Source organism: Microtus pennsylvanicus, chromosome 4, assembly GCF_037038515.1.
Source record: "Microtus pennsylvanicus isolate mMicPen1 chromosome 4, mMicPen1.hap1, whole genome shotgun sequence".
NCBI classification, from domain to species: Eukaryota; Metazoa; Chordata; class Mammalia; order Rodentia; family Cricetidae; genus Microtus; species Microtus pennsylvanicus.
This window is the reverse complement of record NC_134582.1, coordinates 118,870,205-119,014,383: the sequence shown is the minus strand read 5'-3', so window position 1 is coordinate 119,014,383 and position 144,179 is coordinate 118,870,205. Positions and strand designations below refer to the sequence as shown.

General features: G+C 43.8%; 2 protein-coding genes and 1 long non-coding RNA gene across 4 annotated transcripts; 2 read left to right on the top strand and 1 right to left on the bottom strand.

Moving 5' to 3' along the window:
• Positions 1-37,523: 37,523 nt before the first annotated feature.
• Pitrm1 (pitrilysin metallopeptidase 1) lies at positions 37,524-67,274 on the top strand. Its single transcript, XM_075970269.1, has 27 exons — positions 37,524-37,621; positions 39,269-39,368; positions 41,016-41,122; positions 41,573-41,724; positions 42,672-42,786; positions 42,869-42,965; positions 43,888-44,048; positions 45,162-45,288; positions 45,538-45,626; positions 47,149-47,277; positions 47,860-47,973; positions 48,363-48,459; positions 49,598-49,732; positions 51,002-51,140; positions 52,533-52,649; positions 55,101-55,233; positions 56,624-56,744; positions 56,858-56,934; positions 57,159-57,324; positions 58,609-58,709; positions 60,877-60,997; positions 62,710-62,781; positions 63,416-63,528; positions 64,634-64,759; positions 65,710-65,855; positions 66,663-66,765; positions 66,889-67,274. Exons 1-27 carry the CDS (start codon positions 37,566-37,568, stop codon positions 66,980-66,982), a joined length of 3,108 nt encoding a protein of 1,035 aa, XP_075826384.1. The 5' UTR covers positions 37,524-37,565; the 3' UTR covers positions 66,983-67,274.
• A 921-nt stretch (positions 67,275-68,195) lies between these two features.
• On the bottom strand, positions 68,196-131,813 carry Pfkp (phosphofructokinase, platelet). 2 transcript variants are annotated; one of them, XM_075970272.1, is made up of 23 exons: positions 131,582-131,813; positions 117,941-118,014; positions 106,058-106,135; positions 102,872-103,061; positions 100,545-100,710; positions 99,154-99,198; positions 98,815-98,923; positions 94,537-94,632; positions 93,373-93,465; positions 92,717-92,842; positions 91,053-91,117; positions 90,695-90,764; positions 90,320-90,466; positions 89,460-89,530; positions 87,114-87,201; positions 86,216-86,368; positions 81,191-81,343; positions 76,548-76,712; positions 75,188-75,249; positions 74,637-74,748; positions 72,213-72,312; positions 69,300-69,402; positions 68,196-68,647 (listed from the first exon to the last, which is right to left on the bottom strand). In XM_075970272.1, exons 1-23 carry the CDS (start codon positions 131,694-131,696, stop codon positions 68,491-68,493), a joined length of 2,538 nt encoding a protein of 845 aa, XP_075826387.1. In that variant the 5' UTR covers positions 131,697-131,813; the 3' UTR covers positions 68,196-68,490. The 2 variants fall into 2 exon arrangements, with proteins under 2 accessions (XP_075826387.1, XP_075826386.1); XM_075970271.1 differs by lacking the exon at positions 81,191-81,343.
• A 90-nt stretch (positions 131,814-131,903) lies between these two features.
• Positions 131,904-142,528, top strand: LOC142848916 (uncharacterized). Its single transcript, XR_012910488.1, has 3 exons — positions 131,904-131,992; positions 141,207-141,342; positions 142,252-142,528. It is a non-coding gene; the product is annotated as an uncharacterized LOC142848916 (long non-coding RNA).
• Positions 142,529-144,179: the final 1,651 nt, after the last annotated feature.

Below are 144,179 nucleotides of genomic sequence, written 5' to 3'. Positions count from 1 at the left end.
TCATTTTCAGGAGGTCCCATTTATTAATTGTTTCTCTCAGTGTCTGTGATGCTGGGGTTATATTTAGGAAGTAGTTTCCTGTGCCAATGTGTTCAAGTATACTTCCTACTTTCTCTTCTATGAGGTTCAATGTGGTAGGTTTTATATTGGTCTTTGATCCATTTGGACTTGAGTTTTGTGCATGGTGATAGATAATAGATGTATTTTCATTCTTCTACTTGTTGATATCTAATTATGCTAGCACCATTTGTTGAATATGCTTTCATTTTCTATTCTATATTTTTTGTTTCTTTGTCAAAAATCAGGTGTTCATAGTTGTGTGGATTGATATCTGGGTCTTCGATTTGGTTGCATTGGTTTTCTTGTCTATTTTTATGCCAATACCAAGTTGGTTTTTTTTTTTTTTGGTATTGTAGCTCTGTAGTAGAGTTTGAAGTCAGGGATTGTCATGTTTCCGAAGTTCCTTTATTGTACAGAAATGTTTTGGCTATCCTGGGTTTTTGGCTTTTCCATATAAAGTTGAGTATTATTCTTTCATGGACTTTTAAGAACTTTGCTGGGATTTTGATGGGCATTGCATTGAATCTGTAGATTGCTTTTGGTAAAATTTGCTATTTTGACTATGTTAATTCTACCTATGCAAGAGAATGGGAGATATTTCCATTTTCTGATGTCTTTTTCAATTTCTGTCTTTAGCAATTTAAAGTTCTTGTCATACATGTATTCCACCTGTTTGGTTGGAGTTACTCCAAGATATTTTATGTTATTTGTGACTATTCTCTTATTTCTTTATTGGCCCATTTATAATCTGTGTAAAAAAAGGTTACTGATTTTTTTTAGTTAATCTTGTATCCTGCTACATTACTGAATGTGTTTATGAGTTGTAGAAGTTCCTTGGTAGGATTTTTGGGTCACTTAATGTAAACTATCATATCATCAGCCAATAGTGAGAGTCTGACTTCTTTTCTAATTTGTACCTCCTTGATTGCTTTCTGTTGTCTTATTGCTCTAGCTAGAACCTCGTGTACTATATTGAATAGATATGGAAAGAGTGGACAACCTTGTCTTGTTCCTGATTTCAGTGGAATCACTTTGAGTTTCTCTCCCTTTAGTTTGATGTTGGCTGTTGGCTTGCTGTTTGTTGTCTTTATTATGCTTAGGTATGTTCCTTGGTTCCCTGCTCTCTCCAAGACCTTTATCATGAAGGGATGTTGTATTTTGTCAAAGTCTGTTTCAGCATCTAATGAGATCATGTGTTTTTTTTTCAGTTTGTTTATATGGTGGTTTATATTGACAGATTTTTGTACATTGAACCATCCCTGCATCTTTGAGATGAAGCCGACACGATCATAATGGATGATTTTTCTGGTATGTTCTTGGATTCAGTTTGCCAGTATTTTATTGAGTATTTTTGCAACAATGCTTATGAGTGAGGTTGGTCTATAATTCTCCCAAAGAATCAATTTAAAAATTTGTTAATACAAAAGGGGGAGAGAGTTCACTTGACTTACACTTCCAGGTCAAAGTACATCACTTAGGAAAGTCAAGCCAGGAACAGAAAGCAGGAAACTCAAAGCAAACCTGTTTGCTATTTTACACAGCATAATTCCCTATTGGGTAGGAAGCTCACAGCCAAGCAGAGGAGAAACCATGGAGGAATGCTGCTTGTTGGCTCACTTGCAGGCTCACGGTTAACTAGCTTTCTTCTATAGCCCAGGACACTTGTCCAGGGAATGATGCCATCCATAGTTGGTGGATGGACACTCCCGCAATCAGTAAATTCCTTAAAAGACACAACCCCTCAGCTGAGAGTCCATTATTAGGTGACTCTCACTCGAAAAATAGACAATAAAAACTAAAGAATGATAAAAGATAGATGATTGAGACAAATAAGAATAAAGGGTAGTTACATATGTATAAACATAGATTTATATGGAAATGTCATAGTAAAACACACTTCTTTGTATGCTATACAAAAAAGAAAATTTTTAGTCAATGACCTTTTGCACAGTATCCCTACAAATGTGAGAAGCTAAGTGTTTAGGACACAACCTATCAGAGAGATCAGGAGAGTCCTGGAAAGCCAGCAGGTGTATACTAGCACTGACCATTGTCTGTTAGAGCCAAGAACGCACAGGGTCCCAAATCTTGCAGCTATTTCCTGCTAGGCCTTACTCTCAAGTGGCCAACACCATCCTAGGAGAAGCTAAAGTAGCTTAATTTTCAAAAGAATGCTGCCCTTGGCTTTGCTCTTAAGACAGCCAGCCCAGGACTCTGAAATACAGAGAATGACAATGTACCAGGAGCCCATAAACATGTCAGAGAAAGACAGCTTAAATCCTTGCTTTATTGCACTGGAGCTCACTGTGTAGAGCTGGGATGAAGGATGAGTCTGGGAGCTGGATCTTAAATGACCAAACTAGTGCTAATTTACATCACTTTTTGGCCTTAGTACTTGACTCTGACATCAGGTTTTATTTCTGTTCCACTAACCCCTCCCCAAAAGCCTTTTCTTTCGGAACACAAATAGACTTTTTATGAGCTTTTGGGAAAGGGACAAGAGAAGAAAGGAGAGAGGTTAGGTGTCCCACTTCAGTTTGGCTTGGCTTTAGAAGGTCATTACTCATTGAAATTCAAAATAAGTCGTTAATCATCTGGAAAGTGGAGAAAATACGAATGACAACATTGGCTCTGTGACTCTGGGATGTTGACGTTGGCCCCTGGAATACTCTGTGGCGTCTCCACACAAGAATGCGATAAGTTCTCCATATGGAACTCATCTTCCCCTTCCAGCTCCTTCTCCCACCTTCTAGATGTGAGACCTGCCTTCATCGTTCACTCTCTGCTCATTACATAAAAGGTCAGACAATGGGCTGGAGCCCTTTGAATGAATCTGACATGCTTCAAGATCACCCAGCTTCAGTTTCCTCAGTAGGAATCAAACATAGCTACTCTGTATAATGTGCTGTGCTGGGAGGTGAATGTAATTGTTCAGGAAACAAGATACATCATTCATCCATCCTCCACAAGTCACACAGGAAGTTACTGAGGCTTTGCAATGAGCCTACAGCACTTTTTGTCTCGGGAGAGACACATCTTATTGGAATCCCTGCCCCAAACTCTCCACATGGCTTTCAAAATTGGATACAGTCCCAACTCAACCTTCCATCATCTTCTCCCATTAACCAGCTTCTTCCTGGCAGGAGGGAAGATGTTCTAGAGAGAGCCATTTGTGTCCATCCCTTCAGCTCCCAAACTACTGAAATAATGAACTCTGAAGAATTGGGATTTTGCCAAGAAACTCATGCTGGGAGAAGGAAAAGTCTGAAGCCTGGAGCTTGCTTCCCAGAAAGAGTTCCTCTACAGTTCTGACAACTTGTCAAACTAACTCGCAGCAGAGACTAGAGCTGACAGCAATGAGTCAGTGATGGGCAGAAGCACACCTTGACCAGGACTGCAGAGCTGGACACATCTCTTATCCTCCATTTAAACTTAAACTTCAAATGAGAATCCCAAAGATGGACATAGAGGTCACTAGACCTCTTTGTTTCTTTGCTTCTTTTTTTCCAGTTTGGCCACACTGAATAAATGTTCTTTCCAACTGTTCACATGCTCATCTATTAAATTGTTCTCTTGAGGACAAGTAGCCATGACTGCTTGCTAGGGCTTCCAGAGTCCAGGCTCTGACTTTTATCACTCAGTAACTATGTTCCCCACCTTTGAGATGTGATACCTCTCTCCATTATTCAGTTTCTATTTTTGACTTGAAAGGTCAGCTGATTGGCTGGGCCTTTGGATGAACTGGAAGTGTTTCCATCAGGATCAGCCATCTTTGTTTTCCTCAGTCGTTAGTGGACATCATTCGTAGCTGCTCTGTGTGATGTGTTGCTCTGGGAGGTAAATGTAATCACACATAGAAACAACCTAGATAGATTGTTCATCCATCCTCCACAAGTCATATGAAGAGTGACAGGGCTCTGTAACTAGCCTGAAGCACTTTTTGTCTCTGGGAAAGTGCTTATTGTATTCCCACTGTCCTGCCATCCCAGAATATTCCACACAGCTGTGGAGATGTGCTTTTCTCTGTGTCTGGGAAGACCCTTTCCTGTGACTTCCTGGGATTTATTTTACATGATGCTTTCTGCTGCTACGGCACAAGTTGCTGCAAAGCTGGTGACTGAGCCCAAGGCAAGTGAGTCAGCTCACTTTCCTGCAGGCCCAAGCTCAGGGCTCACATGGTTTCGCTGCTTTGGGAATCACAAGCCAAATTCACTGCTCACCCATGTCACTTCTGTGTGTTCTGCCCTCCCTTTCTTCAAGAGAGTCCCTATGACGGTGCACAGCCCTAACTCACAGCTGAACATACTGCAGGACACTCCCATTCTCAATCATGCCATGTACTTACCTGGGCCTTCTCTATCTCATGTCTTCTCCCTGGCCTGTGCTCTCTAGATCTCTGAGACTGCAGACAACTGCTCTTCTTTCTGTTACAACTGATGCCACATCTATGTTCCACAGCTCAGGATGAGAAGCCTCCTGTGCCCTGTAGTGTAGGGAAAATGGATGCCAATGAGCCCAGGAAGCTATTGCTGTGGAAACAGGGAATATTGTGTACCCAAGGCAGAGCATCCACTTCTGCAGGGAGCATGAAGCATGAAGCATGAAGATAGTTGCACAATCCCACACCAGCTTTGCCGGGCCCTGGAGCTCTTTGAACCATGGTTTGTTTTCAAGGAAATAACCAGGAGAATCGAGTCTGTAGCAAGAGGGCCAGGAACAAAGCAATTGACTGTACATGCATGGTACTGGGGGGTACTTGCCAGGCTGTCGGGTGCTGAGTGACTTTCAAGGAATTGCACAGCCCTGACTACCAACATGCCCCCAGAACTCTGTGAGCCCTGAGACAGACAGTGGGCACATACTAAGGATGAGTCGCCTTAGTTTGTGGTTATTTTGTTAGCCACGGTTCCCCGTGCTGTAACTGTAGACAGAGAGATGTGATCTTGTGTTTCCTTCCTGTTCACAAAATCCTCTGAGCATATTCACCTGGATGGAAAGTCACACCAGCAATATTCCCTGGTGTAGAATAGTCATGAGCGAACAGTCTTGTAAGTCACAGGATGGATTCTCCCAGATAACACTTCAAAATTAAAAAGTTTTGAAGACATATTTTATGGTATTTAATTACTAGAGAAATATGAAGTGGAGAATTACACAAAAATTTAACAGATTGTGGTGGGTTTTTTTTTTGCAATCCTAAAGTAAGTTTGTATTAATCTCATTCGTCGCTAGTGTTACTAGTTTAAGTCTGCATGTATATGTATCTATGTGCATGTGTGTGTGTGTGTAATAATGTGTCTACCTGTGTGAGTACATTGATGTGTTTGACTTTGTGGGTATGCATGTGACTATGAAAAATATATTATTTATGTATGTGAGCATATGCATGTGTCTTTGATTTTGTGTTTTTGCATGTGTGTCTGATCATGTTTGTGTGTCTGTGCATGTATGAAAATGTTCCTCAGTATTTCTCTGGCCTATGTTTGTGTGTGTTTATTTATATGGTTATATGCATATATGTACACAAATCTGTCTTTCTCTGAGTCTATGTGCATGTGTGTGTGTGTGTGTGTGTGTGTGTAGTGCTGTGTGTGTCTCAGTATGTGTTCTCATGTGCTTCTGTGTTTCTCTTGGTCTTTGTATTTTTGAGCATACATCTGTGACTATATCAATGTGTGTGCTTATGAGTGTGCGCGCTTCTACAAGTGGTCAATGGAATTTCAATAATTCCTATACTTTTCGGAGTTCTCTTTTTGCGACATCTCCAACTTCCCAGCGGGGACGCTGCACATCATAGTCCAGCTTGCTTGAACAATGCTTTCTTCCAGACAAAATTTGTCTCATTATTAAGGAACCTCTTGGACGTCCTGCACACAGATTATGCCACTCTGCCTCAGGTGGAAGAGGTCAGAAACTGGCAAAGTAATATCCTGGAACTCCTGGGCTCCACATGAGCATATTTTTCAGTCTTCTGACATACAAACTAACAAATCTCCATCACCTGAGGCTCCTCTCCCAGAAGGAGGAACTTTCAGAACCAGAGGATAACTGACCAGGATACAGACCCTGAGCCTTCAGTGCTGACACAATAGGCACAGGCCTCCTTTGTATTCACAGGGGGAGATGAGTCTGGGCTCCATCATTCTGTACTCAGGACACCCTGTAGCTCCCACAAGCATCACAGGAAAAGGCATCATAGACTTGTGACTCAACCCTGATAAGTTTGTTTGCTCTAGGGCCAGACACATTCATGTCAGAGAAATGTCTATAGGAGCTCTGCTCCTGCTGAAGCAGCTCTGTCTGGACTGAGGAGAAGATCAGAGCGAGTCCTGAAAGGCAATAGTAAGAGGGAGATTTAAATAGTCTCCTCTGTGGAATTTCCAACATTCTGGAAACCTCCCCTGCAATATGGGTGACTTGTTTATATCACTAACTGTGCTTTCAACTGCATCTGATTCTATGGAGTAAATCGCTACCCATCAAATAATATTGTGGTTTTTAATGCTTCACTTATTGGTGGATCTGGGCAAAACCGGGGTCATCACAGGAAAGACTCCTTTGATGGTTTGTATCTTATAATCCTTCAAGGTGTCTGGGAGGTGGCTAGAGTAAATTGCTTTCTGTGTAAGCAATTAGGATATGATTTTGAGCCTCAAGAATATGTACAAAAAGAGCTGGGTGTGATGCATATACTTGCAATGCCAGCACTGAAGCAACGGATGCAGGAGGATCAATTTGTAGGGCTTGGTGGTCAGCTTATTTAACCAATTACTGATCTCTAGGTTCAGTGAGAGACCCTGCTTCAAAAACTAAGACATAAAATAACAGAGGGAGACAGCCACGGATGACATGCACAGGCCTACACACATGAACCCATACACAGAGAAGGAAGGAAGGAAGGAAGGAAGGAAGGAAGGAAGGAAGGAAGGAAGGAAGGAAGGAAGGAAGGCAAATGAAGGAACAAAGAAACAAAAGAAAGACAGGGAGGGAAGGAAAGAGGAAAGTAAGAGGGAAGGAGGAAAGAGGAAGAGGAGAGAAAGGAAGGAGAGAGAGAAAGAAGAAAAGAAAGTACCTCCAAGGCTCATGTGTTGCAGGCTTAGTCCCTAGGAATTAGTGTTATTGGAATGGTGGGACTATTAGGAGGTGGTTGGTGCCTTTGGGCAGGAAGTTAGGTCACTGAGGGTATGTCCTTAAAGAGAATATTGGGACCTCGCCCTTCCTGCTTGTCTGTAGACTTTCTGGCCATCATGAAGGGAACAGCTTCCTCTGCCTCATGTCCCTACCATGATCTTCTGCATCAGACACCAAAGCAGTGGGACCAAGAGACCATAAACAAAGTTTTTATCTTTTAACTTTATTTTTCTTAGGAATGTTGTCATAGCAATGGAAAGGTGATCTCTACAACATTATGGAATATGATAACTCATGACAATAGATAGGGTGGCATGCAGTGTCCCAGAGTGGAGTGTGACCAACTTCTACCCATCAGAGGTCAAGTTTATCTGAAAACATGCTTGTGAATAAAACAAAGGTTAGTTGGGGCAGTGCCTGGTCCCATCTGAACCCCTCTGAACCACCCTTATATAGATTTCAAAGGTTTAGTCTACTGTCATTATGGTATGCAGGCATCCGGAGAAGCAGTTGAGGATTCTACATCTTGATCCAAAAGCAACAAGAAGTGAGCTGTTTTACTGGGTGTGGCTTGAGCATCTATGAGTTCAAAACCTGCCTCCACAGTGACACATTTCCTTCAACAAGGCCCACCTTTTAATAATGCTGCTCACTTTGGGGACCATTATTTTTAAAAACACCAAGGGACGGTCTCTCGGATTTCATGTTGAGGTTCAGAGACTTGGAAGGAGCCCTGCTACAGGTTGGTTGTTACAGGATGCAAACCTCCTCCCTGAGCCAGAGAGAACCTGGGTCTTTCAGAAAGAGCTGTAGACATACCTGCATCTTGGGCTTAACCACCTATTTTGAAACGTCTATACATCAAATAGTTGCGTTTTGTGTTCAATCGATCTGAGATGGACTGACGTTTTAGGTAAGTGATTTACTGAAAGAGTTGTCAGTGCCATCAATGGACACCAGCATAGTGGGGAATCTGAGGAGAGTTCAGGTCCATGTGGCAAAGTGAGATCCCCCCTTATAGGATTTAGAGGAAGGGAGGTATTGGGAAGTTTCTTCTTTTGAGAGCACAATTGGCAGCTGCTGGAAGTAACCAGTGAGTGCTGAGCTAAAAAGTGTTAAGTGGTCATAAGCATCTTTCCTGATCACCCTTTATTACTACTACCTTAGTTATATAAACCAAACTACTGTAGTTATGGGAATGGTCACCGTTCAACCAAACTGTGCAAAATGGTCCAGCCCTTGCTAGCACACTTGATCTTAGCCGAAGACTGAGCGATCTCTACCTTCTAAAGTAGCTCCCTGCACTCCGATCCCGCAAGCCAAAGGGAGGACCACTGTGACTCACAATATGGACAATACATGGAAGACACAGGAAGTAGTGGCTTCTATGTCTTTGGAAGCTGTCCTGTTTGCTGTCTATTGTTATGACAAAATATCATAGTCAAACTCAACTTGGGGAATGGAAAAGAGTTATTTGGATTAAACTTCCAAACTATAGTTCATCACTGAGAGAAGTCAGGGCATGAACTTGGGCAGCGACCGTGAAGGAATGTGGCTTACTGGCTTGTTCCCATGGTTAGCTCAGCCTACTTTCTTATACATCCCTGTCCTACCTGCCCAGGGGTGACAACACTCATAATGGGCCTCCCACATCAATTAGGTATCAAGAAAAGGCCCCCACAGACATGCCCAATAGCCAATCTGATTAAAGAAGTTCCCTCGTCCATGGGTGACTCTAGTTTGTGTCAAGATGACAAGAATGAACCAGGACAGAAGCCAGAACTTAGGCCAGTGGCCAGCGCACATCATACAAGAAGATAGAGGCTTAGGCTTGGGAGTCAAAGGGACCCAAACCAATGCTCACATATTCACTGTCGTTCAGCAAACTAAGTGCTCACCATGTATCAGGCTCAGAGATCTGGTTCTGTTCAGATCAAGGTTTTCATCTCCTGTCTTTGATGACAGCTCTGAAGTTACCTTTTATCTTTCCTCTAATGCTGTAAAGGTGGCCTTCATCCTTTGAGCTCTGGTGTTTTTTTTTTATCATCCTTGAGATCCTTTCTGAGCATGAAAGCATCTAAATTAAAATACCTAAGAAAATAAGAAAAAGGGGGGAAAGTTATTGCATCAATAATAAAAAAAAACAGTTGTCAGTTAAGCAGGTGACACAGGCCTGTTTTCTCAAACTGAATTCTAAGTTCAAGGCCAGTCTGGGCTACAGAGTGAGTTGAAGACCAGCCTTGAATGTTTTCTGCACCAATGTCACCTTAGATCTTTATATCTGTGGTACAGGGAGCCCAAAGAATGGTGTAATAAAATGCAAGCAAAGCATATATTTGAGGGGTTGGTCTGAGTAAACCTTCGCATAAGAAAAACTTAGAATGTTCTCACTTTAGTGACTGAAGCAACTTTGAAACATGTGTGAATTTGGAGAGCCACAATCCAAGTCCAAAACCTGGAGCTAAGAGGCATTCCCTCCCCACCCTAATCTGTCACTCCTTAGCCTTCTTGTTTCCACAGTCTTGTGATCAACGGGTGACATCCCATCCCGCTGCATTTCTTGGTCAAACTCTCCACACATTATTTTTTATACTCAATGAGAACTCCTTTTAGGGAAGAAATCAATTTCCTCTCTCTGTGGGAAATGTGGCTTAGACATATAGAGAATCGGGGAACAGACCACAATCTCAGCATCTTGTGCCTGTGTTCATAACTGTCATGTAGCCTACTGCATCCTTGGAGGAAATAGCTTCAGAAAGATGACATATAAACTCCCATTTCTGTGACTTGCTTCTGAACTGTGGGGCCCAATATAGACAGATTTCAAAAGAAGCAAGTCAGAGACTTTACTTACATACTTGCTGCAGATGCATGAAGCATGACCAAGTATATAGTAATAAAATTAAATTAAGGTCAAAGACTTCCTTACTGCAACTTGGTATGCCATGTTTGGTTGATATCCATGCCCTTTTCTGAAGGGAAAAGGAGGAAGGGTGGTGGAGAAAAGAAGTGTTGTGGTTGAAGAGAGGGACTGGGAAGAGAGAAGGGAGGGGATGTTAAAAAAAAAGGAAAAGCTAAAAAAAATAAAAGAGAAAGGAGGGAGATCAGCAAGTTCCCAATTATTGAGGAGACTGAGGCAGGAGCATAGTAAGACAAAGGCCTACATGACCTACCTGAAACACAGAATAAGGTCAAGGGCAGCCTGAGCAACTTAGTAAAAAGCTGTCTCAAAAGAAAAATGCAACACAGACTGAAGATGCATGTCTGCGGGAAGAGAGCTCACTGAGCACGTGTGAGTTCTTGGACCAGTCGCATAGACCACAAAATAAGAAAAGGACATAGGAGATTCTAAAGACAAATTGCAGATAAAAAGAAAATAGTCTTAGAATCCTGACCTGAGAGGTGGCTCAGGGGAGCTTCAGAAGCAGATGCCCTTTACTGATGCACAAAACTCTAAATGCTTTACTCACCAACCTTGTATAACACTAGGATAAGTTTTGACAAAATTCTCAGGATTTACTGCACATTCTATCTCAATACACCCATAATGGACTGACAAGGACCAAGCATGAAGCACTCAAGAGAAGTGAAAGACTTCCATGTGACCAGAGATGTGGAGTGACACGCCAGGATGAATGGCCAATGACAGAAAAGAATGAGCATAAAGACTTTGACTTGACCAGAGTATAAATTTCAGAAAGTGTGGAGTTTGATATTACAAAAATGATAACATTATTGCAGACATAATACAAACTAAAAATACACCTTTTATATACCTATTCATGCAAGATAAAGTATTACTCCACACATTGTTTTTAACAAAGTTTCTGTTGGTCGATTTTATCAATAAAGACTTGGGAACCAGATGCTGGTGTGGAAACTTACTATCTCAGAGAGGCAGAGAAAGCACTCGACTGACCTTCCTCCTCTGCTGATGCCCCAGAAAGAGAGTCTGTCTCTCCTGTGCCACTTCAAATGAAACTCCTCGAACTGAATGTCTCTCCCTTCTACTTCCTATGCATCTCTCTATCCATCTCTTGACTCCCTCTTACTTTCTACACTCCTGTCAACTAGTTACTTGCTCAGCCTCTTTACCTATCGTTGACATTATTTGATCCTGTTGACAATATTAAAGCAGAAAGCTCTTAGATTAATGGTGTGTGCTAGGGCTAAGCCACACCACAACTAGAAACAGGTTTTGCCAGTAAATACCAGAATCTTGGGCTTCACAGTGTGATCAAATATCCTTCAACATTCACAGAAGATAACAGTTCTGATATTTAGGACTAGGGAATGGTTTATAATGACACATGCCTCACTGGGTCCATAACAAAATGTGAGAAACTTTAACAAAGGCCTTGTATTTCATACCACAAGAAGGTGTGACCAAATAGAACCCGAACTTAGCATTTTAAGAAAGCATCTGTTGTATGGCTCCCCTAAACTATACTAATCAGTCCTTCTCATAAAACCTGAGATATAAACTGAAGGCACAAGAGTCAGAAATCTACTGAAACTTAAGAGTCACAAGACTTCTTCCCAAAGTTAGAGAAGCAGTCTCAGTTGCTGAGAAGACTGCTCCACTGGCCAAGCCACTTGACAGTCATGCAATTAGCTAAAAGAACACAACTGTCCTGAATCATCAGCCATACCCTGTGGACTTTTCAGTGAATCGCCTGTCTCTGAGTCATGTATGGTCCTCACCCATACTCCTGCCCTTAACCCATATCAACCCACTGGGTCACCAAGAGAGCCTTGAGTGGGATCGGTCTGCGGTCAGTGCCTTATCTGGGGTAATCAGATGCTTGCTCATGCCCCTCCACAAAAAGTGGAATACCCCATTATATCTAATATCACAAGAAGATGTGGTCAAAGAGTCACACACCGAAGACACAGAAGTCAAATATACATCATATTCTCAGAAGACCATGAGGGGTGCACCCACACACTGAGACAATGGGGATGTTCTATCGGGAACTCACCAAGGCCAGCTGGCCTGGGTCTGAAAAAGCCTGGGATAAAACCGGACTCGCTGAACATAGCGAACAATGAGGACTACTGAGAACTCAAGAACAATGGCAATGGGGTTTTTGATCCTACTGCACGTACTGGCTTTGTGAGAGCCTAGGCAGTTTGGATGCTCACCTTACTAGACCTGGATGGAGGTGGGTGGTCCTTGGACTTCCCACAGGGCAGGGAACCCTGATTGCTCTTTGGGCTGACGAGGGAGGGGGACTTGACTGGGGGAGAGGGAGGGAAATGGGAGGCGGTGGCGGGGAAGAGACAGAAATCTTTAATAAATAAATAAATTTAAAAAAAAAGAAAAGCATGTAAAGAGCCAGCTTCTAAATCCTACCTGATGCATGAGGCAGTCTCAAATGCAGACTTAGGATTGAGCTGAAATTTATTAAATAGTTCTTCCAGAATATTTTCTCTTCTTTGTAAGCCTTCCTCAATATCCTCAGTCATCTTGGCTTGTATGTCCCAATGTTTTTCCCAAGGGAGTTCTAGTATTGCCTTTTCATTTTCATAATGTTTTTAATAGATCGGAAGCCCAGATTTAACAATGGTAAAGAGCCAAGTTAACATCTGTCCTAAGGAGGAATGACTAAATTCTCTCGGTGTGCTTCTCCAGGGTAGGGGCCCACTCAGAGAACACGTGCCTACAGCTCTATGCAAGAGCCCTTTATTTTTGAGTGAATTCACTCCTAACCTTCTTTTCAATTAAAAAAAATAGAAGTCAAGGTTCCCAACAGAGTAGAATATTTTGAACACATCTTTCGTGCCTTGTTGTTCTCTGGCTACCAGCAGGTAATGCTTCCCATTCTTATCCAGCTGTTCTGTTCTCCTTTACTATGTGTGGGCTGGGATGCCTGGGGAGCCATTTGGTCAGAAAGCCAGTTCTCCTTCCCATCAGAATCCCCTGGGTTGTTGTTGCCATTTGGCTGTGTTCTTTTTTTATATATATATATAACAGAGAATGTAATTAAATCTATTTGACCCTCTTCTCAGAAAAATAAGAATGTGCATAGCTAATTTTGGGAGGTTCCGAGTCCATTTAATTTGGACATTTTTTAGAGATTTCCATCCAGAAACTATTTTGGTAAGCAAAGTTCAGCTCTACAACAAACTTATGAAAAGCTTTCTTGGGGTTTGTGTGAGCTAGCAGTACAGGGCTGTAAGCTGACTACTACCTAACAAATCTCCCTTGCTCCCAGCATTGGTATGTGGAGAGCAGATTCACTGTTTAGAAGCACATCTGTGAGCAATGAACAATTACTAAAACACCTGAGTTAAAAAAAACAGACACCTGAGAAGCACCAGTGTTCCTGTTCCCCTGCAGTCACCCTGGGCAACAGTGAGCTGGGTCTCTGCCACTGGTAGCCAGGTTCCAGAGATGCCAGAGGCAGGAGGCAACAGGTAGTGAGAATTACTTGATACTTAGCTGCTAGGGAGCTGCCAGTAGACAGTCTTGGGATTAAACCACTGTTCTCTTGATCTGGTCTTCTTCCTTCAACATTTGTTCTCCTTGATGAAAACCCAAACAAAATGAGCAGTGTGCGCATCACCCCTTGTTTTCAGTGTTGTAACTCTTTCCCTCCCAAGGACACCTATGTATCAACTTCAAACAAGAAGTTTAAAAACATCTGTGAAGACTGTGGTTAGGATTTGCCTGCTACATCTAACTCCCCAGACACTTCAGACCTCAGAGTGTTCTAATGTCCCTGTGGTAGTTTTGATGGGAATGTACTGCTTAGTCATAGTGTCAGGCATTTGAAGGCTTTGTACCTAGTTGGTGCTGTGGCCTGGGGAGACTTAGGAGGTGTGGCCTTGTGGGAGGAAGTACGTCACTGAAGGTGCTTCTTTCTCTGGTTTGTGCTTGTAGTTCCAAAAAAGAGTCTCAGCTTGCTACTGTAACCACCACACCTACCACTCCCCACCTGATGGACTCTCCTGCCTCTGTAACCATAAGGCAGAATAAATATTTTCTTCTATAAATTGCCCTGGTCATGGTGTTTTGTCACAGTCATGGAGAAACAAATTAATACAGTCCCTAGTATTCTCTGTTGGCATAACTGAACAAAAGGGCCCGGATGTTCAGCGGGTTTTGCACAACCACCTGAAAGCAGAAACCCCCTAGGAAGCTACGCCAACATGGGAACCACCTGCTCCTATTTCACTGAACTGAGAAAGCAAAAGAGAAAGCTGACATAGAAACAAGACGAAGGCATCAACACTTTCTTCATGAAAGATCAGCCCGGAATTTGATTCTCAGTTTGGCCTTATGGGGAGACAACCTGTGAAGAAATTCAAGGCACTTCTCAAAAGAGAGATGAAACTAGTGGCAGGCAGAGAGCTGTGCTCTCCCCTGCCTTTCCCTCAAGTCCCAAGCTGTGGGTAGCTACTCCAACAGGCTACCTAGGCAGTGTAACAAAGGAGGAGAAATGACTCCTGCATTCCCTCTGGTCGCAACTGTAGCCGCAGTCTTGGTTTTTGTGCTCCCAAAGGAGAATTCGCTTGTGGGCACATATGGAATGAGTGAGCACTCAAGTATTTCAAGAGGTGAGAAAGCCTAGCTGGGCAGTGATGGCACACGCCTTTAAATCCAGCACTCAGGAGGCAGAGGCAGGTGGATCTCTGTGAGTTTGAGGTCAGCCTGGTCTGCAGAGCAAATTCCGGGACAGTCAGAGTTACACAGAGAAACCCTGTCTCAAGGTGAGAAAGCTGAGGCAAGAATGAGCAGGCAGCCCAAAGTATCCAGCAGACCAAGCAGAATAGGACACAGCTGCTCGTAGCTTACAGGCTTATAAACTTTGTGTGAAGCCAAATGAGGATGCAGTTGTGTGTGTCTGTTATCCCAGCACTCTTATAGAAAGACAGCAAGCAGAGAAAGCAGAATCACCCAGAAACTCAGGCCCCATAGCCCAAGTACAGAGCACAGAGAGGACAAGAGAGACCCTGCCTCAGCCAGGGATGGGGCAATGACTTGGGGTAATCTAGTTTCAAAGACACAATCAATGTATAAATTTAGCAAATAGATTCTTGGCAGACTGGCCCTTTTATGAAGCGGTCATTCATTGAGTTGATTTTTAGTAGTTGGCTTCCGAATTGATAGCTGATGTGGTGCCCAGGTAAGCAGTGTTCATTTCTCAGTGCCAACTAAAATGATTAGTTCAATGTGACAACTGCCAGGAGCGATGGCAATGAGTATTGGAGACATTGTGTAACAATTCAGAGTGAGCAGAGAGCTGGCAGGAAAGAGAACGGGGTACTGTCCAGAGGAGACAAAGCAATCCTGACCAGCTGTTGGTGACTTTCCCTGGACAGAGGGACAGAGAAGACTCTCGGAGAGTCACCGGGAAATTGAAGGACATTCATAGTAATCATCATTTATGACTACGTCATCCCTTAGTCTGTGCTGAGCATTTAATAGGCATCTACTTATTAGTAGAAGTTAACTCAAGGATTTTCAGAAAGAAGCTCTTATTCCCATTCTTCTTTGGTAGAATGGAAGTTAAGTCATTAGAGTAAAGGGACTTAAGAACATTACGATCCCAGTGTTTGGAACTGAATTTAAACTTTGAACTGAGGTTCCTGCAAAGAGGCTGAATTTGAGCTTACAGGTTGTTTGGTTCTCAGTGATTAAGAGTGGGATGAGCTTAAGCAAAGATGAGGTGTTGTAAACCTAGAAGCCCAAGCTGTGTTGGGATGCCTGGACTACTTTGGAAGCTTATTGCCATGGTCTCCATCTTAATTTGCATTTCTGTGGTTGTAAGATGATATTTTATGAATGTATGTCAGCTTCTATTTAAATCTTAGGCTGGCACTCATACAAGAGTGGCTTGATAACCAACTGCTTTGGGGTTGAATTTGAGGCCTGTTCTACATGAAGGATCTCAGATCTGGTACTGTAAACCTAGTCAAAGTCCATGAGTTGGGAGGTCAGGTTCTCAGGGAGAACCTACTATAGGTGGTTTGTCAATTGACATGATATGAAGTTCCTTTCTAAATATTTATGGTTATATCAATGGATTGATGTTGCCTTCAACCTTAACCTAAGAAGCTTCCCTATATAGCTGTCAGCAGTTAATACAGAGACTCATAACTGGACAAAGAGAATAACAGTCTATTGAGTGTTCAGCCCTAAATGAGAAATCTATATCATACACACACATACATGTACATGAATGCTTGTATGCACCCTAAGGCTCAGAGAACATTTCAGAAAAGAGGGAAAGAGTATTAGTTTGGGAATGTATATCATAGTGAGGGTGTCTGTGTGGATTCTAGTAGAATGAGTGGAGTTTTAGTTACTCTTCTGTTGCAATGATAAAATACCATGACTCAGACAATTTATGGAAAAAAGAGTTTGTTTCAGCCTACAGTTCCAGAGGGATAAGTGTCTCTCCATGGTGGGAAGGCATGGCAGCAAGCTGAAGGAGCAAGAAGCTAAGAGATCATATCATCAACTGCAAATAAGGAGGAAGAGCAAACCACAAATCCCCTTGAAACCTGTTTCCAGTGTTGTACTTCCTCCAGCAAGGCTGTCCTAGAACCTCCCCAAACATTGCCACCACTGGGGGACCAAGTGTTCAAAGAAGTGAGTCCTTAGGAAACGTTTCTCATTCAAACCAGCACTGTTAGTCCTGTGCTAAAAGGGTTGATTTTTACATTTAAAAGTAAATACAGTTAAGTGAAAATGAGACACCAGTAATAATGGAATGATAAAAATTCAACTGCGTTGTTAAAGATTCCACTTTCCATTTTAATAGGGATAAAAACCAGGTAATAAGAATTACCACACTTCTTTCATTAATATGAATGATTTGCACAAAAATGTCAACCTAAATCAAATTTTACTTATATAATACCCAATTTTTAATTCTTGTGTTAATCCTTAATGACGAACTAATTCATCATTATAGGTTTTCTAATTTATATTTTGTTGGAGAGTTCACAGCTCTCCCAAATACCCAGCATAACATTTAAACTCATATTCATCTAGGTGTTTCAGCTGGATTACCACGTACAAATGGAACAATAGTCAGAGAAGAATGTTGCCTTCCTGACTCCCCTGAAGTTTGGCTTATTTGGCCATTGGTGTGCCCAGCAGGACTCCATCAGCCTCCTGCAGTGACAGAAGACAGCCAGCAGGGAGAGGTGTTAACCAAAAGAGCTCAAACTTTCAGAGTTGATCAGTTGAGGATCTTCCAAAATAAACAGCGATTTGAGGCAATAATTAGAAAAGACAGAAAAAATTAAGAAAATATAAGTTCAAGCGTTGAGTCACTAGGTTTACTAGGAAAAAAATTAGCAATTTTGAACACTAAAGTTAACATTGAGAATCTCTGGTTGAAGTGTATTAAGAGATCAGTTGCTCTCAGGGAATTGTGACGTAGTCAAGAGAGAAGTAAAAGCAAAATGGAATTGTTTATAAGTGGATTGAGTGTTCAATATTAAACAAGGCATGCATATCAGCCCCCCTTTGGAGAGACAAAGGGAGAAAGAGGGTGGAAGGGATGTAAGGCCTGGAACACAGGGAGAAGGACTTTGAAAGGCCTGTCTTCCAGGTACACCAGAGCCATGTCAACCATCACTGCAGCTGCGCTTGCCTGTGCTGGGTCAGCAGAAGAGTGGGCCCATCAACCGTCAATCACCAATGGGGGTGGAGCCTGGGGAGCCACTACCCCTTCTAGCAGTACTATGGGCTAAAAAGATGAATTCTGGGAGAAGCAGAGTCAATGGTGCGACCCAGACTCCAATGAATACTTCCAAACTAATGGTTCAACAGATGGTCCGGGTTAAACCCATCAGTCACAGACTGGCAGGAGAAAGGGAAGTTGAGAAGGATGGAAGAAGGGAAGAGAAAATAGGAGTGTGAGTAATCAGAATACACTATACATAAATTCAAAGAAGAAATGTAATTTTAAAAGCACACACACATATGTTCAGGCTAGAGATGTAGCTCAGTTGGAAGAGTATCCACCAAGCGTACAAGAGAACCTGGGTTCCACCCCCAGGAACACACAAATTAGGGGGGTGTTCATCTGTCAACCCAGAGGCAGGAGGACTATGTGCTCAAGGTCATCCTCGGCTATCTAGTGGGTTTAAGCTATATAGTGGCTAGAGGCCTTGTCTCACAGTAAAATAAAATAATGTTGTGGAAAAATATATATTATAGAAATCTGCCGCACACTGCGCCCCCGTGTCTGCGCTCTGTGCTGGCACCCAGTTCATGAGCTTCGGGCAAGGGGCTGGAGGTTAAAATACACAAACACACACAGAGAGACAGAGACAAGGGTCATCCTTGAATTCCCCAAGATTGCCCCCTTTATTGTGTTCAGGGGCCGATTATATAGAGATAGCCAGGCCCCAGCCAAACCCACCAGAAACCACTCTCCTGCCATCCGGAACTCCTGAAGGTCTCGTGCTCAGAGCAGCTGTAGGCACTCTGATCAGGGGATTACAAAAAATTCAGGATCTGGTATATCACTGCTCCCAACAGAAATCGTCTTAGCAGAGTAGGATGTGAAGACAATGCATGTTTGATCAAAATGGTTTGCTCTATCTTTATATACATTCACATAGAAAAATGTGGAAGGGGGCAGCCAGATGGCTCAGCAGGTAAAGGCATTCTCTTCTAAGCTCGGTGCCCTGAGTTTGAAGCCTGGTGCACACATGTGGAAGGAGAAAAATCAATGTATGCACATTATCTGGTGACCTCCACACATGTGCGATGCAAAGGGCATCTCACCCCATAAAAAAATAAATATAATATTGGAAACCCTAAAGAAAAATGTGGAAGTATAAACATATTGGCCAGGGATTGTCTTTGAGTGGTGGGGGAAAAATGAGGAATTGTGGCTACTATAGGTTCCTCTCCAAAAACATTCTAGAAATGTGTTTCTACTAGTGTGGTTTGAGAGATTTGTGTGTTTATTTAGCCAATAATTGTAGCTAAGGGGATAAAATGTGACTCCAGATAAACGACATGACTGGAGAGGTGTGGATGGCAGAGGGGGAGAAAAGGAGACGGGAGATGGAACAGAATGAACAGTGAGAGGCCCTAATGAGTGTCGTCAGGCAAAACTGACTCGTGTCCACTCCAGACTCCTCATCCAGGACTCTCCTGCCAGAAACATGAGCACTGTGCATTTATTTACATAATGCACAAAATCAAGTAATGCCACATGGCAGGAACCCATTGTTTAAAAACGCCCCTTCACTTCCCATTTATTTACAGTGGCATTTGTTTTGCTTCGCGTATGCCTCTTAAAATGCCAACCCAGCTGTATGAAGTGGTTGTAAGTTTGAATCCCTGTCATGAAAGCAATTTTAGCAAAAATAAATAAGCTCTGTAAAGGACGTATTTACTCAAAAGCAGAAGCTTTGCCAAGCGGATAGTAAGAAGGAGAAGACCGCCATCTAGTGGTGGCATCATTTCATCGCGATGTGAAAACATGAAGGTTTAGGAAACACTGATTTAGGGGAGATTATTTTACCAGGAAAGAAGAAATGAAATGACTACCAATTAAGCTTGGCATGATAACACATGCCTGTAATTCCAGAATTCAGGAGGCTTGGGGCAGGGGGATGAGTCTGCGGCTATCGTTGGTTACGTAGTGAGTTTGTGGCTAGCTTGGGCTACATGCAACTATGTTCCCCTCCTAAAAATATATATGACTTGCATTCTTAATAAAAGTCACAGTTTATCTACAAATTCATCAAGGAAATAATTCCACAAAAACTCCTCTCATTTTCCTGTCCTGGTGTTGCACTAAATCTGGTTCCTGTCTTAGTACCATGAAGAATTTTAGTGGGATTAGTCAAATTTCTGTCACTGTCTGTCTTTCACAATTTGCAAAAGGTAAGTGTTTACTTCACATTCATATAGCTCATTGATAATACTGCTAAGAGTTTAACATCCAGCATGTGAACACAGATCAGCTATGTAATTTTTTTAATTTATTTATTTATTATGTATATAGTGTTATGTCTGTGTGTATGCTTGCTGGACATGAAGAGGGCATCATATCTCATTACAGATAGTTGTGAGCCACCATGTGGGAGCTGGGAATTGAACTCAGGACCTCTGGAAGAGCAGTCAGTGCTCTTAACCTCTGAGCCATCCCTCTAGCCCTCAGCTATGTAATTTAATTAGAAAAGCATGTTTCCCACATTTATCTCACATATAATATCATTTTGTAAGATTAAAATCCATAAAATAAGAAATATATTTATATTCTTTAACATTATATGCACATGTAAAAATAATAAATAAAATGGTAAACAAGAGAATAATCATCGCCAGGCCTTGGGGCACAGACCAATAATCCCAGGTACTTGGGAGATTAAGATAGGAGAATCACCAAGTTAAGGACAACTGGGCTACGGAATGGATTGAAGGCCATCCTTCGTAAGATCCTGTCTCAATTTTTGAAATTTCAATTTTTTTTAATTTAAAAAAAAAGGAAAGACAAATGGGGGTACAGAGCAGTAGTAGAATTCTTGCTTGGTGTATGTGACGTCACAGGAGCAGTGCAGAAAGGGAAAAGGAGGCTGTGGGTTACAGGAACAAAGCTGTCATTCTCCGGTTTACAAACATAAATCCCCCCCCCCATGTTCTGTGCTGTCCGTTTCTCAATATGCTAATTAGATTTACAACAGAACAGGGGAGAAACTCACAGTCTGGGGGCAAGATGGGCACATGAAGGATGGGACACAGGATTTATTCTGTGCTGATATGCACAGGTTTTAAAGATGAAATATTTGTTGGTGAACTTATTTGTATCAGTTACTCTTCTTGCTTTGACAGAATGCCTGAGAAGAGCAACTTAAGGAAGGAAGGGCTTGTTTTGAGTCAGTTTGAGGGCACTGTCAGTCATGGAGGAAGAACACGGTGACAGAGCGAGGCAGCAGGTCGCATTGCGTCTGCATCTAAGCAGTGAGAGAGGCATGCTGGTGCTCAGCTCCCTTTCTTCCTTTTCTTCAGTCTGGAACTCCAGCCCATGGGATGATGCCATGCCTTTCCACCTCAGCTAATCCAATCCACAACCCAACTCACTGATGTGCCCAGAGGTTTATCTAGCAGGTGATTCTAGGTCCTGCCAAGTTGACAATATTAACCATCTATTTTTTTACAGTAGAACCAACTATGGAATAACATTATCTAGGTAGGAGGGAGATTACTGAAGCCCACAGAAGTTATACAACTTTGCAAAGTTACCTAGCTCAGCATTAGAAGAGCACAGAGTTAACCTCCTCGCCTATGCTCACTGAAGTACACTCTGCTGCTACCTTCTAACTATAATTTAGAGTTGCAATTTTGTTCATGGCCTTGTATGACAACACTTTATTGATGTTCAAGTGACACCAGCAAAAATACCTGCCAAAAATCTGAGAAAGAACAGTTTATTTGTAAAACAAGAAAGGAGAAGGATATTATTTATGGGCCAGCCATTTTTTTAACTTTTCTTTATAACATTTTATTAAATTATTTCATTTTATTAATGCTAGTCTCTTATTCTTGATTTGTGTGTAATTTATTAATTATTTATCAACAACTTAATAAGCATAAATATTCATTATTGAACTGTGGGAAAAGTCTTCAAAAAGAGGTAAAATAGCCTATCATATTTAGATCATTGGGAAATAAAACAATAATTATCTCAAACATAAGGATCATATACCATGCAATTAACATTAAGATAGACCTACCATTTATATCTTTAAGAAGCATTAAGCTGTTTTGTTATTTTTAAGCTACCAAGGTTTTATAGAGGAAATGATGAATTAGCTATTTTTATTTGGAAAAATCTTTCAACACTTTTAATTCAAGATGAGGATGACGTAAGTTCTGTGTGTCAGCCATGATTCAGGACTGACCCTGAAGACTGGCTCAATCTCCAGAGCAGATTGCAGTAAGTGGAGGGTCACTCGTCACTCAGCAAGGTCAAGCGGGAAGGAGAGTCATTGTGGCCTGTGTGTGAGGCAATGAACCTCAGAACATTAGAAATCATAGGAGGGTGAGCTTTTATGGAAGACAGCTGTATTCAGTATCCAAGGCAGCTGTAAGGAGCCATAAAGAGAGACTCTGCAGCTTCACTAAGGACACTCACCTACTCTGAAATATGACACACACTTGCTCGTTTCATTTGCTTAGTCTTTCTGTGATTTCCACTGTAAATGATTAGAGTAGGCTTATGATTGGCTCAATTACTGGTTATTTGAAGTATGTGCATAGAACCTATGGCAACAAGTCAAATCACAGATTCAAAACAAGCCTGCGAAGAGACTATAAGTGGCCCATGGTTTTACACATTGTGTTGACTAAGTCTGGCCTCCTTGGCAGAGACTGAATGAGTGGTGGCTATATTCTGGGAGGGGCTATGGATACAGCATAGCCGATGACTGATCTGTCAAACATGTGCACTGATGTAGATGGATGGACATGTTAGTTAGGGTTTCTAGATACACAGAGATATATTTCAGATGGTTAGGAAACCTGCAGACACTTGAAAGAGATACAAAATATGGCATTTAAAATGTTTTCCTAACTTAAAATTCTTTGGACATGGGACATCTGCTCCTGTCAGCACCTATTACTTCAAAGAAAATGATAGGCATTGAAGAAACTTGTTATGGAGTTTCCCTTCAGTGTGTCAAAGGTAGTCATTTTGGGCAAGAAACTGCTCTTGCCTGGACTGCTTGACTGTATGTATATAAATTAGACATGCAGGACCCACAGGAAAGTGACTGCTGAACTTGAAGATGGGGAAATCCTTTAGGATTCATGCTTCATGAAAGAGTCTGCCAGACATTCTGTAGGACACAGAGAAAGACTACTAACAATATAGGTGGGACGGTTTCAAATTTCCTGCTTCACTGAGAAGTCTGCCAGACACTCTAGATCTATAGGCTGAAAATAGATGCCCCAACATTATAAAAAAAAAAAAAACCTTTGGGTGGTGTCCAGACAGCAAGATGTCTCTGTCATTTCTAAAGTTTTAAAAGTTGCTTACAATGCACTTCCAGTTTACTAAGTAGTATTATATCCTTGTGGGGTCTTTGATAGAGTTGAAGACGAGATAGTTATAATTAAAGCTTTCCTTAGTTATGATAAAAGATAAATTCGATATAAAACTTTAGATTAGCAAAGATAAAATGGATGAAAGTATTTTCTTTACTTTTTCAAATATAAATAGACTAGATATTGTAACTGTAATTCTTGCTTGATATTTGTTTTGTTATATGTAACTTTCCTATGTTAAAGTTAAAACCTTCCTTTTTAATAAGACAGAAAAGAGGAGATGCTGTAGGATATCCTTCTGTATGCTGTGAATATTGATTGACGCTCTCATTAATTGATGGATAAAGATGTTTCAGTCTATGGCCAGGCAAAATAGATCCAGGTGGGAAATTCAAACAATGATACAGAGAGAAAGAAGGCAGAATCAGGGAGATGCCGTGTAGCCACAGGAGTAACATGCTAGAAAATCATTGATAAGCCATGGCCACATGGTGACACACAGATTAATAGAAATGGGTTAATTTAATTGTGTGAGCTAATCAGTAATATGCCTGAGCCATTGGTCAAACAACTGCAATTTATATTAAGCCTCTGAGTGGTTATCTTAACAGTAGCTGCAGGAACAGGCAGGAGGTGGGAAACCAGCCCAGTGGGACCGAGCAAGACAGAAAAAAATCTCTATTTACACACTAATTTAAAGACATACATTTTTAAGTCTTTATAAAAATGCAAAATCAAGCTCTGTTAAATAGAATTTAGTAAAGTTATGAAATAAACTAACAAAAACAGCTTGAGGAAGGAAGTGTTTCTTTTAGCTCACAGTTCGAGGTTCAGTCCATCACAGCAGGGAAATCAGGGCAGCAGGAGATAGAAGCTGGACATATTATGCCAGTCAGAAAAAGAAAGCAATGGATGCATGCATTTCTAATGTTCAGCTTATACAGTCCAAGATTACTGTCATGGAAATGGTGCTGTCCATAATAGGTGGAGTTTGTACCTCCAATAACATAATCACACTCATGGCGAGAAGTCCATTTCCCTAATAGTTGCAGATTCTGACAGGCTGACAATTAACATTAATTAATCACAAGGGTATTGCCTGCTTGGTCTTTCCCTCTGAGCAACTGTAAAGCAGTTGTATTATTCAATCCAAATGTCTTTGAATTTTAAAAATATTTGTATAAGTGGATGGAGAGGTGGCTCAGGGGTTAAAAACACTGGCTGCTCTCTCAAAGGACCCACATATAATTCCCAGAACCTACATAGTGTGTCTCACAACTCTATAACTCTAGCGCAATGGGATCCAATGCCTTCTTCAGACCTTTGCAGGCACCAGGCATACACATGGAGTACAGACATACAGGCAAAATCCCCATACACACAAAGTAATAACATAAAAAGTAATTTCAAAATGTAAAAAGAATTCTAGAAAACTTTAAAGTGTGTGAAGTAAATAATTCACTTTTTCCAAAGAGAAGTCTTGATTCTGCTCTTGGATGCTGGAAGATCTCCTTTCAGCATGGATCTTTGAAAGCCCCATGGGCTGCAGGTGTCTTGAGTAGCATAGTCTTGTTCTATAATATGTCATGGGGCTTTGTGTTAGGCAGCTGATGGTCTTCTAAACTCATGTTGAATCACAGCCCTGTAGGCCATAGAATAAAAATGTGTGGCTCTGGGGAGATTTTAACCCTCACAAATGGATGTGAAGCTGGTTCTCACTCTTCCTTCCCCTCTGTCTTTTGAGGAAACAACATTCTCCTCTCCAGTGAATGAAGCCACAAAGCATCATGGAAGCAGAGACCAGCTCTCTCTGGACACTGAACCTGCTAATGCTTTGATCATGGATGTCACAGTCTTAATAAGAAATCAGTTTTTATAGTCAGTCTTATTCAACACAAATGGACTTAGACATCTGGGGAAAAAAGAACAGCCAAACAGGCAGTCAGTTATATATAAGTGACCACATCCCAATAACAATCTCTGGATACAATGATTTAGAAGTGTCTCTGTCTGGCAAGACTCCATGCATACTTTCATACATCTTCTCTGGGAAAAGTTAGGGTTGTCCTTGACTCTAATGAGAGAGGCCAGTTGGAAGCTACCACCATGGGATTCTCCACCCTCTACTCTCTCTGTCTCTTCCTACGGCTGGTTTAATACCTACCTTTCATTTGCAATAATCTGTAACTATGCAACAGTCATTTTCAGTGACTTCTGTGAGGTCTTCCAGTGCTTTTATCAAGCATGGTAGTGGCTTCAGGAATTTGCAGACTGAACAAAGTGTTGAATATTTTATCCTTTGAAAAATTATCTTGGGAATAATTTTAGAATTAGCTAAACAACTTGGTTTTGTGTATTCAAAAAACTATCAAAGTACATTTCTGGAATTACCTTCCAGTTTATATCATAAATTTCAACAGCCTTTGGGTAAAGACTGAGAGAGCATTCTGCATACTGGCATCAACTTACCAACTTTCTTATAAATCCTTTTATCTCCACCCTGTGAGTCTGTATAGTTAGCTTCTTTGTCTGAAGCTGGTGTGTGTGTGTGTGTGTGTGTGTGTGTGTGTGTGTCTGTGTGTATCTGTGCTATGACTTTTGGGGCTGTGTTGTTGCTGTTTTGATAGCAACATTTTGGTAACTGCCTTTTCTAACTTCGCACTGGCCATGAATGTCATTCACAGCAGGACCTCTTACATTAAACAGTAAATGCTGCATTTCCTCATCCCCCAGAACCAACCACCAAACATTCAGCCACTCTATGCTCATACCTAATAATTCTGTTTCCATAACCATTTGTTAAGTTTGGTCTCAAATGTGAGCACTAAGCTCAAATGGCCACCCACCTAGTCTAGGATCCATCTTGGCACCTCCTCAGATCTCTGTATTTTTGTCATCCCTGCGGCATCTCTCAGCCACACTTTGGGGAAGAAATACATAGTCCTTGTCTTTCAGTGAAGCCAAGAGAACTTGCTGGGTGAGAGTCCCTTTCTGATGACTGAGAAGCCACTTAAGTGTCTCTTGCTACAAAGGAAGTCTTTTTACAAATGCACACTTCCAATATATCTTCGAGCACTTCCTAATTACTCAGGTATTTAAAACACCTTAAAAACAGGATGAGCATTTAATTTCTCGAGAAATACATTTGAAAAGATACAATGTACAGCTTATGATTTAAATGCCCTAAACTCGGGCATCTGTTTCAAACTTGGGTATAAAACCTAGTCCTGTACTTGAAACCCACATGCCTGCTTTGGGGTTGGATGGAGAGCTGGTGAATGAATATGACCAAGTGGGTTTGTTCTTTGCTTGTTTCAATTTCTAATTCTCATGGGGTGGTACTTTTTCAAAATATAGTAATTACTAGGAAAAGAGAACAAATTCAAGTTTATAAAAATAAGGAAAAATAAATTAAAAAATAAAAATAAGTATAAAAACCTTAACTTTTAGATTTAAAGAAAATGATAGAAGCTTAGTGATTGCGTGCACTTGCAGAGGACCCAAGTTCAGTTCCCAGCATCTACATGGCAGCCCAATATTGTCTAGAACTCTAGTTCCAGATATTACAACACCCTCTTCTGGCCTCTACATGGCACACATGCACTTGATACACATGCATACATACAGGCAAACACCTATACACATGAAAAAAGAAAGGGAAAGTAAATGGTTTTTTAATGCAAATGTTTCCATATTTTGCAAATTTTGCTTCTGTGTGAGGTTTACCCCGTTCTTCAATTCATAAAGTCTTACTTTCAGCACTCTAACTTCTTTTTCAGATTTGTTTATTGTAGATTTTGCATAGCACAGATCTGGGCCACCTCTGCACAGTGACACAAATACAGTCTCATCCATGTGAGGCTTCCTGGATAGTGCAGACTGCTTCTTTCATGATGTTTGCATATTTATATGGCATATCATTAGAGACCAGGTCTATTGAAAGAAGAGCAATCAAAACTTTTGAAATCCAGTTTCATCTCACATAATGATGGATGATGAACAAGCAATTGAATCCAGCATTCAAATTAAGTACATTTTATCTCTAAGCCCAGAGCATACGTATTGAGCAGTTTAATATCTACCAAACAGTAAATGAACTCTGTTGGAATGACTTTCGAAGAACATTACCCTTATGAAGCAATTAATTAGATCACTAATGAGTTGATCCTAATCAATTACAATAATAACCAAGAAAGTACATTCACTGTCACTCATGATGTATGTATTTCCTCTAAATATTGGGTTTACATGTACCTCCTTTCAAGTTCCTAAGAATTCAGAATTCAGGTATTCAAAATACACCCTCAAAACAAGAATAAGCATTCATTCGTCTACAAATATATTTTAAAAGAAACAAATTTAGAGGACGGTTCATGAGTCAAAGTATCCTGAACTTCAGGCATCTGTTTAAAAATCTAATACTCTACATGGCTACCACATGCTTGCTTTGGGGATGGAAGGAGGGTTGATGAATGAATACACAAAAGTGGTTTGTAAAAATCACCCAGAAACTACTAAAGTTAGTGTTTGCCTTCTTGTTCTGTCCTCTTTGAACTCACATTTCATATGTGACTTTAGGTCTTCTCACCTCCAAATCAACCACCCCCACACTCACATCTCCATGACTAGCTTGGCGCATACAACATAGGATTCTTCTTCCTCTTACTGCTTCAGACTGGGAATAGAGGGATAAGAAGTTTGTGTCCTTGGTCTTAATCTTTGACACAAAATTATTAGGCTCAAACCTAATACTGTCTTATTGTTTCCTCAACAGGTCATTTCAATATTGTCAAGAAGGCATTGATTTAACAAGAACCTGTTGATGGAGAGAGGGCCTGCTTTTCGTCCCGGCCACCCGGCTAGCTTACACCCGAAATAACCACACAGAAATTGTATTAGTTAAATCACTGCCTGGCCCATTATCTCTAGCCTCTTATTGGCTAACTCTCACATCTTGATTTAACCCATTTCTATTCATCTGTATATCACCATAAGGTAGTGGCTTACTGGGAAAGATTCAGTATGTCTGATTCTGGCAGCTCCATGGTGGTTCTCTGACTGTGCTTTCTTCCTCGCAAAACTCAGTGCTGTCTCCTCTGCCTACCTAAGTTCCCCCCCTATCAACTAGGTCAAGGCAGTTTTTTTTATTCATTATCCAATGAAAGCAACATATGAACAAAAGAACCTCCTACACCATTTTAGGCCTTAGCCAAAGTTGGTTGCTTCAACATTGCAAATGAGCCTTTGGGTGATTGCCCAGGTAGCCAGTTGTCTCTGTCATTTGTTGCACATTTTGAAAGTTGCTTGATTGCCCTTCCTGCTTACTCAAGTAATATTGTTTCCCTTCTCAGATCTTCAATGGAGTTGAAGATTAGATAGTCATAGTTGTCTTCCTCATGATTTAACCAAGCTTAATTCTGATGCAAGATTTAGACTCCTTGAAATAAAATGTTCAGTAAAACTTTTGTTATGTGTTCCTTGCTTAATATTGCTTATATTGTTTGTAATTTTATATTTGGTATCTGTTCCTTTTGTAGATAGCTGTACTGGGTTTGGATCAATCTGTTTAGACAAAAGGGGGAGGTGATGAGAGAAGCTCTATTAACCAATCACCTTTAAGAAGTGGAACCTAGTTAAGGTGTGGCTACCTGGAGCCCAGGAAGAAACACTGGGATGGACCAGGTGCTAATAATCACTCTCCGGGTGATTCCTGTGGAACACCGCAGAACTCAAACTTCCCATTCTTGTGGCTTGAGTTTCCCCTTATAACAATTAAAAATATAATTGTTTATCTTTAAGCTGGCCTGGTTATTTCCCACATTGAGCGAACAGCTACAAGAACCATCTTGGGAGGGGTATTGGTATGAATCTACTTCAATGATGTGTTTTCTGAGTCAACAAAAGTGTCTTCTAAGAAGTAACAAAAACTGCTCTTTTCCCATTGGGCTTCATGTTTTGTAACGATGATGTTGCCTTGTTTGTACTAAAAGGATTTTGCACTAATTACTCTCTATCTCACCCAACAAACAATAATGCAGAAACAGTGTATAAATGCCATTAGAGGCATTCCTTTTCTTCCTCTATCCTCTTGCTTATACACATTTCCCCCTTTATTAGAGGCAGATATTGAGTGTCAAAACTCCAAAAATTAGTGTTTAAGTATTAAATTATCACATTAATTTTTCTTTTTGCATCTAGCACATCAGATTTTCTCCTTCATGCAAATAAGCTAGAATACTATAGTTTTTTTTTCTGAAAATACCAACAACTTGCACATTTGGCTGGTACACTAAATAAAACTGGACAAGGAAAATTGGAGGGAAATCTGAAAAAAAGGATCAATTGATAACAAAAAACTAACTTTTAAAAATTGTGCGTGTGTGTATGTATGCGTGTGGTGGTAGGGACATGCATGTTCCATCATGGTTCCATGGTGTTACAGTGGAAGACACAGGAGACACAGGAAAACTTTGTCCAGGCTTTCTCCTTCCACTGTATCGAGAAGAGTTTCTCTTATTTCTGCCATGCTGCAGACTCCAGAAGAGCTGGCTAACCAGATTCCTGGGTATTCTCTTATCTTCATGTCCAACCTCAGCATCAAAGTTGTGGGATTATAGATGCTTGGTGTGGGAAGTCCTTCTGTTATGTGTTGCTTTTATTGGTTAATGAATAAAGCTGCTTTGGCCTAAGGCAGGGCAGAATAGAGTAAGGCAGGAATTCCAAGCATATAAAAGAGGAAAGAAGGCTGAGTCAGACACCATGTAGCCACCAAAGGAGACAGATGTTCAGGGAACTTGCCGGTAAACCAAGGGCCTAGTGGTAAAATATAAAATAATAGAAATGCGTTAATTTGAGATGTAAGAGCTAGCTAGAAATAAGATTGAGTTACTGACCAAATGGTATTGCAATTAATATAGTTTCTATGTGATTATTTCAGGTCTGGGCAGCCAGGAAACAAACAAGCTGCCTCCACTTACAGATGCTCACTATCTTATGAGGCTTTTTATGTCATGGGGGTCAAACTCAGCCGAGCCATCTCCATAACTCCCAAAAGACTACCTTTTTTAGAATATTAATGTTTCATGTTTAAAAACAACAAATCAACAACACATTACTGTTGTTGCATTAACAAACCTCTAACTTCTGAGAGCTAGAATTACAAGCATACTACAGCACACCTAGAATCTAATATTTGTTTATAAAGGATCTTCCTGTATTTCATAAGAAAAAGATTTTATTTTAGCTTTGCAGAATAGTACCCAAAAAAGTCTGCATCCTTATCCCAAGAACCTATGTTTATATAACCAGGGCAAGTTAAGATTGTAATGATGGTTGTTAGAAATATAGTTCAGTGGGACGGTACTTGTTTAACATGTCCTAGGTCCCAGGTTTCATTCTCAGTACTGGAGAGAGGAGCAGCAGGATGGAGAGGAGGAGAAGAGAAAGGAGGAAAAACAGAGGGAAAATAGGAAGGGGCAGGGAGGGAGAGGATGGGGATGTTTTAGACAGATGTTTTAGATAGATTGATGATCTGATACTCTTAAAATAAAATTAGCCTTGATATGTTTGGTCCTGAAATAGAATGAGCACAGTGATCTCTTGAGGTAGAGCCTGGAAGATGTCTAGGAATTATTAGCCTTCTAGTCTGGCCAAATTTATGAGCCGCAAGTTCAGTGAGAGACTCTGTCTCAAAAAATAAAGTAAATAACAAGTGAGAAAAACACACAGCAGCAACCTCTAGCCTCCACAAATAAGTACACAAATACACACACATACACTATACACAAAGAGTAGATATCATGAACATATAAGAAAATTTAATCAACCAAACTAATTTATATTTCTCTTCCATTTCCTCCCTTTATTTAAATGGTCTCATTTAGTGTCTTAGGATGACTTCAAACAATATTCTGCCTCTTCAGTGCCGGGCTTACATGGGTGTGTATGTATAACTGACTCTAGTTCAAATTAACTTATTTGGGGCAGGTTTAGCAACAGGGTCTCATGTAGTGCAGAATGGGCTCAAACTCACCATCTAGTTGAGGCTGTCCTTAAATCCTGATCTTCCTGCTTCCACCTCTCAAGTCCTGAGACAATAGGTGTGGTGTGTCCTGCCATGCTGTGCTGCTCCTAATTTTGATTTCTTCATGGACAATATTCAACAGACAGAAAATAAAACTGGAAGTTGAACTTAGTGTCGTCATCAACGTTGCAAGTTTTTTTGTTATGTCGTTCAGTTTCATCATATTACAAAATAAAAGAAAACCAGTGAGCATGGGGAGTATGACAAACATATATAAATATGAGGACGCAGTTTTGATAAGGAAGGTTAACAAGGAAAGAAAGCGTATTTCAGGTAAGAAACAATTTTATATAATAAAATCAAATTTGACCTGAGATAAAATTGCTGGACTTTTTCAAAATGAAAAAGAGGTGTGCACACCCAGAAAGCTTAAGCATATTACAAAGGTCACAAAAGATAAATCAAAGATGTTCCATGTGTCGGGAGTAAATGTTATTAAAATACCTCAGGTCAAAATCCAGGTCACTGACATAAAACTCAAATCTGCCATTTGTTGAAAAAAAAATAAAGTTTGCCCAAGGTCTAATCGTGGTAATATTTACAAGAATAGACCTAAAGAACAAAGATTTTAGTTTTGTTCAAGGTAATTATGTATGATTATTCCAGATTTGTTAAACTTTTATCTACTTAAAAGACTGAGGCTCAGCTGGATGGTGGTGGTACATGCCTTTAATCCCAGCACTCAGGAGGCAGAGGCAGGTCTCTGTAAATTCAAGGCCAGACTGGTCTAGAGTGAGTTCCGGAAAAGCCAAGGCTATACAGAGAAACTCTTGTCTCAAAAGAAAAAAAGAAAGAAAGAAGAAAAATAAGAGACACTGGGTCTTACTAAAATAAGTGTTTATTCAGAAATCTGTTGGCTTTTATTTAAACTTTACTTAAATGTTACCCCCAAACGTTAAACTAAAAATCCATTACTCCTTTGTTAAATTTGTTTCTGGGTGTTCACCAACAAAAGCTTACAAGCCAAATCCAAAAGAGATGAGAGAGCTAAAACTAAAGTCAATATTTTGGCATTTACTCTCCAAGTTCAGTCCAGACTTAAGGAGTGATGAGACCCCCCTCTCCAATGGCCCTCCATCTCCAGTAAGCCACCTGTCCTCTTGACCAGAGAGGCTATGGATACTCCGGATGATAATCTCTAACTACCAAATGCTGAATACCAAAAGATGGGTCTCAAGTCAAAGTGTCTGCAGTTGGTCACTTCTGAGGCTATGCCAGAACTCTTAGGATTGTGCTAGCTTCTGGTGGCTGGCTGGAAATTCTTTTTTTTTTTAATTGAGAAAAGGAGAAAAAAAAAACAATTTTCCACCTCCTCCCAGCCTCCCATTTCCCTCCCCCTCCTCCCACCCTTCTCCCCCTCCCCCCACTCCTTTCCCCCTCCCTCTCCAGACCAAAGAGCAGTCAGGGTTTTCTGCCCTGTGGTAAGTCCTAGGTCCTCCCCCCTCCGTCCATATCTAGGAAGGTGAACATCCAAACTGGCTAGGCTCCCGCAAAGCCATCACATTACGTAGGATCAAAACCCCGTGCCATTGTCCTTGGCGTCTCATCAGCCCTCATTGTTCGCCATGTTCAGAGAGTCCAGTTTTATCCCCTGATTTTTCAGTCACAGTCCAGCTGGTCTTGGTGAGCTCCCCATACATCAGCTCCACTGTCTCAGTGGGTGGGTGCACCCCTCGTGGTCCTGACTTCTTTGCTCATGTTCTCCCTCCTTCTGCTCCTCATTGGGACCTTGGGAGCTCAGTCCATTGCTCCAGTGTGGGTCTCTGTCTCTATCTCCATCCATCACCAGATGAAGGTTCTATGATGATATGCAAGATATTCGTCAGTATTGCTCTAGGATAGGGTCCTTTCAGGTTCCCTATTCTCAGCTGCCCAAGGAACTAACTGGGGACCTCGGCTTGGGCACCTGGGAGTCCCTCTAGGGTCAGGTCTCTTGCCAACCCTAAAGTGACTCCCTTAACTAAGAATTGTGGTTCCGTGCTCCCCTGTCCAACCTTCCTTTATCCCAATCCTCCTGTTTCCCCAAGGCCCCACCTCCTTCCCTTCTAACTTTTCTCTTCCCATCTCCCCTTACCCCCATCCCACCCCACCCCAAAGATCCCAATTTTCTCCCCGGCAATTTTGTCTACTTCCCTTAGCCAAGAGGATAACTATATGTTTTTCCTTGGATTCCCCTTCTTACTTAGCATCTTTAGATTCACCTATTGTAGACTCTGTGACCCTTATTTATGGCTAGAAACCAATTATGAATGAGTACATCCCATGTTCATCTTTTTGGGTCTGGGATACCTCACTCAGGATAGTGTTTTTTATTTCCATCCATTTGCATGCAAAATTCGAGAAGTCATTGTTTTTTACCGCAGCGTAGTACTCTAATGTGTATATATTCCATACTTTCTTCATCCATTCTTCCATTGAAGGGCATCTAGGTTGTTTCCAGGTTCTGGCTATTACAAATAATACTGCTATGAACATAGTTGAACAAATGCTTTTGTCATATGATAGGGCATCTCTTGGGTATATTCCCAGGAGTGGTATTGCTGGGTCCAGGGGTAGGTTGATGCCGAATTTCCTGAGAAACCGAAACACTGACTTCCATAGTGGTTGCACAAGATTGCATTCCCACCAGCAATGGATGAGGGTACCCGTTCCTCCACAGCCTCTCCAGCAAAGGCTATCCTTGGTGTTTTTGATTTTAGCCATTCTGACAGGTGTAAGATGATATCTCAAAGTTGTTTTGATTTGCATTTCCCTGATTGCTAACCACCTGTGTCTTATCAGATCACCATGGATTAAAGTTAGAATTCAACAACAATGCTACCCCCAGAAAGCCTACAAACTCATGGAAACTGAACAGTCAACTACTGAACCATACCTGGATTAAGGAAGAAATAAAGAAAGAAATTAAAGTCTTCCTTGAATTCAATGAAAATAAAGAAACAACATACTCGAACTTATGGAACACTATGAAAGCAGTGCTAAGAGGAAAGTTCATCACACTAAGTGCCCACTTAAAGAAAACAGAGAAAGCACATATTGGAGACTTAACAGCCCACCTGAAAGCTCTAGAAAAAAAAGAAGCAGACTCACCTAGGAGGAGTAGAAGACTGGAAATAATCAAACTGAGGGCTGAAATCAACAAAATAGAAACACAGAAAACAATCCAAAGAATCAATGAAACAAAAAGCTGGTTCCTGGAGAAAATCAACAAGATTGATAAACCCCTATCCAAACTAATCAAACGGCAGAGAGAGAATACGCAAATTAATAAGATCAGAAATGAAAAGGGGGACATAACCACAGACACAGAGGAAATTCAGAGAATCATTAGATCTTATTACAAAAGCCTGTATAACACAAAACTGGAAAATGTAAAAGAAATGGACACTTTTTTAGATAAATACCATATACCAAAGTTACACCAGGACCAGGTGAACAATCTAAACAGACCTGTTGGTCACGAAGAATTAGAAGCTGTCATCAAAAACCTCCCTACCAAAAAAAGCCCAGGACCAGATGGTTTCAATGCGGAATTCTACCAGAACTTCCAAGAAAAGCTAATACCTATACTACTTAATGTATTCCACAATATAGAAACAGAAGGGTCATTACCTAATTCCTTTTATGAAGCTACAGTTACTCTGATACCAAAACCACACAAAGACTCAACCAGGAAAGAGAATTACAGGCCAATCTCACTCATGAACATTGACACAAAAATCCTCAACAAAATACTGGCAAACCGAATCCAAGAACACATCCGAAAAATTATCCATTACGATCAAGTAGGCTTCATTCCTGAGATACAGGGCTGGTTCAACATACGAAAATCTATCAATGGAAATTCTTGACATTCCTGACTGTCATATTTATCTTCACATTATTTTACTTTTGAGTGTCTGCGTGTGTGTGTTTGTGTGCAAAACACACAGACATAACATAAAGGAGTAGATCCTACCCCTAATGCCTCCTTTTAGGGATCAATTACCTGTTAAAAACCTTTTCTCCCAGTATTTGGAGTCAGGATTCCCATACCTTCTGGTGGCATCACAAGCAAACCTCTAGAACCCAAATACTCACTTGATTATCCCCCTTGGTTACAACCGATAATGCTAAAAATAACTTACTTGCTAACCTTACTAAAATAATGATTTGCACTGTGATACAGAACCTGTGTTTTATAATATTGAAAATTATAGTTCATGGTTTTCATTTCTACACAGCAATTGTTTTTATTAATAATAATTTAGCTTATACACATCTTAATATTAGGTCAAATGCTACTCGAGATAAGTATTTGTAAATTCTGACTGTGTGTGCATCTAGGTTATCCTTGGTGAGCTTGTGTCCTGTGGGAAAAGACTAGCAAGTGGTAATTACTGGATTTATATAGTATCTATTCCATAGAGAGAGGGAAACACTATAATACTCCAGAGCCTCTGATTCCCGAGCCTTCACAACAGGGTTAATAATACCCAGCTGTCTCCCTGGAGATCACAGAGTCGATGTGAAGCCTCATTAAGATGCTTCACTCCACTCCTCCTTAGAAGAAAGGAATACAGTGTGTTTGTAGGCACCCGAAGCTTCCTAGTCTCACCTTTTGTCAAGGTTCATTTAGGTTCATCAGCAAGAAGGTACTTTAGCTGAAGTCTATGGCTGCAGAGCACAGTATATCACCTTCCATGTTTAAATAGATTCCACACGTCTGTTAGCAGCTGTCTTTAAATGAGTAGCTTAAGGGGAGAGTCTTCGTAAATGGGCCAAGGGGCAAGAAGAAGAGTGAAGGCAAGAATGAAAACTTAAGAAACTGGTCTGGAAGTCAGGCGGTGGTGGCGCAAGCCTTTAATCCCAGCACTTGGGAGGCAGAGGCAGGAGGATCTCAGTGAATTCGAGGCTAGCCTGGTCTACAAAGGAGTTCCAGGACAGCCAGGTCTGTTACACAGAGAAACCTTGTCTCGAAAAACTATATATATGTGTGTGTGTGTGTGTGTGTGTGTGTGTGTGTGTATATATATATATATATATATATATATATATATATATATATATATATATAGAGAGAGAGAGAGAGAGAGAGAGAGAGAGAGAGAGAGAGAAATTGAGGTCTGAACTGTCATGTCATTTTCCTAGTTCCACCCAAAGTCTCATAAGTATAGTGAATCCCAAATATCCCTTCCAATTCACACGAGAGCACCTGGCCCACTCAGGTACTGAACTCCTTAGGTTCAGTTTCTTGGTTCTGAGAAGGGCCTGTGAGGACCTTGTACACCGTAAGACAAACCAGTGTCTTCTTTCTAAACTCAGAAAAGAGCAGAGAAATAAGAGACACAGTGGACCACCTTCCCCTGCTGGAACTCTGAGCTGTCTAAGGGTTTACTGAAGAATATCTGAGAGGAGACCATTCCTCCATCGTGGAGTTAGGGATCTGGCTAAAGTCCTGTGTAGCATCCTTGAAGCCACCACCCCAAGAGGCTGATACATTGTATAAGTACCAATCTGGATCTTTTTCACCAGTCACTCTAGGACTACCGGTGGGCGAAGCGACATCACAGTTTCATCTGAGTGGGCCAAAGAGAATTTCAGGGTTCACACCACCTCGCTCCAGACAGTCCGGCACCATGCTCCGCCCCCTCATGAGTTAAAGTGCAGTGCTTCGCCCGGACTGTTCACCAGCAAACGCCCCACCCCTTATCTGCACCTACTTGGTCCCTAAACTGCAAAATTTAGGTCCTTCATTTGTGTCATCCCAACTCTCACCTGCACCTGACCCGCCGCTTATCTGTCTAGGACTTGTTCCTCATTACCAAAATTCCACCCCCTCATCTGCACGTTTTCCCCTAGTACCTCCTCTAGCCAGGCACAAACTTGCCCAAGTACCATTCGCCAGCACACGCTCCGCCCCTACTTGCCTACGCAGCCTTCCAAACCCACAGACCGCCCTTCATTAGCAAATGCCCCGCTTCTATTTCTTGGGACTGGTCTTTGCAGCAAAGCTCCCCATCACTTGCCATTCCAGTCCCTTCCCAACTCTGCTTCCTCCTCCCCCTCCACCCACCGGTCCTCCTCTGCGGCCCGCCCATCACCCGCCCCTCACCTCGCTCCGACCCACAGCAGGAGGAACCGCCTTCCTCCCCTCCAGCCTATTACAGAAGGCATTTCCATTCCGCTTGTCCAATGAGAGTCTCGAGGTTGCTCCCCGCCCCGCGCCGTGCGTCAGGTTAAAGGCAGTCCCCCACACTGGACCCACGCTGGTCACATGCCATGTGGCGCTTCAGCGGTCGTCGGGGATTGTGCGCGGTACAGCGACTGAGCTGCGGGTGAGACAGGGCGGGTGGCATCAGCGGATTGGGAGGGGCGGGACCGGTACAAGATGTTTCTGGGTCTCTGCCATCTCTGGGCACGGGTGACAGCCCTCTCTGGAGCTCCTGCATCCCAAAATTTCTTGTAGGTGCCTCAGGTACCAAAAAACCCACTTCTGAGCTCTCCAAACCATGCATCCCTACTTCCTACATCCATCAGAGCCTCTAAAGTAGTCCTGCCCTTCGGCGCGTGTCAGAGCATGCTCTCCCTAAGAAGCTGCTGTCCTAGCTCGAGTTGGGGTGACACCGGTCCTCCAAAGGGGAACCAGGTTCAGGGCACTGTCCTGACCCACTTTCCCTTCTTGGATCTTTGGTGTTCCGAGAGCGAGTGGGTGGTCCTGAGTGTAGTTACTAAGGCTGTTTGAAGTAAAGCCAGGCTTTGATGTGGATTTTAACTGTCTAATTAATAATAGAGGCAGTTTATGGCTCTCATTAATAGATTTGCACCCATCTCATTTTTGTTACGAGGCAGAGTCCTTTAGGGCTCCTGCACAAGCTGCAGCGTTCATAAAGTTGTGCCTCCTGGAGTCGAACATTTTGTAGCGACTCAATTAATAGAAAAGTAAAGATGTATTTAAAAAGTGTTTGACTTTTATTCTGATCCAATCCCTTATTTTATAGTGCTGCCGAACCCCTGTTAGTCTAGATAAGGAAACATGGGGGTGTGGGTTTTCTGTGAGGGTGTGGGCGTTAGGAGTGTTTGAACTTGATAGCAGCAGTTTTATTTGTGAATGCAGTGACCAGAATGTAAAAAGAGTGAGCCATCCTACCTAGCCTTTTGTCTCTGTGTTGTCTTGCAGATCCTGTTCTGATGACCAACTGTTTCTTAAACTTTCTACCCACAATCTAGAATTTGCTGTCAGATAGGAAAACCAGTTGATTTTAGCGTGTCTTCCTGATTCTGCCAATGACTGAATTGGAGGGAGGGGTTTTTTTTTATTGTTGTTGTTTTCTTTTTCATCTGTAATATAACCTTTAAAAGGGATATTTCTGAGATTTTAATACTAAAAACTTCATAAAACGTACAGTTTGATAGAAAAACTATTTTAAATGATGTTATCATTACTTGTCAAGATTGCCCTGACAGCCGGATGGTGGTGGCGCACGCCTTTAATCCCAGCACTCGGGAGGCAGAGGCAGGCGGATCTCTGTGAGTTCGAGGCCAGCCTGGTCTACAAGAGCTAGTTCTAGGACAGGAACCAAAAGCTACAGAGAAACCCTGTCTCGAGAAAAGAAAAAAAAAAAGATTGCCCTGACAAGACTATAACTCTTCATCTATTTTTGGGTAATCATTTCTCCCAGACTAAAAATTTATTTGCTTTTTATCTTTTTATTATCCATGTACATTCCTACACTAAATGTATCTGCTCACATGATAGTTGTGTACTGTCTTTTCCAAAGTCCTTGTGCTTTTAAAACAGACGGAGCATAGCTAGAAACTAGTCTTTTAGAAATGTCCAAGATCTTGGAAGATTCGGGGTACAAGTCCCCTTTATTTAGTTATCTTTATCCTGAGGGGTTATTTATATATGTCACTGCGGTACTTAACCAAACAACTTTCCAGGACGTTCACTAACTCTGACACCCTTCCTTTAAACTCCGCAGAGCGCACCACAAAGTGTGGAGGGGGAGGAGTGATCAAGCCTGTGAACGAGCTCTGCAGTATAAAGTGGGCGAAAAGATCCACGGCTTCACCGTCAAGCAGGTACCCACCCACCCATCCACCTTGCCACATTCTTTATGAATCGAGGTTGGTATACATTCTGCTGGCCGATGAGAGCTTGCAGAGAAGAGACTGTGGTTTCTGTCCTTGCCTCGCCAGGACCTGGTAAGCTTCCTGACTCATGGCAGGTGCTTCAGGGGGCTTCCACATGAAATGATGGCCAGACCTTAATTGTACCCTTTAAAGCCTCAATCATTTCAGATATTAGAAAATGACCCTCACCTCCACTACCAAAGGAGGGCCTTTGTAGTCAGACACACTGACATGTCTGCAGCCAAGCCTGATCATTCCCTGTGATGACTACAGATGCTGCTTGCTGTCCCCTTCATCTCCTCCTTTACACTCTGTCATCAGTATACTGCCTCTAGACTTGCATGGAACCCTTTCTAGCTGTTTTTCTTGGAATTATAAAGAAGAGATGGTACACCAGTATTTACTTAATTTACATTAAAAATAGGTTTCGCTGGTTCTTTTTCTTGTCTTTATTTTTTACTTTTAGGTTCAAACCTTCCTTCATATTACTTTTTTATTTATTGTAATTATTGAAAAATTTGGGGTGGTCATGTCGCTTAGTTGGTAGAATGCTTGTCAAGGATCCAGTAAGCCATGGGTTTGATCCCTAACACCATGTGAAACCCTGTTGGTGGTATATGCCTATAAATGCACGGCAGAGACAGGAGGATGATGAGTTCCGGGTCATTTTTGGATATTTAGCAAGTTCACAGCAACCTGGAATACCCTGTTTTGTATATATCCTGTCTTAAACACATACACATATGAAAGAAAATTCCACACGTCAAGTTTTTGGTCCCAGGCTTTATACTGTGCTTGTATTTAACAAATACAAGAAGGCAGAACTTTTAAACTAGAAAGCCGCATGCAGCTGCAGCAAAAACCAGAATCTGATAAGCATGAAGAAGTAAGCAAGGCCAGTGAAACTGGAGCAGTAGTTCCGGGATAGGTCTTGGCGTGATGAGTCACACAAGTGGGGTAAGAGCATTGTGAGCTCCCTGAAAGGCCACAAGAGGAATCTGATTTTGTAATACAAGTTGCTGGTAATGAAGACCTGGTTCAAATTGCTGTGATCTTTTCCTTACGTTTCAAACAAAAGAGAAGCAAGGAAGAAAGGGTAATTCTTGTTTGAAAATAGTTGCCCTGAGCTATGGTTGGGCAGGCATCACAGTACCTCCTGGTTTTAAGTACACTGATCGTCTATTTGAGTAAATTCAGAAACCTGAAATCAGCTGGATTTACACAAGTATCAAGAGCCGAATTTATTCATGTCATCTGTGTATCAGGGCCCCTAAGTTTGCATTAGGAGACTTGGTTCTAACTATAGTTCTGCCAGGAACTTCCTGTAGAGAAGTGGACAAGTTACCCTCTGAGAAAAGAGAAGGATAATGGTATAGCTCTCATAGTATGGATGGTTTGTGACTGCATGAAAGCTGATGTGAGTGTGTGACAGGATGCTGTATGTGTGCATGCACGCTTGTGCATGCGCATGCATGTGTGTGGATGCACGCGTGTGTGTGTGCCACACACAGACGAGAACAGAGGCTGGCTCTCCTGGCTTGTTGAAGGCAGCCATGCTGCTCGGTGTGCTTGCTCACACTGCCCTTCTCTCCTCAGGTCACTCCTGTCCCTGAGCTGTTCCTGACAGCGGTCAAGCTCAACCATGACAATACGGGAGCCAGATACTTGCACCTGGCGAGGGAGGACAAAAACAACTTATTCAGGTGTGTGCTCCTTTGAAGAGTTTGTTCTTGAATGTCTGTCTAACACATGTGCCATCTGTCCTGAAATGCTAGGGAACAGTGTCCCTTTCTGGGCATAGTGGCCCGTCAGTAAACCTAGTACTAGGGAGACAGAAGCAGGAGTATTGCTGTAAGTTCTAGGTGGGGCTAAGCTACATAGTGAGTTCCAGGCCGGGTTCAGCTGTAGAGCAAGAATCTTTTTCTACCTCTTCTCAAAAAGGAAGAGTATATGAATTCATCTAAAGATTCTATCATCTAGATACAGTGCAATTTTACAGTATGACTCAGTGATTCATACATTATAGTCTTTAGCAAAAGACTGAGATAGGAGAATGATTTTTAAAGATGCGGGGTGGCCACAGGTTCCGGAATTCTGTTAGAGAATCTTAGGGTAACCTCTCCTCACCTGTTGTCGTCTTTCCTTGCCCTCAGTGTCCAGTTCCGGACGACCCCGATGGACAGCACTGGAGTCCCTCATGTTCTTGAGCATACAGTTCTCTGTGGTTCTCAGAAGTATCCATGCAGAGATCCTTTCTTCAAAATGCTCAACAGGTCACTGTCCACATTTATGAATGCCTTCACAGGTAAGACTGATGTCCTGAATCAAATCATGTTTGCTCTATCAGATTTTAGTAGGTGAATTAAATTATTTTCCAAGAGAAAAAGAGCCATTAATGTAGTAGAGTAATTTTTGTAACTCCCTAGACTAGGTAAAAGATGCTAGAAACTCAATTGTTTTGGGAAAGCTACATTTTGGTTTAATTATAGAAATAGGAGTACTAGCTACTGGGGAGGTGGCTCAGTTGATAAAGTGCTTGGCATGAGCACAAGGACCTAAGTTCAAAACTCCAGCACCCACGTGAAAGCCAGGGGCAGTGATGTGTACCCATAATCCTACTGCAGGAGAGGTGGAGGCACAGGAGCTTTTGTCTTTTCTAGCCAGTTAATGTAGCTGAATTGGTGAGCTCTGCGTTCAGTGTAAGACCCTGTGTTACAATGTAAGGTGCAGAGTGATTGACAAAAGTACCAGCCTTAACCTCTGGCCTCTTTAGTCACACAAGCACATGTGTACATACACCTAAGTACACAAGCACATACACACACATGTATGTACACACACAGTTAACAAGTAAGTAAATGAAAACTGCAGTTTTAGAACAACGGTATGGGAGGGTTTGTTTTTTTTTTATAAAGTTCAAAACAAATTTGGAGATAGCCCTATAGCATCTGCAAGACTGTGTAGTTAAATCAGTCAGTCAGTTTTATCAATTAAACCAGTGGAGCATCCCAAGTCAAGCAGTTGATCAAAGCAAAGAAAAGGTCACTGAAGAGTTGGTGCCAGTGTCTGTTCAGAGAAGACATTGGGGTTCGGGAAAGGTTAAGGCTCCAAGTGATGAGCTGGGTGGAAATGCCAAGTGCAGGGTTTTCCCTTCTGTTTCAACGAGGGTTAAATACTGAAGGGTGTTAAGAAGTGACGCATTTCCAGAGACATTTCATATGTTTTAAAATCTGTCTCTTCTTTTCTCCCCAGCTAGCGACTATACGATGTATCCGTTCTCCACACAAAATCCCAAAGATTTTCAGAACCTCCTCTCAGTGTATCTGGATGCTACTTTCTTCCCATGCTTAAGGGAACTGGACTTCTGGTATGCAAGGATTATTGTTTGATTTGGGCTTTAATAGTCTGCTCCGGACCGCTTTTTATTTATCCACCTACTGTTTATTTAGGCAGGAAGGATGGCGTCTGGAACATGAGAATCCAAGTGACCCTCAGTCTCCCTTGATCTTTAAAGGAGTCGTCTTTAATGAGATGAAAGGGGCGTTTGTAAGTGTTCTTCCTCATTTCTACTGCATTATAATTATCTCTGTAAAAAAAAGAGGATTTATTTGTATGTAGCATGTTCATGGTATGCAGGCTCTAACATACCGTGGTGCGTGTGGAGGGCAGAGGGCAGCATAAGGTGTTGGTCTTCACCTTCCACCTTGTTTAAGGTGGGCTCCCTTGTTTTTCACACCAGGCAGTCTGACCCATGAACATCCGCATGTTGTCCTTTTTCCACATCCCATCATGCAGTGGGAGTTCTACGTTTACAGAGGGTCGCTAACACATCCAGCTTTATGTGTGTTCTGGGGATTTGAGCTCAAGTCATCATACTTTTGCACCAAATTGTTTAACCACTCAACACCCCTTCCTCCTCCGTCACCAGCCCACCTTTCTAAAATTTTGAAATGTATATTCACATGAAATCTGAGAGACCTGTGGTTATTTAATATTCTAATACACCTTCAGTTGTGTGGCATCAGTACTGAGAGCAGAACCCTTTGGTGGTGGGAGGGCCAGGTCTCATTACACATGACATGGAATGTGAAGGCCTGCCCTGGCCAGCTTACTCTTTTGGAAGCACATGGGATGTTTGTATATACCAGTACCATCTCTGATTCTTGTGGCCTCTGTATAGCAAATTTGTTTTAATACTCCAGTTGCTATCATTTTTTCATGATATCCATGGTAGTAACATCCTTGTGTCTGTATAGTTCGTGGCCCAGCAAATTCTTGCACATCCATCAGTTGCTCACCATTCCCTTCTCTCTGACTTCACACTGCGCTTCTAAGAGAGCCAGCCCTGGGGTCCACAGTTTATGAAGAACTTGGATGCTAAATTAAACTGCATCCCTGTGGATTGTAGGTAGCATTGGCGTTTGATTTACATTACATTTTCATTAACTTACTTCTTTTCAATTTCAAGACAGACAATGAGAGGATATTCTCCCAGCACCTGCAGAACAAGCTTCTTCCTGACCATACGTACTCTGTGGTCTCGGGCGGGGACCCACTGTGCATCCCAGAGCTCACGTGGGAGCAGCTGAAAGAGTTCCATGCGACTCACTATCACCCAAGCAATGCCAGGTAGTGTGGAGGGTAGAGTTTGGATGGTGGACCAATAGTTGACTTACTTGCCTTCCTACAGTTCTTGGATTAAGTAATGTGGCTTCTCATTGAAGGAAAATGTGTTTGCTGAACAGATTCATAGCTCTGAGTAAGATGGTGTTGCTTTAGTTCTCCTATGGCCCAAACTGAGGCCTCACTGTCAACATCTACAGCCGTAACTGTCACTTGGCAGCATTTAATGGTTACAAACCACCTTTACAGTCACCTCTGCTGGAGTCCCAACTCCCCGCCCTGGTCCATGTCACGGTCTTAATACATATAGATTGTGAGTCGTGGTGTCCACTCTGAAACTAATGTTCACCATATTCAAGAATCCTCCTGTTGTCTTTGGCAGATTGAGTGCTCTGTATGGTGAATAAATGATATAATTGAACTTTATTTTTTGTTGTTCTTTTGCTCATTTGGTTAGTTATGTATATATTTGTGCATATTGATTGTTTGGTTTGGTTTGCCTTTTGAGACAAGGTCTCGCTGTGTAGCTCTGGCTGGCCTGAGATTCGCTATGTAGATCAGGTGGCCTCAGACTCACGGAGATCCACCTGCTTCTGCCTACTAAGTGCTGGGATTTAAGGGCTTATGCCACCATACCAGGCTAATAGTTGAACTTTAAATGGCAGCTCTTAATAGAAAAGAAAGATTGCCACTATCGTTTGTAGCCTTTTCTCGTGATGATTACGTAAGTGCATTATATTAAAAACATGCAGTCTGGTAATTGTAGCCTAATGCTGAATTTTATGAATTTCTTATTTTGGACTGCCAGCCTTAGATACATTCTAATATACATTGCATGCCATAGCAGCTTATTTGGTTTTTGCAATGCCTTTATAGCAGGCTCAAAATAAAATTAAATAATTTTTGTTGCATTTAACCAAGTCCTCCTATGTGCTGTGTGGTTAGACTATCTCAAAGCAAAAATTAATCCCTCTATGTAGTTCCCATTCATGGGGAGATTACCTGTTATTGTTACAAGGTATATATATACCTTGCATCCTCCGTCTCATGCAGAATCCTTCCATGTTGATTCCTGTTCATTTCAAGCAAATAAGGTGCTATGCTCCCTGGAATTCCCAGGTTCTTCACGTACGGCAACTTTCCGCTGGAACAGCACCTGAAGCAAATTCATGAAGAGGCCCTGAGTAAATTTCAGAAAATGGAGCCGAGTACAGCCGTGCCGGCCCAGCAGCACTGGGACAAGCCTGTGAGTGCCCCATCCACTCTTTGTCAGTGTTCTTATCTTGCCTGTTAAATGTACTGAAACGAAGACGTGGATGACGTCGTGCCCATATATTGAGAGTTATCTTGGGATCTTCTGTGTTTCTAAGCTTTCCAAGGCTAAGATTGTGGTTATTTGTTAGACGCTAAGTTACTGCCAAGGGTTTGACCTGTCTAGATGACCTATGGCTGGTCCATGCTCAGTGCCTGCCTAAAGCATCATGTCATTTTGCAGAGAGAATTCCATATAACATGCGGCCCAGACTCGTTAGCTACGGATGCCTCTAAGCAAACTACTGTCAGCGTTAGCTTCCTCTTACCAGAGTAAGTATGTGTCGTAAAGTGTATGCTGGCAGATAGCAAGAAAATAGGCAGATTAGAAGGCTAGATAGTTCACCAATCGGGAGGGATTTAATGGACAGGTAGGACGATCCGGGAATCCAGCACTTTTTAGCAATAGAGAACAAATGCCAAGTTTTTAATAATATCAGAAATGGGGTTGGGACAATCAATTCTGCCAGTCAATCAAGGGAAAATTATTTTCTTATTGTATATACATACACACACATGTTCACACAGAGTTCAGTCTGGCTTGGAACTGACTTAGTAGCTAAGGATGACCTTGAACTTCAGCTCTTCCTGCTTACGATAAGTGTGTGTCACCACCACTGGTCTTTAATGTAGTGCAGGGAAATGCACCCAGGGTTTCGTGCATGCTAGGCAAGTACTCTACCAGCTGACCCACCTTCTCTACTTAGTATATATTAATGTGAATTGATTCAATAAAATTAAATACTTCCACAAAAGAGGCTGCTTTTAATTGTTTAGCTTTTGGGGGTTCACTGGTCTGCTCCAGGGGTAAGTGCCCCGTGAACGTTATCCTCGGGAGAATGTGCCACAAAAAAGACTTTGCAACTAGAGATTTACTGAAGAGCAGCATCAGATTCATGCCCTGCAGAGCTCTTCAGAAAGGAAGAACAGAGCTCTTTTACCCCACCCGAGCTCTGGCCGCTGCCTGTAGCTCCGGTCTCTTACGGTGCTGATATGGTCCTGTTGCCAAACCTGCAGTATGTCAAAAGACATGGCAGTCCATCTTGTGGTAACATTTGATGTGACACCAAATTAATTTGTCGGTTCTGAGCTCCCCCACCTCATATAATTATTAAAGTAAAAATTCAGGAATCTTCAGTAGAAATTAGGCTTGATTGGAGATGCAGGTACTAATTTAAGAGTGGTTTCGAATAACTTTAAAAGCTCTTAGGGCTATAGAAATGGCTCCATCAGGAACATGCTTACTATGTAGGCAGGGGAACCTAAATTCAATCCGAGAACTTTAAACTGGGTATGGCGACACAAACTTGTAATCTAAGTGCTCGGGGCAGGGAGTGAAGATGGACAAGATCCTCAGGTCGCTGTCCAGCCAGTCTAGCAGAGTCAGAAATTCCTGGTAAAAATAAAAGAGCCTGTCTGCGAAAGCAAGCTGGATGGCACCCAAAGATTGACTCGTGAGGTTGTGTCGTGTGTACATGAGCAGCTACAAACACGTATAAATATGTTTACACACATCTTAAAAAGGAAAATGTGGGTCAGGTGCTGCTAGTTCATGCCTTTAATTCCAACACTCAGTAAGCAGAGGCTGTTGTTGTATCTCTATGAGTTCAAGGCCAGCCTGGTTTATGGAGCGAGTTCCAGGACAGATTCCAAAGCTACACAGAGAAACTCTGTCTTGAAAAACCAAAAAGAAAAAAGAAAGAAAGAAAGAAGAAAAGAATAAGTGTGTAGCCACCAGCAATTTCCCCTTGTGTTCCCTTCTTACCCACCCTCACTTATTCTTCCCCCCATGAAGCATCACTGACACCTTTGAAGCCTTCACGCTGAACCTTCTGTCTTCCCTCCTGATTTCTGGGCCTAATTCCCCCTTTTACAAAGCTTTGATTGAATCTGGACTCGGCACAGACTTTTCCCCTGATGTTGGGTAAGTTGCATTTCTTCGGTTGGATTTGGTTGACTTGCTTGGGTCATTGGTTTGACTTATTGTTATGGATAGGATTTAATGTTGTTGAGGGGTGGGTGATTTGGTTGGTTTGGTGGAAACTGACATGATTGATACAGTTAATTTGATTGATTGACCTGATAGTTTGATTGATTGACTGATTTGCCCAGGTTGGCCTTGCATTTTCAGTCCTCCTGCCTCAGTCTTTGGGGTAGCTGGCACTACAGGCTTTTCTGTGTTCCAAGGCCTGGATTTATTGGCATTTTACCCCAGTACCTCTTACTTTGTGTCTTAAAATTCATTATCATTAAGTATTCCTTAAAATTCTAAGTTATTGTCAAACTCAGCAGTTTACTGTTTCTAGAATTATTTTTTCATAACGCAGATAGGCTATGATTGTGCATTTGACTAGCTACTAGAAGTGTCTGGGAGCATTGCTTTGGTACTTTGCTTTAATGCATTCTTCAGTGGGATCCTGAGTCAGATGTCTTTAGGTGATATGTCAGGAAGGTACATCCCAAACGAAAGTACTTGGCTGATGCATCGTTTGCTTTTGTGTTCTAGATACAATGGCTACACGAGGGAGGCTTACTTCAATGTTGGCCTCCAAGGGATTGCTGAGAAAGATGTCAAGACCGTCAGAGAGATCATAGACAGGACAATCGAAGAAGTTATTGAGTACGTGCGAGGGTCCTGGTGACCTGCTTCCGTCCTTTCTTCATGCGTGACCTGCAGGACGGAGACTGAGCCATCCCCACTGCAGGCACTGCCAACCTCCTTTCAGTATAACGTGTGACATGTGCAGTTATTTGTATATTTGATTTATATTCTGGATATTTTTAGCATACACAGTAATGGATGGTGTGACATTTTCATGTGTGTGTATATGTGCATATGATTTGTTCTTGCTGTCCCCCATCTTTATGCCCCACCCCTTTCTCCTTCCTTCCCTATTTAGTCCGCCCTTATATGTCACTTGTTTAATTGTTTCGGTATTACCGCTGCCACCATGTGCTTCTAAGACCTCTTTCTTCACAGCATCTCACTTGTTATTTGGGTGTTTTTAGGAAAGGATTTGAAGATGACCGGATTGAAGCTTTACTTCATAAAATCGAAATCCAGATGAAGCATCAGTCTACCAGCTTTGGCCTGGCGCTGACGTCAGTATGTGCTCTTGTTGCTACTGCTTGGGTTTTATAACTAATAACTCTTTCTGAGTTTTTTTTTTAATTGATGTATTTTATTTTTATTTGAAACAAGTCGTGCCATGTAGCCCAAGCTCAGTTCTGTTCCAGCATCCTGGATGCCAGGGTTACAGGTGTACACCATGATGTTCCCCAGAACTTAATTCTTGACAGTACTAAATATATTCACAAACATTGATAATTAATTTTTTATTTGAGCTTTGAAACTTCTACTATCCTGAATCAAATGCAAATATGTTCATGATTTAGTTTCAAATCATTTACAAATATACTTATAATTTAGCTTTTCTTTCCTTTTAAAGATGTTTTTAAGTGTACATGTAAGGGTGAATGCCTATGAGAATTTATGTGCGCTGTGTGTGTGCAGGAGCCGTTGGAGGCCAGGGAGGGCACTGGATCCCCTGGGAACTGAACGTGGGTCTTCTGCAAGAGCAGTAGTTGTCTTTACCACTGAGCTGCCTTGCAGTTCTTTTCATTATTCTTGAATTAGCTTGTTTAATTGGCTGTTAGTTCTCTTTTGTTTGCCTGTGCATATGTATGTAAGTGTGCAAGTGAATGTGTATACGAAGGTGTGTGTGTGTGTGAGTCTAGATGTCTATGTGGAAACCTGGGGGGCAATATCAGATGTTGCTCCTCAGCTACTCTCCACCGTTTCTTTCTTAAGACAGGGTCTCTCTCTGGCCTCTCACCAAGTAGGTGAGGCGGCCTGGCAATGAGCCGTAGGGACCCACCTCTCTCCACCTTCCCGACATGTAGCACCAGGCTTGGCTTCCATCTTTTTCATATGGGTCCTGGAGCTCAAGTACTTGCACAGCAAATACTTCGTCATCTAAGCTATTTCTCCAGCCCCTTGATTGGCTGTTTAGGAATATTGTGTTCTTACATGAAATAGATTTAGGCTACTAGGGATTGAACCCAGGGCCTTGAACATACCAGACAAGTACTGCACAAACTGAACTATGTTCCCACTCCTCACCATGGTGTGTCTAAGTAGACACTGGTATCATAATAGACTGTCAACCTTTGGTGGTTACTGGGGCCGCCTAGTTTTTCTGAGGTGATAACACTGCCTGGATATTTAAATTTCTTTGTTGTAGTATATAGCCTCTTGCTGGAATCATGACGGGGACCCCGTGGAGCTCCTGCAGATGGGAAATCAGTTGACTAAATTTAGGCAGTGCCTTAAGGAAAATCCAAAGTTTTTACAAGAAAAAGTAGAGCAGTATTTTAAGGTAAGAAAACTGGAGAAACTTTTGTTTATAACTTGGTAGTTAGAGTTCAAGATATTGAAAAATATGAAGTTATTGAAAAATGTGAAATTAAGATCACAATTTATGTAAGTTTCTGTTAATAAATTATATGTGTATGTATGCATATGTAATAAGAAATACTTGTGCTTACATGCCTTAAATTCTGTTTTCTAGATTAGTGCATGTTCAGCACTTAGTTCGTTACAGTAATTTGCAAGTATAGAGTGAGTTATCAATGCCTGATTCCTTCTTTCTAACAAGTTGTACTTGGCTGTGTATTTTCTGTTGTACTCTGCTTAATTACTGAGAGTCACACTGTTACCTGTTTTGAAGGATAGCTTTCTCGTAAGAATTGCCATTGATTGGGACAAGGAATGTGATCATTTAACCAATGATTTCTGTGTCCTGTATATACCCCTCATACACACTTCGAGTCTTGGCATACACACCCAGGCTAGTTTCTCGGCCTCTCTGTCTCTTCCTCCTGAGTATTGGGATAACAGGCAAGTCCACCGCATCCAACTCTTGGGAGTTCTTACTGTATGCTAATCCACAGGGCTCCCTTTGCTGAACGTCATATACAGATGCTTCACTGTTGAGGTAAATAACAGAAGCATGCTAAGAACATCTGCTATTTTTCCTGTATATTTGGTCAACATCTGGTTTGTTCACATACTTTATAAACTGATGAATTATTAAGTATTGTGTCAGAGGTGGACATGGTAGCCCATGCCTGTCATCCCAGCACTGGGAAACAGAGGCAAGATGATCAGGAGTCCAGGGTCATCCCTGGCTGCTTAGAAAGTTTGAGGCCAGCCTGAGCTACCTGAGACCCTGTCTCAAGGCAAACAAAAGATTATAGCTCTAACCCTTCAGAAATTCATAGTACTAGATAAAAATTAAATTTGAGTTCTCTTATCTCTAAAATAATTCAGAATATTAGAAAGTACAGGTTTTCTTTACACCCAAGATGTACATTTTGGGAAAGACAATGGTTACAGTTGGCCCAATGGTAGTAACAGCACCTATGGCTCCTGTGCTGACCCTATAGCAGGTATGGTTGCAAGTGTTTTAGATGGCCTCTGTGCTCATAGCTGCCCGGCAGCCCCAGTGAAATTCTCGCTATCTGAGAAGTGGATAAACAGAACTGTAGACCCTGTTGCACGCTGCTCTTGGATGTTCTAATTCATTTGGATTTCATTTCACTCAATTGTGTTTTAATCTGGGTTGTTGTTGCCATGGTGCCGGCAGAACAATCAGCACAAGATGACTTTATCCATGAAACCGGATGACAAATATTATGAGAAACAAACGCAAATGGAGACGGAAAAGCTAGCGCAAAAGGTGAATTCTCTCTCCCAGGCGGACAAGCAGCAGATCTATCAGAAAGGTCAGCGGGGTTGGGGTGACGCGGCTTACTTGATTTGATGTGATGCATCTGATTCTCATTATTAGCCTGATATTTCTGGAGCGTGAACTCAGGGTGCTGTGTGAGCTGGGCAATGCATTCCCGCTAAGCTCTGTCTCTAACCTCTTCACTGTTTATTTTGAGATAAAAACTCAACACTGCTGCTGGGTAGCTGGGATTATAGGCTTGTGCTTGCAAGCCTGGGAATGCAATTAATTATATCAGTAGTTCTCAAATGAAAGCCACTGTGCCTGTCTTCCTCTAACACCCCCCCCCAAAAAAAAAGGAACCCAGTACTTGACAACAGGACAGTTCTGCTTGTTTTAAATGCCATACATCTGTCTTAATGCTTGCACTTTCTCCACCCTCCATACAAGCTAGTGAACTTTTCCTCCTACTAGTTAGAGACAAGGTATTTTTTGGACACCTATAGACTTACAGATATGTCATAATGGGTTCTAACCATGACATTTGGCCATATCAGAAAATTCACATGGTTCATTTATTTCAGTTCCCAGCTCCAGGTTATAGGCCATCCATCATAGGGAAGTTCAGGTGGCAGGAACGTGAGCAGCTATCACCACACATCCCAGAGTCCAGATCAGAGTGCAGAGAATACGTGCATGCCCGCTTGCCTACTTGCTTGTGCGCAGCTAGCTTTCTTCATTATTATGCAATTCAGAGCCCAGCTCATGAAGTGGTCCCACCTACATCAGGACAGGTCTTCCTACCTCCATTAGTCAGTCCCTCTCAGAGATTCCCAAGTCCAGCCTGGATCGATGGTTCTTCATTGAGACTCCGGTGATTCCAAGTTGTGTCAAGTTAAAACTTAAAGTAGAACAGTAGCATGAGACGTTAATGATGCTCATGTCACAGAGGTGTCCCCTTCTGTCCAGAGTCTCTGCAGAGCTCTTCCATAGGCACAGTGCTGGTGCCTTTCATGGTTGCTTCCTAGGTTAAAGTCCAGTCAGAAGATGCCCGGCAATGGGAAAAGGTTTATTAAGTTGATATCAGTGTTTTTGGTGTCTGACTGCCATGAGAGACTGAAGTCCTTACCATGAGTGACCTTTTGATTAGAGGGAAGGAAAAAGAAAAATAGCTGAGTGTTTCAAATGTCACTATGAGTGCACACCAGCAAGGGCAGTTGGGGTGCCGGGGTAGTTGCAGGCTGTTGCAGTGACATCAGGTGGCCTAGACACCATGTGGCAGGAACATTATGTGCTTGGATGATCAGGTCCTATCTTCCTGTGGCCTTGGTGGCTCACTTTGGATCTTATAGAATGAAGACTAGTAGACCAAGAGCATAAAGCCCTAAAACTTTTTCAGTCAGCGCTTTGTTTGGTTTTCATTTTCACTTTTTTTCTTCCTCTTTAGGTTTAGAATTACGAACGCAGCAAAGTAAACCTCAAGACGCCTCCTGTCTCCCAGCACTGAAAGTCTCTGACATTGAGCCCATCATGCCTTTCACTAAGTTTGACATCGCCCTCGCAGGTCACTATCAAGTCCTTCTCGTGGGTGCCTGGGTTTTTTGACTGCATTAAGAAACAGTTTGCAAACAGGCTGGGTCACATTTTAGATGTTTTCCAGAAAACATCGGAGTAAGCAACTTGTTTATATAGCCCTGCTGTTTATTGTTTATTATTTATTATTATTGTTTGGTTTGTGCATGTGTGTGTATACATGGATACATGTATGTGTGCATGTGCCCATGGGCATGCTCGCCCATGTGCATGTGTCTGCGTGCATGTGTATGCTTGTGTGTGTCTGCTTGCTTGTGTATGTGCATGTGTGTGTATATGCATCTATGTGTGTGCGTGTGTGTGTGTGTGTAGGGCCCAAAGTTTATTCTTGTGTCTATCTGCTCACGTAAAATTTACCTGTTTTTCAAGACGCTGTCACCAGTGTCACTCACTGGGACTTGGGATTTTGCAGTTCAGCTAGGCTGGTGAGCTGTCTCCATCTCCCAGCTTGGGGTTTACCAGTGTGCACCTCCACTCCTGGCTCCTTTTTTTAAAAAAGGGATTGTGAGGATCAAACTCAAGCCCTTTGTTTTCACCAACTGAGCTTTTCTCCAGTCCTTGTGAATTAAGAAGCTTTGTTTCTTTCTGGAAGTAGATTTGATGGTGTCGAGGAAATTGGTTGAATTCGGACAGGCTTTTGAAGACTGTAGGAATCCTCTGGGCCCTTCCCTCACTCTAGCTTTTAGCTTGGCTGTCATCATGGGAGAGGGTGTGTGGGGAAAAATAAACACCTGGCAAGGTTAGGCACTGCGGAGTTACAGAGAAAGGACAGTGTCTGGGGGTGCTCTTGGCTTCCTGTCTCACCGCCAGAGATCTCAGAGTTGCTGTTTTCCTCTGCTTGTGGTTGGTGGCATGAGAGACAATTGTCTCTGGAATAGCATTTCCCTGGAAGGTGTTGCCACATGACCTTGTGAGTGGCCAGGGTAGTTGCTTATTGATTGAGAAGTTGGGCTTTACTATGCATTGTGGCTGATGGGATGGGTTTCATCTGGTTTGATTTTGGAACCGGGAGCCTGCTATATGCTGGGCAAGCACTGCCTGCCATCCCCAGGGTAGAAGCGCTGTTCCCTGTGAGGCATCTCTAACCTGCCTTGCCTATTTTAACAGTGATTTTTCTCACTTACCATGTCTGATTTATTGGCTTAGGTTTGTGTATTTAGCTGAGAGGGGGCGGAGGGAGGGAATGAGTACTCCTAGAAATCATTTTCATGTGTGTGTGGGAAGGGGGTGACTCTGGGTGTACAGGTATGTGGTCGAGTGAACATGTGGGGAGCATGTGTATGTGGAGGATGGCATTGGAAATCATTCTCCATTGACTTTGAAACTTCTTTATTGAGGCAAGGTCTCTTAATCAGAGACCAGAGCTGACTGATATGACTAGTCTTGCTAGACAGCCCCTTCCATGGAGTCCCATCTCCGACTTTCAAAGCTAAAATTACAGGTGAGCTGTTGTGCCTGTATGGCATTTTACATGGATGTCTGGAGAAACAAACTCTGGTCCTGACGCCTGGGAGGCAGCCACTTTAACCACTGAGTAATCCCTTCAGTCCCTCTTGCATTTTTATTTAGAAGTAAATCTCAACAAGTAGAGACAGTAAATCAATCATCCACAAAAGTTTTCATTCCTCTTCAATTTCAGGCACTCTGCTCGGAGAGGGAGGATATAAAACAGAATCTAGAAAACTTACCCCAAGAGATGGGGTTGGAGACGTCCTAAGGTCACAGTGTCCTGTGACAGAATGAGGCCTTGCAGAGGACAGGGCAGTATGCACTGTTCCTGAAGGGTGGGGGGCCTCACTGGGAAGGGGGCCAGCAGCATTTACAGATGCAGCAATGGAGTCAGGTGCCGTGGGAATGACCATCAGCACGGACGTAAGCATGCTGATAAACAAAGCTGTCTTTATGGGACTCAGATGCAGGTGAAGCTGCTCAGATGCTGCTGGAGTCAGCTGAGAAATCAGAAAAGCATGATTCTTTTCCATCCAGTGCTTCAGCAAGCAGGGCCTCCCTTCCTCTGCAGTCTTACCATCCCATACTGTAAGGAAGGTGCAGGAAGAAGCGCAGATCAGCTGTAGGAAACGAACAGTCTGTGCCTGTCTCTTTCAAGCTCTAAGCCTTCATTCTGGAATAGCAGCAGCATGGTTTCTTACAGAATGATGAGGGGCTGGAGATGTAGCTCGGTTGGTAGAGAGCTCACCCAGCATGCACAGGGTTCTGAGTTCCATCCCAACATTGCTTAAACCAGACGTAAAAGCCCCCTACCTCTAATCCCAACAGGAGAAATCAAGAACTCCAAGCTATCCTTCGATAAACATCTAGTTCAAGGACAGCTTTATCTACAGGAGACCCTGCTTCAATAACAACAGCAAACCCATTCAAATTTTATTAACTAAACCAAAAGGATTGCTTTTCTCTTTTCCAGCTGGAGATGTCCCTGTGCAGTACTGCCCCCAGCCCACCAACGGCATGGTCTATTTCCGAGCCTTTTCCAGCTTAAACACCCTTCCAGAAGAGTTGAGGCCCTATGTGCCTCTCTTCTGCAGTGTGCTGACCAAGTGAGTTTTGGATCATAATAGATGCACATCCATGCTGTTCGGCATATTTTTATGATGTTTATCTGTGTGTGCACATGTGTATGTGTGTCCTTTGAGTATTTGTGTTATTTTCATGCCTTTTCTTACTTTCTTACTATAAATATATTGCAATAAAAGATGAATCCAGAAAAGCAGGTAACACTTAGGAAGGCATCTGTCCAGGTAGATCACTGAAACTCTTGAAGACAGGACAATGCACTTAGTCAGGAAATAAGAGCAGTTCAGTGTAAGGAATACTATAGCCGTCTGTTCAGGTGGCCCAGCCTCCTCCTCGTCTCTGCTTTTCTTCTGAGCTAACTCTGCAGTGGCTGTTTTCCCCCACAGGCAAGTGTGTGGATAGATTAGAAATGGCACATGGAGTTTTTCTTGACAGCTACAGGAAGAGCTGCAGACTTCCTCTCCTGTGATAGGAAAGTAAAGGGAAAGTAAGGCTGGAGAGATGGCCCAGCAGCACTTGCTGCTCTTCCAGAGGCCCCAATTCTATTCCCAGCACCCACATGGTGACTCACGGCCGTCTGTAAATTCAGTTTCAGGGATTCTGACATCTTCCTCTGGTCTCTGTACACACCAGGACACATATAGTACACAGACATCCTTGCAGGCAAATACTTAAACATGTAAAACAATAGGATATAAGAAAAAGTGTAAGAATCCTAGACCACAGGCACAGTGGCTGGTTCTGCTCCTTAGTCCAGTACTCACTTCATGGACCTAAAGCTGCTTGTGTGTTCCAAATGCTGCCTGACTCTGGAGCCGGTATGCTGGCTGAGGACTGGATTGCATGGAAAATGCATCTTTGACTTTTAGGAAGTTCTGTCCCAGTTCTCAACTATGTTAATAGCGCCCAGTGTTTGTCCTTTTAAAGCAGTTTTCAGGAGCACCTCACAGTAGTGCTCTGGGCTCAGACTGGTAATGTTTCTTCTGAATACATCAGCACACAGAGAATTTCTGCAGATATTTCTCAGCTCCCTCCCACTCCATCACCAAGTATCTGAGCAAATGAAGTGTGTTTGAAAATATTTAGGGGGAAGAGAGCACTCATGAAAGCCGTCCAAGCTACAGGCTGTAAAAGCATATTCATCCTGTTGTCTTTAGCAGCGGGCACTAACTGCTAAAGGACCTAGTGTCCTGGCTGCCGGGCCAGAGTTTCCAAATGGAGAAGTGGATTTGTACCTCACTGAGTGGGCACATGAGCTGTGTAGAGGTTTATGCTAACACGCATTCAGGAACCGTGACGTGTACAGGAGATACGGAAAGTTGTGGTTATGGATTAGCACACAAAACCTGCACGGTCTTTGAAAATGATGGGTACGGGCAGCTCTGGTAACTCAGCTCCTTCTTGGCTCATCAGGCTGGGTTGTGGCATCCTTGACTACAGAGAGCAAGCCCAGCAGATTGAGCTGAAGACAGGAGGCATGACGGTTTCACCCCACGTGCTCCCTGATGACTCCCAGCTGGACACCTACGAGCAGGTAGCCTTTCACTCCCCGTCACGGCTATAGTCAAAGGCGTGTCTCTGCAGTGCCCTTGTGTTTATTGGTACCATAATTAATGTCATCCTTTGCGTTTCTCCTTGCTGATGCAGGGTGTGCTGTTTTCATCTCTCTGCCTGGAACGGAACCTGCCAGACATGATGCATCTGTGGAGTGAAATATTTAACAAGTAACTTTACTTGTGCCGTGTATTAATACATGGGAGATTGGCATACCTGATTCTGAAATGCTTTCCCAAGGGATTTTCTTCATTTGTCCGATTCAAGTCTGATTTTACTTGTAATTAATTCCCAAGCACACAGAAAATTTTGAAAGGTTTTCTGAGTTACTCTGTAATAACTTTGCTGCCGTAAAAGCTGGGCCGGTCTCTAAGACTTCACTGTGTTTTTGTAGCCCGTGCTTTGAAGAAGAAGAGCACTTCAAAGTGTTGGTGAAGATGACAGCTCAGGAGCTCTCCAACGGCATTCCCGACTCGGGGCATCTCTATGCATCTCTCAGAGCGAGCAAGACACTCACGCCTTCAGGGGACTTAAAGGAGACCTTCGGTGGGATGGATCAGGTGAGCACTGGCGAGGACAGGTGTGTGTTCTCGATGAGCAAGGCTTCCGGGAATTGGCAGTGTTCTGTGGTAATGAATGATTTTATCTCAGAAACCTAACTTTCTAAAAGCCGGGTTTGGTGGCTTCTGCTTGTCATACCAGTTTCCACAAAGTCAGAGGCAGGTGGATCCCTGAGGACTGCTGGCCAGCCAGCCTAGCCTACTTCAGGAGTCCCTGGCCAGTGAGAGACCGTGTCTCATAAAAATGGTGGGTGGACCCTAAGGAATGATAGCTGAAGTTGTCCCCTGACTTCCGCATATACATGTTTGCATGCATGGCCATGAAAATACATAGGCATGCACACACGCTGAAACCAGAAGGCTAACTTTCTAACTTAATTCTGGTTTGTTTTGGTTTTTTTGTTTCTGATTTTGGATACACAAACAGGGTTTCTCTGTGTATCCCTGACTGGCCTCGAAATTAAAGATTTACCTGCCTCTGCCTCTGCCTCTGGAGTGCTGGGATTAAAGACGTTCGCCACCACTGCCTGGCTTAATTTTGATTTCTGATTCCCAGACTTCTTGGATGAAAGTGTCTGTTTGAACTCCCTTTCTCTGTGTGACACACACTCCCTCAGCACCACCCAAGTGATGCTGGCAGTGAACACACAAGCGCACACAAAACCAAGACGCATCCAGTAGTCAGGCAGGACCAGTATTAGGGCTGTTTGCATTTCAGACCGGTCCAGAGAACAAAGAGACAGCTCAAAACTAAAACATTACTCCGTAGGAATGACAAGGTGCCAAGAAGGTCGCTGTGCTCTGCAACATGCCTTTCTAGGACTCTGAGTTCGAAAGAATCACAAATAGTTTTGTGATAGGTATTTTCCTGCTACTGTAATGAAGTACCATAGCCAAAGGCTATTTAAGGAAGAAGAGATCCGTTTTAGCTTCTGGTTCCACAGGGCTAGAGTCCATGATGGTGGGAAAGGCATGCAAACAGGATGCAGAAGCAGAGGCCACATTCTCCTGCATACTCAGGAAGCAGAGAGAGAATAGGAAGTGGGTGAGGCTATAAACCCTCAAAGCCCACCCCCAGGAACTTACCCCCTCCAGCAAGGCTGCACTTCAAGGGGTTCTATCATCTCCCCAAACAGCACCACCATCAGGGCACCAAATGTTCAAATGCCTGAGTCTACAGAGGACTTTTCCCATCCTAACCACCACGGCTGTCACCTAGAATTTGTTTGAATTGTGCAGTGTATTGACTGTCTGTGTGGTCTGACTCAGTGTCTGTTGGGTCAGGTGAGGCTGATGAAAAGAATTGCAGAAATGACAGACATCAAGCCCATCCTGAGAAAGCTCCCCCGGATCAAGAAATACCTACTAAACTGTGATAACATGAGGTGGGTGCCCCAATTGTTCCCAGACAGGTCTTAGGATTCACACCATTTCAGGCCGTGTCATTTTTCAGTATTTTTTACTTGATGATGTAATTACCTGAATTTATCTTCAAACCAGAAAGTGTACTGGTGTAGGTGTTAAGTTACAGGATTGCTTCAGACATCAAAATAATGTTTTGTGGAAATCAAAGAATATCATTTTTAATTTAATAAAAGTTGGGTGAAGTGGAGAAGAAAGCAACTAATTTAAGTCTAGAACTACAGAGTAGACTTAGGGCATCAACTTAAAGGTTTTTTTTCTTCTAAAAGTAAACATTTCATAAACAAGGAATCGATGAGACCTAGAGAAGGTTATTTTGCTCAAGACGGGTGTCCTGATAAGGTTAAGGTTTCTGTTGCTGTGATGAAACACCATGACCAAAAGCAGCTTGGGGAGGAAAGGGTTTATTTGTCTTATATATCCAGAGTCACAGTCCACTGAAGGAAGTCAAGTCAGGAACTCAAGAACGGCAGGAACCTGGAGGCAGAAACTGATGTAGAAGCCATGGAGGGGTGCTGCTTACTGGCTTGTTCCTCACGGCTTGCTCAGCCGGCTTTCTTGTAGAACCCAGGACTACCAGCCCAGGGATGGCACCACCCACCATGGACTGGACCCTCCCCATAAATCACTAGCCTTACAGCTGGATCTCATGGAGGCATTTTTCTCAACTGAGGTTTTCTCATTTTGGTTGACTCTAGCTTGTGTCAAGTTTTCATAAACTAGCCAGGGCAAGCAGTGTCTTCTATCAGTTTGTGCACATTAAGTTAGCTTTATGTACTCAGGCTTGAGCGTGAATAAAATTGAAGTATCCATAGATTATGTATAGCGTCTGTTGCCACCAGCAGTGTTGATTTAGTAGTCACTGATGATTAACAAGAAAAGGCATTATTAAGCTACTGTTTTGCATAGATTCCTGGTTCCTGTCTTTTTCTGCTCTCCCCCCTCCTGGTACCCTTCTCTAATCAGTTCTTGAAAAATTAACGGATGCCACAGGGCAGACTACCTGGCGGGAGCGGTCTCATGTTACCAGTGCTCCTCCTGCCTTGGGTGTCTCGTGGGCCGGCTTGCATTCCCTTCCCTTCTACCCCAGGCCAACAGAATTCATTGCTTACCCTTCCACCCCAGGCTTTATTCACCATGATGCCCCAGGCCAGCCTGGCCCAGACTAACCCTCCCCAGGATTCATCTCACCTGTTCCCTAGGCTGGCTCCTCCTGTGTTCACCCTCATACCCTAGGCTAACTTAGCCAGCACTCACTATAATACCCAAGACTAGCCTGGGGAGCTTAGAGTGTCTGCTTCCTTCTCTATAAAACTGTCTTTGGAAGTTCCTTACATGCAACAAAATCAGTAATATATACAGGCAGTGAGTCTAGAGCCCATACACCGTGTTTATTCAGTAGTGACTGCTGTGAATTTAACACTGAAAGGAGGAAACCTGCATAATCTCTGTGAGTCTCTCAAGTCTGGATGAGTTTTCTATCAGGGTGTTTTAAAATGTCTTTGGCATCTTAAATTTCTGACTTACGGAGCTGGAGAGATGACTCAGCAGTAAAGAGCATTTGCTGCTCTTGCAGGGGACTGGAGTTCAGTTCCCAGTACCCACACTGCGCAGCTGTAAGTCCAGCTCCAGAGAATCCAACATCGTCTGGCCTCCGTGGGCACCTGCACACATGTGCCTATACATAGTACATGTAGGGCATGCATACATAAGTTTTGTTTTTAATTCTCTCCTTTCGACAAGTTTGTGGTTTCAAATTGGCGAACGCTTTTGCAGATAGTCACGTTCTAGAAGTTTTCTGCTCTTTGTTATAAGCCTGAAGGCATTGGCAGAAGCTGATAGTGTTCATGCTCTTCACTTTGCTCTTCAGAGTCTGTGTTAACAGCCGTGAGGCGTGACACGTACGTCACATCGACCACGCTGATACTAAAGCCATCTAGAGAATGAGACAGCTGCGTGATTTCTTCATCTGGATGTTGTTTCTTTGGAACATTTATTTAGTATTTTATAACAAAAACAAAGTTAATTCACATTTCTGTGTCATTTATACAAAACGTGATAAGTTAGTAAAATAAAGGTTTTAGGTTTTTTGGTGAGTTTTTTTTTTTTTACATGTACAATTCTCCGCAGATGCTCAGTCAATGCGACCCCTCAGCAGATGCCTCAGGCAGAGAAAGAGGTGGAAAACTTCCTTAGAAATGTTGGCCGCAGCAAAAAGGAGCGGAAACCTGTTCGCCCGCATATTGTTGAGGTAACAGAACCATGTCACTGTTCTCAATAGCATGACATATGTAGGGATTAATATCCTTATGGTTATATTTGGAGAGACAAGTACATGGGAGGATTAAGTGACTTAATCAGCCTAGCTAAGTGAATTCAGACGCCATCCCGTGTATCTTTGTTCGTGCTTGTAGGTAAGCTTTCTCCTGATAGGGAAGAGCAGACTTTGGCCTAGGATGTAATAACATAAAAAAGAACCCAAAACCTTGATCTGATTAAAGTGTCCCCTGCATTTTGTCAGGCTTGGAATCAGACCCAAGTTGGTCAGAGCCTTTCCCTTGTGGCTCATTGTTTCACAGATTTTATCCTTGGGCACAATACTTGTCCGTGATAATCTTCAGTGCAATTGATTTGCAAAGGTTTGTGTTGTTTTTAAGTCTAAGTCTTTAGAAGCCTCACCAGTCACTGCAGAAGGCTGACCCGTTGCAGGTCTTGTAGGAATTATTTTAGTGTCTTCTCTGCTCTGGTGCACATGTTCCTTCTTCCGTTTGTTATTTGGTTTTCCTGTCTGTTTGACATCTTCACCACGCTGTAAAGAGAGTCTACACGGAAGTGACTCACTGCTCCTTTGGCCCTGTGTCTGTAGCCTGTGATAGCCCACTGCTCCATTGGCACTGTGTCTGTAGCCTGTGATAACCCACCACTCCTCTGGCCCTCTGTCTGTCTGTAGCCTGTGATAACCCACCATTCCTTTGGCCCTCTGTCTGTCTGTAGCCTGTGATAGCCCACTGTTCCTTTGGCCCTCTGTCTGTAGCCTGTGATAGCCCACTGCTCCTTTGGCCCTCTGTCTGTAGCCTGTGATAGCCCACTGCTCCTTTGGCCCTCTGTCTGTAGCCTGTGATAGCCCACTGCTCCTTTGGCCCTCTGTTTGTAGCCTGTGATAGCCCACTGCTCCTTTGGCCCTCTGTCTGTAGCCTATGATAGCCCACCATTTCTTTGGCCCTCTGTTTGTAGCCTGTGATAACCCACCATTCCTTTGGCCCTGTGTCTGCAGCCTGTGATAGCCCACCATTCCTTTGGCCCTCTGTTTGTAGCCTGTGATAGCCCACTGCTCCTTTGGCCCTCTGTCTGTAGCCTATGATAGCCCACCATTTCTTTGGCCCTCTGTTTGTAGCCTGTGATAACCCACCATTCCTTTGGCCCTGTGTCTGCAGCCTGTGATAGCCCACCATTCCTTTGGCCCTCTGTTTGTAGCCTGTGATAGCCCACTGCTCCTTTGGCCCTCTGTCTGTCTGTAGCCTGTGATAGCCCACTGCTCCTTTGGCCCTGTGTTTCTAGCCTGTTTGTGTCACCCTTGTGCTTTGGAAGATACTTAGATACAGAAATATTTTGCTCATTGTTTTTGTTGTTGCTGCTGTTACATTTATTTCTCTGTGTGTGTGTGTGTACGTGTGTGGGCAGGGTGTGCCACAGTGCGTGTGTGAAGGTCACAGACAACTTGTAGGAATCGGTTGTTTCTTTCCACCTTGCAGGTCCAGGCCCATTGAGTCATCTCCCTGGCTTTGAAAGACAGTTTTATGACTAGAAAGTAGCTGTTTTTATTGTCTGTTTAAAATTTCACTTCTTTACATCATGAAGCCCTAACTAACCCGTGGAAGGAACTCTGTGGACTTTTTAATGGCCATACCTTCCTAACTATTTCAAGGAAGTTTCTCTTGACTCTTTGGCACCTTTTCTTTTCAGAAACCTACACACAGTGGCTCCCGGGGCAGTGCGCATGTTAGCGGCTCCCAGATCATCAGAAAGCTGATAACAGTGAGTGACCACGGGCTGTCGGGCTCCTTGCTGCGTGCTTGAGCACACTCTGATTGTCAGCATTCTTCTGGTGGGGCCTTTCCAGGACGGAACTGCAGCCACAGACTCGGGGAGTCACTGCCTCTTACCATTGTCACCCTGAGCCTTTTCTCTTGGGACAGCCCAGAATGGATATCATATTTCTTAATAAGCCTCTACTTACTCCACCAAATAGTCTCATCACTTTACAGTCTACCCACATCTTAATGTAGTATATGCTGCTTAAGCCTCAGCAGCTGCCTCCAGTTAGGCAGTGGCATCAATCCCTGTGTAATCCCTTTGTACTCATTGCTTTCCGTATGATGTCGCTTGGTCTGGGTCTTTGTAGAGTACAGCGGTTTAATGTATTCCTGGAAAATCAGCCACAGTCTGGAATGCTTTTAATTTAATAGTAATTACATTTTAATGCATCTCACCAAATGTGGGGTGTTTCTTGTTCGTCCGTAAGTAAATTACCATTGTGCTGGCCTTAACAGAGCCTGTCTCGTGACTCCCTTGGAGATGGAGATGCTGGGGAGGTGCCTACTGGGTTTACTACCTGTGGGCCACATTTGGTTTTGCAGCCCAGTCTGAACCATAGGTCTCTGCCCCTCAGGACCCCACCTTCAAACCCTGCCAGATGAAGACGCATTTCGTGCTGCCCTTCCCTGTGAACTATGTTGGCGAGTGTGTCAGAACCGTCCCCTATGCTGACCCAGATCATGCCAGGTAGGAGGAGGGGTACAAGCGCACGTACACACACACACACAGATACATCCACCAATCACTCTGAAGAATATCAGCAAGGATGTTAACAAGGGCACTGCGGAAGGGAGGGTTTATTATGGTTCATGGTTGGAAGCTACATTCTATCAGGATGGGGAAGCCATGGCAGCAGGACCCTAAGACAGGTCATACTGTGCCCACAGCCGGGAAGCAGAGAGCAGTGAATGCCGGTGCTCAGTTCACACTCTCCTTTTGACGCAGTCTAGGACCTCAGCCCAGGGATAATGCCGCCCACATTCAGGCCCAGTCTTATCACTTCAGTAAACTCAGTCTAGAAACTCCTTCATATATGTGCCCCCTCAAGTTGACAGTATCAGCCATCCTGACGGCCTGGTGTGCAGCATAGGAGAGTGGCAAGAACATTTTGAAAGTGGCAGATAGAGGTCTGTGGAGAGTATACCCTAGGAGTCCTGCAGAGGGACAGATCCACAGGGAGAAAGACAGGCTGGCCTCTGAAGGGCAGCTCTAGATTCCTCTGAGGAATGGTTAGGCTCTGTGCTCTGCCATACCTCAGAAGATCAGAAAGGGGCTCACTGATAGATGTTGGAGGAGAGAGCCGCTTGTTGGTTTCCAGCCGCCTGGCTAGCTTAGACCCAAAATAATCACACAGAAACCATATTATTTAAATCACTGCTTGGCCCATTAGCTCTAGCTTCTTATTTGGCTAACTCCTACATCTTAATTTAACCCATCTCCATTAATCTGTGCATCACTACGAGGTCATGGCCTGCTGACAAAGTTTCAGCGATGTCTGACTCTGGCGGTGGCTCCATGGCTTCTCTCTGACTCTGCCCTTCTCCTCCCATGCCATAGGCCAAGCCAATTCTTTATTCGTTAACCAATAAAAGCAACACATAGACAGAAGGACCTCCCACACCAGATAGAGAAGGCAGAGTGCCTTGGAAGAAGGACCCCTGCCTATGGCCTTACAGCCTAACCAGACTTTATTTTCTTTTTCAGTTGTCCACCCCATTTCTTGGCATTGGTTTTAATGTTATACTTTCTATGAGTCATGCTCTAACTTGTTTTTTTGCTTCCTTCTTTTCAGTCTTAAGATCCTTGCCCGTTTAATGACAGCAAAATTCCTGCATACAGAAATCCGAGAAAAGGGGGGTGCCTATGGTGGAGGTGCTAAACTCAGCCACAGTGGGATTTTTACACTTTACTCTTACAGGTGAGTTTCTGAGTTGTCCTGTTTCATGTGAAAGCACCCACATTCCAGCCCCTGGCTCTCTTCACTCAGAGTGTCACCATTCCATGTGAACATTGACGCAATGAAGGTTACATCTGTTTGTTTGGTCCCCTTCTTGAGCCACCGAACTGTGACTGTCTTGCAGCAAGGATCAGACAGTGGTGTAAGAATTGTGTTGTTGCATCGTTTATATTAGACAAAATTCTCGCTTTCTAATCAGAATGTTTTGGTAGAATGCGGTCAGTGGCTTCTGAATGTACTTCTGTTGTAGAAACCTAATCAAGATATGGTTCTGTTGGGTTTGCACAGGGGGGAGACTGTTGTGAGACTAGAATTTTCTGTAAATGTTAGTGTCTCAGGCACTGTTTCCTGAAGCCTTGTATGCCAACGTGCTAAAAACAAGGCCTTGCCACTGATGCCGTTGTCCTTGTCCTGACTCTACCCCAGAACTGCAGGCAGGGAGACTCTCAGTGACAAGTCTTCAGGTCCTTGGTGGTGAGCTTAAAGAGCTAAGAGGAGATTTAGACACAAGGAAGTACTCCAGAAATCCCCCAACTCTCACTCATTTCTGGGCGATTCTGGGTTTGTCCTGGTGAAGCAGGGACTGGTTGAATGTGTACCTTTTCCACGGCTCTTCCATAAAGTCTCTGTATTCCTGACACGCAACCATCCATGTGCCTTCCTCTCTAGACGAAGTCACAGTCGAGCAGTGAGGTAAGCAGGTGACTGTGGTATTAAATAGGGTGTGTGCTGTGAGATGTTATTTTATCAGATTTAAATTCCCCAGAGACATTGCTCTGTCAGTGGGCTGTGTAGAGTGTAGACTATCAGATTAAAAAAAAAAAAAAACTAAAGCTGTTAAGTCCACATGATTATCATAGCTCCCCCACCCCTGTCATAATGCTTCAGTATTGACTCTTTCGTGTTTCCAGGGATCCAAACTCCATAGAAACACTCCAGTCTTTTGGGAAGGCTGTAGACTGGGCTAAGTCTGGAAAGTTCACCCAGCAGGACATTGATGAAGCCAAGCTTTCTGTTTTCTCCGCTGTGGATTCTCCTGTTGCCCCATCGGCTAAAGGTACTTCAAGGGCCGGTAACCTGCATGCATGGTTTCCTGGGGCAGAATTCCAGACAGTTTTCTTAGTCATGGGTCTGACTCACATGAATGAAACACAGTAGCAGCTATGTTCTTTCAGAGTCTCCCATCTCTGTCCTTTGACCTCCTGAACACTGACCTTAAAAACACCTCCACAGTAAAGTACGTGTTAAGCGAGAGTTCAGACCATGTAAAAATTCAGGCATAGTAGTGGGTACTTCTTAATCCTAACACAGGGAAGTTGGGGGCAGGTAGATCCTTGAGGCTCACTGGTCAGACAGCCCGCAAACCCTACTTGGTGAGCTCCAGGCTAGTGAGGGTGACCCTGTCCCAGAAACCAAGGTGGGTGGAGCTGACTAGATGGCTCGGCAATTAAGTGTGGTTATTGCTCTAGCAGAAGATCTAGGTTTGGGTCTTAGCATCTGACTCTGGCAATTCACACCTGCTCGTAACTTAGCTCCCAGAGGATCCTATAGCTAGTTTGAGTAAAGGAAGGCATTTTGACACAGCACAAGACTGGCCAAATTGTTATTCAATGCTGCTTTTCTTTGTAGTATTGTTACCCATGTGACCTATACTGACTCTTCATCCATACTCTGAGAAAGGGAGTCTATAATGGGCTCGGTACCATTTTATAGAGGTGGATATCAAGTTGAATCTCTCTTGCTCTTGTAACCTTCTTGATTGAAGAGCACACCATTAAGTGGCATGAGTGTCCCGCTATATTTTGAGCAAAAAGGCCCCTGTGCAAGCCATTTCCCCAGCCATACTTGTGGTTTTAATTTTCAGGAATGGACCACTTCTTGTATGGCCTCTCGGATGAGATGAAGCAGGCCTACCGGGAACGACTGTTTGCTGTCAGCCATGACAAACTGACCTCTGTGAGCCATAAGTGAGTATGTGTGCCCTGGCTTCCTGTGTTAGTTGGGGGAAGGGAAACTTCTTCAGAAAGAAGAGGCTTCCTGTTGACCACTAAAAACCTAGAAAACGGTCCAATGTGCCATCTTCCTTGCAGGTACCTTGGCATCGGGAAGAGCACACACAGCCTGGCTATACTTGGACCAGAGAACCCAAAAATTGCCAAAGACCCATCATGGATCGTAAGATAATGAGTTTCGCATATTTCTGAGTCTCTTTTAAGAAACCAGAGGCTCTTAAAAACTGAGCCGCTGAACCACAAGGGTTGTTGGTTTATTTTTTGTTGTTCTAAAAATCATAGATATATTAAAAATAAACCAAAGATGTCTATCAACTTACAAGTTAGGCAAAAACTTCAGAAAATACTGTGACGAAGAAATTCGTTGACATTATCATGCATTAAATGGCAAAAGTGAACAAATTAAAGTTCTGAAATGTTACTAGAACATTTATTTTGAAAATAAAAGTCACCTCTGACCTACCTGGGCTTTAGTCATTATTTTAAACATTTTACTACTTTAAAATTAGTTTTGGGGCCTTCATTCTTTTACAAAAAGAAGAAGAACGAACAAACGAATATCCATTTGGAGAAATAGCTCTGCAACTAAGAGCACTTGCTGCTCTTTCAGGGGACCAGAGTTAGGTTCCCAGAACCCATGGAGTATCTCATACCATCTGTAACTTGTTTCTGGGCATCTGATGTCCCACTACATGAATTTAGTGATGCACATTTAAATAACTAAAATCATAAACCCGGAGTTAATAATGTTCTCCACCTGCATGATCATCAGTGTCAAAGTCCCAGACCAGCACTGGGGGGGGGGGGCGGGGGGGGCGGGTAATAAAGAGCATGAGAGGGAGGGAGGGGAGGAAAGAGAAGATAATCTGCACACGTATGCATATGGAGGTCAAGAGAAGACTTCCTGTGGTTTCCTTCAAGCATCATCTACCATGTTTTGTTTTGTATTTTGAGACAGGGTCTCTCACTGGCCTGGAGCTCACTGAGCAGGTTAGGACTGGCCAGCACACCAGAGATCTGTCTGTCTCTGCTAGTACATGCTATTACACCTAGTTTTTTTTAATTATTATTAATGTGTCCTGGGGATCAAACTCCTGCTCTGACCCATCCCTTTCAGTACAGCCTACAGAAGTGCCCAATGTTCGCTTAATGGCACACAGCTGGTGTCGATCACAGCATCTTCTTTCCCCTCCTCTCAAGACTCTGTTGGCTTAGTCCCTATCTGTACCTGCCCCGGGGTATCTAAGGAGACTTTTCTAACCTCTGTCCATAAAACTGCTGAGGAAACCCTTGGCCAGGAAAAAGCATCTTGAGGTTTTAGGCTCCTACTTAGAACAATGAACTACTGAAAACAATAAATAAACAAGAAACAATAAAGGACCATGGAAGTTGTAGCCAAATGTTTAATTCCACAAGACACATGGTAAAGCACAAGACAGTACCCTGTACAGTAGAAAACAGACACTGGATCAAGCACATGGGGCTGGGTTTCCTTTCTCGGGCTCTGATGAGTTGATGATTATGGCAAGTGGTGCTCTCTGATTATTACTGCTGACAATACCTGGTCAACAATACTTGCATAAAGTGCTGATAAATAACTATGTTACAAAAAGCATGGTCCCTGGGGAACTTTACAGGCTTCCCTAGACAAGTGTGTAGGTCAGGTGATAGCATGCTTGATCAGATGGCTGCCGGTTCTCCGTGGGAGGTGGTGTGTTGGTGTCCCAAGGACTCCAGCTTGCCTGCATCAGACACATCATAGCTCGCCTTGTACTTGGCCAAGATCTTCATGAGAGGCCGCAGTTTCAGCCACCACTGCTTCTTGGGGATCCGGTGCCTGGCAGGAAGACAGGTCAGCCATCAAGTATTACATTTTGTACTGAAGACAACTCCCAACCACTACAGGCTGCTGGGAGCTGTTTGAAAAGCCTCCCTAAAAAAGATGAGCCTGGCTTTGTAGTGCAGTAATCTGAATAAATTTGGGGTGATATGGCAACTGTTTTTAATTTCAAAACAAGGTCTTACTTACTTAAGGGTGGCCTTAAAAAAGATGAAAAGTATTGCACCATACCCAGTATATGTGTTTGTGTGTATGTGTGTGTGAATATACATTCATGTCTGTCTTTGCGTGTATGTCTGTGTGTGTGTGTGTGTGTGTGTGTGTGTGTGTGTATGCATGTATATTACTGGAGATTGAACGTAGTGCCCTACACAGCTAGGTACAATTACTCTTTATATGTTTAGTGTTTTGAAGTAAGGTCTCACCATGTTATCCGATCTGACCTTGAACTTAGGATTCCCCTAAAACAGCCTTGCAGTCTTGGGATTGTAGGCCTGTTCTACCACACCAGAAAAGCTCATAGATTACCTAAAACAGGTCAGTAAGTGAGCTGCATACAGTAGCCAGGGTAGCACTGGTGATCTGCCCTCACAGCTCCTAGTTCTCATTCCTTCTCATGAGATTGAGGTAAGGCACATTTTTTACTTACTCAAAATCCGTTTCTTTCTTCAATTCCACCACTGGTTGAAACAGAAGGTCTCTTTTGATTATTCCCAGGACACAAATGGAGTCATCGCTAACAAATTTTTTCCCTGTGGAAAGTTAAAATAAGAAATCTAAGAGATACTCAGCATACTGGGTGAGCATATCTCATAGCCTAGGAGAGACAAGACAGCAAAGGGAGAGAAACCACCAGAGACCACATCTGGGTATCAAGGAGAGAAGTGCAGCTCTTCAGAGGCCTTCTCAGGAGTGCTCACTCAGTGCCAAGCCAGGGAGGGTGTGGAGTATTCCTAAGAAACAGCTGTCCAGTCTCTCAAGGAGACCTATATGACCAGGGTCCTTCCCAGACTGCCAACACAGCTCTGGTCTTTGAGCTCTGTCCCTTCAAGGTTCCTCCAGGATCGGGTACAAAGAGGCCTAGATTGTGCTGGGGTCTTCTTTATGGCACACACCCAAAGAGGAGCCCTTTACCTATCTCCCACCTACATACAGTACACCTACCAGATACGGGCTACTAGTCGGAGAGGTTCCTGGAAAGGAACATTTTATAGAATGCTTGTCAAGTATTTAATTCACTAAATAGTGTAATAAGAAAATATGCTCAAATTGCAAGAAGAGGGCTGGAGAGAAGACTCAGAGGTTAAGAGCATTGCCTGCTCTTCTAAAGGTTATGAGTTCAACTCCTAGCAACCACATGGTGGCTTAAGTTGCAAGAAGATTTCACTTTAATAGTAAATGCTCAAGGACAAACTGGGAAAGGAAATCTAGGTAGAAAGAAAGAATACAAGAGTATGAAGTGATGTAGAAAAATTATCAGGAGAAAAAAAGCCAGAGTCAGGATTTTGAAAATACTACAAGTCGGTTGGAACTATATATATATATATCCATTTTGTAGAGTGCCACTTTTGTAACCCACATGCTGGTCACTGTGTGGGTCTGTTCTGATGAGGACACACCTAGGTGACTGATAGAGAAGCCTGAGGGGAGAGGGTGCCAAAACCCTGGCGCAAACAGCCATTCTGAAAAGGGAATGGGATCTAGGAACGCAGGCCTCAAAAGGGAATGGTGCAAAAAGTTTCATGCAAAGTTTTGATAATGTAAATGATTTTAAACTGTCCTAGAAAATATAAGTCACAAAAGGTATCAAAGAAAGTGTGTTGTTCCACTGAGCGTGAATGAAATCCATGTCGCACTCAAATCTTTCCACAAAGGAAACTGGAGGTTTTGACAGATGGTCTCACAGGAAGGGTCTACCAAACATCCTGCAAGCTAAACTCCCATGTCACACGTCACACAGACTGTAGAGGAAACTGCCCCATACCCCCCTCAGTTTCAAACATGACCCCATGGAAAATACCCGTGGGGAAACAGCTGGCCCATGGTTTCTATCACCAAAACAAGTGTCCTACACCAAAGCATTGCAACATCTGAGAAGTCTGGGTGTCAGTCATGGGCCGGGTGGATGCAAAGGAAACCAGGGTGCCTGTGAGTGAGCAAAGGACTGCTGAGACTTGCTGGCAGCCTGCGCTGAGCATGCATCTGGGTGGGTGTGGGAGAGGCACAGACCCCCAGACACTACAGCATATTGAGTCAAGCGATTTGGAGACACCTGAGGCGTTAGTTGGTCTGAACAGTTCAGTTTTATCGTGTGTGTTCATCAGTACGTGAACAAGACCATCCCAGAAGTAGAGAAAGAAGGACACCCTTCCTTCATACAACCTAGAAAGCCGAGCCAGATTACACCATGAAGGTGTATTCGCTTCATAGTGGCATTCTAGAATTCTTGAAGAAATCATAGGAATGGTTCTTACAAAATCCCAAGGTTGCCTCTTTAGGAGAAAATAAGATATTAAAGAAAAACAATATTTAGGACCCGCAGCCAGACATTAGGTGGAGAGAGAACCCAAGTCAGAAATCTCCATCAGATCCTTCCCCTTAGAGCTCAGGGAATCCTGAAGAGGAGAGGGAGGAAAAACCGTAGGAACCAAAGGGACAGAGACACCATGAGAACATGGCCTACAGAATCAACTAAGCGGGACTCATGAGGACTCACAGAGACTGAACAGCAATTCCTGAGCGTGAGTCTGTGCTAGGTCCTCTGCATATACGTTATGGTTGTTAGCTTGGCTTTTGTGGGACTCCTAACAGTGGGACTGGGAGCATCTCTGATTCTTGCCTACTCTTGGGACTCTTACTGGGTTCCTCACCTAGCCTTGATACGAGGGTTTGTGCCTAGTTTGCTGTATTGTGCTATGCGACGTTCATTTGATATCCCTGGGAGGCCTGCTCTTTTCTGAAGGGAAATGGAGAAGGAGTGGATCTGGAGGAGAGGGGAGCCTGAGAGAAGTGGAGGGAGGGAAAACTGTCATCAGGAAGTACTGTATGACAGAATAAAAACATCAAAAACTAATATTTAGGGTCTTAAGAAGGAAAATTGGACAGCCTTCCCAGTCAGTTGCTCATATTTCCCACCCAATTATACAGTTGCCTGTGAATCAAATCAATGAACAACTGTTAGATAACCTAAATAAAAAGATCCTGACCGTGCTTCATGACACCACAGAAATAAATAAAAGTTACATTTTACAGTCCTGCTAATGGTGAGCAGTGTGTGCCCGGCAATCTTCTGAATAACAAGAATGCTACCAAACTACTTGTCACCTGTTGCTAACAACAGAAACAAAACGTTTATTTTTATTAATTATGTTTCACTATAACCTAGAGAAGTTATAAATGGTATTCAGTACGCACACGAAGGAAAGATAAGACAGTATGCTGGGCATCTCGGTGGCAGATTTAAAGGAGAAGGAAAGACACCGTAGCTTTGATAACACAGGGTTCCCAGTGAGGAAGCCGAGGCACCTCACGCTGCGCATCCATTCTCCCGACAGACTCCTACCTGTGCCCTGGGACCCCTTCAGTTTGTCTGTGATCCACTCCATCGCTCTCGCAGAGATTTTGGTTCCAAAGTTTCTGTCGAACGGAGAAGGTGATCCCCCCTGTGGTGGGCAAGTTATGTGAAATATAAATCATACAGCGATTTCTCTAGATTTTTAAAAAGTAAATAATACCATAACTTAACAAGATCCATGTGCTGTTCAGAACTACAAATCTGCGAATGTGGCTTGGTTTTACATCTAGAGGACAAGAAGGAAAAGAGGACTGCGAGTCCTGGAGCCTCACCTCAGCCTGCCATACAGCCTTGCGGTGTTCTCAACTAAATAAGTAAGCTATCATTCTTCCTGCCTCTCTCTCTCTCTCTCTCTCTCTCTCTCTCTCTCTCTCTCTCTCTGAGTGGCACAGGCATGTGCGAATGCAGCTGTGCTCATCTGTATGTCAACATGCAGTAGGCAGACAAGGCACCAGGTGGCTACCTCCGGCTTTCCGACAATTGGCTTGACGGGGTCTCTCACACAATGAGAAGCTCCCCATTTAGGCAAGGCTGCCTCGCCGGCTAGTTTTCTCTATCTGTCTATCTCAGTGTTGGGGTTACAGGCACGTGCAGCCATGCCTGGCTTATTACGCGGGTGCTGGAGGTTCAAATCCCGGTTCTCATTCTTGCAGAGTCATCTTCCCAGACCAGTAAGATCTGGGATGAGTGGAAACTTTCTTTACTGATAAAAATTGGTGGACTCACAGAAATGAGAGGGCACATATTCCTACTCATCATAACTTCAGGAGTTCACCTTTTGAAGGAAGTTAGTGGCTTCTGGCTTCAAAGTTCCCTCAAGTGGCTCTCTTCACTGACTAGCAAATAGCAGTTATCAGTGATCTCTGAATTTGATTGAGACTTCCTCTATGAATAATGTGGAAGAGCCATCACGGCTGACTCCTGCTGTCAACCTTAGGCCTCCTCATACAATAGACAAACATGTACATCCATACCAGAAAAAAAGAAAGGGTGCATGTCTTAGTCAAGTTCTACTGCTGTGAAGAGACACCATGACCACAGAAGCTCTTATAAATGAAAACATTTAATTGTGGGCTAGCTAACAGTTCAGAGGTTTAATCCATTATCATCAATGGAGAGTAACATGCAGGCAGATATGGTATGGGAGAAAGGGCTGAACTGAGAGTTCTACATCTTAATCCATAGGCGACAGGAAGTGAACTGTCTCACTGGGTGTGGCTAGAGCATATATAAGAACTCAAAGGCCACCTTCACAGTGACTCACTTCCTCCATTCAGGCCATGCCTCCCAATAGTGCTACTCTATTGAATGACAGGCCAATCATTAAAACTTGAGTCTGTGGGGGTCATACCCAAACCACCACAGTACATATACATACATGAGTAACAACACACACACACACATGAATGATGATAAAAAGTTCCCTATATTGCACACGGGTCAGCAAATAAGGAACAATGGGACTACTGAATCCCAGGCTGACCTCCAGTCTTGTCACCTAGGCACACTCATTTTTCATAAATCGAGAGTATTTGTCTTTTAAAAAGACAAAGAAAAAAATTGCCATTATGCTGGAGGTAGAGAAGTACTTCTATATCATCAAATGATCTTGATTTGGCGAAAGTGTCAAATAAATGCCACGGCCTCATATCCCACCTTATGAAATGCTGATATTTACTTCAACAAAAAATCAGAGTATTACTTCTTGTCTACACAGAAGCTGATTGTTTTCCCCTTAAAACTCCTGCTGTGGTTTGAGTATGGAATCTTCCCCTAAAGGCTCATGCCTTAGAACATTTGGCCCCCTACTGGGGGTGGAGCTTGAGAAAGACTAACTGGAGGAAGTCTGTCATTGAGGAAGCTCAGCTGATGTCTCTTCGCTCCACCCCACTTTCTGCTTGCCCTCTGCCTCCAGACTGCAGATTCAAAGTGAGCAGCTGCCTCAGACTCCTTCCTCCATACCTTTCCCACCATGATTGCTCTAGCCCCTTTAACTGTTGGCCCGCATAAATCCTTCCTCCATTAAGCTGCTTTTTCTCAGCTTTTTGATCAGAAGAGCAACTGAGCATTTCCCATAAACCCCGGATATCACAGAAGACAGAGAATCCTAAAGATCAAGGCATTTGACATGACTTAAGATTTTGAGTTTGAAGCCAGCCTGGTCTACAAGATCTAGTTCCAGGACAGGCTCCGAGCCTACAGAGAAACCCTGTCTTGGAAGAAAAAAAAAAAATATATATATATATATATATATGTGTGTGTGTGTGTGTGTGTGTGTGTGTGTGTGTGTGTGTATACATATGATATATGATACTTACAATAATCAACAATTTCAGAATTTACTCATGCTCACTTCTCACAGAACAGCACCATCTAAAGGGGAGCCCTGGAGGCGCAGGGATCACAGCCTACCTGCTGCATGTGGCCCAGCACGTTTTTCCTGCAGTCAAACACCCCTTTGCCTTCCTCTGAGTAGAGCTGGTAAATGAAGTCAGTGGTGTAATTTACACTGCAGCTTTCATTTCTGAAATAAAGGTAAAGGATTCGAGTTCACTTGGGGCCGGAGAGAGTCTGAGGGTTTTCCGGAGAACAGCTCCAGCCAGCCAGACGACTCAAGGCTCAGGGTGTGACGTCACATCCCACACCAGCCAGACGACTCGAGGCTCAGGGTGTGCCATCACATCCCACACCAGCCTCTGCATCTCTGCCCCTCCTCTGACTCAGTATATTTTTCCCTTTCTTCCTAAAGGCCAGGAGGGCTGAAGTAAATGAATGGTGGTGTCTTGAAAACAACAATGTGTAGATTATAGAGAAAAAACAAACTATAAATAATTGTATCCGTGTTCCTTCAACATTCATAGAATCAGCAGCAAAGGAAAGCTACTGCTGGGGTTTAGATCACATGACAGCTTCTGCCCAAGAACCGTCACCTAAAACGAAAGAACAGAAGTCCTTCCCATTACCTGAGTACCAGGCCCCTCTGGATGCTGGTCTTCATTTTCTCTGTCAAGTGCTCCACGTTGGACTAGAAAAGAATGTCGTATTAGTCCATCAGACAGTACGCTTACTGGGCACCTGCTGTAATACCATTTGTGCTAGAATGTAACATCAATATGAACACGTCAGCTGCTTCTGTGACTTTTAATGTTTGGGGGGTATTACAGTACACAAGAGTATAGTGGGTAATGGGAAAAAAGATGGCATTGATAATAAACCAGATAAACATGGAATGTGTAAGAGGTGGGGCTATGTTATTGGACATATCTATTAGTAAATGAATACGGCCCCCATCCCCAAATAAGTTTCCCTCTTAAAATACTTATTCTATACATTTGCCTAACACATGCATTTCTTTTTTAATGTTCATGAGTTCAATGGTAAGTTTTCATGGTCAACCTATCACAATCCACACCCACCTAAGAGTCTCTGGACTATCAGGCTGGGTCTGTGGGTGTGGCTATGAAGGATTAGCTTGATTATGTGAACAGGGGAGGAAAGACGCACTCATTGTGGGTGGCACCACTCCCTAGGAAAGGGATTCTGAGCTATGTACAAGAGATAGCTAGCGGATGGCTAACATACAGGCATTTGCTCTCTGTGCTCTTGACTGAGCACGTGACTAGCAGTCTCAAGTTCCAGCTGCTTTGGCCTCCCTGGAATGATAGAGCGTACCCTGGAACTAGGAGCAAAATAAACCCTTTCTCCCTAAGTTGCTTTTGCCTGGGTATTCTATCATAAGAATGGGAAACAAAGCTAAGACAGTGACAAACAAAGTTTCAATAGGCCTAACAGATGTAATTTAAAACACCAGGTCCCATTAAGCTAAACATTGGGAAAGCATTTCATCTTTCTCAAAAGAATGACCATTTAAAAATACATACACATACAAAAACAGAGAGAGAGAGAGAGAGAGAGAGAGAGAGAGAGAGAGAGAGAGAGAGAGAGAGAGGAGGTTAAGACCCTTTAAGAACACTTTCAGGTCTTGAGAGGACCCAGCCTTTGTTCTCAGCTTCGGGTGAAGCATATGGTGGCTCAGGATCCGGCATCCTCTTCTGGCCCATGAGGTGTTCAATACACATATACTGGCAATATATATATATAATATCAATACACACAATAAGGACCCTCAAGCCTTCGTAGTCTTGGCCACCCATCCAGAGAGCTCCTAAGACTCAAGTCCAAGCATTTGAATTTGGAGATGACAACGGAAAAGCAAACAGTGTGCCACGTTTTCCAACACCGTCTCCAGCCTTAGGAAATAAGGTCTCTTTACTCGGCACTCTTAAACGAGGTGCTCTCGGAGTCAAGCATGGATGGACGTACCTGTAAATCTCTGATGTCAAATGGCTCTTCAAAGATGTAGGCAGCGTCGGCTCCGGCTGCGAGTCCCCCCATGTTGGCCAGGTAGCCACAGTATCCGCCCATGGTCTCAATGATGAACACCCGGCGCTTGGTCCCACTGGCCGACAGTTTGATTCGGTCACACGTCTGGCCACAGACAAGGAGATCCGTCATTTGAATCCAGGATCTTAGCCAGTGCCACACGTGCACTAGCCCAGGGCCTACTCTCCCCAAGAGCTGCATGTCCCTCCACCAAACCTGAGCGTGCAGTAGCAAGCATTGGGTACAGAGAGGAGCGGTAGAAAAAAGTGCTTAGGTGCAGCCTGGGAGTCAAAATCTCTGTGATCACCTGCGGTGGGAGCCTGGCTGGGCCATTACCCTGGAGACCCAAGTCAGCTAGCTTGCTTTTCTGTCTGAATGTCCTTGCTGAAAGGATTTTTGCAAGTCAATACTTAGCTGGTAGAATTTATATTCCCAAGGAAATGTTGATTACCTGGTTTCCTGGATGCCATCTTTGCTTTTCTGATCTTGTTTTGTTGTGAAAAGCTCTTTGTGATATTGGGTTGGTTTACCTTAGGTATATGCTTGGGTGTTTCATAGGGTACCTCTGTCCATAGAGAACAGCTTCTTGGACAAAGGCATCCAGAGACATCTTCCAGGTAATGGCAACAGGTTTCACACTGAAACACGACCCACCCACCGCCTTACACATGCAACAACAGTGTAGATACCACTCATTTCTGCTCCGTATCTGTTCTGTACCTACAAACTGACATCCGTATATGCAATCCAACCAGAATGTGTTCTTGCCCTCTTCAAAACCCTGCAGCACTGAACTTTTAAATATGCGTTAAAGCCTTTCTATGGAACGCACAGCCCTGCCAATTCCCATCACCATGTCCAACTCCCAGCTCCAGTTGCTGTCCTAACACAGGGATATGCTGCTCTCTGAACCTTCATGGGACTGTCATACACAGGGAGAGTGAAGAACTGTGCATAGAAGCCCCCAAAGGTATTCTATTCATATGCCCCGGAATGCCATGAGTCTTCTCTTATACAAGTAAGTACACAATCTTGAGATGGGATTATTTTAGATTATCTAAGAGAGCCTTGAGTGTCATTGTAAAGGGAGCAAAGGAAACCAGGACATAGAAACAGGCTACTAGACAAAGGAGCGAGAAACTTCATGCTGGCTCAGAGGACGCAAGAGAGGTGGGGGTTCTGGCCTGCCAAGGATGCAGGTCAGAAAATTAGAAGACATAGCAACAGCCTCTCTGTCCTGGAGCTCACACCGTGACTTCTCTGACCTCTGCCCCAGACAGCCGTGAGCAAATGGTACTCTGGCCACACAACATGTGTGCAGCCATTTATTACCACCATAGGAAGCTCACTCAGACTGCATCCTGCTCTTAGCTGTGACCTGTGACCCAGTTAAAAAGTCATTTCCTCAGGAAGACACTGAGTGACCTCCAGGACTGGACAGTCCCTATGTAGGGATCCTCGTGATTCTGTGTCCTCACTCTCTTCACCCAGTACTCTTCCTGCAATGTATGCATATTAGATTTGGGTATTTCCTCCTCTCTGGGTACCACTCTTTTAAGGACAGGAACCCTGGGATGGGATAATGCCACTCCACAGCCAGCTGTGCCTGCAACGCAGCAGATGCTCAACACTGAATAAAAGTGCATGAGCTACTTGCCCTGCCTGTTAGTAGTCCAGAGCTAAGAGGACAGAGAGAGCATGATGGGAGAAGGGACACTGGGACTGTAACAGCCACAGATCTATAGGGGGAGCAGAAAGTGAGTCTGCGCACCAAAGTCCACTAACTCTCTGGTCATTTTTACATCATCACTTTGAGTTACATTTAAGAGACCATGCTTAAGAACAAACACAGATTTTATGAAAAGCATTCGAATGTGCAATTTCTCTTGTAGATCCCCCTGCCCAAGAGTATTTACTATATGCTTTGGTGGGTGGGAAGCTCTCAATTCCCAGGCAACAGAGATGTAACCAAGGAAGAAGGATCAATGTTGTACTGAACCTCTCTCTAGGACATTCAAATACTGAAAGGGCCACTGTGTGGTCTTTGTTACAGAGCCATCCTGCAGGGAGGAAAGCTGCAGATCTGCATGGCTGGGCTAAGGCAGGTGGCCAGTCAGGGAGCAAAGCCACATGGGCTACTTTTCCAGTTTAGTTTTTCCCAATATGCCCATTCTATTGCCCACTAATCCATAGAACTAGTCACTTGATGATACAAGAATATTACTAAGAAAGATGCCTTTGGACACAAGGCCCATGTATACAAATGTCTTAGCTCTGATCCAAATGGACTGTTGAAGAAACAAAAAGAAACTGATTGGACTATATCTGACATGGAAGAAAAGTCTAGGCATTCTGTGTGCCACTGGCTGGAAGAACAAGGAGATGTGTTTGGGATGGTCTGCTCTTCCTATATGCTCTCATTACCCAGATTGCATCTGAGGACTTCAATTAGCTTCTTCTGAAAATAGGAAGGCATCGTAGCCATGTCTCATTCAATTATTAAAAGTAGTACTGACACGGAAAGGGCCAGCATACCAATGCCATCTGCCATGTGCTAAGGGGCCGCCCTGATTTCTGGCTGAGGGCAGGAACTGTTTGTGGTTCTCATCTCTTACGCTAGAACAAATGCCTCATAGCCAAGTTCATGGAGTTCCGAGGGCACAGAGTAGCATATCCTCTGGGTGAGCCCCTGGGAGTGGTCCTGCTGGAGGAAGAAGGTCAAGTCGCAGTTCAAACATCATGACCACTCTGCTACACATACTGTCCTTCCAAAATGTAAATAAAAGGTAAGACAGTAAGGCTGAGTTCATCACAGAGTGCTTTTTTTTAAAAAAAGAAAGAAAGAAAGGAGGGAGGGAGGGAGCGAGGGAGGAAGGAAGGAAGGAAGGAAGGAAGGAAGGAAGGAAGGAAGGAAGGAAGGAAACCAATAGACTTTAATGTGGAGGCAGTCGTGTCTTACATGTTAAGAGCTTCCCTCTCCACTTGGCTCCTGACCCAAGAGAAGGTATTTCTTCTGAATACTCATTGAAGAACTTCGGTAGCCAGATAGGGAAGGAGCTAGGCAATGGGTCAGGGAAATCCTGTCCTGCTGTGTGCTGGCAGAGAAATGACTGGTCCTCATTTTCCTGTCCGTGAAGCCAGTGTCCAAGGCAAAAGGCTAATGTATGTTGGATCATCTAGGACTTCTGCCTGTGATATCATCTGTCCATGGAGGTGTTTAGAAGGGAAAGCTCAGGGTTGTGCCTGGGCCTAAGGCATTCAATGACTGGGGTTCAATTGATAGGCTTGTTTGTGAGTCTGTTTAACACACAAAGAAATTAAACTCCAAAGAAGTCTGAATACAGACCAGGGGAGCTTCCGCACTGGTCTCAACAGAAAAGTTTCAAGGGAGATCCCTAGAGTATGGCAATCTGTTAAGTCCCATGCTAAGATCTTAGTGGAAAATTCAGATGCTTGACCCAACTGGGCATCTCCCCCTTTTCCTGCAATTTAACTTAGAAGAAAGAACTAAGAAATCTCTCCAGCAGCTGTAATTCTCTGCAAACTCTAAAGCAGGGCTTCTCAACCTTCCTAATGCTGCAGCCCTTTAATACAGGGCCTCATGTTGTGGGGATCCTCCCAAGCATAAAACTAGTTCCGCTGCTACATCATAACTGTAATTTTGCTACTGTTATAAATCATAATGTAAATGTCTGATATGCAGGATATCTGATATGTGATTCCTGAGAACCACTGCTCTAGCACCAGCTTGGATGTGAACGTCTTTAGTCGAGGTCTGCTTGCTGCCCTTAGGAGGAGCTGAGCACAGTGAGACACTAACTCCACATGCCGGACTACCATCCCTTCTGCTGCTGTATAACCACTACCTGCGGCAAAGGACTTGGGGAGCAAGCCGACATCCTCCTTTCTCAACAGCACCGAGTGTGTTCAGTTCTTTACCTGTGTTACAATGTGGACACTAGCACCTGCTGCTCCATCTGCCCACATAGTGTGTGGTAGGTAAAGCCACTTTCCTCTCAGAGAGTGACTTTGTCTCCTGGCACGCCTCTCATTACACCAGGAAGTCTTTCCAAGCAATGGCCTGGGTCTTCCTTTGTTTGAGCAGTTATATTGACCATGCTTAATCTGAGAGCTCTTATACTTACTTGCAGGGTATCTAAATCCAATCTACTGTGCTCTCTCCTGTGACCTGTTCTCTCACTCTCCTCCGACATCACAACCCTAACAATGGGACTTTGGACAGAAGCAGTTGACCTTACCAGCAGTGATGTCCACAGCTCTCCTATTCAGATGGCACAGAAACACTATGGAGAGGCCCGCATCGAGCATTTTATCTTGAGTTAATGAAGAATAGGCGCTCACCATGAAAAACAAGGAAACACTATCCTGTTATCAAAAATGTGGCCAAAAGGTAAACATACATTTTGGCTTATTCCTTCTGAAAAAGTTTCCAAATAAGGTCAGACAGGGAAATGTTAAAGACCTTAAGTTGAAAATTGGAGCTGACAGACAGGCTAAGGGCAGAAGAAAAACTCATTAAGGCAAAAGAAGCAAAATGTAAGTAGAAGCAGAAGGTCTCTTACCTCAACAATCGTACCCAGGCTAGTATCAGAACCGATAGATAAATCTGTGCCTGGGATATTGTTACTAATAGTGGCAGGCAAAACGCATATCGGGATGCAAAACTCCTCGTGGCTGTTTCGACCATCAGCCAGCATGATCGCAGCTTGGAAAGCCTGAAGCAGTAGGGCCATGGCAGTTAGAGGGGTACCAGTACATCACGTGCCAAGGCACTGGGCAAAAGGCAGTAACTTCAGGGATATGACAGGGAGGAAGGAACCAAGTAACCAGCAGGGAGTTGGTCCGCTTGGGTCAGCAGAGCCCACGAGAGGCCTGGATTGGCGTCTGAGCAAGTGGAGGGCATGCCACAACTATTCACAGGCTACAAGGTGTATCCCTCCGCCTTGTCCTTCTTGTCCCGCAGGAAGAAGACACAAGTGGCAGAGTCAAGGTGGTGCAAAGCAGGCAGCAAAGCAGGCATCAGGCCGAGGGGACAGGGGTGCATCGTGGGTTAGTCATTAGATGGAACAGCTGCTCCTTTCTCGGCATTACAGTGGAGGTGGAGAAAGAAAACAAAGTGTGGGGGGGAGGGGGCGTTTAAGCACAAAGCCAGTCCCAACACTTCTTTAGATGAGGGTGGGGTGTTGGGAGGAGCATATGGCTGCAAGGACGACATCAAATGACTGCCATCACCAATGCAGAGCTGGGTCACTGCACCACCGCCAACCGCTGCCGGGAAAAGAGACATGCATTTTACATTACCTGCAGGTCCCTCCGCTCCCCACTGGAAATACCTGTTTCCCTCCTGGAGGGGGGCAACCTTTCTGAGCCTTAGACAGTGCTTACATGAAGCGAGATAGCTCATTTGGAACCTCAGCCACTGCTTCGGAAGGATAACTAGAAATCTTGGAGTTGGTTGTCAAGAAGTCTCCTAGCTGCTGTAGAGAGGTTTCAAATGCCTACCTCAGGTAGTCAAGCCAGGTTAGTGGGAGGATTCAGGTCTACTCACCCACAGTTCCTAAATCCAGGCAGCCCCCAGAGTAAGGCAGACTATTTTTAGACCACTGTGGGCGGCAAGTCTGACCCATCAATCTTATTTATCCTTCTTAGTATAATCATCATCATCATCATAGGTTGCTGCATAATTATTGCAAGACTGTAGCATGGGACTCTGTCTCCCCACAAGGCAGCTGTAATGAATGCTGTTATGTTCTTTCTGCAACCAAATCATCCTCAGATTAAAAACCTGTATGCTCCAAGGATTCTGAACAGTGGGTCAAGGACCTGAGGTAAATTAGTCCATAGAGTGTTGAGCTAAAGGTCAGACAGGGTCGCCAGCGCGGGCCAGGGATAGGCTTTTCCTTATCCCCAACACAACCAACCCTCCACCTCCACCCCTAGTTGGCTTGAAGTCTTTTCACTGCTCTCCAAGTGCTCAGCTGTTTCTTGCTAAGGCTGTGGTTGTTATAATTGATTGCATTCAAAATCGTACCTTATGTCAAAGCAATCTGAATTAACCTGCTGGTCCGTGCCCCGACATATTTGCTAGACTCCTCAGAATTTTCTAAGAAATAGTTGTCATTTGCTTAGAACTATCTTAGCTAGATATTTATTAGGAATACATTATAGAGAAAGAAGCTGTGTCATTGAAAAGCCTCCCACTGGAAATCAGAGTGCCTGGCAGCCCAGCCTTCCCTGTGGGTGGGGTAGGGACAGGGATATATGAGGAGGGCAGGTGCCAATGGAGAGCGTTAGTGCTTAGTTCCATTCTGACATAGTGATAGTTTTATCGCTGCAAGAGCTTTCTTCCCAGCATTTGTCTTCTGTTCCTGTTCCTCTCTAATCAACTGAAAGGAAAATGCCAGGAGGCCAGCCCTACCCAGGAAAAGCAGCAAACTGAGGAAACCATCCAAACATTCTTGCTTCTAGATCCTGCAGGGAGCAACAGCAATTTTTAAAACACCAATAAAGCTGCAGTAGACATTTTGACCGTACACACTTCAAAAGAAGATGATGCTACACAGTTATAAGGACCTAGGGAGGGCTATCCTCAGGGCTGTGTCATGTCACCTTCGTGGCATTTGGTGGCAGCGCACACTTAACTAACTTGCTTTGGTTGTATTTTTTGACTAGAACAAAGCGTGGTGTCAATGGTAAGGAATAAAACCAAGTCCCATTGTAAAGCCAACACTGCAACACCAGACTTCTGAAGTGCCTGATTTGAGATGTTACCCAGAGAACTTACCATTACCTTGCAGATACTGAAATCCATTCAAGGGATGCTCCTATCCCTGAGTATCATTGCTGGCAAGGGGGGAGCGATTAGCCAAGACAAGGATCAGTTCTCAATGGCAATGACGTTGTTTAATCCAACTGGCGAGGCTCGGGTTTTCTCACCTCAACAAGACAGACATTCTGAGACTGATATGTCCCTGTGGTGAGAACTGATCCTCCCCAAGACCGTAAAGCAGTGAACAGCATTCCTGACCATGTTAGGGATTCCTCTCTCCTACCTCTGATGACACAAAATGTCCTTCATCACCGCAGCTGTCTACTAGATATATAATCACCCAAAGCTGAGAAGTGCCTGACTTCCCAAACCTAAGGAAACAGTTGGTTCTGGAAGACAGCCATGGATGGTAAGCTCGGATGTTCTCCAGGGCCCTGAAGAGGCTATTATCCTCTAGAAACAGACGAGTGTAGAGAAACAGGTGACTTAGTGCATACTTGTTCTTTAGAACACCTGCTTTAAGTTACCCAGCGAGGTTAGGCAGCTACTCTCAGCTCCCTGCCCGCTCTGTACCGGGGCTTCCTAGATGCAGCAGCAGGAAGCATGGGTGCTTTGGGTAGAGTCTCCTCACGTCCTCTTTTCCTAGACAGTGTCAACCTCCCCTCATTTTTAGGTTAGTCTAATTCAGGTCCAACTTTCAACTATTAAAATGAACCTTCATTTGCCTTCACACCTCTTCACATTCTAGTCCCTTTACCTCCAGGATACACGAATGGACTCTGGCTGGTTTTCTTGTCCTCACTCGGCTATCAGCTCTCCAGAGCAGCAGCAACATTCACTAAGGTTATCTTTCCTGGCCCAGCTTCAGTCACCCACCTTGAGATCACAGAACCAAGATGACACGGCTCCCTGGAACCTCAGAAGCAATGAGCAACAGAGACCACACATCCATACCCACGCACCACACACCACCAAGCCTGTAGACGTCGGGAATGGTTACCTACCCACAACTCAGTGTTCCTTCTCACACACTACCACTAGCTTTGAGAAACTCAAATGAATAAAAAAAGAAAGAAATTAAAGAAAAACCATCACAAAATCTTTTTTAGGCAAGTAAAAGAAAGAGGGAGTAGGTAAATTTTTTTCCCTTCTTCCTATTTTGAGTTTCAAATTTTCAACAATATGTGTATATTAAATATTCAAGTCTAGGACAAAACAATTATTAGCATGGGAGCTAAGAATCGTAAGTTATAATTATGGAGAAATTATAATAAAAAGAGAGAATCTTTCCTTCATGCCTGACAGTGCATACTGGATATCCACGAGGAGATAAATACCCACCTTGGATGGCATCTGCAGAGGCTCCCACTAACTGTGACTGACAGTATGCAGGAGTGTCCAACCTTTCACCGTCTTAGCAGGATGCTGCCATCTACAAAGTTCACACTCAAGAACCATGCAATACCGTTTCCAAAAATAATTGGCAGAAATAATTCTCATAATATTTCAAATGCCTTCATGATTCTTTTTGGCTAGGCCACATTCATTGCTGCTCTAGAACACAGGCCACCCACAGGCTACTGGTCAGAAGCACCTGCAAGCAGACTTCTAATTAGATGACAAGGAGCTTGTGAAGAAGAAACTCCAATTGCTTCCCCTGAAAATTCCTCCTATGTAAACTGTAGGCTGTAATTCAGCATCTGGAGTGCACAAAGCCCTGGGTCCCAATCCATTTTGTGACTGACACCTTTCTGTCCATTCACAGAGGAAGATCCGTCAAGAGCCGGAATCCATCAACAGCAACAGCAAAAGCAATAGCAGCAGTCACCAGACAGCACATGCAACACAGAAGGAGAAGTTAGTGATGGAAAATAAACAAAAGGGACATTGCCTCCAAGACACACCAGGCACGAGCCTCATTAAACAGAAAGAGAAACGTTTCCAAAATTCAGAAAAGCAAGAAATCAGCGTTAAGCGTTACTTACCATTCTGCGATATATGGGAAAAGCAATGGGGATTTTTATCTACCAGGGCTAGAAATGAGTCGGGTGTTAAGAGCTTAAGAAAAATCAAAACCCTACAAAAATATGTATAAAAATTAGTTCTCCCAGAAAAGAAAAAAAGGCTTAAGAGTTAAAACTGTTGGAATTCTGACTTAGTGATCTTCAACTCCCAAAGGAACGAACAAGTCTAATTTACAAATATAACGCTGAAATGTGTATATTTTGTTACTTGCTTTTTACAAAGAGAAAAAAACAATAAAAAGCATCAATACTTTTGACTTAAGATTGCTAATTTATAAAAAGGGGAAAAGCAAACATGCCAAAAATCCAGTGAAGTGCCAACAGGTGCTTCAGAAAATAGCATTATGAATTATTTAGTTCTATCTCTACCCTTAAACATAGAGTAGAGAATGTTGGACACAGGATTTAAGTGCAATAAAAGGCTTACAGGCTGAAATGAAATTATATTCAGTCAAAACTTAGAAAACATTACATTGAGTATCAGATCAGAAAACACAGTGATTTAGCCCTGCTTGAGCTAGAGTGAGCTGTCACTCCACGGGTCTCGGCAACAGAGTGACATCGGGCTAGCAGCTGCTTGGGAGGACCCTTGGAAATAATTGGAGTGGAGTAAACGAGATCAAGGACTTTCAGAGTCCAAAAGAACTTTTAAAATGTGCTTTCCTGAAAAAAAAATATTTAGTGCCCAACTGGTAGCTGGTAAAAGGCTACTTCTAGTGCCCTGGTAGATAAAAGGGTCCAGGCCTTGGGTTAGCATCAGCTGCACCTGCTTTGCTGGCAACATGCGCACTTACGTCTGTGATAGTGTTCAGAGCCGTGTCTGCCCCGATGCTGAAATCGGAACCCGGCACATTGTTGGAGACAGTAGCAGGAACCATAACCATAGGGACACAGAACTCCTCGTGTTTCTCCCGGGCAGCTGCCAGCTCTAGGAGTCCCAGGTAGGCCTGTCAGACAAGTGTGTGTGATTGTGGGGCCAGGGACACAGAGGGGGACGTGGACAGTATGTGCCTGGGAGTGAGCGAGCGTGGGAGAGTCTCAGGGAACTACTGCCACCACGGTGCACAGGGTAGAGTACGGAGACCAGGGACTACTGAAAAATCAACACAGGTGAGTTAACGGAACAAACAAGGACAAGCAGCTGCCCAGGCACAATGAGGAGACGCTGTATTAGCATATAGCAGTAAGACTAAATGACTCTCTTAGCTAGACTTAGAATTTGAGTCTAGCTATGTGAAGTTCTTCCATGTCGTTAAGTAAATCAAGGTTTTTGTGAGACTCACCCCCATTGAACAGGGTGTGATTAAGGACTACAGTCCAATATGACTTCTTAAAAATTCTGAAAAGAAAAACTAACCCTATAACCACCTTCCTTTCTAAATCATCAGTGTATTTCAAATGCAAAGTATGGAATTATATCTCCAGGTTGATAACAAAACCAGAAAGCGTCAAACTGAGTCCCAGTAGACTGGTCAAACTTGTGCCAGTGCGGTTAATTTGCTTTATCAGAACCGGACCAGGCTTGTGCGACATCTCACTGATCTGCCGTTCTGCACTACAGAGCTACTAGGTTGGGGATTAAAATCCTGGTTCCTGAGGAACAGTCAATAAGACCAGATATATGTGAAACAAACACGGGACTACAACTTAAACCTCCAAAACCGACAGGCGGGGAGACAGACAACAACGTACCTCAAATCCACCAATGATTAGAAGGGCGTTGATATTGTAGGAACGCATCTGTTCGGCAATACTCTCCAAGTGCTTTCCAGGTAGGGTGCTGAAGACAGACAGAACCAGAGGTGAGAGCACACCCACATGCTGGGATTATCTACCCACCCGTTGGGGGTCTCGTCTCCCAACTCCCACCTATGTCTGAACTCGGTGGCATGAAAGGTACAGTGGACAGTTGGGCTACTTTCCTATGGTTCCACAGTTGACAGCACCTAGGACAGCGGAGTCCTGGAGAATGATCACTAAAGGCAGGGACAGCAAGATATTAGGTCCCCAAAGAGCGTTTTTGCAAAAGCAGGAGAACTGGGGACTTAGCTCAGTGGTAAAGTATTTGCCTAACATGTGCAAAGCACTAAATTTAATCCAATCCACCAAATATAGGCAGACAGACAGAAATAATGCTACCCCAGAGGACTTATGCTGCCTCTACAAGGTGTGGCGCTGCATACCTAGAATCTCAACACTCACGGTAGAAACAGGATTGGTGAGTTCAAGACCAGTCTGAGCTCCAGGAGACATAGTGAAATCCAGACCAGACTGAGCTACACATTAAGACCCTGACTCAAAAGAGCCAAAACAATTGCGCTGGCTCATGAGAAAAAAGAAAATATACAATAGTTTATGATATCAATAGCAATTGTTGACATAGAAATTTCCATTTTCCAAAATATATGCATGTGCGTATGTATATGTGTGTATATATATTTTGATATATTTATGTGTATATAAATAATAATATATAATATGTTAACTGATATATATTTCCTTTAATGTATGGTATATATATATATATATATATATATATATATATATGCATATACATCAATTTACTTTCTTTCAAAACCACATCCACCTACATTCCCCTTCTATACTGTCACCTATTTCCAAAGACACGGTCGGCAGGGACATCACTAAGCAAAGGAAAGTGACTCACACCTGATTCTAGTATTTCATCTGAAAACCACCCCGATCTACTTTTCATGCTTAAAGGAGAAAATGAAGTACTTATACTGCTGGCAAACAAATGTAAGTTTAAGATGAAGCTATTGGAATATGGAAATAGAATATAGAAAATTGCCACCAACAAATGCATATGTCCAAGGGGCAAACTGGGCATCTGCAGCAAGTGTCTCCAGCTGTCGGCTCATTCCCACACAGCCGAAGAGTGATGCTCAGGTTTCGTTACGAGGAGCACATCTGGCTTGCATAACCTTCAGTCTACTGGGGCTTTGCCACCCAAAGAACCCATTCCATGGCACCAAGGGAAACGATCCAGATGGTTGGGAGCCACCCTGTGGAATCCCCACCTGTCTAGCTGGCAGCAGAAGCCCTGATTTTGAAGTGAGCAAAAAAAAAAAAAAAGTTGGCTTGATTCTTCTCAGTCACAGTGACACAGAACCCAATACATAAAAATGACTTTACTTCCATACAAAGGGGGGAAAAAGTAAATTACAATAATGGCTAGTACTAATACTTGTATCCTGGAAGTAACTAAAGATTTAAAGGGATTGGACCTAACATAACACACTTTGTTAAAATGCCTTAATCCTAGCTATGTAGATTAAAAAAAAAAAGGATTTTTTTTTTAAGTCAGAAAAACATGATTTTAAATTAGCAATACCCAGGTCATTTCTTCAGCTACGCAACCTAGCTTGGAGTCACTGTGTCGCTCAGTTCGGTTAGACCCAGACACAATGCCCCTTTCGCAACACCGAAATACGTGCTTGTTCACATGATGGTACGGGTAATGACAGGTAATCATCCCTCATTTTCATGACCAGAGTCGGGCAGAAGCTTTTCACATTCACGTAAATGGAAATACGGAATGAATGGAATTTCAGAGTGCTGGGGATTGAACCTAAGGCCTCATGGATGATACGCACACACTAACCAGTGAGGTACGTATTCAATCCAACCTGCGCCCCTCCCCCCACTCCTGGCAGTGAGCTCCCTAGCGCAGGGCTGAGTTACTGGAGCAATGGCAGACAGATGTCCCTGCTTCATTAGGTGTCCATTAGGTGTCACGCTCTCGACACATCTAGCCACTCTCTCTAGCAGGTGCTTCTTCCTTCTTTGTTAACAACTACTGGATGGCTCAACAGTTAAGAACACTTGCTGCTCTTGCAGAGGATTGGGTTTTGGTTCCCAGAACCCACACGGCAGCTCACAACCATCTTTAATTCCAGCTCCAGGTGAACTAATGCCTTCACACATGACGCACATACACAGAGACAAAACATTCCTACATATAAGTTGAAAATAAAATAAGCAGAACTTCTTTAAGAGTGAAAATTTAGAAATTACCGTTTTGTCCCAAGAATGGACCCTCCTTGTCCAGTCCATCCTCCAACATCTCCCCACCTGATTTCTTTTACCTAAATTTCAAACATAGAATGAAACAGCTGAAATAGAGGAAGAAAAAAAGGCAGGAACCAAAGGCTCTGAAAACAGCGCAAGGTTCTGAACTCTCTCACAGGCTGAGTTCCCAGAGAGATTGGTTAGGCTGCAACTCTGTCCACCCCCTCATACATACACACACTGTGGTGCTAACTCAGTGAAGACATGGCGTGTCCTTTTAAGGTTAAACAAAATGCAAAGCTTCAGTAAAACTATTCTTCCCTGCCTGTGGGTGATGTCCACACCTAACCCTCCCTAAACATGTGTCCTAGGTGGACACCTAAGATGACCAGAATCTGTCACTAGAAAAGAAACCTGATATCATGGCTTTTAAATTGGTAAAGGTTAAAAATAATTTAGCACTGAAGGCAAAGAAGAAAACAAAGAGTGAAACGTGAACATCGTTTGGCTACACAGATGAAGTTTAATTAACTGTGGGCGATTCCCATGTTAGGTGAGGCATGAGTTAGTCACAGAACAGAACACAGTGGGCGAGAATTCCAGGTCTGCCAGCTTCTAGTCAAGTGATTTTTGGAGAATGTATTCTGGTGGTTTTTAGGGAAGTTACACACCTCTTCCAACCTGGCATCTCCAACCTACTGCCATAGTACCAATTACAGCAGGTCTGGGTTCAGACATGCCTCACCATCTTGCTTCAAATCCTACATCAGGAGAGGCACCACAAAATCCTGAATGTAGGTGCTGTGATGAGTCTGGCCTACTCATGTGCATATTCTCACTTCTCTAGGAACTACTGGGAGACTCACTTGGCCTTTGGCGAAGCCATCAAAGCCATCATAGACTGCATACATCCTGTGACCATCTGCAATGCCGACTCGAACAGCGGAGCGCACGGCTGCATTCATTCCAGCTGCGGGTGCCCCTACATTGATGACAGCCACATTGCAGTTGCTCTGAAAACAACAGGGCAGTGTCAAGTCATCAGACAAGAGCAAGCTTCCATTTGCAGACTTATAAGGGGGGTCATTCTGTGTCACGTTTGGCAGGAGGTGACCATGTTATGATTGAGGTCACAATGGGGAGGTGATGATAAGCTTCCAAGGATTCACATTGAGGTATGGGGTAATAAAGATCCCTGAGGCACTCAGAAGACTGGGCCATTGATGGAAGCTGGCTACTACCTTTGTGATCTTGTCATCGGGCAGCTTCACGGCAAGACGCTTGTAGGTCTTCAGGTTTCCCTCAAAACTCCTTAAGAAAAACGACAATTTATTTTTAATTTAATATGGGTTTGTGAATGAGTGCAGTGCCCGTGGAGGCCAGAAGAGGGCATCCGATTCCCCTGGAGCTGGATTTACAGCAGTTTTATGAGCTGAGGTATGCTGGTTCTGAGAACTGATTTTACTTACCTTGTTCCCTAAACTGCTGAGCCATCTCTTCAACCCAAACTCTTGTAATTTTTATATTGAGACTAAGTACAGTCTCAAGGACCAAACAAGGACCTAAATCTCTAGCAGAGTTTTATTCTCGATCACTTACCTCCCTCGGAGTTGTACGGCATCCTTAAATCTCCTCTCATCCATTGCCTTCTGTACATCCTGGGTCTTTAAAAAAAAAAAAAAAGTAATAATGAATGAATAAAGTTTGAAATGCTCTAAGGCTGAATCTTCACAGTCTGACCCCCATTGGATTGTTAATGGCCCCCAAATTGACAGCTGATGTGGCATGTTTGAGGGTAGAGCCCCAAAGAAAAGGAGGGACTCTTTCTGCTAATGGCCACAGAATCAAAAAGATCGATTTGCACAAAGGCAAGATTCATGGAAATGGGTCTTTTAGGAGGTCTGATTAGTCCTCGATGCAGCTCATTTAAGGAAACAGGAAAGCAGAGCTAGCTCACTGCCTCACTGAGGACTACAGATCTCCAGTGTCGGTCACAGATGGCTGAGGAGAACAGAGGGATGAAGGCAGCCTCAAGACAGAGAGCTCAGGGCTGAACACCCCGACTGTCTCAGCAAGTGGCTCTCTGAGGCTACTTGCTGAAGCCTCTATGTGATCATTTGAGTATCAGGTAAGTTACAAGTCTACAATGAACAAAGACACAGGGGATGAACAATAAGGCCCAAAGAAATGTACCACACATGGTTCAGGGCTTTGACCTTTTAATCCTATCATCTCTCACAGTTTCAGACACTTCTTTTATCCTCCCATCCCCAAGGATATATAGGAACACACACAGACACAAATACAGACACACATCACCACACGTATGTATATATACTGTCTTTGTCCCTATTGGCTTCTGGGAATTAAGGTTACTTTCAACAAATCTCCTGACACACTATCATTGTGTGTGTGTCTGTTTGTATGTATGTATGTCTGTCTGTGTGTGTGTGTGTCTATCTGTATATATGTCTGTATGTATGTCTCTCTGTCTCTCTCTCTCTCTGTGTGTTTGTGTGTGTGTGTGTGTGTGCGCGCGCGCGCGTGTGTGGTGTCTGTATTATATAAAGCATAAATGTCAGGATCATTCAAAAGCCTATATATACTGCAACATTTCATGAAATATTCTTTTTGGAAAAATAAAAATAGCAGTTTCTAATGCAGCAAGCCCACTGAAACTGCACTTACTGAAAAACTGCTTTGCAAAGCAGAATCCATTTTTATTTTATCTACCAGCAGAAACACCTGAAGGAACGGGGCCTATCTTAACATTACTGGAATCTGACCCAAGGTCCTATCACAGAACAGAATGTTCTCGGGAACAAAAGGACAGAAAACAAAACTGAAGGAACTTAATCGTGTCACACCTACAGCACCAGTTCCTGGCAGGACCATTTTCCGGCACTCAGTCTTGTTGCTCCTGGTGCCCAGGAGCTACCCGGACCATCTGTGACTGTAGGTGGAAACAGTCACCCACTCTACCAGTTCCTGGTGTAGAACACTCATCGTTAGGACAGGTGACCATGGGAAATGCCTCATGGGTGGCAAAACAAAAGAAGCAGAAGAAGGCAAAGCATTTATACACTAATGACGCAGGGAGCCTGCTGCCATCATCTACAGGGTAGATGGATCATTCTGCCCTCCAAAAGGTCACTTGACTGAGTGCTCAACCGAATCTGAAGCAAACCACACCGCTTGAAGCACCCACTTGTTCCCACAGGCGGCCCATCCAATGTCCATGCCCACCCAATACCCGAGCTCACCATTTGCACACACTCCATCAGAGGCAGGCGCACAGCATGGTTTCCTCTCAGAGATACCACACAGGCTGGGGTCTGAGGCGTAGCCTCCAACAAGGCAACGACAGCTTCCACTCCCATTCGACTGGCCTGCCAATAACAAGCACAATCACTAAAGACAATAGCCCTTCCAGAGACCACTGCAGGGTTCACTCTGTGCCTGCTTTCTATGCTGTAAAACAATGACTATATCAGGGGTTTGCCCTGCTTCTGTCTTGCTTATCTCTATTCATCTCTGGAACAATAAGAATATCAACTCCATGAAGAAATACAAGGTAACACTAAGAACTTAGGGTGTGAACTCAGGATGCTTGCTGTACTCTTGGCTTAGGTTCCGGAAGCTTACACTTGGGATATCCCATTTTTACAACGGGACTTTTACTCTCCTGGAACCCATGACTTCCCTATCAGTAGCATACTGAGACTTCCCACGTCAGCTGTGACCTCAGTCCCGGAAATTATCCACGTCAGTAAGTCTCAGAGGACCTCTAAATAAGGACATGGGCCACTATCATCTCGAGGGATGAGGCTGCTGGTCAGCCTCCACAATAAATTAGTGGGTCTAAATTTCTTTTGAGGAGGTATCATGAAAACGTCCAGTACTTTCCATCCCCACTCACCAAAATCCTGTCAAACGCAGAAGGGGTCCCTCCTCGTTGCACGTGTCCAAGAATGGTCACCCGGGTGTCAAAGCCCAGCTGCTTCACCACAAGCTGTGAAAAAGAGTGCCCATCAGAAAACAGAGAACCAAACAGACCTCACTGGTGTGGTCATAGGGTGCTGGCACTCATGAAAGGGTGATCTACTTGGTCTTCAGGTGGAAATGCAAAAACTGATCATGCTTCATTTCTCCCTGCAGGAACAGCTATACACAACGCTAAAACTTATTTTTCCAAATAACGCTTTCACGTTTCAGTGTTGCTGCTGTTTGCTTGTTTATTTTGATTTGGTTTGGGCTACTGGAAACAATATACTTAGGCCAGGTTGGCCTTGAACTTAACAATCCTCCTGAGTAAGCATCCTGAGTTTGAGGGTTATGGACAAGAATGGCCACAGTCAGACTACTAAAATTAAAATCGAAAGAAAGAAAGAAAGAAAGAAAGAAAGAAGGAAGGAAGGAAGGAAGGAAGGAAGGAAGGAAGGAAGGAAGGAAGGAAGGAAGGACGAAAACTTGTAAAGCCAGATTGATATTATCAGGGCTGGAACAACACAGCCTAGCTTGCGGTTCCTGAGTGGTTCTGAGATCCTAGTGAAAAGTCCTGTAGAGACTAGTAAGCACCAGCCTGAAGGAGTAGCAGAGTAGCAGCCTGCCAATCCCACCCTTCCTCAGGGCCATGAGAAACCAGTGACTCATAGCCAACAAGGCAGGTTTCTTGGTGGGAACGTGATCAGCTGATGCTCCAGGTTAGAAGGAATTTAGAGGGAAAATTGGACATCTCCTTGTCTGGTTTTCCAAACAGAGAAGCCCCTAGACTGTGCTGGCTGCCAAGTAGTCATGACTCCTTACTTCCAGGGCAAAGTCTACTTAACAGCTGGTCCTTTCTAACCCAAGGGCATGCTTATCCTCTCCCTGTCTCGCCTCTATTGTTAGAGAAGTTATCTGTGGAGCCATTAGGACCACTGGAGACGTGACCCAAGAACTGCTGGCTGTTCAGCTCAAGCTTCATGCTCCCCATGCTATGAAAGTTGACTTAATATTCTAAATCTAAGTCCCATCCATCATTCTGACAATTCTTATGTCCAGCCGGGCAGCAGAGCAAGGGTGAGGCATTACACATGCTTACCTCCTTGATTTTCTCAGAGCTGATTGGTTTATTTTGGGTATCGATTGCTCCTTCAGCCACAATGATAATATTCAGCCTCTTTTTTTGGGCACGGTTCTAAGGAAACAGAAAATTCAAACTCCTTAAATTTATAATCTGCATTTAATGACAACAAACCTGAGAAATGAGTCATTAATGGAAATAGCATCTTTGCAGGCAGAAATCATGCCGAATTTGAAGTCTTTCGCAGTAACCGCCAAAGTAAAGTAAAGTTGCCTTAGTGATGGCTGAGTTAGTAGTCTAGGTGACATTACAAGTACACATGAGAATGGGGACATAGTTAGATCTGGGTTATGGTGGGGTATATAGGCATGTTGATTGATGGTCACCCCATAGCAGTTAGCAAACACAAGCTGGACTCCTCAAGTTTTGCCTGCCCCAGACCATGTTTTTTGTCCCCATAAAGTTTGAGCTGTTTCCCATCTCCCCATGGGACCTCCCTAAACTCAGTCTTGTGAGGTCAACAATTCTCCCCCCATCATGTTAGATAATACTGCACACTGACAAGAGTAGCTGACAGGTGGGTAAAGATAAGATATCAGGGAAGAATACTGGAATGTCCTAAGACCCAAGCACTGAGTGCTTGTCCCCAGCCCATGGAACTACTGGATGAGAATATAAGAGATGGAGCCTAGGGGAAGAAGACTATAGTAATTGGCAGAGAGTGTTTTGGGTGTGTGTGGAGAGGGGGGAGATATTATGACCCCATTCTCCCTTTTGGTAGTTTAAATGTAACTGGCCCCCATAAGCTCAGAGGGAGTAGCACTATCAGGAGGTATGACCTCATTAAATAAGTGTGGCCATTGGAGGAAGTGTGTCAGAGTGGGGGACAGGCTTTGAGGTCCCATATGCTCAAGCTGCATCTAGTTCACTTCCTGTTGCCAACAGATCAAGATGAAGAACTCTCAGCTCCTTTTCCAGCACCATACCTGCCTCCACACAGCCATATCATGTCATGATAAAGGACTAAACCTCTGAAAAGAAAGTCACTCCAGTTAAGTATTTTCCTTTTCTACGACTTGCCATAGTAATAGTGTCTTTTCACAGCAATAAAAAACCCTAACAAAGACACTTTCCTTTTCCTTTCTTTGCTTTCTGATCACCGTGAGGTAAACAGACCTCTTCTGTCCCGTAACTCTGTCATGATTCATGATACCATCACAGCCTCAACCAACCATGGGCCAATACTTTCACGATCATGAGACAAAATAAATGTTTTCCTTTCCAGTTGATTTAGCTCAGATGTTTGCCACAGGGACAGAAATCTAACAGACACAGAGTCCACATAAAGGGTCTGACACATGCAGTTACACTTATTTCATGCTCTGGGACCCTGACTTATGAACACTCTGAGACCCTGTCATGTGTACTCACATTCTAGTGCCCTGTTTTATATAAACTCACAAGGTCACTTGAGGCTAAAATATACCCAAGAGCACAGGGCAACTAAATCATGGTATGGGTTTGCTCATTGTCAATGGATTTGCTTTCTATAAAATCCAAACAAAATATGGTCCCTTAGAAAAGTAGGGCAGGAAGGAATATACTGATAGGGATCAGAAGTATATAGTAGCATCAAAGCCACAAATATTTTTTTCTTGTTTATGGCTGCTATAAAATGTGGCATGCTTTGAACAATGTGCTGACAAGAAATACCTTCTTTACAATATATAGGCATGAATACAGAGTAATTACCTTAGCATTGCTTCAAAGAGGACAGGAAGAACAATTTCTATAAATATGGAGTGGCTAAATAGGTGTACTTAGTCACAAAACAATATTCTACAGTGGTTAAAAAACAATGGAACCTGTGGCCTACAGAAACAGCTCTTTTGGTAAAATACTTGCCTTTACAAGCATAATGACCAGAGCCTGTTTGGGAGAAAAAGGATGGAGAGAAATAATGGGGCAAGCTGGTAATTCCAGAGCTGGGGAAGGAGACAGAAGGAAGATCCATGGGATTCACCAATTTGAGATCATCCCCCAAGGAGAACAAGACCCAAAGGCATTTTCTTGATTGCTAATTGAGGTCGCAGGGCTATGACCACTGTGGGGAGTGACATCGCTTACAGCCCTGAGCAGGTGGGTCTGGCCTGCATAGATGTAGCTGAATATGATCCAGTGAGCAGCCTTTCTCTGTGCTCTTTGCTTCAGTTCTTGCCTCCAGGTTCCTGCCTTGAGTTCCGATCTAGACAAGGGATTGTAAGCTAAATCTAACCCTTCTCTCGCCGAGTTCATTTTGGTCCAGGGTTTTATCACAGCAACAGAGAAAACAAACTACAATATTGTCATACATGTGTGTAGCTGTACACACATGAACATACATGCATGGGGAATGCACACACAAACAGTGGGATCCTCAGCGTATTTAAATAGGAAGAAAGGCGCCACACCACTTCAACTTAATGAGTGCCTCCATGTTTGGTATCTGATTAACTGATCCACTGACTTTTACAAAGTCACTAAGGAATATACTTTTCCCATGTAAGAGAGGAGCACCTTCGGACACGGAAAGGTGAGGTTATTTGATCAAAGTCATCCTATTTGTAGTACAGTCTTTATCTAGATCAAGGAATTCTATAGTCTTGCAAAGCCCTTTACACATTTTACACTCAAGTGCATATTGTGGAGACTGTTTCTTAGACTAGGAAATCTTCTAGAATATCAGGTAACTTCTTGCAGTATCATACTGGTGACCCATAAAAACAAATAAGAGGTACACAGATAGCAAATGTCTGCCCTAACTCAGTCAAAACTTGGGAGATGGGAAAGCTATGCATCCTGGTCTTGTCCTACTTGAGAGCACACTGTAGGAAGTCTAGAATAGGAGGTTTTTTAATGGGATTACATGAAGAAACAGTCTTTAAATCTAAGAGTATCTAGAAACTAAATGACCATTCCAATCACATAGACTGACTACGTACTTCCTGTCAGCCAAGCCCCAACAGTCTTCCACATCTCTGAATCACTGCCCATAGATCTGTGGCCTGTGACAATTTACTGCACATCAGGCTTCAGGTAAGTCAGGAAGAAGACATAAGGGGATCAGATATGACTTCTAAGGAGGTAGAGACCACTGAGGTGATATCCTAGGTGATGGCAATCCTCAGTCTTTGGGTCATACAACAGTGGCAGTAAATGGGATAACCTGTCTTAATTAGGCATCTAAGTAATGCCCCTGGATGAGGCAGGACCAAAGCAGAGGCAACTCCCTCTCCATGGCAACAGCTGCACTCTGGCCATCCACTGTAGCTGGCTTATTTCATGTTAAGGATGCTGAACCTCATTTTTCTCACTTTGATGTAACTTTAATCAATAGCTTGCCACATAAGTGTTTATTTCAGCAAAACCTATTTGGTTCATGACTTGAATTATTGTCCTCCTTTGAGACTGTTATTCAAAAGCAATGTTTTATTGTCCACACACACACAGCCTTTCCCAGACAGTGCTTCTGTGCTTGCTGGCTATAAATAAAATTGGTCTGTGATATAATGCTTACATAATTTTCTTGTAGAGCAGTGATAAGATTGTTTCAAAAATAAGGGAGAGAAAAGTAGCATCCTTATTGATATCTCTGCCCTGAAAGCTGCGCATGCTCTTAAAGGGGCCCTCCCATGCTGTATTAGGCCTTCATGGCGGATATCCGCCCTACCCTAATACTTCGAAGAACAACGTACAACAAAATCCTGACAGGGGAAGAGAGGAACATGGTTCAAAATAGTTAGGAAACAGAAGAGCCGAAAAGTCCCCATACACCGTGGAAAGAAATGTCCCAACACCTCAAGAGCCGAAAAGTCCCCATACACCGTGGAAAGAAATGTCCGAACACCTCACCCCACCTGGAGATGGGCGGGGAGAGGAGCAGGATTTAAAACTAGCTAGTCCAATATAAGTCTGAGTTCAGTGATGAGGAAGTCTTGAACGGCAAACAAGCGTTGTCTCTGTAATCCTGACTTTGTTTAATCACCACAATGGCATCTCATGGTGCGAGAGCCACCTAGACACAGAACTACTGCTTTGGATGAAAGAGAATCAACAGTTCCAGCTGTTTCTCCATGGCAACATCGGAAAGAGAACCATATAGTCACAGGCTGGGTAGGCAGATCCTTAGCAGCAGGCTTGACCTTGTTTTATGGGCAGCAAGCAAGTTTTCAAGTGTTCAAAAAAGCCATCCAAATAGGCCACCCCAGAAGGCCTTGTGGATTCTTACCCAAGCAACATATCCAGACTCCCAATTACCTCTGAGAGTTTCAGGCACATGTTTTCCTCCCAGCCGTCCTCGGGTGGAGACTCCGGAAGGAACACCCAGTCAGCACCGCAAGCCAAGGCGCTCACCAAGGCCAAGTAACTGCGTGGGAAGAGAGTGATTAATACCCAGGGAGGAAAGAGCAGCCTGCTGGTAAGGCTCATGGGCCACGGCCACCCATGCTCAAAGACAACCTTGGGCAGCTCTGGCCCTTGAGACCCTGCAGGAGCGTTACGGCACCTGTAGCCATGCAAGGTGCAGAGCACATGTGGAGCCCTCACACAGATGCCACGAAGGCTGTACCCACCAGGATGGTGTCTGCAGATACCTACCCACAGTGTCTCCCCATCACCTCCAGGACGAAGGTCCTCTGGTGGCTGGAAAAGCAGTACAGGGCACACATTACCATTCACAGCAAGCAAGTGTACTTACAGCCATGGCTGACAGACAACCTGCTTTTCAACTACGGCTGGTACCTTGCTCCCAAAAGCTGACTCATTTTCTACAAAAAGCAAGCTCTAATGCAAGTGTTTCAGACCTAAGGAGTAACAAGGCTTCAATAATAACTGCATTTGGAGGGGGAGGTTTTTGTTTTCTGAAACATGCTTTCATATACCCCACTCTGACACTGAATTCTCTGAGTAGCCAAGGGTGGGTGACCTTGAGCTTCTGATCCTTCTGTCTCCACGTCTAAGATGCTAGGCCTACGGGCAGGCACTACCACCTCCAGCTTACGTTGTACAGAAAATCAAACCTAGAGCTTCCTGCATGCAAGGCAAGCACCATAAGAACTAAACTATATCCTCAGTACCTGCTTCTAGTCACATATTTCCACCCATTATTTGTTCTCTAAGACTTTTTCATTCTTTTAAGGTGATTTCCTATGGCCTTTTCTAAAAAGCATCACCATGAACTATGTTGGATACTTCTTCTTAAAGTCATGGGTCAGCCAGGCTCTTATCTGCCATCTCAGAACTGGAGAGGCAACAAAGTTGGGGTTTTAAGTCCATTCTGGTCTACAATGGGAATCATAAAGCCATAGGCTGGCTATATCCACGTAAGCACATGAGCATGGATGCTACTACAAACCAACTCCATCAACACATAGTGACCGTCTTTCCTGGCAGTGGAAAAATCCAACTGTTCTGAGCCATTCTTCCAGTCCTAAGGAGGTGATGTGTTTTCCCAGTGCCACAGAGTTCAGTGGACAGAGGGCAGCTAAGAACCAGACGTATATACAAAGGACCCCACGAAGCCCTAGCCTCCTTCAGTAATGCTTGCTCCAATGTTCCAAGCTTCACGCTACCTACTCAAAATAAAAGGCCTATCTGACTTAGTATTTCCCAGGATTGTCACGAAAAGGCTCCCAAGACCTCCATGATGCTCTAGGGAGATGTTACTGATGCCTCGTGGGTCTACAGCACTGCAGATTAGTGTGAGTGTTCTACTCAAACTCCAGTTTATCTCATCTGTAGCTTAGAACCCTAAAAGTGACACTATAGTGTCTCACTCCACTAACGAGTGTGCCAACCTCGCTGAATGACTTTCTTTTTGTGTTAGTCCATGAGAAGAGCCTGGGGGAGGGGGGCTTTAGATCATTTTCATTTCCTTCTGTTTTCCAGCTTCTTGCTCATAAGCACACTTAGAAAAATACGAATATGCTATCTGCAGGATGTGCAGGCGCCAGCAGTAATAACCTATTAGTTTCTCTAAGTCCTTTTACCTCTGGGCAGTGGTCATGATGGCATCAACAACTTCAATAATTCGGTGCAGAGCCGAATCTGTGCCAATGGTCATGTCTGTGCCGCAGAAGTCATTGTCGATGGAGCCCACCATGCCCACCACATTGAGGTAGGAGTGCTTCTCCACTGCATCCTTTTCGATCTCACCTGCATTGGGGACAAGAAACACACTTCACATTCGGGAAGAGCTGCCATGGCTCCTTGTGCTCCGCCAGATGTGAAAGACAATGGCCATGGGATAAAAATCAAGTACTCTAAGCTCTGCTTTTTTTATAAATTTCCCCCCTGAATCAGTACACTGAAGGAAAGAGAAGCCAGGGGAAGCCAGAGGGGATTACACAAAATGTAAATTGGCACTGGGCATGAAGCAAGAACACCGAATTATTAAAGTAAATAAATAAATAAAAATCCAAAGCTTTCAATTTAAGATAAAAACTTAAATTTTTATTAGCAATGGCTTTGGACAGTAATGACTTTCAATAAGGATGCTGTGGGACAATGGTTTTATCCTATAAAGATTTGTTTCTTGAACTTGTTTAATAAAATGCTGATTGGCCAATAGCCAGGCAGGAAGAATAGGCCTGGTGACCAGGTAGGAAGTAGAGGTGGGGCAATGAGAACAGGAGAATTCTGGGAAGAGGAAAGAGTCAATCTGGAGATGTCACCCAGACACAGAGGAAGCCAGACACAGAGCAAGCAAGATGTGACTGCCTCGCCAAAAAAGGTACCAAGCCACATGGCTAACACAGACAAGAATTGTGGGCTAATTTAAGTTATAAGAGTAAATAAGAAGCCTGAGCTGATAGAGCAATCAGTTTATAATTAATGTAGACCTCTGTGTAGTTTATTTGGAACTAAACGGCTATGGGACCTGGTGGGACAGAAACCTCGGTCAACATAAGGGCACATCATAATTTCATAATTAAGTACTTTAGAAACTTATGGTCACTTTCATATCAATTTCTTAAAGATGCCCATAGAACTAGTTGGTACATGTACAGCTAGAACACCTCTCAGATAAACACATCTGGTCAGGTAGCTCTGCACAGATGAAATTAGAATAGTGTATATATGTATGTATAAGGGGTGCCTAGGCCTTTACCAATAGTCACCAATGGGTTGGTGAATGAAAAGATGGGTAAGGACTCTCTGCTCTACTTCCTAAGTAGATTTGTCTGTCTGTTTTTCAAGACAGGATTTCTCTGTATAGTTTTGTCTGTCCTAGAACTTGCTCTGTAGACCAAGATGGCTTCTAACTCACAGAAATAGATTTTTTAAGGTTTTTCTGTTTTTTGATTTTTTTTTTTTTTTTTTTTTTTTTTTAGTTTTTTTGAGACAGGTTTTCTCTGTAGCTTTGGAGCCTGTCCTGGCACTAGCTCTAGTAGACCAGGCTGGCCTCAAACTCACAGAGATCCGCCTGCCTCTGCCTCCCGTTTTGATTTTTTTTTATGAAATTTGAGGACATGTTTTATCTAAAGCTTTCAATTTTCATGACGTTATTATTTGAGCAACACACCCTTGCAGGTTATACTTCATAGAGAATTGGAACTATATAATAACAGCTTTAAAGAGACAGAGACAACATTGCATACAGAGTTCTCAGACATCCTTTCTTAAGTAACAGCAAAACTGATTTAAAATAAAAATAAAAAATGAGCAAAAGCAGATCAGCATCTTCTAATTAAACTCTTGCAACAACGTAAGTTTGGCAACATCCCAGCATAGCAGAAGGAGTGCAGTGTGAAGGCTTGGAAGTGTGGACGTTGACATACAAGGGCTGGTATGCACCCGGACCACGGTCACAGTTGCTTGGCTTCCCCTGAGACAGGTCAACTGGAAAATGGGGGTGTATATGACTGCTGTCATGAGGGATTCCATAGGCCTAGCACACAGTGGGGCTTATTGTCAGTACTGCTTTTATCCTGTGGTGCCAAATCCTGAAATAAGGCCACAGCCACACTTCAACTACAAGAGAAAAAAGCAAAACAAACAAACAAACAAAAAAACGGGACCATGTGATGCACACCTTTAACCCCCAGCTCTTAGGAGGCTGATATTGTGCATCTGTCTCTATGAGTTCAAGGCAAGTCTGGTCTATATAGTGAGACCATATCTCAAAAACTAAAATGAAATAAAAATTAAAAAGTTAGCTCAAAAGTATGTATGCTCATGCCAATTATCAATAAAATTACTCCTATTTTTGCTCCCTTAAAGAATGTCCGACTTTGCAAGCTCCTGAAACGCCAACGGCAGGGAAAACGTGAAGCAGGTAACTCCGTGAAAGGCGGAAGCAGAAACGGGAACATACCATTCTTAGCCAGCTCTTCCAGCAGTCCATTCCACTCCTTCCGAAAGAGGTTGGCTCCTGTGAGACTTCCGTCCCCGCCGATCACACATAGGTTGGTGATGCCCAAACGCACCAAGTTACAGGCAGCTTTCAGGCGCCCTTCCCGGCTGCGAAAGGCCTGGCAACGGGCACTGCCGATGATCGTCCCACCCTGGAGAGGACATAAATCACGCTCACTGACAGGAAGCCCGAGGGATCGGCACAGGAATGGATCGACTATATACGTAGAATGTTCCACATGTTTTCCTCATTTTCATCTCTGCAATCAGTCTACTGTCAAAGTCCGAGTGCCCCACTGGGAATCCATGAAGAAATGCGCTAGCCTGGTGCCCATGAAAGAGAAATGGGGGGACAGAGCAAATGTCTACAGGGTCACCACAGTCTCCTACCTTGTTAGAGTCAAAGCAGTCCCAACAGGAGATGACCAGGTACACACACAGTGGGAAAGATATGTCAGCACTTCACCTGTCCTGCCTCAGTGACCTGGCTCTCCTGTGTGTCTGATCAGTGAACCAAAGGATTATGAAAGGTGTGCAGCTTCCATAATTGCACCTAAAGCTTTAGTCCTGGAGTGGCTGCCCCCACGAGAGTCAGGATTACATCCTAGGCTGAGAATGGACCTGTGCCTCTCAGCAAACCTGCCATTCACAACCACAAGCACATTTCCTTGTTTGCTATCTCTATCGCAACAGCAAAGTGAGACTGTTCTGTGTTGGTAACGAGCTAATGTCTGTGAAGTATGACTCGCCTAATTATGAATGGGTCAAACGTCCTTCCCTCTCTTTCCAGGTACGCAGCAAAGCTAAGAACTTCCCAAGGGCAATCTCAGTCTTCGACAGTTGTTGAAGTGCACACCCCCTTAGCACCTTCAGTGCCAATTTTACTTATACTAAAAAAAAAAAAAAGTGCTCAAGCCGGGCATCGTGGCTCTCACCTTTAGTCCTAGCACTCAGGAGAGAGAGGCAGGTGGAACTCTGGGAGTTCCAAGGCAGCCTAGTCTACAGAGCGAGTTCTTGGACAGCCAGGGCTACACAGAGAAACCCTGTCATGAGAAATAAAAAAAGACTCAAGATGAGTCAGAGATTAATCCTTAGGTGTGAGAAGCTCAAGTCACAAATAAAAAGCTTTTTATAGTCTTTTCTTTCTACAGCATCTCTTCTTCTCAACTAATTTGAACCCTTTCTTAAGTCAAAATGTTCCAGGAGTTTATGAAACATCCTGGACAGATTTCTTTTAAATTCAAAACAAGCAACTGTTTTGCCTGGAGCAGCAATTACTTCTTCCTTGTATTAGCTGTGTCTGCTTCAAGCTAGAGCAGGGACGAAGTGTCCTTGTTAAATCCACAACTCTAGAGGCGGCCAGGCAGAATCGTTCCCCAGCTTTGTTTCACTTGGTGCAAAGAGATATGTAAAAACCCACTGGGCATAGAGATTTGCCAAAAGCACATAGCACCAGCAAACCAAAGTAACCTCTACATTCCTCTGCTCAAAAAAAAAAAAAAAAAAAAGAAAGAAAGAAAGAGAAAATTCCAGAAGTAACACAATGAACAGTAAGTAGCTGAGGCTGAGACATACAAGTTTGTATATTACAAGGATACTTCCTGAGTTAAGGTCATGCTGATGTTTTTAAGACTTAATAAAAGGGCCTGGAAGATGACTCAGTGGTTAAGACTACTTGCTGTATAATTATGAGGACCAGAGTTCAGATTCCAGCTCCCATGTAACAAGTCAGGTATTCTGCAAACGGGTGTGATTCCAGCTCCAAGAGATCCAATATCTTTTTCTGGCATTCCTGTGCACAAGTGCACAGACAAGCGCGCGCACACACACACACACACACACACACACACACACAGATATACTCACATGAAATAAATAATAATGAAATGACCCATATTGTAGATTGAATGTGAAATAGATCCCACGGGCAGCTGTGTTTGAACCCTTGGTCCTCAAGTAGTGATGCTACTATTTGGGAAGAATTGTGGCTGCTTTGACAAGGACTGAAGTTCAAGTGGGTTGCTGGGGTGATCTTCGAAAATGATAACTACCTCAGCTTCTGGCCCCAGCTCTCTGCTTCTTATATGCCAAGGTGTGAGAAGCCGTGCAAGAATCTGCCTCTGGCTTGGCTCTGGAGGGGTTCCCAGGAGTCCACGGGTATGTCTGGACCCTGGGCAGTGGAGAAGAGGGCACCTGAACTGGCCTTTTCCCATAGTCAGACTGATGACTATCTTGCATATCACCATAGAACTTTTGTCCGGCGACGGATGGAGATAGGGATAGAGACCCACATCGGAGCACTGGACTGAGCTCCTAAGGTCCAGTTGAAAAGCGGAAGGAGGGAGAATATGATCAAGGAAGTCAGGACCATGAGGGGTTGGTCCACCCACTCGGTGTGCCTGAGCTAATGGCAGTTCACCAACTCCAGCTGGACTGGGAACGAACAAGCATGGGATCAAACTGGACCCTCTGACAATTGGGGCAGACTGAGGGGCCAATGATAATGGCACTGGGATTTGTCTCTTCTGCATGTACTGGCTTTTGGGGATCCTATTCTCTTTAGATGCATATCTTCCTAAGCCTGGATGTAGTGGGGAGGGCCTTGGACTTCCCACAGGGCAGGGTGCCTTGCCCTCTCTTAGGACTGGAGGGGGTGGGGGGAAGGTTGTGAGGGAGCGGGAGGGAAGTGGGAAGAGGGGAGGAAGTGGGCATTTTGATTGCTATTATTTATAAAGAAATAAAAAGAGAATCTGCCTCTATTACAAGCTCAGCCATGAGCCACCACCTGCCACCATGGGCTGCACTGCATAGCCCCTCAACCACCTTGCTCTCCTGGTGTGAAGGACTATGTCCTCTGAATCATGAACCAATTAAGTCCTCCCTTGGGTCGCTTCAGTCAGATATTTGTCACAGAGACAAGAAAAAGAAAGAACACAGTAAGCAATGGGTGTTTTCTGTCCTTATAATTACTTTATTGCTTATAATTGGCTAGCTAATAATAATTACATACCAATAATAGTTTATTAGTTTATAATTAGCTAGCTGGAATGGGAACTCATTTTAGAACTTACTGAAGCTCAATCAGAAAATGTTTCAAACTAAAATGGTGACATTAATACAGAGAAATAAAGAGCAACATGGTACCTACCACTTGTAGGATGCTGGAGACACTCTCCCAGTTGGCTTCCACAATATTGGAGCCTCCATCCACCATGCCTTGGTAACCCTGGATATGAAAAGATAAACATCTACTTAAAAAGATGCTGGACTTCACATTAATTTACATAGACCCACAACTTATACAAAACAGAAAGACAAGTGGCAATGAGCCTAGCTTTCCAGGTGACTGCTAGGAGAACAATGCAATGCAAGTGTTGCCTAAAAGTAGTTAACCACGGTTAAAAAAACATATAAAGAAACAAAGAAAACTCTCCCTAGAAAATTCGCTTCTACGAAGCCTGGAAGCAGTGCATGATGGGTCCATGTGTTAGATCCTAGTCTGCATTGTGAAGAAATGGAGTCTACCTAGCCAAGGTCTTCATCCAAATTCACATGCTTCTGAGTCAGAAAGAAAACAGTGAAAGGTGTGGCCAGAATGGCAGCCATAACTCAGGAGCAGTCTCAAAAGGCCAGGACACAGCATTGTCCCCACTGAAGGACTTTGACAATAGTACATGAGGACCCACCAAGTTCCCACGCAAAGGGTCCTTGCAGCAAGGTCTGGTATTCAATGGTAGGGTAAAATAAGAGACCCATGGAGAGAAGCTGGCCACAGCTTGCACACCAAAGAGGACCAGCTGGAGGTCAAAAAAAAAAAAATTCCTTAGTGGACAGCCTTGTCTTGTTCCTGATTTTAGTGAGATTGCTTTCAGTTTCTTCATTTACTTTGATGTTGGCTGTAGGCTTGCTGTACATTGCCTTTATTGTGTTTAGGTATGTCCCCGGTATCCCTGATCTCTCCAAGAGTTTTAACACTAAGGGACGTTGGATTTTGTCAAAAGCTTTTTCCAGCATCTAATGAGATGATCGTGTATTTGTGGTGTGGTGGTGGTGTGCATGTGTGTGTGTTTCAGTTTACTTATGTGGTGGGTTACATTGGTTGAATCTCATATACTGGACCATCTCTGCATCTATGGGATGAAGTCTACTTGATCGAGGGGGGTGATCTTTTTAATGTACTCTTGGTTTTGGTTTGCAAGAGTTTTTGTGTCTATGTTCATAGGGAAATGGGTCTGTGATTCTCTCTGTTAAATCTTTGTGTGGTTTGAGTATCAGGGTAACCGCAGCCCCATAAAATCATTGAATTTGGTGATTTTCTTCTGGAACAACTGGAGGTCGAAAAGCATCCTGAGATTGTCTCAGAGCTGGATTCAGGTAAACCTTTTGTAGCATCACTATCTACAGTATTTCTGCAGCATCCACACTGTTCCTCACTCAGTCACTACAGGCCATCTCACTATTTAATCATGCCACACAGAGAACAGAAATGTTCCCTTTCCTAGTTATTTTTTCATCTAAACGGTGGGTTTTGTTTGTTTGTTATTTGTTTGTTGACACAAAGTCTCACACAGCCCAGACTGGCCTTGAATTTACAGAGCAGCTGAGGAAGGTCTTGAACTTCTGATGCTTCTGCCTCCAGCTCCCAAGTACTGGGGTTACAGGTATGCACTGCACTGGCACACTCAGTCTTATTTGGTGCTGCAAATTGAATTCAGGGCTTCTCACGTGCTAGGCAAGCATTCTACCAACTGTTCTACATACAAGTCCTAAATACTGATTTGATACTTTAAAATGTGTTGGTTGTTTCATTCTTTTTTTAAAAAAAGAATTTTGCTAATTAGAAAACAAGGGGAAATGCTCTACAAGCCTCAACACATTTAAAGGTGCTTGCAATAATAACTTAAATATTTTGCATAGTCTAGATATCTATGGTGAAGGAAGCAATCAGAAACCCCAGAGGAGAATGATTCAACTACTCTTGCATTTAAAGCTTCACTCCACTGTACACGTGGTAACTTACTGAGAAATGACTCATCCTTTAGTTTGCAAAGTCATTGTGCTCACATCACATCAGAAAAATCACCGCCACCTGCAGCTCTGAGCTGCTTTTACTCAAAAGAAGCGATTGCCAATTAGGAGGACTGATTTTACCCTAATTTGTTATCGTGTAGAAAGTGAGATTGTTTTTTTTTTCCCTATTGGGAAAAACACTTATTCTAATGTCGCCAAATCACATCCTAAAATTCCATTTTGTACTCTGCCTTCAAAGCCAGTTTCATGACTCACCTAAGGAAAGCAAACCATGGAGCCTTTTAAAATCATTCGAAGTTCTTGCCGGGCGGTGGTGGCGCATGCCTTTAATCCCAGCACTTGGGAGGCAGAGGCAGGCGGATCTCTGTGAGTTTGAGACCAGCTTGGTCTACAAGAGTTAGTTCCAGGACAGGCTCCAACACCACAGAGAAACCCTGTCTCGAAAAAGAAAAAAAAAAAATCATACTAAGTTCTTAACCAAAGAGGCCACCCTACCAGCTTTGTCTACTCTACTTCAGAGGATGATTCTAAGGAGACCTATCATCCACCAGAATTTCTTATCACATCATTCACTGCCATGACAACTCGGGTCACGCACAGGCTCTGATTTATACTGAACAGCACTTGTCTGGGCATCAGTGGCCCCCAACTGATTCTGAAGAAATGAGCTGCTTTATTTAGGAGACCGTGTGGCCACTATGTTTAGCCACGTGTTGACTCCACCATAAACAAAGTAAAACCCAGCCCACTCACTCCAAGTAATCAAATTATTTTTTCAAAATTAAAGGGCCATACGGAAAATTATCATCTAATATTAAATCATGCCTTTTCCTTTCTTAGTCTTGTTGGATGGATCTATGGTCAGTTAAAGTGGTATATTATTTGTGTTTTAATAAATAAAGCTTGCCTGAAGATCAGAGGGCAAAGCAGCCATACTAGTCAGCCATACAGGCCAGGGAGTGGTGGTATACACCTTTAATCCCAGGACTCAGCAGACAGGGGTCCAGGGATCTCTGTAAATTCAAAGCTACCCTGAGCTACACAAGATCAATCCAGAAACAGATCCAGGTGGTGGTGGTTCACACCTTTAACCCCAGCACTAGGGAGGTGGAGACAGGAGCAATATGGCTGGGCAGAGAGAGGAATATAAAGGAGAACAGACAGGAATTCACTGGATTGTGAACTCTGAGGAGTTGTGAAGACAGAATCTTGTCCCTTCAGTATAAAGATTTGGTAGAAGCAAAAGTCTCTCTAGTGGTTGGCTGCTTTGCTTTCCTGATCTTCAACTTGAACCCCAATATCTCGTCTCTGGGTTTTGATTATTCATGCGACAGTAGGTTTCTTGTTACCTCACAGATTCATGTGTCTCAATGTGAATTTCTGAAGTTTTCTGCTACAAAAAAATGCTTGAGGGCAGGAATGTTGAGAATCTCTGAATAGCTATCTGATTTTTATATTCATATTTATATTAGTAAAAACCATTGGTCAAAACTAGCTGCTCAAAAAGGGGGGGGGGGGCACAAAAGTTCCGTATGTCCATGGTTTTCTTTTTTCTTTTTATGGTTTGAGACAGGCTTTCCTTGTTGTAGCTTTGGTTGTCCTGAAACTCTGTAAATTAGGCTGGCCTCAAACTCAGAGATCCACCTGCCTCTGCCTACCGAGTGCTGGAATTAAAGCCCAGCATTTTTCTTTATTTTTAAGATTTTGTTCCATTTGTGTGTGTAGGTACTCTTAGAAGCCAGAAGAGGGCAGCAGATACCCTGAAGCTAATGTTAAATACAGTTGTGAACCTACTGAAGCAGGTGCTAGGAACCGAACTGCAGGCCTCTGTAAGAATAGTAAGCACTGTCTGGGATTTTTAATTTAAATATATATTAAATTGTAATTTCTTTATTTTCCTCCTTCCACTTCCTCCCTCCAATCCACCCCTCCTATTGTTCTCTCTATATATTTGTATTTGTGCATGTGTGTGTATGTCTATGAATATAAATATATATATATATATATATATATATATATATATTCCTAAATACATAAATATAACCTGCTCAGCCTCTACATTACTAGTGTGTATATGATTTCAGTAGACATGCTAACACAAAAATTAGAAATCTAATAAGGCCCCAACCTTACACAAAGAACTACAGGCAACTAAGGAATTCTGAGAGTACTAGTCTTCCCCAGGGAATAGCCCCCAAAGTGGTTATCCAATACCATGTGCTCAGTCCTGAAATCACGCACTTACAAGCAAGTGATGGGTCATTTCTCTAGTCTCACTCGGGAGCCCAGACATCGGGATCATCCTACTTTAGCTTCCTGACTTCAGATTCATGGGAATCCTCCTGTTTCAGATTCTGATTTGATGGAATTACAGGCATGAGTCACCATGCCAGGGTTACCAATGATTTTTGAAATTCAGGACCTTGGCTTAATTTTGCACACAGGAAAGGTCCACACAGAATCTGAGACTGTAGAGTCTTTCGTTCCTGGCCGAGAGGGCTATGATCATCTCTCTGCCAAGGCTCTGAACTAAAGTAAAGAACTTGACAGTCAGCCCATTAAAAAATGTTCTCAGTGGCTTAATTACTTCACGGAAAATTCCTACAGAGAAAGAAGCCATAGAACTTGTCCTTGGTAAGGCTGGGTCAGCTCTAAAATAGGTTAGATCATGGCAAGCCATTATGTAGTCCTGTACTTGGAGCATGAGCAAACAAGCCGCTAATACACTGACTTGATTTATTTGGTCCTCTGGCATCATTGGATTTCCTTAAGCCAAAGCTAACAGTGCTCAATTTCGGGAATGTTATCAACCTAACAGCCACAGCAGGAAGGAGGCAGGTCATCCTTCCTCCAGGATAACAGTCATATTTACATGGGGTGATTATGACGTCCTCAGTGGGCACTCACTCAGCCTCACTGTGACTACCACTGGGCAGAGAAAGTCCATCCTCTTTGCAATTTGACAATGCTGTGTGTTTGGACTGTCTGAAACTGTCACGACAATGAGACGGCTGTAGGGATTATCAGGTCAGAAGTGACATATAAATTTAGTGTAAGACCTAGCATAGTTTTAGCACTTACTAAAAAACGGTACTCATACCTGCAGCTATTATCACTACTAAAACATATCCTGGTCCGTGTTCCAGGGAAAAGGGCAGGAACTCATCATATGGATTGGTCTTTTATTAAGTCAGTGTAAGTCAACCAGCACTCTTAAGGCTTTGGGGGAGCCTAGGCAGTTTGGATGCTCACCTTACGAGACCTGGATGGAGGTGGGTGGTCCTTGGACTTCCCACACATCAGGGAACCCTGATTGCTCTTCGAGCTGATGAGGGAGGGGGACTTGATCGGGGGAGGGGGAGGGAAATGGGAGGCGGGGAGGAGGCAGAAATCTTTAATAAATAAATAAATTAATTAAAAAAAAAGAGTCATGCATGTAGGTACAAAGGCTGGGCCTGGCAGAGTGCACTGGTGAACGGCCTACAGGGGACAGCGTGTGCTGATGCAATCCAGTTCCACCTTCAAATGCCACTGCTAGTAGTTTTAGGCAGATATAGTGTTAACTAGTTTGGGTATTAAGGAAGTTCGAATGCACACAAATGATTATCTTAGAAATCCTTGTGAGATGCTTGAATGAGAGATGTCGATAGCATTGCTTGAATGTTGAGACACTGGTGGGGGATGTGGAAGCCAGCATCAGAACAGGAGGAGTAGCATTTGATGACAGCGATGAACAATCAAGAGATGGTCAAAGAAGTCAGCACTGATACTGTGACCTGTTTTCTGATTAAGGAATCTTACCAGCTGGCATTGCCCATGCATTTCAAGAGCATAAACACTGATTACATACCCAGATTACAGCAGGAGACAAGAACCCACCCTTCAGAACAAAAAGAGCAGAGGCTAGACAAAGGTTTCATAGATTGTTCTGTCATAGTTCAGCATCTCTCGCTTTAAACACCAAAAGCTGGGAGTGCATTCTTGTGGGGAACAAGAGGAATTGCTCTTCTAGCCAAGGGGAGAGTGGGGAAGAATGTCTAACAGGAACCCACTAGTTAACACACAACCTTCCTTCCTTTCATTTCTTCAGCTTTTACCTTTTTTTTTTTTTTTATTTTGGGGACAGTCTCCTGCAGCCTAGAATGGCCTGGAACTTCGAGGATGCCCTTAGGCTCCTGTTCTTACTGCCTCTATGTCCTGAGTGCTGGAGTCACAGGGACTCTTGTGAGTTTGCTGGGCTGGGGATCAAAGCTCTGTGCACTCAGCCACCTGTGCCACATTCCAACCCCAAACCGCCTTTATGTGGATATTAAGTCAGGCTATAGTACTCAAGGCCTGAAACAAGAGAGGCCAAAGTGACAGGCTAATCATTCTCGTTCAAGAGGAAAAGCCAGTCTGGTGAAACCAGAAATAGACACGTCAACGGGAAGTGACAAGGACAGCAGAGACCCTGCAGGCTCTGGAGCCGCAGAGAAGGTGACAAAGGAACCATTTGGGTAGATCTGTGAGGACACGGCAGCATCAGCTCTCCTCTTCCTTATTTCTTCACATCTAACACATTTTCAATTGAAACTGAAATTTAGAATAGCAAGAATAGTGTTCGTTCCCATATAGGCTGAGAGGTGAGCTTGGACAGCATGTATAAATAAATGAATGGCTGCCCATGTACAGTACCAAACTGTTAAATCCTTCATTTAAAGGCATAAGACATTTAGGTGACATTTTTGCAAACATCTCTAGGAACAGTTCTTTCAAAATCTGCAGAAAACCTTTGACAATAGGATAGTAAACCTACACAATAAACTAAAAACAATGAAGCACCTGTCTTCTTCAGCCACGATGCTCCCAAATTAATTTCACTTTTTCCTATCCTGGGTTGGATCCGCCTAATCCGGGGCAGCCTGCTCAGGATGTGGTCTTTCCTGTAGACTATTTATTAGTCTTGTCTTATCACTACTGAGGAGCTATGGCTTTCTGTGGGCTCTTAAAGAAAGAACCCAGCTTAAGAGCAATTAAAACAAACAGGAGAGAAAGAAAGTAATGAATGATCAGCTCATTACATAGGAAAAAAACTGGGTTAACCCACCAACCCCTTCCATCTCTCCTGGAATGGAGCCCAAGGGCTCCACATGCATCTCACGTAGGCCTGACCCAGATCTACAGACCCGCAAGTAGCAGCTAGACAAAACAGCTCAGCCCAAGCAGGTGCCAGGCTTTTGCCCGAAACACCAGAGTTTCCAGGTTCATACATTTTCAGAAGAAATGGGGGAAGGAGGAAAGAGGCTCAGGAGGATGAGAGTGAAGATGAAGAGTGGAGTAGGAGAAAGGAGGAGGAACAAAGGAGGAGAGAGGAAAGGAGGGGGAAGGAGAACCCATTTTTTAATGAATACTAATCCGTTTATCTGTTCTAATCTGCTGGTAACATTGAAAGTTCTAGGCAAACTGAGAAACTGGAGTATACATGAACAAACGTGTTGGGATGAATCACTAAATGATGCTTAGAAACACAATACCGGGAACCTTATAAATTCAAATCCAATTGGTTGAGAATAGCAGTCCCTAATAAGAGGGATTGTGCCTCCAGGAAACAGTGCCACCTGGAAACAATCCTGACTGGCATGATTAAGGGGAGGAGGTGCCTCTGGCATCCAGTGGGTAGAAGCAGGATGCTTCTTAAAACTGTAAAGCATGGGATTGCCATTCCCCACCCCTGCTATCCCATCCCAAACAGCACAGGGCTGGTGATAGTGAGGCTAATAAATAAAGAAGCCTAACTATTAGGCAACTCATGATTCCCCAGAAGGTCACAGAGTGCACCAGTTCGGTCACATGCCTCAGTTCTGTGCCTGGCCACAACCAATGGGGTCAAAGGTGAGCATGTTTTCTTGTCCTGCAACTAGCCAGCAAACAGCCCCTTTGGGGTTAGTACTCAAAACTCTTGCACATTTTCTACCAGTGAGGGAGAGACACAGATTTCTGTTTTCTTCCTTCCCTTCCTCTTTTTTCCCCTTGTTCACCCCTATTCTTTTTCTTTTAGGGGTTTTGAGGCAAGATCTTATGTATAGCCTAGGCTGGCCTGGAAGGAACTAGGTAATCAAGGATGACTCTGAACTCCTAAAGCTTTCCTGCCTCCATCATACCCAGCACAAATAATACTCCCTTGGGTCAAATAAGGACACAGGATCAAAGGTTTATTTTTTTCCTTTTCAGGCACTGGACTGCTTGTGAAATTCCAGTCCCTCACCTAACCCCGGAATAGGATTCTAAAGGTTTGCATTTTCAAGGCCGTGTGGCTGTGACGATAAATGTGACCTGAGGCAATCCGGAGCTCAGTGGAGGCCATCCAGTAGTCACTTTCTATACAGGAAGGTACAGCCCCTCACACCAGGTAGGCTGAGCCTCCTTTTAGGCCACCAGGGCTTTGCTGTCAAGCAAGTGATGTCAAGTCAAGCTTACAGATTTTCTAGTCTTTTTGGATTTTAAGATTATAGAAGCAAAAGTTTTACATCTATATAGATGATGACACTCTCAATTGATTTAACTCCAGTAATACTTACTGCTATTGAAGAAGGATTCTTACACATACGCCAAGCCCTACAGCATCATTGACCCCTCTTCTCACACTGAAGTTTCCAGCTCCTTAGACTGAACATCTATTCATTTTCTCCAACTCAACAGAGGAAGGGAGCCTATGAGTGGATGAGCCAATCTAATAAATCCTGTCTTATGATTACATATTGTTGGTTCTGTTTCTCTAGAAACCTCTAAAAACAACAGCGTGGAGAATAAATCTGGTTAACCTCAAAAGAAAGATCAAAAGTCTTTCACTGTAGGCCTATCAGAGGATCTCCCTATCAGTTGTTTGATTTTTAAATGTGCAGATTCTGGTAGACACAGGTCTGGAGCTAGCTAGTATCAGCAGAACTCAGACAGACAATCACAAGACTGGAAGAACGAGGAAGAACAAAGTACAGACACACCAGACATGGCAACTGCATACACAGAGCATCTGAAGAAGCACTAAGGGTTTACCAGTCTCTAGCACAGGTTAAAGCACAGTCAACATGTCTTCCCCAACTAAATTCTAGTCTCTTCCCCAGTGAACAATATCCAAGACAGAGTTGGCTCTTCATGGAACAGTGGGTTTCTCAACATTGTTGGGTCTCACACGTGGGAACAATTGATTCTTCAAGGACTGCCTTGTCTGGTTTAAAAGGTGTTAGGCAGTAGTATTCTACCATCTGGATGACAGGAACAATCCTCCCTCTAACAATGAAATCATCAAAAATGTCATCAAGCAATGGCAAATGTCCTTGGATCTAAGTCACCCCTGACTAGACTTGGGAGTCACCGGGCTGAGCTCTTTCTGGCCCTACAAAGGACGCAGAGAACATCAACCGTTTGGGGAAGAATTCAGTTTGACTGTGAAATAACAGAAATAACTTCCGTCTTAACCTCAAACACCCTCAGAGCTACCAGCCAGATCAAAGAGACTCGTGGGGGAACTTTCTCCTTTCTAAGGTGCTTAGGTGCTTAGCTGCATACAGCAAGAGAGGAAGACATAGCCCTGTGGCCTGTGTGAAAAATCACATAGGCTCCCTGGGGGACCGGTCTGTTGGCTCTAAGTCATTAGCCAATGTGAAACCACTGCTAATTTTAACAGAAAACCTCATCTGGCACTGCTCCAACCCCAAAGAGCTCATGAAAACCACACTTGCTAATGAGGAACTGCTCTCAGGCCAGCAAGGCTCAAGACAGGAGAGGGCAAGAGAGAGAGGTTGGGGGAAAGGGGGAGAGAGTCCACCTCGTGTTCTCATGCAAGCTCTGAAACAGAAGCAGAAGGAACAAACAACACAAAGGCCCAGGTGAAATATGGTCGTGGCACTTGAAGCCCAGTGGCAGAATGGATAAGTCGATGGCCTCCCTTCAGAGACCTTGACACACAAATGCAAACTTTCAGGGGAGGAGGAAGAGGAGCAAGAGGGCTCATGCTCTGCGTGGCACGGATCCTAATCTGTGCTTACACCTCATGGAGCAGAACAAGGGATGGCGGCAGTCAGGACCAGAGACCGGCCGTGAAAATTCACAAGGAGAATTTGACCTTCACATGCTCCAAACAGTAAACGTTAAAACGGGCTGATTGGACGAAGGGTGAGAACCAGTGTTTTCAACCTTCCCAAATGTAACTAACAAATATCACACAGCCACAGACTTTGATAATCAAATTAAAACCCAAGGGATGAGCAAGGGAATACAAGTGCGACAACTTCACAAAAGGGAAGATGTTTTAGTAGACGCCAGAGTGGTAGTTTAAAGTATTGGCCCTCACAATCTCTTAGGGAGTTGCTCTTTGAGAAGGTGTGGCTTTGTTAAAGGAAGTGTGTAACTGTGCGGATAGCTTTGAGTGCTAAAGGTATTGCCCAGTATCACAGTCTACTTCCTGTTGCCTGCATATCAAGATATAGGAAGCACTACGCCTGCCTACATGCTGCTATGCTCCCTGCCGTGATAATGTACTGAACCCCTGAATATGGGACCACCCTAATTAGATGCTTTTCCTTTATAAGAGTTGTCATATTCACGGTTATCTCTTCACAGTAATAGAAACCCTAAGACAACCAATTGTCTGCAGAGATAAGAAGTTACCACCTATGGAGCAGGTGATGCTGAGGGTTAGGATTGGATGATTTTTAGAAACTGTTACATCAGCCAGAGGTATCTATCACAGTGGCCATGGCTTTTTAGCTGACTGATGCCATTATCTACAGACCAAAGGACTAACCCAAAACACAGAATTTTAAATAGCCAATGTAGGCATGGAAGTCGTTTTTAAGGGATGGGGAAAACCCTAAATGGGCCAGTGACATAGGACTCTTACACACCAGTTTGATGTGAAAGTTATCCCTCGACCCCCAGCCTCTAAGGCAAACTCCTCTGTCTCTGTCTCCAACCATGTCATTGGACTAGTGGGATTCTAGGTGCATATGACCACAGTGGCTTCTACAAGGCTTCTGTAGATGACAGCTGGTCTTGATGCTTCTAGGGCAAGCTCTACCTGATGGAGCCATCTCCTCAGTCCTGAACTGATCGTTTAGAAAACCATTCTTTTCCACTTTTAGCTACATTTTGTAAATTTAAAAACAAAATGACTTTCCTTATACTTTTGGAAATTACGCTGGTTCCTTCTTCACATGCTACCTATTTCCTAAGCTGCCAGGACCTCAACACGGGAGACAATAAGCAGTTTCAGTTTAGCTGTTGTTGCTTAGTTTTAGTACAAGTCCATGCAGGAGATGATGGATTTCGTTATGGCATTTTCAAACACCTTTCTCCCCATTCATTCCCCTCCTATCCCCAGACCCTTGCTATCCCTCTCCCAACAGCTCCCCTCTGTCCTCAAGTCACAGGCATTTTATCAACTTTTCTCTCCCTCTTCTACTCCTTTATATAATTTCTTCCCACCATGGTCTCCTTTCTAGTTTCACATCGCAAATGTGCACACACACACACACACACACACACACACACACACATTAAAATCTCAGATCTGCAGGGCAGCAAACGTGCTTGTCTTTCTAAGTCTAGTTTACTTTGTTTAACATGGTTTCCATTTCCAGGCAAACTCATGACATCATTTTTATTTGTGCACTAATAAAATAGATTCTTCACTGTGAGGCCAAGACATGAGCAGACGCTAGGGAGTGGTGTCAGCTTCACATTAAGGTTGGGAAGCTCAAAGCGGCTGTCTTTCCATCCCTCAGACTGTTCTTTGACGTCGGCTCAAAGTTAACACATTCAGGACCATTAACCCAGCAATCAAGACCAGGAAGTTGATACCAGCATGACTTTTGTGCTGTCTTATCTCATTTTTCCCAGCACCTCTGGCACTCAGTCAGGGCAGGCAGCAAGAGAGAGAGACCTGAGAGAGTCAGGGCTTTGAGCCAGTGGGCGGTCCGAATTCCTGAGTCAGAGAAAGCACAAATGGGAAGTAGGCACTGACCTCACATATAAAGTACACTTTGGCCCCCACGTATATTCCCATGCGCACCACAGCACGGACAGCAGCGTTCATACCTGTGGAAGGAACAGGAGCAGTTGTCAGTAGAGAGCTTGAGGCCAGTTCACCAAGACCTAGGCAAACTGTATAACTGCCTACACTGTTTCCTCATGAGACATGACTATGAACCATACCTTTAGGATAAGTATAGTAAATATAAAAAACAGTTAGAAATCAGGGTACCCTGCATACTGGGGTTCATCTAAAGATGAGTTACATTACAAAAGAACCTAGGGTTTTTTTCAGTTCAGAATATCACTCAAGGCTTCCTTTTCTGTGTCTAGCTTGAGGCTGAGTAGAGCTTGCACCTCCTTAGCCTCCCGAGTGCTGGGGGTGGATGTGTGTGTGCTCTGCAGTACAGAATGCTAGGCAACTCCAGACAATCACTGAAGAAAACAGAAGGCAGATGTTGCTAGCCAAAGTCAAAGAAGCTAATATTGAAAGGGGCAATCGGTCTTGGGAAGGTGAATACTTATTTTATCCGTACCTATCGGTGTGATTTAAAAGTAGGCGATGGTCTTAACCACAAAACAAACCATGGCATTTTTGTTAGAAGAGGAGGTAAAACAAGTCAGTGTACTAGAAATCGCCATAGGTCCTTAAGATAGACCAGGGACATTTTCCACACTTAAAGTCACAGTGTGCAATAGAATGCAAGGCCAGAAGCTCAGATTTACTCTCAACTGAGATAACATTTCGGGAAGCTGAAAGCTTGCTTTTGTAGCCTACCAGTGGCATAACACTTGAAGAACCTTGTACCACCTTAGCTCAGGATCTAAGACCCAGAAGTAGAGAGGAGACAAGGAGAAAAGACCATGCCCAGAAAGGATGTAGTCCTCAGCCTCAGAATGACGAGCAGCTCGGCTTTCAGCCGGGTTCCTGCCAGGCTACAGTTTTCTCCAAATCTCCCATCTTGGGTCTTAAAATTGTGGGAAACAAATAAGAAAAGTAGACATGCTGCAATACAGAAGGATGACAGATGACATCTTTAAGTAAGTACAAAATAGATTGGGAGCTGGGGCAATGACTCCATCCACGAAGTACTTGCTGCATAAGCATGAAGACCTGAGTTCTGATCCAGGCCACCCATGTAAAAAGCCAACCACGGCAGTGTGCTCGTATTCCTGAAGAGACGAAGACAGGAAGGAGGATTGTTCAAACTTGGAGGCTAACTATCCTGTCCAAGTCAGTGAGCAGTACCAGATTCAGTAACAGACCCTCTCTCAAAAATAAAGTGAAGAACAATTAGGGAAGGCACTAGACCTCTGGCCTCCACAGAAATGGGCGCATGCCCACACAAATATACATACAAGTTTTCCTCATTTTCATTTCCACAAATCTCTTAGAAATGTATACATGGGCTAGAGTGATGGCTCAGAGGTTAAGAGCACTGACTGCTCTTCTGGAGGTCCTGAGTTCAATTCCCAGCAACCACATGGTGGCTCACAACTATCTGTAATGATATATGGTGCCCTCTTCTGGCCTGCAGGAATACATGGAGGCTGAACACCTGTGTACATAATAATAATTTTTTTTAAAAAAGAAACGAAACGTATACATGCCTTTATCATGGAAACTCATAGTCTCAATTTTAACCTTCCACTCAAATCATATTTTAGAAGCTAAAGATTTAATTTGAATAGTCCTCTTTGGCAAAACAACTAAAGAATCCTGTATCATTGACTTTAACTCATGATCACACATAAGGCAACAACCATGTAAGACCCCCACCCCTTAGTGGTAAAGCACTTAACTGCTGTGTCCTACAGAAAGAACCTCATTGTTCTTGGACTCAACAATGTTTGAAGCGTTTTCTGCCAAGAGAATGACTGTTTTGGCTAAGGTGTACATACATACATATGCCACGCTCCTCCTGCGAAAGGGTCCATGGGAAGGAAAACCAAACTGGCATGCGGGAGGGGGAGATGCCTAGCCACATCCTGAGGACTGTCCTGCTAGTTGGGGACAGTGAGACATTCCTGTAAGATCCTCTGGAACTTCAGCATCATCCCCACCCGTACTCGCCCACTGCAGCCCTTCTTTAACTTCCTAGTTCTGCTTCTCCAGTCTCCCCCTTTCACTGCCAGACAGAGCTGCCTGCCCCTCTGAATTCACAGCTATGTGCTAATGACGCAGGCGTCTCTCTCCTTTTAGCTGTGGATAACAGCAGCACTCCCTGGCTCCCGCAGAGTGGCTGTGGTTCTAGGGCTTTGTGCTACGGTTATAATCACTTAATCAACCACTAGGTACCTGAACTGTACACACCCTGGAAAATGGGTTGATGCAGTACCCCAAGGGATGATGCCCTGGGCCCTTTTGTGCCTCCCTTCTCTGAAGATCTCATTTCCACATGTTCCCTCCCTCACCCCCACAGAAACATGACCTCATGAACAAACTTGGGGGTTTGAAAAGAGTGCGTGTAAAAGAAGAGACAGAAGGAATGAGATTGCAGAACACTGGGAAAAGAGAAAGCTGAGTGTGGTCAGAGAGACAGCGGTCTGGCTGGGCTGCGGGGACGTAAAGAAACATGAAACCACTCCCGGCTGCGGGGAGATTATCCTGCCAAGCTCTAACTCATCAGGAAAGAACTGTGATTGCACTCCAGGCCCGAGGAAGGGTCCTAAAACTGGGGCTGGAGGCTGCCTCAGGAGCTTCTCAGGCACAGCTCTAGAGTCTGTATCTCCCAGGCTAACAGCTGACCCCACCCCCACACCCCACACCCCCACACCCCCCATCCTACCACGCTTCAGGAGGCACAGCCTGGAGGCTTCCATTCACTTGCAAACTAATCTTAAGAAGTTAATCGCTAGAGGTCCACCTTGGCCCTTTAGGTGGGATTGTCTGAACTGCCTCTAGAGTCAGCTCTGTACTCTGAAATCACCTAGGGAAGCCTGCTGAAGTCCAGATTCCTCTAAGGAGCCAGGAGAAAGCTGGGGCTCTGAAGGATACTGCCCAGGAAGGGGTAACTAAATTAATTAAACGAGAAGCTGGGATTTAAGCCTCCCTTGCGCTTTAACAAGGCCAGTTTCAGAAGACTGCCTACTGGGGCCTGATTCCCATCTAAGGGCCACAGAGATCTTGGGCTCTGTCTTTGAAAACATGCTGTCAGACAGAATAAGATGCGCCCCAGGAAGGTTCTGGGAAGAGGCGAACCGGGATCAAGGAGGAAACAAAGAAACCAATATGTTGACAAGTATCCTTACGACTTGGGGCTTATAGTCTCCTGGGTAAACATCTGTGTCTTTTCACTTGGGGCTGACCTTGTCCTCAGCCACCTGGTCATTTGGGACAAAGAGCAGATTCAAGAGCTTCCCTCACACTCGGCCTACTGTTTTCCCCAGAACAGTTACAGCACAGTGTTCCTTCCCTCATCTGTTTAGGTTTTACGGTCTGACCTGGGACTCCTAGGTATTTAATCACCTTCCTTCTAAGCAACAGTCTTAGTGTTTTTTTGAAAGAAATCTAAATCCCAGCCCAGTCCTCCCGGAAGGCTTGGAACAAGAATAAAGATAATCTAAGGAGACATTGATGTACCTCCCTTTGTCTTTCAGATTATTGAAACAATGGACCACAAGGAACTGGAATTTCCCCAGGAATCTCATGCTGGGAGAAAAAAAAAAAAAGACTGGAGTTTGCTGCCAGCCAGAGTAGAGCTTTCTCTCAAAAGAAGATGCATATAGTTCAGCTAAATTGTCGGAACATCTTTCAAGTAGGCGGGCTTGGCAGTGCATACCTTTAATCCCAGCACCATGAAGGAAGCAGAGCAGGTGAATCTCGGTGAGTTCAAGTCCAGCCTGATCTACAAAAAACAGTTCCAGGACCCCTGGGATAACAGAAACCATGTCTCAAAAAACTTTAAAAATAAAAGAAAAATAAAAAAACAAAACAACAACAACAACAAAACCACCTTGCCGGACAGACTGTAGCCCAGATAGAGGTAAGTCACTGTTGGGCATGACCACACCGGCCCAGGACTGCTTAGTTACACAAACCTCTTGTCTTCAAGTTAACCTAATCGCAGAAGGTTTCAGACCTGGAAGGTAGAACTGGGGTGAGGTGGGGCCGTCTATGAACTTCTTCATTTCTCTTCTCAGGTGTGGTCACTCTGCACAAATCTCCTTTTTCTGTTTTTCACTATTACTTTGCATGTTTAATTGACATATTGAGGGCTGGTGGTAGAGCCCAGCTCGTCAGGCCTGCCAGAACCAGGCCCTGACCCTAACAACTCCAGGAACAGGTGCAGTCTTCTTATAGAACTGAAACTAATTTAACATGGAGATGGTGCTGTTGGGTGGGAAACGTGTGACTGAATGGAAAAGATGGACATGTCGCCAACGGTTCTCACTAAAGGACAGTGGAGGAAAAATAGTGGCAAGTTCACTTTTTCCTTGAGGCCATCAAGGAAACATTAGGTAAATCTTTATTTACTGGCTGCTGTGAGACACACCTCACCCGTTGCAAAGGCTGGCTTTGAAACACTACTCTGGCAACACCTAAACTCTGAGTCCTGTGAAAGTAACTATTTGAGATGAAAGAACTAATCACCCTTATTCGACTGCTGCACATGATCTATGGGTACCTAGTAACAAACCTATGTACCACACCTCTAGTTCCCAAGATCCTACGCCTTCTTCTGGCCTCTGCAGAACCCACACACATGTGGCAGTCATTCACATAGGCACACACATATACAGACATAAAGCAGAAAGGCCTTTTAAAAGATGAACATAAACCATGCCCTATATTATCCTTGCTGCTGTAGTTATTCATTAAGCTCTGTCTCTAAATGATGTTGATAGGGAAGGGGTGTGGATGGAGGGACAGAACCCAGGAAAAGCCTATTTCCCTCACAGTTATCAAGCTATGAGCCACCCTGACCCCAGGTCCAAGAGTCAACATCAGAAGGGCTCAGATAAATCTATAAGGATGTCCTCATCTGTCTAGCCATCACATATACCGCATGTATGTGGATTGAGTGTCTACTCTTTTCCAGGAGCTGGTGGGAGACTTTGCTGACATACCAGCAGAGACCCTGGCCCTCTGGAGCTCAGTGCAGTCAGGAGAGGGCAAAGAGCAGTAACATAAGCACCAATAGTGCCCACCGACAGGATCTGGAAATTCAGTTCAGTGGTAGAGGACAATTTGGAGACCCTGGATTTGGTCTGCCACGGTGGTAAATCAACAAATGAGGAACTGAGAAGATGGTTCTGTGGATGAAGGATGGACACAATAGCATGCATATGCAAACCCAGTGCTGGGAGGAGGGGCCCCTGAAAAAAGACAGCTGCATGGTGGGTTAGCCAGTCTAGACGAAACAGTGAGTTCCAGGTGCATGTAAGAGTGTCTGACCATGGTGGTGTATGCCTTTAATCCCAGGCAGGCAGATCTCTGTGAGTTCAAGGCCAACCTGGTCTACAAGAGCTAGTTCCAGGACAGGCTCCAAAGCAACAGAGAGACACTGTCTCAAAAACCAAAACCAAAAAAAAAAAAAAAAGTGTCTCATAGAGTGGAGAAGTGATTGGACAAGATATCTGATGTCCATCCCTGTCTTCCACAGGTTTCCACACAAGCAAGAGCACACACACACACACACTGAATAATATAATAAGTTAGTAGCAAATAAACACATTAAAGATACTACTAAAAAGGCATAAATGTTAAGGAGAAAAATGTCAAGCAGAGTGGTACAGGAAACGAAGAGCTTGGAGGATTTAGGAAGCACTACGGTGGTTCGCCAGGGCTTTGCTGAAGACTAGTGTTTGAGGAAGAATCTGAAGTGGAAGAAGTTAGCCAAACACACAGCTGGAAAATACTACCGGCCTTGAAACTACAGGGTTCAGAGTGTCCCAGTGTCCACAGCAAACACCGAGACCACTGTCACCTGATCCCTGTTTATACTCACAGAGTCCATACAAAATGTATAGTTCTTTTTAAAAATAAATTACTTTCCAATTTCATATATGTGTGTGTATGTATATGTGTGTATGTGTATGTATGTAGATGTGTGTTTATGTATATATGTTTATGTATGCATATATTCCTTTGGTCAAAGTTTCTCACACAGTATACTCTTATCATCTTCCTCTCTCACCAAATGCCTTCTTCTCAAATTCCCCTTTCCCACTTTTCATGTCTGTGTACAGTGAGGTAAATTTATCTGGAGCTCTCTGCATGCACAAGGATGGAGGATGGGTGGGTACTTGCTTGAGTAAGGTCAAGTGGTCGTATCACTGAGGAAAATGACACCCCCGCCCTGCACTTTCCTTGTCGATAACTCCTCTGAGAGTTGGGGGTCTTGTGATGGGATGTTGATGGGTCACCCTTGTACAAGTCTTGTGCAATTCCACACTGAGGCCATGAGCACATGTACAACATCATGACTACCAGGGCCCTTTTTGGCACCCCTCCCATCTCCAGTTTTTACAGTCTCTCCTTTTCCCCGAGGAACAGATACCCTTTTTAGGTAGACCTTTTAAATGAAGGTGATGACACACCGTTGTGGCTCTGTGACCATACCGTTCATCAGGGTACCTTCAGATCACGTGTGTCTTGCCCACACTTAAATGTGCTATAATGGCAGTATATACAGATTCCAGTCTTAATTCAGAAAAGAAAGTATCAATAACCAATACAATAGTTATGTTGTAAAATACTGAATTACACACAATTATTTCACCTCTTTCTGTTACTTTCACTAGTATGGTTACTAATCAATAAACCACAGGCTACTAATCCAAGCCTTTTTTTGTTTTGTGTTTTTGTTTTTTTCTTTTCAGAGACAAGGTTTCTCTGTGTAACAGTCCTAGATATACTGGGAACTAGCTCTTGTAGACCAGGCTGGCCTTGAACTCACAGAGATCTGCCTGCTTCAGCCTCCCAAGTGCTGGGATTTAATGTGTGCACCACTGCCGTCTGGCTGCAAACCTTATTCTTCATGGACAGAAATGCTCTTGAAATCTACTCACTGATGTGTGAAGTACTGAACACAGCCTGCTACGTAACTAGGTCCTTATTAAACAATGGTGAACACTTCATACCATAGGACCTACTTCCTATGGACAATTTTTCACTGACTTCCTTTTTTCTCCCTATTTATTTGCTACTGTTACAGGCACCACTGAAAAGAATGTATTCTCACTGGCCTTCGTATACCTAGAGTTTCGTACACTGTCTTTATGGTCTCAGCAGATGAGGTCTCGCCTAGCTTGTGCCCCCCACCTATTCAAAAGCCCTTCTGCTGTTTCCTAGGCTGTGCTTCCACAGTAGCATCCTGTCAGTCACATCCCCCAACCCTGCCTCCCCAAGCCTCCACCCGTTTCTTCTGAGTCACCCAACCCCAGTTCTCTGCCTCTCCGTTCCACAAAGTGACCTTTATCAGAGGCAGACAGTAACCTTAGCATGGTTTTCCAGCTCGGACAAGGTAAATCCAAAGTTTACACACAGCCTGTGCTGACTAGTACCTACCCAAGACCACTTCCTCCCATCCCCCATAAGGAATATGGCTCCCTGGCCTTGGGCTACTTCCTGTTGGCTCCTCCCAGGCTTTCCAAGGTTCCGCAGGCCTCTGTAACTCACACCTTTCCCCTCCTTCTGGTACAGGATCCTACTCGGCTTGCAGCAGCCTCTGAGGTATACAGTCCATAGGTTCATGTCGTAATAGGGATAGAAAGGACTCCAGGGTTCTACCTAAGGTTTCACACATTCCACAACTTGTTCCTGTGGTGGAATGGTTATATAAGAGCATAAGCAGTCTGAATAAAAGCAGTATAAATTTGAAAAACATCAGACAGAAAGAATGACTGCTTGGGGCAACTACGTGCCCACCACTTTCAATTATTTCTAATCAGAAAACTTGTAACTGGGTCACATTTTTAGATAATGGACCCTGTGTTATGAAATCCGCTCAGACAAAATGCTGATCAAGCCGAGAGAACAGTAACAGAGGGCCACTGGGTTGATGTATTAGGGAAGTCTCCTGGGAGCCTCGGCTAACAAACAGCAGCCCCTTTGAGCCCTGAATCTAGTGTGGTCTGTAACCCACCTGGGGATAGAGGGATTAGGGAACTCCAGGACCATTCCCAGCCTTTGGCAGAGCCGCTCTATCAGCATTGTCCTCGCAGCATCTTTCAGGTGGCAGTGAGCACAGTGAGGAGGGACAAGGAAGTGACTGGGGGGGGGGGGGGGTGGAGTGGACAGTGATGTTAGAAGACCAGAATGGTCCAGCCCTTCTTCCTTGGCTGTGTCCCACTTTTGTCTGATGATGTAAGGAGATAAGGGGCTAGGGAGATTCAGGGTGGGGGGGAAAGAAAACTGAGAAAGGCAGAGATGGGACATTCTGACTGCTTCACCTTGCAAATAAGAAAGAAACTCCTGTATTCCTTCTAGTAGGTGGAAAACGGGGCCTATAGATAAGTCTGCGTCTAGGGCGACTGTTCCCTATGTTTTAAAGCTGCATCCATCGAGACAGGCACAATTACTGTAATTCCAAACAAAATACAAGGTGGCAAGGCCCGGCTGTGAGGAAGAATCCAGCCTGCATGGAGGGATTTGGTAACAAATAAAAATACAAGAGTGTACTCCAAAAATGAGTCATCTCTCCGCCGAGCACAGCCACCTGCTCTTCACCCCTTGGGCACTCTACTCAACGTAGTCATTCGCGTGGTGACTGTGTAGAGAATGAATGCACCTTTGTATTCTGACATCTGTCTCCCACATGGGGCGACCTTATCTTCATATTTCTAGTTCTGGTGGCTTTTGACGATTCATCAATAGATCAAATCTTAAACAGCCTCAGATTCCCTGGCATGAACAAAGCTCTGGTCTGATCCCCAGCACCAAGAAAATAAGCAAACACTACAGTGATGGACTTGCCCTGTATTTTTGCTTAAATAATTATCTTATTATCTGAGTGATGCCCTGCAACGATGCACTCAAAGAGCAGACAGGCAAGGGTTTTAGGATAGTAAACACAAGTGCTTGTGTGCTTTGCTCATACACACACACACGCAGGCACACACACACAGGCACACACACACACACACACGTTTGTGGAGCTGTGTGAAGTCACATGTCTACTGTTCACAAAATCTTTTCTGCATGTACTGGCGTCCCATATAAGCACAGCTATGGGTAAAGAAGGGGCCCAATCAGGGCTCTCATTTGGGTATTCAATGGACGCAGACTTGCTTTGTTATTTTCTTGGAATCGATTCTTGTATCCATCCTTTCAGAAACCAATCCAAAGACTTGGAAGTTCACGTATAAAGTTGACAAAAGTTTTTATAGAATTTAGCACATCCTCCCATAAGCCTTGAAGCATCTCTGCATTTTAGTACAGCTAGCACAAGGCAAACGGTTATTGTGCTGTATTGGTTAGAGGGTAATGACAGCGAAACAAGTCCATGGATATTTTAGTACATGCTACACTTAGAAATATATGTTCAAGCCATGTGTGATAGCATTTGCAAATGTGAAATCCACAAATACGGAGGGCAGAGTGAATGTATAAGATAGAGGAACCAATTCAGCACCTGGGCCAAGTCTGTGGGTGCCTCCGGCTTCTAAGCATAATCTTCAGGCTCTTTACAATTACTAGTGGTTGGTACCTAATGCTCAAAGGCTGACAGAGCAATTTTGATATGTAAGGGTCTAATTCGCCTAATGCTCCTAATTCACCTAAATGCAAATTTGCTCCCTGTCACTTTACTGGTGATTCCAGGTTGGGAGACAGTCAACACATACTTCAGTGCTTGCTGCCTGCCATGCAGGATGTTGTGAGCTATAGTTGCACTGAAAACTGTCAACAGCACAGTGTATCTGCATCCCATCTACAGCCACAAGTTCCGGCCCTGACACTCACTTCTGCGAACTTGAGAAACACCAGAGCAGCATCTTCAACTTCAGTGGCTCACGCATCAGATTAGCCTGGCACCCAGAGTACCTCAGCCTACCACATAATAAGCAGTCTTTAATGGCTAGTTACTTTCACAGAGCCTTGGAGAGATTCATATAAAATCTAAGTAGGTGTTTGGTAAATATTGTATTAATGTTGATGTCTCCCATAGGCAATAAACAACTGAGCATACCCTAAACACAGACCATGGATTCTGACTAATTTGAATGCAACCATACACCAGACCCACAGAGGTCACAATCTAGCTTTTTAATTATCACATTAATTAGTTTATTTATCTGTATATGTAGAGGGGACAGGCCGTGGTGCACGTGTGAGTCAGAGGACAAATTGCGTGAGTCAGTTTTCTCCTTCCACCATGTGGGACTCAGGGATTGAACTCACCGGGTTTAGCAGCGAGCACATTTACCCAGCAAGCCATCTCAGCAATCTGTTACAGTGTATCTAAAACCATTTATCATTTTTGTGCAGGAAGTAATACTGCCTGAATGTGGGCACTTAGTCATAGTCAACTTGCCTGTCTAGCAATGTGGAGTTCATTTTAGGCGAATGTGAAAATAATGGTTGAATTTTCAGTTTCATTTTAGAATGAAACATATAAATTTCTTTGGAAAAAGAAAATTTTCTGCTACTTTTGTATTGAGTTTAAGCCACATGGTTTAAGCCACCTTGCTATTACTAATAGTGTAAAAAAAAGGCATTTACCTGCTCCACTAACAAAGTGGTCCAAAAAGGCTCTATATACATTTGAGAAAGCTGGGCTCCATTCACTTTTGAGCAGTGACTCAACCAGTCTTATAGAGAGAGATCCCATGAAGACATGGTCCAGTAAAAAGGTTTTGGAGACAAGATTTCATAAAGCATCATTGAAATCCTGCTACCACCAGGTACGTGCCTCATGGTCTTGCCTAAGTTACTTATTTCTTGTGAGTCTTTCTCCCTACCTCCAAAATGAAGAACTCAGTATCTTGTAGCCTTGTCATTAGGAAGATAGATGAGAACTACAAGACTTTGGCATATAAGATGTATAGAACATGTACTGTACCAACTATGCCATTCCAGCATTCAATTATACTATCATTCTGTTAGTGTAAGATTTAAATTTGCATCCGACCTCTGGCTATGAACAAACCCCTCTTTCAGGAAAAATCAGGTACTGATGAAGTCAAGATGGAGTCGTGGAAGAATAAAAGTACAATAAACACCATCCATCCCAGGGGTAGAGACACTGCTAAGTCCAGGTCCTCTGAGCATCTCAAGAAGCTTTTCCAGGAAAAAAAAAATGCATGCACCCACTCAAACAGGTCCAATACAGTATCACAACAAAGCATGACTGTTTATACAAGTTCTAAGAAAAACCAGGCTGAGTACCCATACAACTGGCTCTGACGAAACAGCTCAGGTGTGACAGGACACAGTTGGTGCCCACTACTAAGCCGAGAGCAACCACCTTCCATGAACCTGATACCATACTAACCCAGCGACGTTCAAATGCAATTTTGGTTTTGAAAGTATCCTTTTTGCACCGAAGAGACAGCAAAAGAATTTAAAAATCAGATTCCCCACTTCTCACCTGTGGAAGATCCAAGATAAGCAGAAAAGAAAATGAAGTTTCTGCCAAGTATCCAAGAATCTCAGACCATTGCACAGAGGCTAAATATTTCAGGAAACGTCTTTGGCCAGGGACGTCAAAGGGATAAGCCATCAATACTGGTTTTCTAATCAACCAGGACGTTGATTCTAAAATAAAACCTTTCACCACTTCACCTTGCTGCCCTAGTGGCGGTAAGCCTCTTCCTGTAGTGGCAGTTTCTCCTTCTGGCTGCCCAGGATAAGATCCAAAATACTTCCAATTTTGCCTTAGCATGGTTCTGTGTAAGGAGGCAAGCACTTTTGAAACCCTTGCATTTAGATGGGAAACTACTGAGTGCCCTGGTACAGATGACTGCCTGCCCCAGAGATGGGTATCTTAAGGCGTTAAATTTGGGGTAACTCTGGTGATGTTATCTCACATTTCACTGAGCTGTTTTTCCAGCCTCCGATGTATCACGGCGTTCTGTGTCTCTGAGAAACAAGCCCTCCATGAAGAAAGGTTTGTACCGAGGATCTCCTTACTAAAATACTAGTACTGCTGCAATCCTGCTTTCCGCGGAAAGCAGCGCCTAGGGTGACTGATGTTGCCATTGGCGCCTTTAAGATAATGGGAGGGAGAGCACTGGGGACCCCTCACTGGGCAGACCTAACTTCCGGTGTCTGGGAGCCAGATGCTAGGAGCCTCGGATGCTACTTGAAAGTGAGCCGAGTCGGTGCGGGAGACCTAAAGCACACCGAAGACTACGGGCGCAGCATCACGTAGGCTCCAGAGCCACGCCAGGGCGGGGCGGTGCCCTAAGCCCCAACCTGCCGGGCACCAGCGCTGGCCCCGCCCCGCTCAAGGGCAAAGTGAAGGTCATCTGTAAGGGTGGGCGGAAAGAACACCGGGCTCCAATCCAAAACCTCCCCTTTTGTGAAAAAAAAAAAAAACGTGTCATTTGGACTCATCTATGGCAGAGGAAAAAACGGAAAAGCAAAAGCAAAACCCAGCTCAGGAAACTGTCTGCAGCCGGCGCTAATCTCAAGATTTGGAGAGGGTGTACACTATGGAAATGTAGGTCTAGCTCCTCGAGTGTTCCCATCAAGGAATTAGCATAGGAAAACTCACCGTCTGGGAACGCCAGTGCCCTCACGTGTACCCAGGGAGAGAGACCGGGGGCGTGATGTGGTCACCCCCATCGCTTTTACATTTTAAATATTCTCTTGGTTTATCAAGTCCAAGGGCCTCTACAGCTCTGAAATCTCGCCATTGGGAGAAAAGGGAAGACGGGAGTCGGTGCTCTAGAGAGTACCGGTGACGTCTCGGAGTCCCCGCTTCCTGGTCTTTCCCGTCCTGGGGAGGCTGGCGGGAAGGGCCTAGAAACCCATTTTAGTTTTCAGTTTAGTTACTAGCAGGAAGGCGACAGAAAACCTTTTAAAGAATCTCCCTAGTGAAAAACACGAGGCGCCCCCGACTGTCAACGCCACACCCGGAGAGACCCCTGCGCGTCCCCGTCCGTGCTTCCCGCAATGCAGCAGCGGGGAAGCTGCTTGAATCGCGTGGGAGGCGGGGCTGGACAGGAGGCGCTGCGGGAACCCCGCTGTTTTCTACGCTGCCTAGGGATTGGGGTGGGGCTAGCGCTATGCCATCCAAATAGTCGCCTGTACCTAATTTCCCGAAAAAACTCCTGGCTCTATCTTATGACTCAGACACTAGACGACTCCATTGGCTAACTCATTTAATAAACCTGTGGATGAAAAATTTTTTCATCTTGCGAATAAAGGATTTTAGAACCATACCCCTCATCCTCTGCACCTCATCTGGCAATGGAGCTCCACCCTCTATGGTCGCCCCTCAAGCACCCTAGTTGTTCCTAGCTTAGGGCTGCCTCTTCCGGCTCTGGGCCACCAGTTCGCCTAGAATCTCACCGTCATTTTCACCCTTGTCTCATCCTTTCTCCCAGATTCACATCACCCAACGTTTCTCTCTAGCTCTCCCTCTCTTCTCACCCCGATTATCCTCTTCTACAGCCCTCTCCAACAGCCCTCCCCTCCCTCCCTTTGCCCGGGAGTCAGGCTAGAGAGCCGGTAGGCGCGCACCTTGGGCATCCCCGCCGCTGGTCAGGACACCGATGGCTTTGCCATCCCCAGAGAGGTGCTCCAGGTACTTGGGAAAGGAGCCGCTGGAGGCCGAAGAGGAGTCTACGTCGCCCATGGCGAGAAGATCGAGAGATGCCGGAGAGCTCCCGCTCTGGTGCTCAGCAAGCAGTGAAGACCTGGCCCACGCGCCCGAGCCTTGGAACCGCTGCCCCGCCTGCACTCGCGGGAGCCGCCCACGCCCCGCCCGACGGCCAATGGGCGGTGACGGGAGGCGGGACTCTGGCAAGGGCGGGGCCTGTGGGTCTAAGACTCCAGCCGGCAGCCGGATGGGCAAGGAGGACTTAGTATTAGGGATGCGGCGCTGCAGGCCTTGAAAGGTGGAATCAGATGTGTGGCACCATCTCAAAAGAGGTATGGAGGGATCATTGCCCGGTATGGAGCCCATAAGTGGATGGCAATGCAGATGTGGGTATGCTTCCGCAAGTGGGCGTGGAGCTGGCGGGCCCACCACGTGGGCGCCGAGGCTCGTGGTGGGCCCATCACCCAACCTGCTCTAGCTGTTAGAGTGGCGGTTGAGGAAGCCCAGAGGTCTGTGCAGCAGCAGAGGCACGCGACTTGCTTCCAGTCAGATTCAGCCTTTTTGTGCAGGGTCCAGAATCCACAGGATTCCCCATTTTCCACCTCCATTCCTAAATCAAGAAGATATGTGAATAGATCAAGTTGTGTCACTGACTGTAGAGAAGAAATTGTTTATAGAAGAATGTCGGAAGGCCACATCCTCAGCAGGCAGGCCTGGGTTCTGAATAACCCAAAAGAAACCCTAGAAGGTGCAACAAGAAAGGTTTAGCAGGTATAACGAGACACAGTTCCCATCCAATGAAAGCCCTCGTCTTGCTTTGTTCACCAGAACCCTGAAGGTTCTGCTAGAAACTACAAACGCAAAAAAAAGGGGTATGCAATCTGTGTTTGATTGTTAGCTGTTTTGGAGATCCACTTCCTGCAGGTTCCTTCAGCAGCCATCCCAAGAATAAAACCGCATAAACAGCCAAACTGGATGGCCCCTCAGAAGGGGTGGCAGCCCTGGCCCTCTTTCCTGTGCAAATGCTACATGGTGAATACATAGAAAAACGAGAAACAAAAATAACAAAACTAAGCAAAGACAATACAAGTAGTGTAACTTTTACTTGTCTTTTCACTTGTAGTTCAACCATAGAAAAGAGATGGAGGCACACGACATTTGGGTCTTCCAACTCACTCCCTAAGTATCAAACATTTAGAGAAAAGACAATCCAGTGTAGACAAGGATGGATGAGGTCTGATCTCTGCCTTCCAGAATTGATTGAGCAATTCCTAAACTCCCGTGATCAACAGAAGTTGGCCATCTTCAGGTCCCTCCCTCCACCTTCCAACTTCTGGGAAGTCAGCCAGGAAAATACATATTTTAACAGGGCCTCTAGAGTTTTCTGATGAGCTCTAAATTCAGCAGTAGGAGTATCAATCTAATGACCTGCTAATGGATGGTTCCTGAGCATCGTTCTAAAAGGGAGGAGGAGATACTACTGGGTGTCTTGAAAATGGAGTGGAATTACCTGGACCTTCCAAAGGCAGTGTGTTTGTTTTGGAGGCAGCGTGTGTCAGGCTCCAAGCACTTCTCCCCACAGCTGTTTCTGCAGCTCAAGGCTCAAGGTGAAGCTCCAGGAATTTTAAAACACGCCCTTCTAGAGTAGACAACACTCTAAAACAGTGCTTCTCAACCTTCCTAATGCTGCGACATTTTAATACAGTTCCTCATGTTGTGGTGACCCCATCCATAAAATTACTTTCCTTGCTACTTCATAACTGCAGTTTTGCTACTGTTATGAATCCTAATGTAAATATCTGATATGCAGGACCTCTGATATGTGACCCCTGTGAAAGGGGCATTTGACTCCCAAAGGGTGCCCATGACAGCTGGCTGCACCTCATGAGACACAGCTTCTCTGTTTTGCTCCAATCCTCTCAGTATGTTTTCGGTATTAACTCCTCCCACCTGTGAGGATCATACCTAAGCTTATATATCTTCATACCCCGTGCACACACCTTTCTTCAGCCTTCTTCATCTCCCTTCTGTTGACTCTATTATTCCAGATGTACAGGTCAAAGCCTCGGGTGTACTTGTAAAGTCCTGACATCTAAGACCAAGAGGACATCCTTCTGGAGTATTCTGGTCTGCTAATCAGTCACCTTAGTACCACCTGGGCTGTACGAGTGTTAGTGCCCCTGTCTAGGTAACAGCCTCCTTTCTAGTCCCTGTACCCTCTGCCTTCCTGCCGTGTATCTTCAACACAGATGTCAGCATGCTTCTATTGAAAAGTAATTTAGAGATTAAAGTGATAGCACAGTAAAGTGCTTGCTTGGCAAACACGACGGCTTGAGTTCTAGCCCCAGTCCTGTGTAAAAAGGGTGAGCATAGACATAAGCTTGTAATGCCAACTCTGGCAACCTTAAATAGATGGATCCTTGGGGTTCTCTGGCCAGCTAGCCTAGCCAAAGGGGTGCACTTTAAGCCAGAGAGACTCTCTGAAAACAAACAAAGTTTGAATGCCACAACAGAGGTGACCTTCCCACACATGAACCTACACATATATGAAAACGCGTGCACACACACATGCAAAAGTTTGTTTTGTTTTGTTTGTTAACATAAATTCAGGGCCTTGTCCATGCTCCAGTAGCACATGTTCCTGCAGAGTGAAAGCTGTCCTTCACATTTGGAAGGCATCCAGCTTTCCTATCCACTACCTGCTTGGCTGGCCAGGTTACTCGGGTTACTCGTGTGAGACCCTCAGTCCCTGCTCTTCCCTGAGACTCAGCCGGACAAAAGCTTCCCAGCCTCTGAACCCTCTCTTTCTGGCTGCAAAGTTCTCTCCCACACCCAGCCTCCTTGCCTTAAGGCCTTAATCAAGGTCACCTTCACAGTGAGGGCTTCCTGGAGAGCCCTTTTGGAATTGGTAGCTTCTCCACAGACACCTCTCTGTTTCCTCCAAAGGACCAGTTAGTGAGTCGAGTTGCGTACTCCTGGTGCTCACTACATCTGCTTACCTTGGGCTTTGGCAGGTTTTCTGCACTGGACTCCAAGTGCTTTGAACAGTGAGGACTTTGTTATTCATAGCTGCGTCCCTGAAACCTCCAACACAGTCCAGGCAATCCGTGAGCACTTGTTGAATGAAGGAAGGAACAAATCAACACATTTGTCTCTCACAGAAGGAAGAAATGCTATTCTGCCTGTAAATGCCACAGCGGTTATGGCTGAAGAAAGAAATTGGCGCATACCTGGCAGAGACAGATGTGTTCTGTCACCATGTGGCTCTATGTGTGCCTTCTATAACCACATTTCACAGGCAGTTGCTCTTTATGGATTATTAAAGATATCTCACACATTTAGGGATACTTCTGGATCTCTTTTTACATCATTTTCCAGCCTTAGAATCTTCCACTTTTGTTTCCACAGCACCATATTCTCTTACTTAGGAATCATTTCAGGGTAAAAGAATCGATGTAGGATGGAATGAAGGCAAGGGCAGGATGGGGCGGAACTCCAATGCCGCCTCCTCTTCCACACCATCCTTCCTCCTCCTCGAGTTACCCTGAGTGCATTGGTTCAGATACACCAAACACGGGTAAACAACACAGCATTTTCAAAGTCAGTGGTTGCTAAGGAGATCCCCTTGGCTTCCTGCTCTGGCCCCCACCAGTAGCCAGACTTCTTAGGAACCAGACTGTGCCTCCACCCTGCTGGCCCAGTTCCTCCTCTTCCAACCATCTGGTGGACTTTAGACTCCTCCGTAGCTGAAGCCATAAAGGAACCGTCCCTCCCTAGCATCACGTCTTCCCTCCTCTTCACGTCCTTGTCCTCGTCCTTCAGATTTGGGGAAGTTTAGGAAGAATGGAAACTGTGTCTACAATTTCTTTTTCAACCCAGGCCTTCCCTACTGATTTCCTTTCAGAACCCTGTATCCTATTTAGTTGTTATTCTTTAAGTTATGTGTTTGGATACTTCTCAAGAGTCTGAAGCAGACCTATGATGTACTGGAACAATATCTAGAAACTGCAATGAAAGGAAATCAAAACACCAAATTATTTTTGTAAAGCATTCAATCACTATTAATTTTAGTTTTTCTAGGCCATTGAATCAGTGATATTCATTAGAGGATCTTTTGAAGGACACTCTTTTCTTTTTCTTAGTATTTACGTCAATTAACAGAGACTACCTTTTCTTCCAGCATCCAGTGAAATAAGAAAGCAGCCGGGCAGTGGTGGCGCACACCTTTAATCCCAGCACTTGGGAGGCAGAGGCAGGTGGATCTCTATGAGTTCGAGACCAGCCTAGTTTACAAGAGCTAGTTCCAGGACAGGCTCCAAAGCTGCAGAGAAACCCAGTCTCAAAAAAAAAAAAAAAAAGAAAAGAAAAGAAATAAGAAAATAAGCATTTTGTTAAAGTGAAAAGAATGCATTTGCTCCTTTAAGACTACCTACTGGATATTTTGGCAATTAATAGTGTTATTTAGAAAATGGAGAATGATAATTTATTGAAAGGTAAGTTACACTTATTACTCTGGTAGCAAAAGAGATCACTTTGTACTTTAATTAACTTAGGATTTGAAAACAGAGGGAACTATTTGGAAGGAGGAAGAGGACCAATAGCAGATGGGCAGGGTGGGGCAGGAGAAGGTGAATATTGCATGAGGCTAGGGATGTACTTCGAACATTGTCTAGCATGCACTAAATCCTGGGTTCCACTCTGTGCCTAGAAAGAAGAAAATGATGTTGCACTCTTTTAATCCCAGCACTCAGGAGGTTAAGGTAGGAGATCAGAAGTTCAAGTTCATCCTCAACTACACAGTGAGTTTTGGCCTCCATGAGACCTGTCTAGATGTGGGCGAGAATGAATGAGCTGGGAAGGTGAATTAGTGGGTAAAGTGCTAGCTGCTCAAGCTTGACAAGCCAAGTTTGACCCCTGGGGCCCATAAAAAACTGATGAGCTAGACAGTGGTGGCACCGGCCTTTAATCCCAGCACTTGTGAGGCAGAGTCAGGTGGATCTCTGTGAGGTGGAGGCCAGCCTGATCTACAAGAGCTAGTTCCAGGACAGGCTCCAAAGCTTCAGAGAAACCCAGTCTCAAAAAAACTAAAATAAATAAATAAGTAGATATAAATAAATAAATAAATAACTGATGATGTGACATGAATCTGCAATCTGTAATTCTGGTACTCATACAGTAAGAAGGGAGGCAGTCAGGATAAGTCACCTAAAGCTTGAGGGTCAGCTAACCTGGAGTATACAACACATCAGCAGAAAAAAAGAGATACCCTGCTTTAACACAGTGGAATATGAAAATAGACTCCTGAAAGTTGTGCACTGTCCTTGATATGTGTGAGAGTACACACATACATGCGCGCATGTGCACACATACACACACAAAATTTAATAAACTACATTCATAAAACAAAAGTACATTGTGTGTGCACAAGAATGTTAAGAGAAAAAAAGATGTGATTTTGACAGTGTTGCAGTCCGAATAAATGTGTTCCCCCCACCTCAGTTGTGAAATGTTGCAATTGCATGAGTCTCTGTGTGTGTAAACACAGTCCTGTGGCACTTGTTGTTGCTTACAAGTGTGAGCTTGTAACTACCAGCTCTTTCAATTTCCTTGTACAGGGAACTGTTGTACGGTGTTGATGGGAATGGAAATTAGCACAGTCATTATGGAAAACAGTCTGGAGGTTCCCTGAATAATAAAATAGAATTTGCATGTGTTCCAGCAATCTCATTACTGAGCTCATTTCAAGAGGAAATGAGATCGCTATGTTAAGAGACATATTTACCTTTTGTTCATTGAGGCAATCGTCATTAGAGCCAAAACAAAGGTCAGCCCAGGTCTAGTCCATCAATAGATGAATGGATAGAGAAAATCCAGAAAAACAGACACGCGCTTATATACAAATACAGACATATACTGGGATGCTAGTCAACCCTAAAAATAGAAGAAAATTCTGTCATTATGGCAACTTAGTGAAGCTGCTAATGAAAAAGACAGCCCAAGACCAAACATCAGGTGATCTCATTTATACAAACAAGCAAACAGTAGCATCTACAACAAAAATCACCCATACTCCACAAATTAACAGGAGAAGAAAATAGAATGATGGTATTGGAGGCTGGAACGGACTGGAGAGATGCAGGCCAAAGGTTTAAAAGATTCATTAAGTAACAGGAATAAGTTTCAGAGACATATCGACTGCCTGCAGAATGCATTGATTGTTGCTGTGGCTGAATCTGGAGTGTCCCCACAGGCTTGTGTTTTGAACATCCAGCTCCCAGCTTGTGGTTCTATGCTGTGGGATAATGCTCTTGTACACTGTAAAGATTTTTCACTCAGTTTAATAAAATTCGGATTGGCCAGTAGCCAGGAGGAAGTACAGGCAGGGCAACCAGACTGGGAAGAGGAAAGGCAGAGAGTCAGTCACCAGCCAGACACAGAGGAAACAAGATGAGAATGCCTTACTGAGAAAAGTTACCAAGCCATCTGGCTAAACATAGGCAAGAATTATGGGTTAATTTAAGTTATAAGAGCTAGTTAATAATAGGCCTGAGCTAATAGGTCAAACCGTTCATAATTAATTAAAGCCTCTGTGTGTTTCTTTGGGACTGATCAGCTGCGGGACCAGGCAGGACAGAAATATCTGTCTACAGTCCTATTTTGAAGGTTGTAGAGTTGAGCTCTTAGGATATGGAGTTTGGCTGTCAGAAGCAGGGCTACAGGTGGAGACCTTTAAAGATAATGAATAGTTCGACTCTATTCTGGTCTAGTTCTCTGCATCCAGTTTCACCCTGTTCACCTGATACTGTGAAGCTGCTCTGACAGAAAGACCCTCCCTAGCATGATGGATTGAACCCTCTGAAACTGAGCACAGCAACCCTTTCCCCCTTAAGCTACAACTGTGAATATTTTGGCACAGCAGCACAAAGGTCACTAACCCATCAATGTATCATCTGCCTGAAGTCATTGGGAAACGTTTTACTGTACTTACTACAGACAGTACTCCAGGGAGATGATGGATAAACACATAACTCCATTCAATTGTTTTATAATATCTACACAGAAAACCTTGCATAGTACAGCATAAAACACATCTTGATTTATCAACTAAATTAAACCTTTGCTTTAAACTAGCTTGTGAAATAACTTATTTCCTTAAGAAGTTTTCATACATTGTTTTAGTTGATTCTTTTTTTTTTTGGTTTTTTGAGACAGGGTTTCTCTGAGGCTTTGGAGCCTGTCCTGGAACTAGCTCTGTAGACCAGGCTGGTCTCAAACTCACAGAGATCCGCATGCCTCTGCCTCCTGAGTGCTGGGATTAAAGGCTTTAGTTGATTCTTGTAGCAAGGAACTGCTTGTTCATCCCGGCTGCCCAGTACTGAAACAATCACACAGAAACTGTATTAATTAAATCACTGTTTGGTCCATTAGTTCTAGTTTCTTATTGCCTAACTCTTACATCTTAATTTAACCCATTTCTATTAATCTGTATATCACCACGACATTGTGGTCTATCAGCAAAGTTTTAGCACATCTATTTCCGGCAGTGGATCCATGGTGTCCCCTCTCTGCCTTCCTTCTCCCAGCTTTCAGTCCAGTTTTCCCTGCCTACCTAAGCTCTGCCCTATCAACAGGCCAAGGCACTTTCTTTATTCATTAACCAATAAAAGCAACACATAGACAGAAGGACCTCCCATACCAGATTATCTTCCTTTTTAAATTCTTCTTTAAAACGAACTTTTATTTATAGTATTTATTATTAAAAACTTAATAGTGAATAAAAATATCACACACCAAAATTAAGCAGACCCAAAGTCTATACAATTTAACGAACGCATACACTGAGAATTGGTATTCAAAACAGAAGCTGTAAAACCTCACATTAAATTTTTCCCTTTAAGTGTCAAATGAATTTTATGTACATATCCACCAGCAAAATTTCCAGTGGAACTTTTGTTGTGGAAAGCATTTTCAAAAACAGGTTAAACTTTTCTTACTTCATTAATAAAACTAGCATTGCTCATAGCAAACTAATAGAAACTGAACCTATAATAAAAGACCTTTTCAATCTGCAGGAACGTCTATACCTGGAGCCATGTTCCTGTTAGTGGTACATGTCAGTATGCCTGGGTCCATTTGGAGTTTTCCACATGTTTGAGTCTAAACTCTCAGAGATTCTTTGAGAAGCCGTAGACTTCTCCCTCTGCCCCAAAGCTCCGATTCACTTGTCCACTGCTCTTGCAGAGCCTGGCAAATGAAAAAGGAGAGGTCAAGAATGGACAGAGCAAAAGCCCAGCCATGGTTCAGGGCAGAATGGAGGTCATAGGAGGACATCTCAGTTTTCTATCAGTGGCCAGGATGCCCTTGGAGCATCAAAACTGGTGGACTGTGAGCCAAGTAGTGGTGAGTTTTTGGCCCAGAGACAAAGAAGCCTGTCCAACCAGTTAAGAACCCAGGGTTCTTGGATTTGAATTTGGGGCCAAACTTGAAGGCTTGCTCTGATTCATCTCCCTGTCTTCCCTTGAGATGCATTATTTGACAAGTGACCACTTCATAGTTCTAGTTGTTTCTATGCCTTAAGCAGTTGTCATTTGAACACTTCTCAGGAACAGATTATTATCTTGACACACACACACACACATCCCTCCTTCCCATGCTCTCTCTCTCTTTCTCTTCCTTTCTCTCTTAAGCTTTCTGCCACAATGAGCTAGTCCTCCTGTGCTGCACACATGCAATGCTGAGCTACTGCTACTATGGATCAAATGCAGACCACTTTTGTCACTTCATGTATTCTAGGGTCCCTCCAATTTGTCCTCCGTCTGTCTACCTGCCGTAGAACCCATAACCTCTGTGGAGACTGCTTCTCTCACACAGACAAGGGTCACAATAGGATGGGCTGGCCTGTCTGACCAGTCTGGGAGGTGAATCATCCCCTTTGCCCTGGCCATGGATGGGCACTGCATAAAGCACTGTGTATTGGTTTGGTTGCCAATAACACTAAGAGCTGGTGGGAAAGACAGCTTCTGGGCTTATATGAACATCAGAGGAAATTTGCACAGTATAGCCAGAGAGAAGAGGGAGGGAGGAAAAGGGGGAGTAGAAGGGAAGGGGGGGGATAGAAAATATAGGGAAGAAGACAGAGTAAGCAAATATACAGAATTCCTAGAATTTGCTTCCCCACTCAAGTTCCCATTCTATTTTTGTGTTTCTAATAATAGATATATTTGAAGTCATAAATTATTCTTTGTTCCATATGGTTTCACTCAGACATCTGAATGTCCACCTTCTCACCTCCAGCTGCTCTGAAATATCTCCCTGACAGGGTATCAGTTGATTTTCTAAACAACTAAAAAGAAAAAGCTTGAAAACAATCTACCCGCTTCTACTCTTTTCTCAGATTTTTGACATTGCATGATGTTTTAATATCTCCTCTCTTAAAACTATCTCTCTCTTCTCTTTTCTTCTCTCTCTAGTAAATGAAACCAAATTACTTGATACATTTTTTTTTTATTACTCTGGGTACTAATTCCCATTTCCCACCTTTAACAGCTTTCTGGATGGAAACCCACGTGGAAAGGCGCAGGACCAGCAGCAGCAGCTTCCTGCACTTGAGGAATCAGTGGCATCCTAAGCAGGCTCTTTCCCATAGCCTGCCCACTGGAGACCTAGTCCAGCTCAAAGCTAAGTAAGTCCTGGGAAACCTTTCAGAATGTGGATGCTCACTGAAGCATTGAGCTGCTCAGTCTCACAATGGGTAAGAGGTCGGCTGTAAGGCCCTAGAATGAGAGCTGTGGGAGTAGCTTAGTCCGGGTAGAGAGCCTGACTGGCACGCAGGAAGTTCTCGGTCTGATCTCAGGCACTGAGTAAAACTGGGAGCTGTGTGCACAACTGTAACCCGACACTCAGAAGGTGTAGAAGATGAAGGCAGCACAGTCAAAAACTAAGGGTCGTTTTTTAGCTACATCACAAGTTCAAAACTAGCCTGGGCTACGTGAGATCCTATCTCAACACAAAACAAAACAAAATAAAAAAAACCACAACACACAGTGTTTGAATGCTGTAGCTTAATTCCTCTGAATCCAGTAGCGTGAGATCCTCAACATTTGTTCTCTCTTCTACTTTACACATGTTTCTTTCCAGGCCTTAATAAGTCGCTCAGTTCTACAGGGTCCCTCAGAAAACAGATTTATCATACCAGATCCCTGTTGTCTTTTGGAATTGTTCATAGAAGGCTAAAACAGAAACCTGCCGCTATGTACTCCAAATGCTACTAACAGGCCGGGCGGTGGTGGCACATGCCTTTAATCCCAGCACTCGGGAGGCAGAGGCAGGCGGATCTCTGTGAGTTCGAGACCAGCCTGGTCTGCAGAGCTAGTTCCAGGACAGGCTCCAAAGCCACAGAGAAACCCTGTCTCGAAGAACCAAAAAAAAAAAAAAAAAAAAATGCTACTAACAATATCTGGAGAAAGGAAACTGAACAGAAATCACCTTGAGCTATTCTCAAATGAGACTTCTCCCCCTCCCACCAAATGCTTGTGAGATGCAGTGTCTCCCTTCTGCAAATCCCTGACACCTGCTTCCTGTTTGTCCCCAGCACAGCTGAAATCATAGATTCGGCCCTGCTGAAGCTGCTGCTTAAGGCCTGGTGTCCTTCTAGACTCCGGTATGCTCATCGTACTTCACGTAGCCAACACGAAGGACAAACTGATGGGTGGTTCTTCAGCAGTCAAGCAACAGAATTGGAAGATTCCCTGAGTCCTGATGCTGCTCCACCCCACATTAAGTCGCCTGTGAGAATAACAGTGTTACTAATATTATCTTTGCCAGTTCTTTTTTCAAGAACTTCAGCTTGTTAGGACTAGTACCTGGTTTTAGCAACAATAAAGGTATTCCAGAACCTTTCTTCTACAAAGTTTGGAATTTGTGTGTGTGTGTGTTATTTTTTTCTTGGTTTTTTTTTTTTTTTTTTGAGACAGGGTTTACTCTGTAGCTTTGGAGTCTGTCCTGGAACTAGCTCTTGTAAACCAGGTTGGCCTTGAACTCACAGAGATCCACCTGCCTCTGCCTCCTGAGTGCTGGGATTAAAGGGGTGCACCACTGCTACCCAGATAAATTTTATTAATTTTTACTTTAGTTCTTCAGCATCACTAAAATCATCACCGCCGTCACACCACCAGCACCACCAGTACCACCACCAGCACCACCAGTACCACCACCAGCACCACCAGTACCACCAGCACCACCAGCACCACCAGTACCACCAGCACCACCAGCACCACCAGTACCACCACCAGCACCACCAGTACCACCAGCACCACCAGCACCACCACCACCAGCACCACCACCACCAGCACCACCAGCACCACCACCAGCACCACCAGTACCACCAGCACCACCAGCACCACCACCAGCACCACCAGCACCACCACCAGCACCACCAGCACCACCACCAGCACCACCAGCACCACCACCAGCACCACCAGTACCACCAGCACCACCAGCATCACCACCAGCACCACCAGCACCACCACCAGCACCACCAGCACCACCACCAGCACCACCAGCACCACCAGCACCACCAGCACCACCAGTACCACCACCAGCACCACCAGTACCACCAGTACCACCACCAGCACCACCAGCACCTCCACCACCAGCAGCAGCACCACCAGCACCACCACCAGCACCACCAGCACCACCACCAGCACCACTAGCACCACCATCATCACCACCACCACCAGCACCACCACCAGCACCACCAGCACCACCAGCACCACCAGCACCACCACCAGCACCACCAGCACCACCACCAGCACCACCAGCACCACCAGCACCACCAGTACCACCACCAGCACCACCACCAGCACCACCAGCACCACCCCCAGCACCACCACCAGCACCACCACCAGCGTCACCACCAGCACCACCAGCACCACCACTAGCATCTTGTTGTCAAGTTACACAGATGAGACAAGGTCCTGTTGTCCTGTAACTACACAGAGAGTGGACATGCTTTTTTTCAGACAAAGAATTTTGCACAATAGAGAATAACCTTAAATGCCAGGTCCTTCTGTCTCCACCCCTCCCTTATACTCCGCCAAGTGCAGGGATTATAGGCATGTACCACCACAGCTAGTTTATGTCATGTCGGGAATTGAATCCAGGGCTTCAGGCATTCTAGATAAGCACTCTACCAACTGAGCTGCACTTTAATCCCTGGTTTTTTTTTTCTATTATATTTTTCAGCCATGGCATGTAAGTAATGGGTTTCATTATGCCCTGCCATTGTCTTTTATGTTGTATATGTGAAATATTTAATGGTATTTATGTATGGGATACATATATAGCATCAAGCTTAAGTTGCTTGGCATTGAACCTAGGGTCTCATATATCTTAGGCAAACTTTCTACCTCTGACCTATAATCTTATTTCACTATGGTTTGCTATAAGTCCCTTTCCCTCTGCTGTTTCTTGTGTCTCCCCTCTGGCTGTCTCCATTTCCTTCCACTTTTCTGCCTTCTG

Bases quoted from the DNA above. Each gene is read 5' to 3' on its own strand.
- Pitrm1 (XM_075970269.1), top strand. From the start codon at position 37,566: ATGTGGCGCTTCAGCGGTCGTCGGGGATTGTGCGCGGTACAGCGACTG. The intron at 48,460-49,597 runs GTATGTGCTCTT...TCTTTGTTGTAG, and splicing joins TTGGCCTGGCGCTGACGTCA to TATATAGCCTCTTGCTGGAA. The intron at 56,935-57,158 runs GTAACTTTACTT...GTGTTTTTGTAG, and splicing joins TGGAGTGAAATATTTAACAA to CCCGTGCTTTGAAGAAGAAG.
- Pfkp (XM_075970272.1), bottom strand. From the start codon at position 131,696: ATGGGCGACGTAGACTCCTCTTCGGCCTCCAGCGGCTCCTTTCCCAAG. The intron at 99,199-100,544 runs GTAAAAGGACTT...CTGCTTTTCCAG, and splicing joins ATCATGACCACTGCCCAGAG to CCACCAGAGGACCTTCGTCC. The intron at 75,250-76,547 runs GTACGTCCATCC...ATTCTTTTCTAG, and splicing joins TTGACATCAGAGATTTACAG to TCCAACGTGGAGCACTTGAC.